We start from the raw sequence: 144,179 nt of genomic DNA, 5'->3' as shown, positions 1-144,179 counted from the left end.
AATTACTCCTCCATGAGGATGGGTCTCACAGTTACAAAATGAAAGTAAAGAGAAATCAATAACATCAAGATGAAAATCAAAGAAAAGTGAAGAAGAAATGGAATTCAAACCCTAGGTTGAACCCTTGGCTGTCACCCAAGGCCACCCTAGGCTCTCCCAAAATGGAAAAAAATCTAAAAGTGTAAAAAGCTACGTAACCTAATTCCCAAAATCTATATATACTAAGTCTGACGCACTTCATAGTGATCACTCTTGTAAATAAGAGTGATCACACGCAACATTCCTCAGGTTTTTCCCTTGCTGGACTAATCATTCTCACTCTTGAGAGTGATTACGCGCAAGCACTGTGATTCTGGAGCTTTCTGGAGTGATTACGCGCAAGGGTTTGTGATTCTAGAGCTTTCTGGAGTGATCACTCTCACTTCTGAGAGTGTTTATGCGCAGACACTGTGATTCTGGAGCTTTCTGGAGTGATCACTCTCACTTCTAAGAGTGTTTACGCGTAGGCCTGGGTGCTTCCTTTGGCTCTAGAGTGATCACTGCTACTTCTGAAAGTGGTTACTACGGCCTATCCTTTGGAATTAGCTCCCTAGAGTGATCACTATGGTACCTAAGAGTGATTACTCTCAGTTTATATTTTCTCCAAGGGCCAAAAATTCATGAAATTTGTCTAGAATTTCTTGCACAATTATTCAAATAATCGAAATTGTAAAATATATTCACAAAAATTAATGTAAATAAGGTAAAAATTAAGAAAGCTATAATATTTGACCAAAATAATGTTTTTATATTATTTACACTTCCTAAGTCTACTTTTTCTATTAAGGAACACTAAAATGACAAGTAAAAACCTAATAAAATGTGGATTCATCACAAATCACAAATGTCTTTTAGGCGGATGCAAAGATGGTAATTGATTATGGATTTTTTGGTGAAGTTGTATCACTAGACACTACATATTGCACAAATAAAGTTAATAGACCTCTAGCATTGTTTTTCGGTTTAAACCATTATAGAGGCGTTGTTATCTTTGGGGCAGCCTTGTTGTATGATGAAACAGCTGAATCATTTCAATGGTTGTTCGAGACTTTCTTGAAAGCACACAACAACAAAAAACCTCAAACTCTTTTTACAGACCAAGATCAAGCAATGACAAAGGCACTTATCCAAGTAATGCTTGAGACACGTCATGCATTATGCACGTGGCACTTAATGCAAAATGGCATAAAGTATTTGGGGAATTTGATGAAAGGAGGGAGTCATTTCTTAAGAGATTTGAAAAAATGCATATGTGACTTTGATACTTCAATTGACTTTGAGGAGGCTTGGATAAGGTTGATTACAAAATATAATGTTGAAGAACATACTTGGATTACTTCACTGTATGCTATAAAGGAGAAATGGGCATCATGTTATCTCAAATATTGTTTAACCGTTGGAATGCGTAACACTCGATTAAGTGAAAGTTTAAATTCTGAATTCAAGGCATGTATGCGACTTGGTATTGACATCAACAAATTCTTTGGACACTTTGAACGGATGATTGAAGACAAACGTTACAACAAGCTTAAGTGTGAGTATGACTCTCGTCACAAACTAGCTATGTTGCAATATGAGGTATCACCAATACTAATACAAATGGCCAAGGTTTACACACATATAGTATATAATTTATTTCAACAAGAGTTTGCTCAATTCTTAGCTTGTTGCATATCGCAAAGGATTGAAAGTCCCCCTTTGATTGAATATGTAATTACTAAAATCAATCAACAAAGATCATGGACAATTACATTTGATTGTTCCTCAACTACTATCAATTGTTCTTGTAAAAAGTTTGAAACATTTGGTATACTTTGTTGTCATGCTTTGAAAGTGTTTAAAGCCAATGATGTAAAAATTGTTCCTGACAAATACATACTAAAGAGATGGACAACTCAAGGACGCTGTGGTATTATTCACAATGTAAAAGGAATACCAGTGGAAGGAGATCCTAAACTAAGTACTACACACAGATACTGACACCTAGTATGTAAAATGATTAGGTTGGCCTCTGAGGTTTCTAGTTCACAAGAATATTGTCAATTAGTGGATGATAATATTAATACTTTAATTAGTCAAATCACAAAGCTTCGCTTACAACCACAAGATAATGACAACAATAACAATGATGGTGTTGATAAGATCAATATTCATGGTATACAACCTAAGGGATTCAAGCATAGACCTACTACCAAGAGGAAAGGGTGTAAAAGATTCAAAAGTTGGGTTGAGCTACAAGCAAAAAAGAAAAAAAACAAAAGTCCAACTTTAGGTCAATCAGCATCTCAGGTACTTTGTTATAATAACTTTTATTGTCGATTAATGCATTTATTTTAACTTCTTTGTTGTAATCATATCATAAATTTCATTGTCCTTAAATGTTTAAGGAATATCAACCAATGCTCTGTGATTCATTTCAAGTACATTGTTCAGCACCTCCATATTATGATCCCCTTCAAACATTAGTCAATCAATTAAGTTTCACAGATTTGTTGAAGGTAAGACTATTCAACTTCCATCTATTCTTGTTTTCTTTCATCCATTCTTGTTCATTATGTGTCTTCTTATATCTCTTTTAATTTTGTAGGAACAACTTGATGATACCAATACTTCAATCCTTGATCAAATTTGATGATGCAATTGGCAAAAGTTCTTTTGTTTCTAAGCTAAATTTGTATTTATAAATTGTTTTTAGTGGAAGATGTAAATTCAAGAATTGATGTAATCCAATGTATTTGGCCCCCTTTTCATGCTGTCTGTTTCTGCAAAATGTTTGCATTTTCTTATTTATTCGCTTAAGTCCATGCAATCGCTTAAGCTAATCTTGATATGCTGGGGAATTAAATTTTGGGCTCAAGCCTTGCTACCATTCGCTTAAGCCACTTAATCTTTGCTTAAGTCATTTTGTTGCATGTTGTCTGTGTCTGCATAATTTTTTCAAATTCTGATATATTCGCTTAAGCGCACATATTTCCTTAAGCGGATCTGTATTCGCTGAGAAATTCAAATCTGGGCTCAAGTCCTACAACTATTCGCTTAAGCCAATTCAAATTCGCTTAAGTCATTTTCTATGCCTGAAACCATTGCTCTCTACCTGAAATTCGCTTAATATTAATTAAAATCACTTGTCAAGGCTTAAGCGAATTTATAATAGTTTAAACGATTTAGGTTCCGCTTAAGCGAAAAGACTGCTTGAAATACATGCCTCTCTGGTCCATTTTTGCTTAGGTTTAATTGTTTTCACTTGGAAGGGCTTAAGCTAAATTAAAATCGCTTAAGCAAAATTAGGAGCTTAAGCTAAATTAAAATCGCTTAAGCAAAATTAGGGGCTTAAGCGAGACATGATTCTGCTTTCTTGTGACTCGCTTGGGTGCGCTATCTCTATTGGCTTAAGCCTTTTTCCACGCTCAAGCGAATTTGCTACCAAATTTGCTTAAGCGAAAACGCATTGCGCCCCTGCAGTTCCCGCCAACACTGCAGAGGATCCAGATCCGTCTCAAGTGAGGTGTAATCTGTTAAGTGATTTGGCTATTTGATTCTATGGTTTATTTACTTTTTACCAACTCAGTCCTTTTCTTTTGATAAATAACACTGAACACATTCAAGTGTCTCACTTTTTGGCTATCTTTATCTCATCTAAAAGTTAGTAATCTGTTTCTAATGTTATCACATCGACCATTTTGAAGAGTTGCATGGGATAGCTTGAAATTATCTTAATGTTCTTGTTTGAAATGGAATCACATCCTTTATTTAAAATTGCTTGTGCTTTGCAGTCAAGTTTCATGGCCTGTCACTTTATGCCTTAAAGGGCTTCTAATAAGTTTGTATTTTTCATTACTAATATCAATATGTCCATTGGGACTAGAAGAAATCTAGCAGATTGTGCATTTGTTTGTGAGGAACTATGGTTGGTTCAATAAATATTTAAGTTTTTATTTATATTTTTTTATGGCTAAGGAATTCTATGTTTTATTTGGAGGAAGTGATTAGGGCTCAATATATTTTCCCTATGATTGTTTTAATTAATTTTTTTCTATGAAATCTTGTATGTGGAAGGCTTTAGACTTTGAGATGTTCTATATCACATTTTGACTCTGTTAAATCAGAAATAGCTATTTCAAAATGGGTAAGGGCTAGAATTATGGCTACTAAGGTAACTTTTTCGTGTCTAAGGCTCTAATCTTTGAAAATATTGTGAAGACAGTAATATCATTTTCTTTATGTTACTTTTGTTTCAATATTTGAGTCTTTAGTTTCTAAAAACACGTATTATTTGCTTGAAATATAATTGACTTGACATAATTTTGCTTTTCCAATTATATATTTGACTGGAACCATAGAGAAGAAGAATTCCAAGTTTATTTTACTAGAATTTAGAAACGTTGTTAAGTGCCTTGGTGGCTATGGATTTCAGTACTTTAAACTCCATCTGTGGTTCCTCGAGCACACCGTCCAAGATACCAGATACTCCAGCCACGACTTTGGGAACTATTCATGGTATTGATTTGAATTCTTTAGACTTGCAAACACTGAACTGTCAAAACTGGAGAAAATAAGCATCAGAATGCAATGTTGCATGTACACAGATAGGGTGAATACGGGTACATCAATTAAAAAATAATAATAAATATATATAGAGAGAGGTGTAATTCGTGAGAGGTAAGATACATTAATAATAACTGTTGGTTAAAAAAAAAAAAGAAAGTGAACAATTAAATAACAACAAACTCTTTATTTAATCTAATGAGTATTATTAATGTATTTCAACTCTTATAATAACAACTCTTCTCACATGAAATATATATATATATATATATATATATATATATAAATCATATATATACTAAAAGTACAAAAATTTTAATATATTTGTTACTTGCTGTCACCGGAGATAGTTGCCAAACTTGTCATAACTGTCACTGTTGTTGCTGCTCATCGTTCACTAGTGATGGCTAATTGTTGAGGTTTGAGATAGGAGGAAAAAAGCAGTAGCCTATGGGTACGTGGGTATGTGGGTATGTGGGTATGTGGAAGCTGAAGGAAGTACAGGTACACTGAAAGCTGGAGGAGATAAAGCGACAACCAGATCAAATTTTTAGAGAAAAAAAAAAAAAAAAACTAAACTAAAATTTTGGCAAAAAAATCTCATTTCTCGTAATCAAGCCGTGCCCACATACTCATTTCTGGTACCTTTTTCTTTGCAAATTATTTTAGATACGTATCCAAGCGTGCGTACTCGGTACTGGTACTCAATTAAAATTGTCGTACTCGTCCTTCAGAGTCAAAATGTGACATTAAGTAGTGGATTTGAATGTTAACTACTGAGTTGAAAATTTTTCTTTCCTTAAACGCATTAGAGTTTATTAATCTCACCTAAGCTACTAAACTGGAAAAATATTATGTTCTTTCTATGGATCGTATAAGGTTCTGAACCAATATAAATTTGACTTTTGAAGTGAACTGAATTTCAACAAATTGCTTGTAAAGCAAAATCGAACTGCCAAACTGGTTTTGAATTGTCGAACCGATTCTGAACCTGTTCTCAACTATCAAACCGGTTCCAAACCGATACTAAACCAGTTCTTAAAAAATTGAACCGGTTCATAAACCTTTCAAATAGTTCGGTTCAAAAAACTAAATTACATTTCTGGTTAATTATGGTTCTAGTTGAGGTTCGGTTATTAATGTGAACTTAATTATGACCACTCTTGCTAAGTATCTCTTGAAGTTGTAGTTATATTGCCAATCACTACTCAATACTCATCATTTTCCTTACCCCTTTGAATAAAATATATTTGATCACTTTGCAAGGGCAGAGCTAGGAAAATATTAAAATAAAAATATATCCTCTAAGAAATTCATCTTTGAATGTAAACAATTAAACCATCTGGAAGAAATTCATCTTCTGTTACACGTCTACAAATTTTGAAAGGATTGATGTCCTTTGTTGGTATGCATGACAGCTCCCATGAATCCTTATTTGAATGAATTTAATCCCAGTTCAGCCCCTGAAATCGCTGAAAGTGGTGGTAATGTGCTTGTATATGTGACTTAACTAAAGAATGTTGGCTTGTATTTGAATGGGTGCTTATGACTGAGTTGAGGATGTTGAAGTTCTTGGAATCACGTTGTGCACTGTTGTTTTGGAGTAAAAGTGGTGTACAGTGAGTTGAGTGATTGTTTAGAATTATCAAGTCAATTCTCCTTAAGTGAGTGTGGACAATCGAGAGGCTGCAGATCTACCATGTGTGACGTAATTAACTCAATAGTCTAGTTATAAGTAGGCATCTGATAATAAGGAAACAGTATGATAATCCGAATATATAAAACCAAGAGTATAGGAGGATAAGTGAACTAAGTCAAAAACCTATATAACATTAAAATGAATGACATTGCACTACCATTGTGCAAGGAGGACTGAGAGAGGAAATGGGAGTTATGAATGGAAAGAGTGAATATTGCCTTAAGTTAATTGGACTTATCCTAGGAAATTAAAGAGTTTGATCCAGAGCCACAAAATTAGGGAGTGACACTAAGAGTAAAATGAAGTAATGAAGTTTAAAGAAAGACCAAATGAAACTAAACTAAGTCATGTAAGCCTAAATTAGTCAACCTAGTAATGAATGAAATACAAGAGAGATCAAAATGAAGATAATAAAATATGTAAGCTAGTAACCGTAAATCTCTAAATAAGGTGAGATTAATAATGTACTAACTAGGTGCAACATAGGAAGACCCAACAAATTCAATTAAAATAAGAATGTATCTAAATAGGGAAAGATTAGACACCATGATGAGCCTGTGAGAGAGAGAATTGTCATAGCTATGGGATGCTGTGTTCAGATTCCTAGAGAACCTTGAAAGTCACTTAGGAGATGATTCAATGACGTAAAGTAGCTCACCACTAGTAAGATGCATGGGAGTATCTACAATTTAATCCAAGATTGCTAAGGTTTCCCATATGGCTGGACAACAAGGATTAAGAGTCATTCCAGTCTAATGATATGTCGATTAGGGAAATAATGTTAAGAAAATAGGCATTAATTCTGCATGGTTGGGCTGTAAGAGTTTAAAGATCATCCAGAGAAAAATATAGTCCACCTAGTCAGCAAAACAGTTTGGGCTTGGGTCCTTGATTTCCAATTTGTTTAAAAAAAAAATAAGGTGCAAAATTTTAGTTTAAAGATACCCTTATTTGTCATCAAAATATAGTGTCTCATTCATGATTCATTAATTATGCTAATAAGTAAAGCAAAATAACTTACTGTATTAATAATAAGTGGCAACAAAAGAGAAAAGGAAAAGAAGAAAATAAATTATGTACAAAACATGTCTCCAATCATTATTTTTTAACTATGACAAGAATTTGAGTTAGAAGAATTTTGGGCTTACATTTTAAGTATATAAGTATTTATTTATAATATTTTTTGTTGATTTACTAATTACTATCAAAATAAAGGTTTTTCTTAGGAAATGAAGTGTTTAAAATTTTAGACATATACATATATATATATATATATATATATATATATATTTCAAAGAAATTTATTATTTTATTAGTGAAAAATATAAAATTAAAATTAAATTTTTTTTATTAAGAATGATAAGACTAAATTTATATCAAAGTAAAAAAAAATATTAAATAAGTTTTTGAATACATGTTTAAGAATAAATTTATAACATTCTTCTTGACTTAAGTATTTAAGAAATATAATAATTTTTTATTATATAATTTAAAATAATATAAAAATATTGAAATATTAAGATACATTTAAGATTAATTTTGATGTACACTCGTTATAATATAAATACTCTAAGTTGATAAATCATTTTTTATGTTCAAATAAAAAAAATATATCAATTCTAATAATTATTTGAATTTAATTTTCACACATAGTTAATGTAAAAATTTTACATGATCAATTGATTGAACTAAATTGTGAATATAAATTGAATAATAATTGTTATAGAAATTAATGATTATTGTTGATATGCAAATTTTTAAATTGTAAATGTATTTAAGTTAAATTTTAATTATTTTATAATTTTAATCTTATAAAAAAATTTAAAGTATTTGATGTTCAAAGTAATTACTAGTTATTAAATATTTCTTTTAAGATTTTCAAACTTATAATTATATCAGCCTAAAAATAATTAAATCGGTTTAAAAATTCATGAAAACTGCTCAAAAATTGATAATGAAAGCTGGTTTAAACTAGTCAATTTTAATTTTTTAAAAAGATTAATTTATTTTTTTAAACTAAATAAAAATCTTATGACAAGTTATAAATCATATAATCATGAACGTTTATCATTTATGTTAAGATAATAAAGTTTCAAGTTAGTAAGTTAACAACAAAAAAAAAAATGTATACGAAAGTTTGAGTCTAAATTGTTTAAGCCATTTTAGATAACCAAATTATTCAATCTTAAAGTTCATTTTCCACTAAGCTTAGATTAGGCTTACATTTAAATTTAAATATTGATGAGGTTTCTTAAACCCCTTAGAGAAAGGACCTAGCTAGGACTAGGAACGCTCAAATTAAAAGAGGAAATTAGAATTTCTAATGTGTAGCTTGAATCCTAGAAATTAGAAGGACAAAATTAACTTAAGTAAAGAAAACAAACAAGAACAAGAAAAGAATTATGCAACTGCAATCAAAATAACAATGGTTGTATCTCACGCTACAAATTTTGGATTACAACATTTCCAAAACGACATGAAAGATCACATTTTAAAATCCAATTTTGGCTCAAGAATCACTGAAAATAGCGTTGTATAATAGGAGATATGATCTAGGCTAAGTTAGAATAAAAATTGAGGATTAAGATGAAAATTGGCATATATTTAAACCCTAGGTCAAATTTAGATTTCTCATTGTTATTGCATATAAAATAGAGAATTAGAAAAAAAAAAAAAGAACAAGAGATAGACGCCATAAACTTATTTGATTGATAAGCGTAAGATGATTGTCACAAGAATGTGAATTCTTGATAAGACCTTAGAAGTAAGGAAGAACTCTAGCCTTGAGAGAAAATTTCACAATTCTGAATTTGTTTAATCTGAATTTTATCTTTTCCATTCAGTTCAAGTGATTTTAGTACAATGAAAATTAATAATTTACCTAATTTAAAATCAAACAAGAGAGAAAGAAAAGAACCTTTAATATAAGTAAACTAAGATGTCCTAGTGATTAGTAGGATTACACTTAGCCTTAAGTACCTAGGTTCAAGTCTTGTGACAAACACTTTATATATATATTTTTAATCATGAACAGAAAAGAAAGAAAAATAAGTAAAATCTTCAATTTGAGTCATTGGGCTTATTTATTCAAAGTCAGCAAATACAAGACAAGTACTGGGCTTCAACTCCATAGATGGATCTTCCTTAATGTCATGGGCCTCAAATTGATGTTGGGCTTCCAATACAAAATGTATTTCATGTGCTAATGTTTCTGAGCTTTTTTAGCTCTGCACCTTGTTATTGGCCCGCTTAAGTCTTTGAGTGGATCTTGGACCTTCCTTGGTACATGAGTTCCTCCACGGACTCGGGCTCGGGCTTGGGCTTGAACTCAGATGTCCTCATAAAATATGGTATTAGAACTCAAGTCCCAAAAAAAAATTAAAGACTTAAAACTAATATTAAGAAAAGGAAAAAGAAGGCCAAGGCAAAAAATAATTAGGCCTGTGAAATTAAAATTAAAAAAAAAAAACACAAACATACAATAAAGATCCAATGTTATGGTATAAGTCTAAACTAAAAAAACAAAATACAAGTCACAAGAAGGCTAAAAACTAGTTGAAATTGAAAAGGAGCTTTAAAATAATAAAGTTCTACACTACTAAATTAACAACAAATTAAAGACACATAAGTAAGAGAGACATAAGTATAAATTACTTAAGGTGTTTTAAATAAACAAAGTACTTAATCTTAAAGCATAGTTTTCTTCAATTTTAGATTGTGTCCACGTTCAAAACCCTAAAATCATATTTTAACACCCTCAATTTTGGTGCTCTTGTATTAGAAAAATAGGAATTTTGGTGTAGGATTTCTCGCTCAAGCGAGATATGTTTTGCTCAGGTAAGACAGAGTTTTATGGACCAATTATTCTGGAGCACTTTCGCTCAATCAAAATGAATCTTGCTCAGGAAAAATAGAATAAAGTTGCCCTAACTATTCTCTCGCCCAAGCGAGATGAAACTCGCTCAAGCGAGGAATCGTACAAAAATAGGAAATTTTTTGGACTCATTCTTGCTCAGGCGAGGATGTCTCATTCTCAGGCAAGAATGTCTCTTGCTCAGGTGAGAATATCAAAAAATTGCTAAAACCATTCTCTGGTTTTCTCGTTCAAGCGAGGAGGGTCTCACCAAGGCAAGAGTCAATCTCGATTAAGCGAGAATCTGCTTGCTCAAGTAAGAATTCGCAAGTTTTGAGGGTTTAAAATCAAACAGTCTTCCCTCTCATTTCTTTCTATTCTCTCACCTTCCCTTCTCTGAGAAAACCCTCCTCAGCCCTGAAACTCTTCTAGATCTGAGCCTGAATGCTTGTTCCAAGTGATTTCAAATAAGTTTCTTGGAGCTCAGTTCTCCAACTTCTCTCCTATTTCTTTGTTTCTCTTTCTCTCAAGTTTTCTACTTTGCAATACTAGGAAGATTTTGTATTTCTCTTTTGGACCTCACGAGGAATGCAATCTTATGACCTATTTTCAGGTAAGGAGAGTTTATCCCAAATTCTAACTTCTACTTATGTGTTTTGGTCTACAAACCCCAAATTTTTCTACTTTTATTTGTAGAACTCTATTATTTCCTGAGCTTTTAATACTAAGAATGAAATTTTTGGACATGAAAGATCAATAACTTATTTCAAAAATTATTTAGACAAAATTTTACAGTAAAAGTTATGAATAAACCAAGTTTCTGAGGAGTTTTTATGATTTTACTATGATTATGTGTGTAAAATTAATATTAAACTATTATTCTGCATGATATGCTTTAGAAGATACTAACCTTTAGATTAGATGATTTTATTAAGACTAAGAAAGTGTGTATGTTAAATTGTATGCTTACATTGAGTGCGAAGGTGTCTGATCTTCAGCATATTATATTAATTTGTATGATGTAGAATTGATTGATGATTATTTGTATTAGAATGACATGTTGTGGTGACCTTGGATTTTTGTTTGAAAGTTGTTTGTTTTACAAGGCTGAATTGAAGTAAATGAATAACGAGGAAATGTATTTTATTACCTGTATGTGAATTAAACTAAGTCTAAATGTGTGAAATCTTAAACATGTTTATTTAATCGAATGATAGGAAAGAAAAGTATAATATTAATGAATATTATGAGAAATGCTCAGAAAAAAATGTTATAAGAAATGCTAAGAAAAGAATGCTATGAGAAATATTGAAAAAGAATATTATGAGAAATGCTAAGAATATATATAGATAGTCACAGAGATATATGCTAGGAATGTGGAAGACAGAGACAATTTTGAAAATCTAGAGAAATGAGGGTGGTGGATGCTTTCTTTGATTATGCATAATTAATGAGATTGAAATCATCACATGTCACACACTCATTTCCTGACCTAAACTCTTTATCACACTTTTGCTAAAAGGGTACAGGTTGACACATTATATCTATGTTGCAACAGTTATCCAACAACTATCTATACCTATGAAAGTCTTTAAGGGATCCCAAGAGCAATAATTGTGAAAATGTGATGGATGTGATGTAATATAGTAATTGTGTTATTATAATATATGTGTTGTAACATATCAATTGGTGTTGTTATGATATATGTGTTGTAATACATTGACAAGTGCGATTAGGACACATGTATTGTGACATATTGATTGATGTGATATAATACATGTATTATGACATACAGATCAGTGTATAAATATATGTTACTAATATTACAAATGTGATTTATTTAGTGTGTGTGCTTTACTAAGAAATTCATTAGTTTAATTCATGAACTATTATTAATTAATATATTATATACTGTATTAGATAATAATTTTTGTATCGTTTAATTATTCTATAAAAAAATAAAAAGGATTTAGTGAGGAGGAGAATACTCACCCTTACTAATTATTTTTAAGAGACAAAATCAAAAAAGAATTTAAAAGAAGGTTGGTTCATTTTAGAATCACAATCCAATAATATTGTGAGGTAGGACTGTTCTATAGGATTTTAAAATTATTTCATTTTAAAGGCTTTGAACATCTTTGAATTTTCATGAATCTAATAATAGGAATACAAGTTTTATTTTTTTCAATTCCCTAAGCTATAAATATAAGAAGAAATTCATTAATTATTTCTTATTATAAATTATTATTTATATTGGATAAGAAATAAAGATGTTACACGTATCAAAATCAAGGTTCAAAAATAAAATAAAATAGTTAAGTCCAAAAACACTTAGACTATTGGCATAAAAAATTTCAAGAAAAACAAATGCAAGCTTAAGTAATAAAAAGAAAAAAAAAAGACCTAAGGTAGAAACTCAAAAGTTAAAGTAAATACAAGTTATACTTAGGAAAATATTAATAAAAGTTTCACATTGATTAATTAACAACCAATTAAAGGGTAAGTAAAAAAAAAAGATTAATAGTCCAAATTCCATAAAATATATGAGACAAACAAATAAATACTTTAAGTTAATAAATAATTTTTGATGTTCAAATTAAAAATATATCAATTCTAATAATTATTTGAGTTTAATTTTCACGCATAGTCAATGTAAAAATTTTACATTATCAATCGATTGAATGAAATTGTAAATATAAATTGAATAATAATTATTATAGAAATTAATGATTATTGTTGATATACAAATTTTTAAATTGTAGTGTCTTTAAGTTAAATTTTAACTATTTATAATTTCAATTTTATATAAAAAAATTTAAAAGTATTTGATGTTCAAAGTAATTACTAATTACAAAATATTTCTTTTAACATTTTTTAACTCATAATAATATCAGCCTAAAACTGATTAGATTGGTCTAAAAATTCAAGAAAACTGGTCAAAAATTGATGATGAAAGCTTATTTAAACTAGTCAATTTTAATTTTTTTTAAAAATATTAATTTAATTTTTTTAACTAAATAAAAATCTTGTGACAAGTAATAAACCATATAATCATGAACTTTTATAATTTATGTTAAGATAATATAGTTTCAAGTTAGTAGGTTAACATCAAATAAAAAAATGTACAAGAAAGTTTAAGAGTCTAAATATTGCATAAGCCATTTTACATAAACAAATTATTTAATCTTAAAGTTCATTTTCTCTTAAGCTTAGATTAAGCTTACATTTAAATTTAAATATGGTATTACAACGCAAGTCCAAAAAAAAATTTAAAAGCTTAAAACTAATATAAAAAAAGGAAAAAAAAGGCCAAGCCGAAAAAATATAAATTAATTAGGCCTGTGCAATTAAAAAAAAAACACAAGCAAAGGCAATAAAAAAAAGAAGAAGAAGAGTTGAGCTAAAGATCCAATATTATGGTATAAATCCAAGCTCAAAAAACAAAATACAAGTCACATGAAGGCTAAAAGCTAGTTAAAATTGAAAAGTAGCTTTAAAATAATAAAGTTCTACGTTGCAGAATTAACAACAAAATAAAGACACAAATAAGAGAGACATGAGAATAAATTACTTCGGACGTTTTAAATAAACAAAGTACCTAGTCTCAAAGCACACTCTTTCTCAATTTTGGATTGAGTCTAGGTTCAAAATCTTAAAATTATATCCAAGTCAAGGTTCAAAAAATAAATAAAATAGTCATGCCCAAAAACACTTAGATTTGTGATATTAAAAAATTCAAGAAAAAAAAAAAGCGCAAGCTAAATTAATGAAAAGAAAATAAAAGATCTAAGGTAGAGACTCAAAATTAAAAGTAAATACAAATTACATTTAAGGAAATATTAATAAAAGTTTCATGTTGATAAATTAACAACCAATTCAAGGGTAAGTAAAAAAAAGATTATTAGTCCAAATTTCATAACCATTTAAGCTTAAAAATTTACTTTTCCCTAAATCTAGAAATGAATAAATCTTGAATATATTATTTGATATCCACTTTTTTTTAATTATTTTTATTTATAATCCTTTTTACAAGTTCAAGATATCTACACAACCCACGGTATATATTTTGTTCATATAATTTTGAAATATGTAAAAACTCATTTAGTAAAATACTATTGAAGTATAAAATAATAAATAAATGAAATTGATGTGAACTAGAAAAATCATAATTAATATTATTATAAATTTGTTATTACTACTTTTGCACAAAATAATGGATTCCTATCTAAACTCTAGTTAAGAACTTCATTAATTTCTTACCATAATGTCCATTATTATTTAGAAAAAAATCAAATTTAAAGTACTAAATTTAAAGAAAAAACATAAAGATGTCACAAATAAATATACTAAATTAAATTATTATTAACTTACAATTAAATATACAAAATAACAGAAAATATTTAACACGAATATTGTAAATATGTATAATTCGAATGATTTTTAAACATTTAAAAAGTGATTTAGTAATATTTTCTTGAAGAATAAAATAATATGTAAATTAGATGAAAAAAATTGTAATTGATGTTACCAAAATGTAATTATTATATTTGCACATAATTAATAATACTATACATTTTTAATCAAGAGTTTCATTGATTTTTTACGGTATTTTTTATTATTATATTTAATTATCATATGGTATTATATATAAAAAGGTTATGTTAAAGATATTAGATTTGAAAAAAATACAAAACAAGATGTTACCAATGGTCACATATACTAAATGTTTATAAGCTTATATTGTATCAAATATATTAAAAGTTTAATTTTAATGTACTGTTGTTAGTGTAAAAAAATTTACACTCTTAGCCAATTTAGAATATACTGTAGATGTAATTTTTATATTAATTATTACATAAATAAACTATTATTAATAATAAAATAATTTATAACTAAATAATGATATAAAAAAATTTATACCATTAATGTATTAAGCTAAATTCATATATTAATCTAAGAAAATATTTGATAAAATTTCATATACCTAAATTAAGAAAGCATTGATTGATAATGTTCCCATTATTAGCTTACCATAGATTATTATAGGTTATGTAAATTTAATTTGTAACTTTATTTTTTTAATCAAACCATTCAATTTCCGGGATTTATTGATTTTGAAATCAACTCTTAATGAATTATAAAAATTAAATATTGCACGTATTATAATACTAAATTAGTAATTGATAAAAATAATTGATAAAAAAATATTTGTTAGGTATAAAGATCAATTAAATAGTTTAAAAGATGTTAAATAAAAATACTTTAAATATTAAAATACATTTATGTTTAATTTTGGTGTACACTCGTTATAAAGATTTTTACATTTACATTTATAAACTTTTACCTTGTAATATTAATACTCTAAGTTGATAAAAAAATAAAAAATATATCAACTTGAATAATTATTTAAATTTAATTTTGACACATACTAAATGTAAAAGATTTTACATTATCAATTGATTGAATTAAATTGAATAATAATTATTATAGAAATTTATGATTATTGTTGATATGCAAATTTTTTCATTGCAAATGTATTTAAGTTAAATTTTAATTATTTTAAATTTTAATCTTATATAAAAAATTTAAAAGTATTTGAATGTCAAAGTAATTACGAATTGCTAAATATTTCTTTTAACATTTTTTCAACTCATATGTACATATATTATACAAATAATTTTATTATTTTATTAATAAAAATTTAAAATTAAAATAAATAAGTTTTTATTGATACTTATAAAAATAAATAAATAAAATTATAATTATTTTCTAATAATATAAATATCACATAAAAAATTGTTTTAAAGTGAGAATTTTTAATTTTATTCTATTCTAATAATAGATATTAAAATTTTAATTAAAAATATTTATTCATACTCAATTTTCTTTGATTTACCAATTCTATAATATTAAATATTTTTCTTATAATGTCAAAGTAGTTACTAACTACTAATATATATATAAATATATATATATATATATATTATTAAAATAAAATTTCCATTTTATTAATGAAAATTATAAAATTAAAATAAATAATTTTTAATAAGACTTATAAAAATACTTATATGAATAATTTTTAAAAATATGAAATAAATTTAAAATATTATAAATATATTTTAATTTTACAAAATGCACGAAAGTAAAAATATTTATGTATTTTTATTTTTAAAACATTTTTTGTTGAGGTCTAAAATAATAGAATAAAAAAATAATTAACTCTGATTATTATGAATTGTTATTTAAAATTAACTTAAACTCTTGAGTTTCATAAATTCTAAATCCAGTAACATCATTACACCTGTGTTTCATGATAAATATCCAACAAAAATATATAATGTTGGATATTTTACATGTGAATTAACATAAATAAATTTTTATTATAATTTTAATTTAATTTTAGATTAATTTTTTTTATTGGTAATATTGTGAATATATTGACATAAAAAACGTGTGAAACCGATTAATGTACAAAGAAAATGAGTCCTTTTAATCGTAGAACATTGAATCTATTAAATTGTTCCATGCTATATTTTAGTATTGACAGTGCCTCACTGTTGATAACATGAGTATGAAGTTCTCAGACTTGAATCTTTTGTTGCTATTATAGTAAAAGATGATAAGTGGCTCATTCGAATAAAATATGTTCAGTAACTATGATGTTCACTCTTGACAATGTTTTTAAGATAAGTAATGCTAAAGAGTAAGTTTAGTTACAAAATTTGTCGCAAAATTGTAAAATTTTAATAATGTTTTTCGGCAAGAAATTTAAGAAATTTGATAAGATGAAGAATATTTACTATATTTCATTGTTGACAAAGACAATAATTTCTTTGTATGACAATCCATAGGTTCCAATGGTAGATTTCATTGTTATACTCATACCATCAAAGTTATAATTTTAATCTAATTTCAGATTAATTAGATGTCTAAGTATTGAACCATGTTGTTTAGCCCATATTATAAATAATTATTATGGTTGGGCTTATTTGTAATATCTTTAAGTCGTGTTTTATGGTTATTATAATTGAACTGAGCCATAGTGTGCAGTTTCACCCATCTTGTTAGCCCTTGCTCCTAAATGGTGTGCAGTTTCACCCATCTTGTTAGCCCTTGCTCCTAAGCTTATTTGGAGTAACCGTTATCCACTGAGACTATGTGAAAAACATCTAAAAATATGGTAAGAGAAGTTTTTCTCTTTCTATTTATTGTTTTCTCTTGCCAATCAAGGAAACACTCAATTATTGATTCATCAATCTCAACCATTTTGGATAATTCTAACACTTAATTTTATTATAATCTTTGTTTATCATTTGTCATATTGAATTAGATTCCAATTTTTCTCTTCAATGAAAGCAAGTAGAAATGTAAGTGTGTGAAAAGTATTGAAAGGGTGATAGGAAAAGTTTTTCTCTCTTTAATTATTATTTTCTATCTTCAATCAAGGAAATACTCAATTATTGATTCATCAATCTCAACCATTCTGGGTAATTCTAACACCTAATTTTATTATAATCTTTGTTTATCATTTGTCATATTGAGAATTAGATTCCAATTTTTGTATTCAGATAAAAAGCACATAGAAATGTAAGTTTGTTGCTTACATGGTACTATGCATTCAAAATATAGATGAAGGAAGGTGGTAAAGGTAAGAAGTAGAGGCTACGGAGTTTTTCAGAGAATGACAATGGCAGTTTATGTTATTTGTAAAAAGAAACTAATAAGTTGCATAATCCAATCTGGTACATTCAGTGAAGGCCTCATTTCAAACTGATTCAAAGGAAGTCCAGGAAAGACTCCTACCAAGTATACTAAACATCCTCTTCATAAAAATGGATATTTTGATGTTTGCAATGAATTCCCATGTTTTTGTTTTGTTGTAATGCATTGTACGACATAGTATTGGATTCCCTGTAATATGAAATTCTATAATCTTAACTAACACAAGTTTGCATCAAAACCTAATTAGCATTGTTGAGCACTTTGGTTGATTGAAAAAGACTTATTCATTACTTAATGATTATATTATAAGAAGTTTCAAATCTTTTGACATCAAAATCGTGAATTTACATCAAGTATTGAGGGGAAAATTGTGAAAAACCTCAAACTATCCACTCTTTTTTTTGGAGTTTTCTAAGATGTTAGACACCATGGTTTGAAATAAAATTACATGAATTTTGTAGTGGATTCTGTAAAACATTAAATTTGTTGAATTGTTCCTTGCTATTTTCTAGTACAGCCCAGATCACCAGCTAAGGTCCCCAAATGACCGCTCAATGATAAAGGAGGTAAAGATGCAAAGACAACCAAGAGGTTGCCTAAAAGTAACCACCCTTGAAAGAGTGCGTAATAGCTCACTGATCAAGCCCTCTTGCACTAAAGATGAACGAGACTAAGCGATTTGTCGAAGTTGACCAAATGTTAGGATAGGAAATCTGAAACTCAATTGTGTATTGAGTTGGCTCAGTTGAGCAAACAATCCCCTTATTTAAACTACTCTTTTTCCTAAAATCACTATATCCTTAACTACTCATAACAAAAGATAATTTACTTTCTAATACCTTTTTTAAAATTTTGCCTCTTATAAACTTTCAAACCTTCTAGAAACTTATCTCTAACAACATGCCCTTGAGCAATCACCTTGTTCTCAAGGTGAAATTCTTGAAATTCTAACATAATATCTTCCATCACTTTCCAAATGCTCTCATGATTCAGTAAGCTCTTCCATTTGATCAACAACTCCTTGTCTCCTTGGCTATTAGTCCTCACGACCAGGACCTTTGCAAGTTGAACCATCAACTCCTAGTTCTCATTTAGACCAGTTGGTAAAGGCTGACTTCTTACTCCCATTGCCACACATTTTTTTCAGCAAGGAGACGTGAAAAACAAGATGTATTCTTGCTTCGTCAGGTACTTCCAGCTTGTAGGCAACCTCACGTTTTTCTCCAACACTTTGTAAGGATCATAGTATCTAGGGTTGAGCTTCTTATTAGTTTTTGTGGCTAGAGACGTCATTCTATAAGGCTGGATTTTCAAGTAAGTCATCTTTCCTACTACTAGCTCCATTTCCCTCCTTATCTTGTTAGCTTGTGCCTTACTAAGAATGAGAATTAGTCTTAAGCACATCTGAATCAAAACATGACAAATGGCTCACTCTAATAAAATATGTTAAGTAACTATGACGTTCACTATTGATAATAGACAATGTTCTTAAGATAAGTAGGGGTAAGTAGTTAGTTTAGTCACAAAATTTGTCACACAAATTTTGCACGTCTATAAAAGTAAAGTAATAAAAATCTATAAATATCAATGATGCCTTTGTTTCAACTGAAACAATTATATTGCCCTTATACAGACTTCATTAACAGAGCAAGTTTAGTCACATAATTCATCATAAATAATACAAGTTTTGCAGCTCAAAATTGTCAAAAAAAAAAAATGAAAGAAAATGACCCAAAAAAATCAAAGAGTTTTCCGCAAAGGAAAAGGGTGCTTCCATGAAATGAATATTCGCAGGTAGAATATTTAAACAAGACCCACCAAATCTTTCTCCACATGACGTATCATATTCATCTGCGATAAATAGTGAATATATAGTTTAGTAGGAACATTATAGTTGTGCAGAACTAACTTACAGTTGAAAGGAAGACTTGTTTAATATTTTAAACTAAAATTAAGTTATTAAATATTTTTTTATGAATTTAGTTTTATAATGATAAGTAATAAGGAAAATTAATTTTAAATTTTTTTATAGTATCCAATAAAAATTATCTATTAAAACAAAAACATTGATTGATACAATTTCACTTTAATTTTTTTTATCATAAGCATTTATACCTAATTATTATTTTTTAAAATATAAATTCTTAAAATATGACACATTAATTTTACGATATTATATGAACAAATTTAACTAAACTCACATTTATTGTTGTCTTTTTAAAAGATTTATTTGCATAACTGAAAATTAATATTATATATGATATTATATATCATTATTTATATTTTGATTTACTTTTTATCTTTTATATATATATATATATATATATATTTAAAATATAAAATATAAAAAAAAAATTTAGCTATAATGGCACAATATTTTTTATTTTTAAAATTCTTCTATCGATATTTATACTACTACTTATTTTATAAACATTGTCTATTATTCATAATAAACATCATAGATAATGAACATATTTTATGTGCAAATATAATAATTACATTTTTTAACATCAATTACAATTTGTTCATCTAATTTACATATTATTTTATTCTTCAAGAAAATATTACTAAATCACTTTTTAAATATTTAAAAATTATTTGAATTATACATATTTACAATATTCATGTTAAATATGTTTTATTATTTATATATTTAATTGTAATTTAATAATAACTTAATTTAGTATATTTATTTGTGACATCTTCTTTATGCTTTTTTTTTTAAATTTAGTACCTTTAATTTGATTTTTTCTAAATAATAATGGAAATTATGGTTAGAAATTAATGAAGTTCTTAACTAGGTAGGAATCCATTATTTTGTGCAAAAGTAGTAATTACAAATTTATAATGATATCAATTATGATTTTTTTTTTAGTTCACATCAATCTCATTTGTTTATTATTTTATATTTTAATAGTATTTTACTAAATAAGTTTTTACATGTTTCAAAATTATATGTTTTAGAAATAAATTTAAAATATAAAATATGATAGAAAAAAATACTTTAGCTTTAATGGCACAACATTTTTCTTTTTCAAAATTCATCTAATTAAAACTTCATTACGCGTCATCAAACTTCCTTGAAACTGCCTCATGGATTTGAAAAAAAGGTTCTTCCTCCTTTGTTTTTTCTACACATAGTTTCTTTTGCCTCCTCGTCCCATTTTGGTCTCTCCATCTTCCCATTCTTCCCCCCACCCCCCTTACTTAATGCCAAAAAAAACATGTGCAAAATCCATCTCTTTTTGTCAAACTTTCATGGAATTTCCTCCTAGGTCTTAAAGGAAGACTTGCCCTCTGCTTTCTCTCCACTCGGTGTTTTTAGGCTCAGCTTTTGGTTTTAATTTCTCCATTTTCTTATTCTTTCCTTCTTTTGCTTAGCACTTAAGGAATGTATGTAAAACAAGTTTCCTACTACCGAACCTCCTTGGAATTCCCTCATTGTCTTAAAGAAAAATTTCCTCTGCTTTATCTCTACCCAATGCCTTTTGGATCATCTTGTAATTTTATTTTCTCCATTTTTCAATTTTTTTCCCTTTTACTTACTGCTTAAAGAACGAGTGGAAAACTCATTTGGCTATTATGTCAAACCTCTTAGAAAGTGTTGCATGGGTTTCAAAAAAAGACTTCCCCTATACCAAAAAGCCCAGTCACAGAATCAATGTTCATGATAAGATGGTATATTATTAGCTAAAGTTCATTAGTCACTAAGATTTTGGATACAGACCAACTGTAGGATATTGTGCATGACTACTAAATAATTGTTGGTAAAACTTAATTTTGTTATATCATTTCAATGTCAATGACTTATGAGGCTTTAGTTTTGGTTTAACAATAATTTTCAGCTGCAAATTTGGAGGATGTTCAGCAACATTAGCACAATCCTAGTTTTTTCTATTTTAAAAATTCTACCAAAACAATCAAAACCTTTACTGAGAAAATTATAAATTGAACAATTAAAAAAGAAAATAAAAGTAGTTAGAAACAGAAATTCCTAAAAAGTTAATAAAAATATGACATTAATTGTCAAACAGATTATATTATTGACGATATAAGACTATCAATTGATCAATTAGATAGGTATTAACTTTTGCTCTCCATAATATTAATAGTAAGAAAGAGAGTGAACCTTTTAGTAATAGAGCTCGTAAAATAAGATTACATCATCAAACAACATATGTTGCATTTACAATGAAATCTCATGTTTTCTTTTTTTTCACAAAAGACCAGCTAGTATAAGATTCACAAATTCAAACAAGTGTCACACAAATCATACATTGATAACATCTTATACATAATTTTTTGAATCCAACTTGATTCACTTAAAAAATGAAATGTATAGTAACTTCAAATGAAAAAAAAAAAAACTCAAATCACATGTCTTTCCAGATTTAGTGTTTCATTCTCATCCTTAGTGTATAAAGACAATGATACTATGTTTTCTCTCAATTGCCAAACTCACGTTAAGATCCACTGTGATAAAACTAGTCTAGGTAGAAACAATACAACGTGAATAGCTACTCTAGAGACTTCAAATATTCTCCCAAGACCAATTACAAAACCAATCCCTTCCCTTTTTTACACTCCCCTTCCTTTTATACCCCTTATTCTATTAATGACAAGTCCTAACTACCCTAGTTAGCTACTGATTAGTCCTCACTAATTCTATTAGTTAGGTTCTAGTCTCGTACCTTATTCCTATTTTGCATTGTATACACTTTCTTAATATTGGTCTGCTATCAATATTCCCCCAAAGCTTTCACCTCGTCCTCAAAGAGAAAATGTAAAGTGAAGACCCCCAATAAATCCTCTGGTGGTTACTGCAATTTCCAGTTTTTTGTCAACGCATCTAGTAGTTGCTGTGTAAGAATTGATAATGACTGCAGAAAGCCTCCAAATGATAAGGTCTGAGTTTTGTTACACTGCAAATGTCGCAGGCTGCAATAAATTGTTGAATGTCGCCCTTCATACTCAACCAATAAATCACTCATGCCAATCCTTTAAACGTTCTGAAAAGGCCCAATGTCCCCCTACCGCTGAAGTGGGGAAATCTGCTAATAGCAAGGGAATTCGCGTTGAATTTCTTGCAAGAACAAGCTCATTTTTGTAATATAGCCTCCCTTGCTGTAAAGTATAGTGTGTGTCTGATAATAGATCTGCTATCAAATCCTTCCGTAATTGCTGCAGTTTGAAATCCCTTTCCATTTTTTCCTCCCAACTTGTCCCAGTCATCAAAAGTAATAGTGAAAATAGCTGCATATATCATTTTTTTTGTGACAAAGCAGCAGCTACTCTATTGTCTTGACCTGGTTTGTCTTGAATTTCGAAATCAAATCTAAGTAATTTAGATGTCCAATTATATTGATCTTCCCCCATTAACAGCTGCTTGGTGAGAAATTTAAGCCTTTTCTGATCAGTCCGAATTACAAAGTGCCGTTCCATTAAATAGTGCCGCCATTTTTGCATTGCAAATACAATAGTCATAAGCTCCCTCTCACAGACATGACATAAGAAATAAAACTGAAATTGCATAATTCTTCTATACCGCCACTAAAGAGATAAAGAAAGAAAAGAATATAGAAGATTTATTTTATTTAACCCCTACAAATAACAATTAGGCTTACAAGGATATAATCGACAACTTCTTTTATTGTTATTAACTCTCCTCTAGCTTAGACAATAAGCACAGTACCAAAATTGCTCAGTCACAGTAATTTTTAGGTGACAGGTGTAGATGTCATCATCTGAAGGTACCCAAAATGATATATTATTAAACCATCCAAATTTGCTTTAAACACTACTAGAATTCAGATATTTTTTTTATCGGAGTATACTTAAAACTATATCTTTATATTTTACCTATCTTAAAAGTTTCCATTATAGTTCATGCGCACTCAATCAACTTTATTAGCTATTCTTATTAGTTCATCTATTCATGTTTTGATATATTTATAACAAAAAAATCCAGTTAAAATTGATTTGATTAAACGATCAAATATAAAGATCATGAGAAAAAAAATTTGAATCATATACCCTCCTTTTGATAATAGATTACTTGTGTAAGATCACATCCCTCATGAATAATCTTACGATATAATATGTATATATGTGCAGAGCGACATTGATGTAACAAGTATTAAGTGTGAAAACAATCCTAAACGATTTATTTTGAAATAATTTAAAAATAACTTACATGCGTCCTTTTCACAGATTAGTGGAGCATTGAAGTCAACACTTACTTCAACAGATGTTATTCGAAGAATACTAATCACTTGTAGAGCAACTAATCAATTGTTTGACAAGATAAAAGAAAAGGTAAGAACTTTTAAGATGGAACCTTATTCAATAAAACTTCACCATAACATTTTTAACAAGTGATTTTGTTTTATGTTCCATCAAAACTTTAGCAAAGCTTTTTTTCCTATTTTCTTAACTTCACCAAAAAAAATTCAAAATTTTGCTGAATTTTCTTTTTCCTAACCTAAGACAATGTCAACGAAGGAAGATCTGGAATTTCTCCATTCTGGTGTGAACAGTGCATTCAATTTTATTTATGTTTAAATGAATTTAGATTCACTTTAACGAAAATAGAAAAAACGATAAAAAAAAAATTTATGCAAACCTTCTATCATAATGGGATGGTGACCAAATGTTTTAAGAAAAATATTTTTAGGAATAAAATATTTTTAAAAAAATTAAAGGATTAATCACTGAAGTTTATTAAAAAAAATTAATTTTTTTTAAAAATATTATGATTTTTAAAATAAAAAATGAGTTCATAATATAAAAAATGTATTAGCACTCTATCCGTTTAAATAACGGTTATTTTAAATTAATTGTATAAAATTATTTTAATTTTAAAAATATTTAGTTAACTCTAAACATTAATCCTTACTATTTTACTCCTTTTTATTAAAAATATTAATTGTTATTATAAATAAAAGAGAAAATTATTTATACTTGATAGGTCCACTTTTTACTCTACCTATTTTTAAGGGTAATAAAAAACTCAAAAATTACGTATTTTTATACAAAAGTTGTATGATTAGTTTGTTAATTTAAAATTTATAAAATTTTAAAGAAATCTGTTTTAAAAAATTAATTTTGTTCTTTTAGAAATAAATTTGAAACTTTTAAAATACAAGACAACGCAACTATATATATTATCTTACCATAAATAATATTGAAAATAATAAATTCATAATTTCTGTATTGTAAATCATTGCAAAAAGAGTGTAATAGTATTTAGGACAATGTATTTGAATTTATGAAAAATATTTGAATATCTATTTTAATTTTAAATTTGACATTAAAAAAATTTTAAACAATGTAAGTTATACATAAGTTATATATGAATCTCTTATAACTTGTTTGTCATCTGAAAGCGATATAAATCGCAAATTAGTATCGTAAAATATTATATAATAATATAGAGAAGAAATAAATTTAAGTAATTAAATATTTAGTTATTTAATTTATCAAAATTAGAAGTATGATTATTTTTTAATATAAAATTAATTATATTTAATGAAAGGAAAAATATTTAAAGTAAACAAAATAAAAAATATATATTTAAATTGATTATAAGGATAATTGTTTAATTAAGAGAAATTAAAATATCATTTGATAAATTTATATTACATGAAACCTAAAGAAAGGTTAGTAAATCAAAGTTTTAATGATTTAAAATGCATGAAGGTAGAAATTTTGATTCTTGCAAATCTATTTTTGAAGGTGTGTACAAGGAGATAATTACTTGGTGATGGAAATTATTACTTGCTTGAAGAAAAAAAAAAACAACTAATAAAGAGGATTCTTTAGATATTGGTGAACAAAGAAAAGTCAATGAAATTGTTGAAGTTGAGAATGCAAGACATTTTTACAAGAAATGGGGTATTGGTCCGTAAGACATAATAAATAACATATTCCCAAGAAAGGGTACAAGGGAGGATGCATGGCAAACAATTTCAAGATTTTTCTTATAACCTATATGCTGTGGATAGAGTGTCTATCATGGTGGAGAATAGCATTAATAATATCAAATGATTTGGTAAACTTGTTTGTCAATTCAATATATCTATTCGTTGTAAAATCTGAATTTGGGTTGGTTCACTATATCTTGCACTGTGATATGGACATTATGGAATGAACAAATCTCGCGTCTCTTCAAACAAAAAAGCAAATCAGTGGCTAATTTACTGTTTCGGGTTAAATGATTTTCGTGGGAATGGCTAGTTGCAAAAAACAAGTTAAAATTGGGTAACTTTAATGTTTGGAATGAGGACCCTAATACGTGTTTATTATGATCAAATTTACTGTATGTCTAATGTGCATATATTAGTGGGTGGGGATTTGAACCAATAATGTGGTTAATGCTGCAGGTGCATGTTTCTAGTTTGAAATTGTAAAATTTTAGTTTTGCAGACACTACATTTATATAATGTTGAAAGACTTTGAGAAAAAAAAAATACCTCTTTGTAAGGAAACAATTCTGAATGGTAAAAAATTACAACATATAATTCAATCCAATGACTTCTTTCATTTTATTATTGTCATATTTCTGTTTACAGTGAAAAATCACAATTTGTAAACAAATAATCCAAAGATCGATCTGGAGAATAGATTTAGGTCTTCTTTGGGTTCTTTTAAGTGTGTTGTTAACGTGATGCTCAAATTAACGGCATAAAAGAGTATTAAGCAAGAATAGGGAATAGTAATTGTGCAGAATTTAATCAAACGTAGATGCTTTTACAAAAATGTAGTAAACAGGAAATAAATAACATACAAAGATATAAGCAACAAGAACTGAAATTAAAATGCAGAAAGGTAGATGTGGGAATGTAAAGGTGCATTAATGTAAACGTACGACTCCTAGCAATGAACAACAACGATCGTAATGTCTCCTTGTAGCTGGTGTCTGGCGCGGTGTAGAGTTTCAGCGTCTCAGAGAGTTTAGGTGCGGTGTCTGGGTGCAAAAAGTCGTCCTTTGTAAAATGGCGCTTTGGAGTATTTATAGACATGAAGACCACCACCGTTCTACTCCTTTTGCGGGCACTTCTTAGTAACTTCCTTCAACTGTTGATGTCCATTATCCACGATTACTTGTGATCGTGTTGTTGGTTGGGGCTTCTTTCATAACTGCTATCGCCCACGATCTCCTTTGCGTAGTGGTGAATGTTGATAACTGCTGGTAACCGCTATTGGATTTTGCAATGACTTGACCTATCGAGACTCTTGCTTTTCGAGTATTTCTGGGAGAAACCTAAGAGACTCATTCAGTGTTATGACCTTAGAAAAATTTCTTCTTGACTTCTCTTTTTGAGCAATTCTGGAGTTTTGAGAACTTGTCTTGGTCTTGTGGACTTAGAATATTTTCTTTCCTCATTTCTGTTTTTGGAACAATTCTGAAGGAAATCTGGAGCTCAACTAAGTTTGTGGACTTAGAATATTTTTTGACCACTTCCTGTTTTTCAAGCAATTTTGAGTGTCAGGGACTTGAAAACTCCTCAAAACGCCTCGAAAAGCCATCAGTTTTTGTGGATTTAGAATATTTTCTTGTTAGTCCTGTTTTTTGAGTAATTTTGGGTGTTAGTAACTTGGAAAGTCCTCAAAACTCCTCGAAAAAGCCTTTAGTTTTGTGGACTTAGAATTTTTCTTGTTAGTCCTGCTTTTCGAGCAGTTTTGGGTGTCAGTGACTTGAAAACTCCTCAAACTACTCGAAAAAGCCTTTAGTTTTGTGAACTTTGAATATTTTCTTGTCTTTCAAGTAGTTTAGAGAAAAATCAACAATGTGACAAAAATCTTCTAAAATAGCTCGAAATGTGTCATTTTTAATAAAACTAAAGGTCTTGGATAGTCTTTCAATATTCTCTTATGTTTAGGCTTATTTTTTTGCTCCTTCTTAACCCTCAAAACTTGTTGAAATGTAGTTTCCTTCAAGATGATTTTTAACTTAGAAAATTTTCCTTATCCCAAACAGATGCCCCCCAAAAAATTATATCTCAGGTTTATGAGATTTTAATATTTTTTATTTTGATATTTAATTGGAAAATTTTCATTTTCTAATTTTCCCGCCATTTCTTATGGCGTCTCTGCCACTTACCTGCTTTATGTCAAGCACGTCGTCCAAAGTCGGCGCATTAAATGCAGGTACTGCCTGGCAGTTACCGAAAATGTCCCATTATTGAGACGTGCTCCGTTCTGTTGGGGATTTAAGTCTATTTTTGATCGAAAAGACACCCCAGTATCTCCTCATCTTCCCACTAAGTGCCAAAATACTCTGGACTTGGGCTCTTGTATGGGCCTTGCATGAAGTTGAGAGACTAGTATAAAAGGTGGAGTTACCTTCTCATTTTTTACGCTTTCATTTTTACTCTCCTCTCTAGAGCTCTGTCCTCTCTCTTCCGCCCTTTTTGTGTTGAGATCTCTTCCAGTTCTTTCCCCTCTTCCCTATTTCTCGTCGAAATGGCCTCCAAGTCTAAGGTTCCTTCTGCCTTCTCCAATGCTGAACTCGTGCCTTTGGGTCATCGAACTACCTTCCTGGGCCACCTCTCGAGGAGGAGAAGTTGGCTATTTGGAAATCCCAGGTACTTATTCCCTTTTCATTAGGCTCGAAATCTCATGCATTTTTAGGTCCTTTTTTACCCTAAAAATCTATCGAGTTTCCTTTCTACTGATGGCATCTTGGCATTCTCTTCAAAATACAACTTGGATTCTCTCGAGAATGCCCAAAAAATATTTCGAACAATGCCTCCTGTAACCAAAGACTTGTATTTGCCTTGGTTAGATAGAGTTGAGAGTGAAAAACAAGATAACTGGAGGGCTATAGGAATTTATGATGTCATTCAATTGTCTAGGTATAATCTATCTTACAACTTTCCTATGATCATGAGTTTTCTTTACTTCTGGGATCGAGCAACTAGCTCTTTCCATGTGCCTTGTGGTATGATTTCCCCAACTCTCTTCGATGTTGCAGCCATTCTTGGGCTTAGATCAACTGGTCCTTCATTTCGACCAGATTCTCATCCAAAAAATCCTGATGTGACCCCTAATTTCCAAAAACTTTCTTATCAACTCTTCATAACCTTGAATATGAATCAAGATGGTCCTGTTACTGATGAAGAACATCGAGATCACTTCAAGTGCCAAAGACACTGCTCACTTTGGCCCAATTATTGCACGAAGAGTCTTCGATATGCCTTGGGAAGCTTATCATAGGAAACTTGTATGAGAACTTAAATGAAGCAGTAGCTTCATTTAGATCTAATGATTTTCCATCAGTCATTAGTGGGCCCTTTTAGCTGCTTCAGCTCTGGTTGAATGTTATTTTCGAAGAGAAATTACAAAGCTCTAAACCACCCAATATCTCTCGAGAGATTGAGGGTTTTTGTTTAACTTTTTTGACTATAAATGTAGCTAAAAAATACTATTGTGATGCTTTTAGGCAATATTTCAACTTTTTCTTATCTCTTCAATCTTTCACTCCTCAACTTGCCCTTTTTTCTGCTCGAAAAATAGGGCCAGTTTGGTTTAAACGCCCTTTTCCTTCGAGAACTCCAAGTGCCTAATTTGAGGTTTTAATGACATGGAGACAATTTCTTTCATATCAACTTCTTTTTTGTAGTTTCACCCCGAGGCCTTATCACGTGGTTACTTATCAACCAAACCTTGTAACTCGACAATTTGGCCTCAGCCAATTAGTGCCTGCGTTTATGTTGGATGAGTCCAGCCGTGGAGTCTTAGAAAATGCTCGCAATAGCATTGAAGATCTAAATGAGGCCATAAGCTTTTTTCGCAAGCGTAGGCCTGAGATTTCATCTTTTGAATTCGAGCCATCGCTCTATTGTACCCATGCTTTCCAGAGTTGGTGGTCCAATTACTATAATCATCCCCAAATTTCTGTCGAAGAATGCAACTAGAAGATGACTTCTACTTTTTCTGTGTTTTAGAACGGGGATCCAAAGGCCAAGACGAGAGGTACGCATATTCGAGAAATTCAGTCTTTTGAGCGATTTTTTAAAGTTCTTTACTTACCACAGAGAATATCTCAAACCATTTTTGAAGCTGCCCTTTCTTTAAGACAGAAAACAAAAGAAAGAGTAAATAAATATAAGGCTTTTCATCCTTTTGACCAGTTCATAGAAGATATTCTTTTCAAAAAATTTCAACCAACTTTTTCACCTTTACCAAACTATAATTTTACTCTGGCCTTGCCCATAATTTCACCTAAATGGGTTGATTTACCTTCGACTTTTTTGAACGAATTATCCCCTCCTCAAAGTAAAATAACAGCTTCGAAATTTTCTTTTAAAACTTATCCTTACCCTCTTCACCTTGATATTCGAGATGTGAGAATCCTTACAAAGTTTAAAGATGGTAAGGTTTACCCTGCTTTCTTCTCGAAATACCTTTTGTATTTTCATTTGATTTTTTAACTTTTCGAGCACTTTTTTGCAGCTCTTCCAACGGAACCTTTTGTTGGTCGATATGACCAAAAGAATTGGGAAGAGGATGAGCCTCCTAAGAAAAAATAAAAATCTACTCGAAAAGGTTCTTCTTCAACAACCCTCAAAAAGGGTTCTTCGTCTACACCCCAAGCTACCTCTGGGGTGTCTAAGGTAAACATTTGTTTTGGGCTTAATTTCACTTTGCTTTTGTCGAAATGCTTATCACTTGTGAACTTTTCCCTCTTGTCATAGGCTAAGACTACAAAAACCAAGAATCCTGCCAAATCCAAAATTTTAGTCAAAATGGCTGTTTCAACACCTGCGCAGCCAACTCCTGATCAACCTTCAGCTCCATTAGCGGAGGTAAGTATTTTGTGCTTTCTTTGAGTAAAAATTCTATTTTTCGAGCAATATCTTAACTCTTTATTTTGTAATAGGTTTCAATTGATGACACTCCAAGTGTCAATTCTCCTCCTTGGGTTCAAAAGGAACCAAAAAAGCGCTTGCCCCCATCCCTGAGGAGTCTAAAAAAAGCTCGGAAAAGCATCGTGAAGCTGTTTCCCAAAACTTAGCACAGGGGAATGAAGCAACTTCGTCTTCAAGTTCTGAGACTTTGAGCTCTTCTTCAGATGCTTCTTCGAGCTCATCTAGCTCGAGTTCTGAAGATCAAGCTCAAACAGAGCAAGCTTTTGAGGTAAGGAGTGATTTTACTTGAAATATGTTTTTTGTAATGTGAATTTTCTAACTTCTTTTCTCTAGGTACCCCTCACATCTCGACCAACACCTCCTTTGGGTTCACCCGAGGTTGATGTTGTCACATATCAATCAGAAGAGGAGGGACCCTTACATGAAGAAAATATTACTGAAAAGGGAAATCAAGTCCCTGAAGACCCGCAAATTTCTGTCAAAGGTACTCCTCATCTCGAAGTTGCACCACCAGAATCATCCATCAATGCTGAAATGAACTTGGATGATTTTAATGCCATGGTGGAAGAAGATCCAGAGGGGGCCATTGACAGGATTTTAGCTGGTACCTTTACATTTTCTTCTTCCTCTCGAACTCCCTCCGGGTCACACTCTGAAGTCTCCAAGCCCACTAAATCAACCGAAAAACTGATCGAAGAGCTGAGATCTTTGGTCTTTGATGCACCAATGATGAAGAACCTTCCAATTGCCAAGATCAAAGACTTGCTCTCCTCGTTGAAAGCTCAACTTCCTACATTTCCTGAAGGGCTCCAACGTTTCGAGTCTTTTTTATCGATTCTCTAGCCATTATAGACCAAACTGATGTGGTTGGTTCTAAGCAAGATCAGGCTCGAGTGGTGCAGGACTCTGCTTCTAATAAATTGAAAGAGGCTTGAACTGGATTGGTCAAGCTAAAGGAATCGGCCACCAATGCTGATATAAAGCAGAAAGAGGTTGATGCCAGAATCGCTGATCTAGAAACAACTTGAAAGAGCTCGAAAGGAGTCAGAGATGCTGAAAAAAGCTGGTGTGGCTTGTGAAAAGAAAAGAAAAGAAATTTTTTTATAGAAAATGTAAAGACCCTGACCATCGAGAGAGCTCAAGCTATGGAGGATATTTCGAGCCTGGATGCACAATGCATGGCTCTTGAAACCAGATATCAAAATTTGAGAGTCGTTTACACGGAAATGCGCTCGAAGCCTCCTTTTTGATTTTTTGTGTATTTTTCTTTGAATTCTAGTAGTTAGGACTTTTTGTAAATACTCGAATTTTGAATGAAATTTATTCATTTGACCTTTCATTGCTCGAATTACCTTTGTTTATTTCAATCAAGTTATTTTTACTTTATGCATTTATGGTTTATATGGTTTTAAGTATTTACCGTTAATCGACATGACTCGACTATTAGTTCCAAGTTCTCGAATTGAATACGCCTTATTTGAAAACACATTTTCAATCTCGAAGGGGCTTTCCCAATTGGGCGACCACTTTCCAAGTTTTCTTGATTTTTTGTCGAACGGTAAAATTACTTTCCACACTAATTCACCAGCATTAAAAAACTTGTCTCGTACCTTTTTGTTGTATGACCTCGAAATTCTTTCTGTTTGTCGAATCATTTTTTCTAAGGCACTTAAACGAATTTCATCTAAGACATTTAATTCATCGAACATTAAGGCCCAATATTCTTCACTTGGTAGCTCGAACTGCCGTTGTAATCTAATCGATTATAGATTTACCTCAACAGGTAAGACAACTTTATGGCCATAAACAAGTTGGAATGGAGTTGTCCCTGTAGCTTCTTTTGGGGAATTCCTGTATGCCCATAACACTTGACTTAGAGTTTCATGCCAATTTCTTGACTTTGATCCGATGTGTTTTTTAATCAACTTGATCAAAATTTTATTTACTACCTCCACTTGTTTGTTGGCCTGGGCATAATATGGGGTCGAAGTTATCATTTTTATACTCAAGGACCCTACATATTGAGTTACTTTTTGACCTACAAAAACAGTTCCTTGATCTGTCGTCAATATTTCTGGTATACCGAATCGATGAATTATGTATTCGTCGATAAAATTAACAACATCACTTTGAGTAACTTCTTTCAATGGAACTGCCTCAGCCCACTTTGTAAAATAGTCGACAGCTACAATGATGTATTTATGGCCTTTTGTCGAAGGAGGATGGATTTGACCAATTAAGTCTAAAGCCCATCCTCGAAAAGGCCATGGCTTAATTATTGAATGTAATTTCGAGGCTGGAACGTGTTGGATATTACCATGCTTTTGACATTCTTCACAAGATTTTGCATATTCAAAGTAATCTTTAACCATCGAGGGCCAGTACACTCCTTCTCGAAGCAACATCCATTTCATTCTTTCTCCAGCTTGATGGGCTCCACAGATCCCTTTGTGGATTTCTGCCAAGGCGATATAAGCCTCGTGTTCCCTGAGACATCGAAGTAGAGTTCCATCAACACCCCTTTTATACAATTCATCAACCAGAATTATATAATTAACTGCTCGAAATTTTGTTCTCCGATCAGTTGGAATGTTGGGGTCCTTGAGATAATTGACTAGAGGTTTCCTCCAATCTTGGTCAGTTAAATCATTGATGTTTAAGATCTCAAGGTTTGTTGATCTTAACTTCTCCCTTATCTCTGTTAATTTTGCCAGGTTTTCACTCGAAATTCTATATTTCGAGGCAATTTGGGCTAACTCATTGGCCTCTTGGTTTTTGTTTCGAGGAATATGTTCTAGAATAACTTTGTCAAATTTTTGTAACAACTTGTTCGCTTTTACCCAATATTTGATAAGGTTTCTACTTAAGCATTTATATTCTTTGGTTTGTTGCTTTATTACTAACTCAGAATCTCCTCGAATGATTACATTTCTTGTCCCAAAATTTAATAGTATTTCAAGTCCAGCTACTAAAGCTTCGTATTCAGCTTCATTGTTTGAACAAGCTGACTTTATCTCGAAGAGTAATTTAGTGGGGATTTTGTCGGGAGAGATTATTAGTATTCCGATTCCTATTCCATTTTTGTGGCTTGAACCATCAAAGTATAATTTTCATGGCTTTAAATTTATAAAATCAACTTCTTTAATTGGAATCGAATGATCAACAACGAAATCAGCAACAACTTGGCCTTTTACAAATTTCAATGGTTTATAAATTAGGGAGTACTCTGTTAGAGCTAACGCCCATTTTCCAACTCTACCATGAAGAATAGGTTTCGACAAGAAATATTTTATTATATCATGATGTGAATAAACATGTACATCAAAAGGCCTAATGTAATATTTCAATTTCTCACAAGAAAAATATAGACACAAACATAATTTCTCGATTGGACTATATCGAGATTCTGCTCCTATTAACATTCGACTAAGATAATAAACAGCTCTTTCGACACCATTTTCATCTTCTTGAGCTAGCATGCTCCCGATAGTCTCGTTTGATGCCGAAATGTACAACTTCAAAGGAAATCTCATCGTTGGTGGAACCATTACTGGTGGTTTTGTCAAATACCGCTTAATCTCCTTGAACACGGTTTGATGCTCCGCTTCCCATCGAAACTCTTCTTCTTTCTTTAACTTCAATAGGGGTGAGAAGATTTTAACCTTGCCAGAAAGGTTAGAAATGAATCTTCGTAGAAAATTTATCTTCTCCAACAATGATTGCAGCTGTTTTTTAGTCGAAGGTGCTTGTGTCTCATATATTGCTTTGGCCTTATTCTTGTCAATTTCAATTCCTTTCTGGTGAACAATAAAGCTAAGAAACTGCCCTACAGTAACACCAAAAGCACACTTTAGAAGATTCATCTTCAAGCCATATTTTCACATTCTTTCAAATGCTTGTCGAAGATAACTAACATGGTCATTTTTACACTTAGATTTCACAACAATATCATCAATATAAACTTGCATAAATTTGCCTATTATGTCATGAAAAATAGTGTTCATTGCCCTTTGATATGTGGCTCCAGCAGTTTTTAATCCGAATGGCATTACTACCCATTCATAAGTTCCTAGAGCCCCTGGGCATCGAAAAGCTATTTTCGATATATCCTCTTCGACGATAAAGATTTGATTATACCCCGAATACCCATCTAAAAGACTAAGGATTTCATTTCCTGCTGCCAAATCTACTAACATATCGGCTATTGGCATAGGGTATTCGTCTTTCGGTGTAACAATATTTAGATTTCGAAAATCAATGCAAACTCTAAGAGATCCATTTTTCTTAATCAGAGGGACTATGTTCGAGATCCAGTCAACATACCTGGCTGTTCGAATAAACTTGGCTCTAAGGAGCCTTTCGATCTCTACCTTGATTTTTGGCAAAATCTCTGGCGAAAATCTCCTAGGTGGTTGCTCTACTGGCCTCTTTTCTGGTCGAATTGGGAGTCAATGTTCGACTAATTTCCTCGAAAGGCCTGGCATCTAGTCATAATCTCAGGCAAAGCAATCCTTGAATTCCCTTAGTAGCTTGATTAATTGGTCTTTTACTTCTTTATCGACCAATTTGCTGATAAATGTCAACCTCGGCTCCTTCTCATCCCCAAGGTTTACTTCTTCTAAGGGATCTTGTGCCTCCATTTTTGGACCTTTTCAAGTTGAATCTTTCTCGAAACCAATCGGTGCATCATCATAGATGCAATCAAGTCGAACTTCATTGCCTTCGGTCTCTAGTACCGAATCTTGTTGGACCACGCATGTTTCGAGGACAGTGTGCCTCTGTTCGGCTAGATAAGCCAAACTTGTCTTAATGGTCGAATAAGGTGGATTGGCCTCCCATCCTTCGGCCGCTTTTAGGGCCGCTTCTCTTCTTTCGGCTAGATAAGCCAAACTCTCGACCATGTTGATATCTGCATGGTATTGGATTGGGTTTGCGGCCTTATGAGCCGAGTTTTCTTCAAATTTTTGTGATTTTATGGCCGAACTAGATTGATCGACCTCCAAAGTGTCTATGGCTTCTAGAGCCGTCTTTATTTTATTTTTGGCTACGTAAGCCAAAATTCGAGCCAAAAGGCTCTCTTCAAAGTTCTTCATTTTCATTCTTTTCGGCTTCCACTAGTTCTTGGAAGCCGTAAAAACCTACCGGAGGGTCTAGGCGAATTTGGTGTCGAATTTCGGGAGCGTTTGATAAGTGAGGATTTCGACCAAAATAGGGACCGCCCACATCTTCTATGCGAAGTGGGGCGATGTTAGCAAAAGTTTTGTCGAATGTTTTACTATCGAGGTTGCTTACATGAACTTCAGCCTTGAAGTAACTCTGATCCCCATTGACATATTCTAAGACTCCATCGTTATTCCAAAGACACAACTTTTGGTGTAGCGACGAAGGTACTGCTCCAACTCCATGAATTCATTCTCTCCCGAGCAATAAGTTGTAGCTTGCTTTAAACGTTACTACCACGAAAATTGTTGCTCGAGAAACAGATCCAACCCTTTAAGTTGACAATTAGGGCCCATTTGGAACTCGAAGATTTCCCTTCATAGTCTATGAGTACCAAGTTGTGGGGGAGCAAATCCTCTTTGGATTTCCCAATCTTTTTAAGTAAAAAACTGGGCATAATATTGATAGCTGCCCCAGAATCCACGAGGACTTTGTTCACTCAAAATTTCTCATCAATTCGAGCCGCAATGTATAGCGGCTTCATATGGCTCTTCATTTATCGTGTCGGCTTCTTGAAAGTAGCCGACGATTTGGCAAGTGAACCATCCTCGAAGCCTGATTTGAACACGTCGGTGATCAATTCATCATCCGCATCAAACTCAATCTCTGGGCTCTTCATCTTCGAATCCTTTTGCAGCTGGTGCCCTTTCTTGATTCGTTTTAAATTCCATACTAACTGGAGTACGCCGCGTATTTCTAACGGCATTTTCCTGAGTAGGTTGAACTTGATTTTGAGCTCAAATTTAGGCTTGGATTCGGGCTTGGGTTTGTGCTTGGACTTGAGCTTGAGCTTGAGCCAAGGCTTGTGCTTCATACTCAGCTTTCCTGATTCTTTGATCCCTTCGCCACTGGGTTTTAGTCATAGGGGCCTTATAATAAGGCTTTTTCGACTGAAAATGGATCCCTGATAGACTATGGAACCTAGTTTGAGCGAAAAAATTAGGTTGTGAGAAAACCTGCTGCGGCATGACCGTCGGATGTGACGGTCCTCCCATTTCGACCATTTGCAATTTTGGTCGAGTTAATGATGGGTGCAGTATGTTCCAAACCCATGTGTTGCTCGGAACATTTTGGGCAGGTACAAAGGTCTTGTTTTGTACCATTTGAGAATCCCTTATAGTGATCAAGGCATTCTACATTTAAACACCTTTATTTTTGGTGATCACCTGGTTGGTGGTCACCTGATAGTGTTTCTTCATCTCTGATTGCTCGAAGGCTTTAGCCGCCGCTTTGTCGAATACGGCGCTACACCTTGGGCAAAGCATGACTTCACTGTCAGCTTCCTTCTTTGGAGTTAAGAAGTCCAACAATGAATCTCCTGCTCTTGGGAAGATTTTGGCTTCTTCCTTCTCGAAGGCTTCAAGGGTGTCATTCAAAGAGTCTTTTCCCTCTATTTCTTCCATAGCTCGATCAAATGACCCCTGTTTTTCAGCAACATCGACCATCAGTATGTCGATAGGTTCCACGAAATTAGCTTCTACTTGCATGGGATCAGAATCAATTTTCATCGGCATTTTGGTTTTTTCCTCGAATTTCAATCGTCCTTGCTTAATAGCGTCTTGAAACAGATCCCTGAAACAAACACAGTTATTAGTCCAATAACCATAAACATAATAAAACTTACAATATTTTTTACCCTTTCTTTGTTCTAAAGTAGGGATCTTATGATCATCGGATAATATAATTTGCCCATCTTTTAATAAAATATCAAAAATATGATCAGCTTTAGAGACATCAAAGGCATAACTTTTATTAGGCCGAGTTTTATCTTTAATTTCGAGTGGTTTTAAAGATTGGCAAACATAAGGGGGTCCTGGTTTTAATTCAGCTACATTTACCTCATTTACCCCTAAATCGACATCTTCTTCATCGAGATCATTCTCGCTTCCTATTTGTCCTTCAGCGAGACCTATGTAAGCCACTTTGTCTTTTCGAGGAAATTTCTCTATTTTCCTAGGAACCGATTTTTCAGCCTTAAGTTGCTCGATTTGCCTTACTTTCGTCGCTAATTGCGACATATCTCTTAGCTGCTGATTAATCAATTTCTTTCTAATCGAGTACTCTAATCCACCTACAACCATTTAGACTAGTTCATATTCTGGAATTTGGGTAAAATATCTCGACCTCATTTGTTGAAATCTACTCAGATAATCATCAATGGATTCATTATGCATTCTTTTTATATTGACTAAGTCCATTAAGCTAACTTTCGCTTCATCACGAAAGAACTGTTCATGAAACCTTCTTTCTAATTGATTCCAATTATGAATTGAATTCGGGGGTAAGGTTGTGAACCAAGTAAAGGTCCCCTTAGTCAAAGAACTAAGAAAGTACTTCAACTTTAAATCTTCATTTCGAGCTAAATCTCCACATTCTATGACATATCTACCTATATGTTCTACCATGGATTCACCAGAATCTCCAGCAAATTTAGTGAATTTCGGGACTTTCCAGCCCCAAAGTAGTTCAGCCTGCAAGATTGCCTCAGAAAATGCTGAGACAAAATAGGGTCTATTTGCATACCCTACGTCGAACCCATGTTGATTCAACACTTGCTCGACAACATTAGCGATATTTTGGGGATTCGGGTTGTTTGGATATTGAATTTGATGCCCCCTTCATTATTTGCCTAACTTGCTCGAGTATTTCATCAGCATTTTGATTTCGAGCAATAATAAAGGGTTGATTTACCTTGAAATCACCCTTATTTTGTCTCGAAAGGTTTTGGTCAAAATTTCGACCAATCTGCTCAACTGGAGCATTTTGATTTCGAGCCAAAACTGGGGGTTGGTCCACCTGAAAATTTCCCTTATTTTGTCTCGGAATATTTGGTCCAAAATTTGGACCATTTTGCTCGAAGACTTGACCATTTCGACCAAGATTTGTGGCATTTCGATTAGGCGTTTGAGCAACATTTTGCCCTTGCCTTATAGGGACTTGAGGTTCCCCAAAAACGTCAGCAATTCGACGCATTTGTTCAGCCAAAACTTGATAACTGGTATTGGTCGTTTCTACTATGGGATTTAACACAGTGGTCATCTGATGGGTCAGCATATTGACCATCTCGTGATTGCTTTCATCCATTTGTTGCCTCATGAAATGTAAGGCAACATTCAAAAATGAGCTAGCAGGAAGTGAATCCCCGCTCGAAGCTCTGAACATGAATTGCGTTCCAGGTACTCCACCAATCGTACTTATTCCTAGTGGAATGGTATAAAGTATACCCATTCCCGGTGGAATGGTGTGACTTAGGGGTGACACGGTTGTCACCACAAGGTTGGAGTAGGTTGGTAAGATAGGCGGCATACACACAGGAGGTAAGCCAAATGGATGATCACCCAGCCTTGGCCTTGGGCCAGGATTTATGCTGGGATTGGTTGGCATAGTAGTCATCAATTGGCTAACTACAGGAGATGACGACATAGGTGACGCCGTCGTTGATGTGGGTTGTGTGGTAGTGTTAGCACCGCCACTTACATTATCTGGGTTAGTATCACTACCGTCACTTCTAGAATTGTCATTCCCAGAACTAGAATCACTATTTCTTCCTCTATTAGCCATAATACAACGTCTGTTACATAATATCATGCAACAAAGCAGTCAATATTTCAAAACACACAATATATGTGTCCCACTGGGCGTGCCAATTTGTTTACGGTGAAAAATTATAATTTGTAAACAAATAATCCAAAGATCAATCTGGGGACTGGATTAAGGTCCTCTTTGGGTTCTTTTAAGTGTGTTGTTAACGTGATGCTCAAATTAATGGCGTAAAAGAGTATTAAGAAAGAATAGGGAATAGTAATTGTGCAGAATTGAATCAAACGTAGATGCTTTTACAAAAATGTAGTAAACAGGAAATAAATAGCATACAAAGATATAAGCAACAAGAACTGAAATTAAAATGCAGGAATGTAAAGGTGCGTGAATGTAAACGTACGACTCCTAGCAATGAACAGCAACGACCGTAATGTCTCCTTGTAGCTGGTGTCTGGCGCGGTTCAAGGTTTCAGCGTCTCAGAGAGTTTAGGTGCGGTGCTTGGGTGAAAAAAGTCATCCTTTGTAAAATGGCGCTTTAGAGTATTTATAAACATGAAGATCACCACCGTTCTCCTCCTTTTGCGGGCACTTCTTAGTAACTTTCTTCAACTGTTGATGCCCATTATCCACGATTGCTTGTGATCGTGTTGTTGGTTGGAGCTTTTTTCGTAACTGCTATCGCCCACGATCTCCTTTGCATAGTGGTGAATGTTGATAACTGTTGGTAACCGTTATTTGATTTTGCAATGACTTGACCTATCGAGACTCTTGCTTTTCGAGTATTTTTGGGAGAAACCTAAGAGACTCATTTAGTGTTATGGCCTTAGAAAACTTTCTTCTTAACTTCTCTTTTCGAGCAATTCTGGAGTTTTGAGAACTTGTCTTGGTCTTGTGGACTTAGAATATTTTCTTTGCTCATTTCTGTTTTTCGAGCAATTCTGGAGGAAATCTGGAGCTCAACCAAGTTTGTGAACTTAGAATATTTTCTGACCACTTCCTTTTTTTGAGCAGTTTTAGGTGTCAAGGACTTGGAAACTTTTCAAAACTCCTCGAAAAAACACTTAGTTTTGTGGACTTAAAATTTTTCTTGTTAGTCCTACTTTTCGAGCAGTTTTGGGTGTCAGTGACTTGGAAACTCCTCAAACTACTCAAAAAAGCCTTTAGTTTTGTGGACTTTGAATATTTTCTTGTCTTTCAAGCAGTTTAGAGAAAAATCAACAATGTGACAAAAATCTTCTAAAATAGCTCAAAATGTGTCTTTTTTAATAAAACTAAAGGTCTTGGATGGTCTTTCAATATTCTCTTATGTTTAGGCTTATTTTTTGGTTCTTTTTTGACCCTCAAAACTTGTTGAAATGTAGTTTTCTTCAAGATGATTTTTAACTTAGAAAATTTTTCTTATCCCAAACAATTTCACAAAAGGAAAAAAAATAGTAAGACCAGGTATCACTTGATTTTTAACTTTGGGTGCCTTCATGAAAATAAAGGAGCTTTGTAAAGAAATTTTTCGGGAAACAAATGAAAGTCTAATAAGTTTTATAAGAAAAGATAAGAGAAACTAGTGAAGGAAGTTTTTTTGGACAACTAATTTGGAAGAATGTTTTAATTTGTTTTAAGGGTGCATACCTTTTAATTAAACTCATTCGTTTGTTTTAATTATATGAGAAGCCAATCATGAGCTTTATTTATAAGGCAATGTTAGGATGTGATTCATCGTGAATTGTAGAGACTGATCTTTCTTTTGCCAAGACTATGCGTTCGAGGAGCAAGTCTTCACTTGTGGTTGAAGTCACAGTTTCACGATGAGAGTTGGCATCGAGTGTTTAGAAGGAAGATGTTGCTGAAGCGGACTTTGGTACGTTGCTTAGCATTAATCTCCACCATTAATTAATTCAGTTTATATGTTGGTTTTGAATGTTTTTATCAAGTAAATCAGTTTTGTAAAATTTCATACAGAGAAAATGATTATGTTTAAATGATTAGATTGACTAATATTATATTTTATAAAAGATATTAAAATATATAAGTATTCAAGTCTAAGAGTTATTATAATCTTTATTATGTTTTATTTTTCAAATTCAATCTTTCAATCGGTGTTTATTAAATAAATAAATAATTCTCTTAAAAGCTTACTGGAAGCTAATATTGTAATAATTCAATTAAACATTTTGCTTATTTAGGTTTAACTGTATTAGATGTATTATTGATTATATCCATCGCAAAAAAGAAACGGTGAAAATATAATGCAATATGTTTTATTTATTTATTAGTCCTAAATAAATGAAAAATAAAATTTAAAAATTAGTCTTAAATATATTTTTTAAAATATTCAAAATGATATAGAATATAGTATAAATAGTTTTATAATATAATATTAAGATTATAGTATATTTCAATAAAAATATTAAATATGTCAAATTATTCCAAAAGACTAAAATGACTAGTTATCAGTGGAATTGATGGTCGGCTAGCGATAAAGGTTTATTTGCTAATTGTTGCTGTACACACTACAACTTGTTTAAAAGTGAGCGTTCAAACCATTCAAAGGGTCCTTTAAGCATAATAAATTGGTATAATAAAATAATAACAATTTGGGATTATATATATATTATTTAAAAATTAATTTTTTATTTATATAAAATTAGACACATTAATTTGTTTAGAGATATTTTTTTACGAAAAGGTTTTTACTATTAAATAAACCTGCAGTTGATGCTAAACTTCCGTAAAGCTCAAACTTTATAAAAGAACGCATTTCGAATTTTAAATTTAAGACAAGCTAGATTCAGGCCTTAAAAGGCAATGCTCGATTCGGCCTAATTTTCCCTATTTATCGATGGTATTCTTTGTCGCCTAGCGATTAAGGTTTATTTGCTAATTTTTGCGGTTGTTTGCCACTCGAATCACCTTCAAGAAAATCCTCTCGCTCTGATGTTTCTTTTGCTTCAAGACTTGGACGATCATTTCCTATATAATCTGGGTGAAAGGGGTTTGCAATTTCTCAAAGAAATGAACAGGGAAGAGAAAAGAAGAAAAGAAAGTGGTTGGAGAAGTAGCTGGGCATGCCAAGGGCTAAGGCTATCTTTCGTTCAGCCAAACAGTGACATTTTTGTTTTTTAATTTGATTTGAGAATCTAGTTCTTGAGTATTTTCATTGCCATTATATTGTTGGATTCTCTTTGCCAATGGAAAATCCAATACCATTAAGCCAACCCAAAGTCACAATCCATAAACTTTGCCAATCAGTCACATGGCATAGATTGTGACATCTTTGATAGTAAACCCACTAACCTCCATAAGATTCTTTTTCAACACATTTGTGACAGATTGATGAACATAAACCATCCATTTTAGTGGGTTATCTCAAATTATGGCGCTAAATTTGCATGATGACAGGATGCATACCTGCCTTTTTATTTTATAGGTTTTTGAGTTATTGAATCATTTATACTGTTAATGGTTTCTTCAATACTATATAGAAAGTTATTATTAAATTAAAATATAGGTTTTAGAATTTATTTTCAATATAATAACAGAATAACATGTTCATCTAAATTAACGCTGAGTTATATAATAAATGATATAAAAAAAACATATTCACAATATATTCTAATTAATTAATGATATAAAAAAATTTACATTGAAATTAAACAAAATTTTTAAGACATATTATATTATTATTTTTAAATTTCATATTTATTATTTAAAAATATATTTTTTATTATATTAAATAAGATTAAATAAAAGATATAAAATTTTAAATTAAAAAATATAGAAATTTGAATTAAGATTAAAAAAATTAAATACTAAATGTTGAAGAATTTTTATAACATAATAAGAAAGAAAACTTATTTTTAAAAATATTCCCATATAAAAAGAATAAAGGCTCATGTTTAATAGACAAAGATAGATTATAATTCTTTTTCCTTAAAGCCTTCAAATTGTTTTTAGCTGAACAGCCGGCAAAGATTTAGGACTGTAGTAACCAAATCTCAAAAAGAATATGAGAATATCAAAGACAAACAATAACTAAATGAAGAAAATAAAAAAGACAAAGAAAAAAATATCATAATTCACCATAAAAAGTAAAAGATAAAATATAAAGACGGGATATATACTATCAAGAATAACGATGAGGTCCCCCTAATAAAAAAATCAAAGCAACAGACTTGGAGATTCTGACTTATTGGATTTTAAATATGATTTAATAATATTCTATTTTTGATCCAATGAAATACTTGGTCATGCAATATTACGTATTATATTTTTTAATTGGGTGATGTAATGCACAGAAAATAGTAAATAAAAATATGATTATTTATCTAGCAATAGTCCTAATTTAGAATGAGGAAATGAAACACACCTTTCTCCCATTCTTATATTCTCCAAAATTCAATAAATAATTGAAAAGAACACACAATTAATTGACCCAAAGGAAATTATTTAACATCATTAATGTCATTATTTGTAATTATTTTTTCTCAAGTTCTATACAGTAGTCATATTTTATATATTCTCTGTATTTAACTTTATGATTTTAAGAAAATTAACTTTTTGTATTTTATAGTATTCCTTTCCTATAATTTCAACAGAAGAAAACATCGTATAAGACTTGCTGAGTTGAAAAGGGCAGTGATTTGCCTGAAAGGAAATTAAAAATCTCAAATATTATATGCAAATTGAAGTTTGAATCATAGACTTGGACTTCAGGCCACCCTCATAATTTGGGGTCTCACAAACTTATACATAAAATAACTTTATATATCTTAATTTTTAAGGTTAAATTTAAGTATTTGAGGTAATATTTTTTATTAAAATATATTTATTATATTAAAATTATAAAAGTTTAAATTAACATTTTACGTTTACGAAAAAGTCTGCTACTTCCGCAGTAAGCGCTCAACTACCTTTGAAAGTCAGCTAAAAAGAAAAAGTTGAACGCGCATTACATGAAAACAAAAGCATGTGATGAATACTTTAATGGGGAAGAAATTTATACAAGGTATTTGGTTTATATGGATGCTATCATTTCATGCTATATGAATTCTATGCATGTGGTTATTGGTAGATAGGTATTAAGTGCGAGTTCTGAAATTTGTACCCCAATTACTCATTTGATTCACATTTGGTACATGCAGCCAGGGCTCAATATGTTTCCAATCACATGTAAATACTCTTATATTTATACTGTTAGTTGCAGTCTTTGTTCTCAATTTATTACAGATTTTCACCTCGTTTTTAAATCTTTTAAATAATTTTCAGAAAATGCTCTTATTGTAGTGAATGCTAGCTCTAATAAGTTACACAACTCTCTTATTGTGGTGATAAAATGTTCTAAGCTACTTCTTAGAGTGTGATTTGCGAAGACAAAAGAAAGACTATTATGCGAGGAGATGAATGTGAAATTATCATTGGCACAGTCAAAGAATAATCATTATCCGATTCAACTCGTTTACTTCTATCTATGTGTGTTTAGAAAATATGTTAGAATAATATAAATTCTACACTTAAGTTACATAGCTAGTAGTACTGAAGTAAATGTAAAGGTATACGCATTTGTTGATGCAATTAAATACTCTATTCATCTTTCTTGCCTTTTTTTCAAGTTCTATCTGTGAACCAAAAATGGCACAGTATATTAAACGTAATCACATGACAGTTATTTTTCCAATTTTGGTAGCCGATTAAACATAAATACTTTCAGTTTTTGGTAGAGTATCTTAGAATAATTAAAAAGCCAGAATTCTTAAGTGACTTAAAAAGACTTGATCGAGATCCATGTAGAAAGATTTTTCCTCAAAAAAAGAAAACAACACATTCTTTTTAAATATATTCTATGTGGTTAATTTTAAAAAAAATTAAAACACTCATTTAATGAATTAAATAATTTTAAAATATTTAACATTTTTAAATTTGATCAATTATAAAAAATATAGTAAAAAACATTTGTAGCATTCCTCTCCCTTCCCTTGCTGAGGTGGTAAAACACTTGAATAGAATAAGCACAACCTTCATGAATTTGTTTATGCTTCATGCCAAAACAAGTTCAACTCTTGAAAAAGACGAAAGATGGTAAGCATGAGTCATGATTAAAGTGATTAAGAGAAACATAGATTCAAGCTTATCCCCTGTGAAAACGAGTCTTTCGAATTATAAAAATTAAGAAAGGAATGAAAGAAGAAAATCAAAGCAAAAGAAACCCAGTGGAAAAAGGAAGATCTTTTCCCATTCAAACTCTTGTGATATTGGGTATGAAATTTCAATAGCTAGCTTTGAATGAGGGGCCTCCCTTGTCTGCATGGTGGGAAACACATGTGACCCGCAATGCAATCACCAACACACATATACACTCACCTACCATTATCACCATCACACAAACAGAGGAATTGGTCATCTCTACTTCAAAGAGGACAAAACAAAGCAAATGTTTAAGATAAAGATAAGGAGTGTTTTTTTATTTTTCCTTTTGAAACATTAACAAAAAAAATATAATTAAAAAAAGAAACCCAAAACTGCTTGGTAATCAAGTTCATATAATAATAGCAAGAGGTGTATAAGGTAAGAAAATGGAAATGTATAGAGAACGTTGATTTATATTTTTCCATCACATTGAGTGATCATTTCACAACATTGATTGTTTTCTTCCTCAAGAGTCTCATAATCTTTGAGAGGTTGGAAATTATTGATTTCATCCATCACGGGCATCGTTTAATTTATTTAGACTTGAGTAAATAATTAGTCTTTACAAATATAATATTTTTTAAAATTTTATATTAAAATTGAAAAATAAGTTTCTTAATAAGAGACTAAAATTACATTCTTTTGCAATTTTTATGAATTAAAATCAAATAAAATTTTTAAAATAATTAAGACTAAAAACCTATATTTTTAGACTAAGAACTTATTTAAACCATTTATTTATTTTTAAAAAGAGATTACTTAATCACATCAGCTAGTTTTAACTTTTGAAATTTGATGATTAAAGTAACTTTGGACTAATTATTGGACTAACCAAATGTTGTGAACAAATTATGGTATCTATTTAAGAATCAAAAGTGAATTTCATAGGACATGAGACTTGCACGATAAGATTAGACAAGCATAGTTGTTCAAACAAAAAAGGGGGGGAAAGAATTGCCACTACAATTTGTAAAGATCACCCTGCAATAAGTAATCTACAAAAAAATTTAACAAGAAAAGAGGAATTGATCATTGTCATGATCACAGTTTGATATATTAATATCCAATTTCTCCCTAAATTCTTATGTGCAGTATCTTCATTTGAAAGGGAGATTTAATATACCGTATTAAGTAGAGATAGGACTACTCGTGACATTCATCCATTAGGTTATAGTTTGACTCTTTGGAAGTGGGTTTTGAAGGAGAGTGCACACTTTTTAATTATAAATTAAAAAAATTATATTATTTATTATCATAAATATGTAATTAATATATTAAATTTATATTAATATATTAAAATTCTTCTTCTCAACAACTCTCTAAATTCTAAAATACTAGATGTTAATTTGTTGCATTCAAAGTATAGAGAGAAGATACTCTCCGTCAGATGCTACTGAAATTTTATCCTTCTTCCGATCTCTTTTACAAAAAATAAATGTTTTTATTTAAATTATAAAAAACAAAGAATTATTTTTAAATATATTAATTATTAATATATTTATTTTATAAGTCATCTATTTAACTATTTATTACTACAAATATTTCTAAAATATGTTATAAATTTACAATACATAATTATTTTTATTGATCATGATAAATTTATTTATTTTTCATAAAAAAAAATTGGAAGGAGTACTTTCCAAAAGCATCATGAATTTCTTAACGATTCCATGTATGAATTTTGACCACTAAAATTTAGTTAACTAGTAGCTAATTTTTAAATACGTATAACACAACTTTGGCGTATGGTATAAAACAGACAATTCTAGTTGTTTCATTTTAAGATTTTATTTGGCACAGCATATTATTACATTAAAGAATTCAATTCTAAATATTATATAATATTATATATATATATATATATATATATATATTATTAATACATATTAAATAATAACATTTAAATCAAACCAAGCAATGCCCTAACTTGGTAAGATACTTTCAATGATCATAAATATTTTTTATTTTTTACATTCAACAAAATTAGTTTCTTCTTTTTGTAAATAATTAAGCCCTAAATGTGCTGCAAGGAAAAATAAGGCCCAAACTTAGGGACCAGTAATGTTAATGAATATTCCTTCTAACTTTTTTTATAAGACTTATTTAAAAAAAAATTATTATTCATACTCCATAATTTTTATAAAACATTTATTATATATTTTTTATTTGCTATTAATAATGAAGTTGGTGAAAACTTGTATTAAAATTAAGAAAGATAAATATTAATAATGAAATTAAGTTTAATGTTATTAAATAAAGGTAAAATTGTTGTGTTATGATAATTTTATAAAAAATCTAAACATTCAATTAACTTTAACAATTTTATTGGAGTGCGTAATTTAGTTAGAGAAATTATATTAAAATCAAGAAAAATAATTAACTTTAGCCGTTGGCAAAGATAAATTATTAAGGTAATATGCTTGTAGATAAATGTCAACAATAATTAGGTTAGAACCCATCACTAATACTAACGCAAATATCAATAGCAAAGGGTTAGAAAAAACAAAAATATATACTAGTTATCAAGGGAAAAGTCATCGATTTTGTTAATATTAATTTTCTAAGTTAATTTTAAATGTTTAAAAATAAAAAAAATTATTATTACTTTTAATATAATCTTACAGTTATTAGTTATTTTAACTGAAAATAATATTTTTCATTAATCGTTGATAAATTACCAATAGTTTATCGGTAAATAATTTACCAACTGTTAAAACATGGATAAGAGATAAATTCTACTCTTTTTTAATAAGAATTAAATTTCATGTTCGTACCAAATACGAGATTATAAAGTAAGTAATTTATTTATTTATTTATATATATCATTAATCATTTAAATTTTTTTTTCTGATCCATTTTATAAGAATGTTTTTGAGGTTTTTGTTCGTTCTTAGTATAAAATTATTTATTATTCTTTTTACATATTTATTTTTTATTATTAAATCTTTTTAACATTCTAACAAATAATATAATATAGATTTTGACTTTAATTAAAGTAAATTTAAAATATTATAATTAATTTTAAAAAGTTAATACATCGATTACTTTTAATAATTTTTTAATATATGTAATTTAGTTGAAAATCTCTTATAAAAAAGATTGCAGGGACTAATAATGATATTAAAAGTTTAATTTTGATGAACTTTTAGTATAAAAATTTGTATACTATCAAATAATTAAGATATAATATAATTTTTAAACTAATTAATATAAAAAAATCTTAATAATATGAAAATATTATAATTTTAAATATCTTTTAATTGATGTTAACTTAAAATTTTAAAATAAATTATTATAAATTAATTTAAAATTACAATCTTATTAAATATTTAATGTTGATTTAGGTATTAAAAATTTATGATACCAAATAAGTCCAACGTCATTTTTTAAGTTATAAATAAAGATAAAATATATTTGTGTGTGTGTATAACAATTGACTCATAAATTATATTTACTTACCTTCACCAAGGAATAGACTTGTAATGTGTGCATAAAAATATCAAATCTAATAAAGTTTGTTACAACTTCAAACTCATATAAAGAAATTAAAAGAGTTTGAAGGTAAACAATTTTCTTTTCTTTTATTTTCTTTTATTTATAAATTTTAATTAATAAAGTATCATCAAAATAAATAATTTTCTTACGGTTTTATCATTACATCAATATACGTTTTTATTTTCCCTATTTAACATATCTAATAAAATTTTATAATTTAAAAAAAAAAAAGCTATAGTATTTTAATAGGTTTTTCTAAAAACACAATATAAAATTATAAAAAAAATTTGAAAAGGCTAAAGCACAAAAAATAAATAACACATAAATAAAATAACCATAAATTGAAGAAAATATTAATAAAGTAATATATTTATAAAATAAAAATCTTTAGAGTTGTAATGGATTAGAATACATATTTTATTCTAAATTTATCTTAATAAAATTTGATGTTTAATAAAAAATAATGAATATATTATTTTTTATTATAATGGACAAGCTTTTAATTAAATAAAATAGTTATTTACAATTAAATATCATCAAAATAAATAATTTTATTATTATGTTGAGTATTATGTTACTGTATATTTTATTTTATAACATTAATATTTTATACTTTATCAAAAATTATTGTACTTTTTGTAGTTGAAAATATTAGAATATAAAATAGCAAGTAACATATGAATGAAATAAATGAAAATTAAATAAAATAATGATCAAATAATAAATTTAAAATAATTAAAAAATATAAATATTATGTAACATTATAAGAATAATTTTAGTTGTAATAAGAAAATATGACATGATGATGAAATAAAATAAAATCATGAATAATAAGTATATAGTAGAACCTAGTGTTATTGGTACCTAAAACCAACTTCGGTCACCATCAATAATGGCTAAAATTCATTAGTAATAATAAAAGATCATTGGCAATATCCAATTGACTTAAAGTAATTGATAATGTGCTCTTTGGTAAATTTTACACAGTCAAGTTAGATATATCATTGGTGATGATGACGAAAAATCATTGTTGAATATATGGGTTGAAAACACACACACCCCAATTACCAAGGGATAAACCATTGGTAAATTAGCAGACTATCATATTAACTACTTGGAGGAGCTACCAATCTCTTTTCCCTTCGATAACCTTCGAGTTATTTGTTGACTTTTTGAATTGATTTGAATTTTTTTTAATCTAGTTTCACATTCCAATTCATAATTATGAATTTATTTATAAATATTTATTATAATATCTATAAATTTACAAAGATATTATATATTATTTTTAAATTAACAGTTATAATTTTTTTAATATTTTAATAATTTAAAATTATTTATATCTTTTTTAAATAAATTATTAAGTTTACTATTTGTTACTTCAAAATTAGTGATAATAATAATTTCACATAAAAGAGATAAAATAATTTTTTAATTTATACAAAATAATAAAAATTATTGAATTTTGTTAACCTTAATTTTTAGGATCGAGTTTAAGCTTTCATAAATAAAAAAAATTTATGAAAAGATTACATATTTATTATATTAAAGTTAAAAAAATACAATATATTTTTTAATAAAATTTATTATTATTAATTACTTATCCATGATCTTTAAAGGTTGGGTTTAAGTTTAAAAAAATATAAAATTATTATATAGTTTATATAAATTTTAATTTCATTAGCATAGATTTGGATGTGATAGCACAGTAATAGTAGTGCAAGTAATACATAAGGAAATATGCTTTCCATTTGCACTGGGGACATTAATGCTATGCTCTTACAGAGAGGGAATGCTGGACGTTTAGTTTGCTTTTCTAATACGTAAATTGATTGATTCTATCTATTAACAGTGATTTTGTTTTCATTATTATTTAGGGAGCTTAATTTGACTTCCATGCCATCTACCTAAAGAAAAATTAATAAATTATTCACTTATAGCTTATCATTAGCTGATAATTAACATGTTTTTAGTTTTTTACTTTACATTAAATTTAGCTTCTGAAGGTGAAACTTATGCCATAAAAGATTTTGTGAAACATAATGATTTTAGCCCTTCTCCTTGTTTAGAAAACTAGTTTATTTTATATCATCTGTTTAAGGTTATGAGAATTTCATCAATTTTTATTAATTATAATAGAGTTGATAAGTTTGAGTGTCCATGCAATATTTAACAAAAGAAAAAGTAATTTTAATAAAAATTGTAATATGCATGACTATTTAAACTATATTTATAACCAATTAATTTGTGGAAAAACATCTAATGATTTCAAAATATTTGTAGAATTTATTTAAGAACAATTTTGAGCCTTAAATATAAGGTACCTAGAAATCAAACAAGTAGCGTATTAAAGTAAATTTTAAACTTAAAGATTGGGTTTAAGTTTATAGGAAAAAGAAAAAAAATTAACTTAAAAAAATTTTAAATTACAACTAAGAGGAGAAATAAACATTTTTAATTGATAGAAAGAATCATCAATAATACTTATAAGACAGATTTATTAATGAATACAATAATAAAAAAAAAGTATTAGGTGAATAATTTATCTTTATTTAATGTAAGTTAATGAGTCATTTTAAAGATAAATCTTTTTGAAAAAAAGATAAACGATATAAATCTAACTAAATTCTTTGCATGGAATAGGAAATCCAATAATTAGAATAGGATTAAAGGAACGCATTAAGTTTTGCTTGATCAAATCATTTGAATTTTGAATCTTAAGATAAAAATTATCTTATATTATACTTAGAATAGAAATGTGAAAATTCTATAAATAAAAATTATGTAAATCAAAATATAATTGAATTTTCTTTTACAAGAGTTTTTTCTTAATAATTTTGAAGTTAAAAACAAAATTTTATAGTATTAACGAGAGTCTCAGTTAGATAAAATTTTCTTTTATCTATCCTTTATCCGTTTTTGAGAGGATCCAATTTCTTTTTCATATAAAAAGTGTGACTCAAATCATGGCCTCTCGTTAAACCAAAATTATCAAATAGCATGCAAAGTCATGCATATTTCTTAGCTTATGCAAATTGTAAACTATATAAAAAGATGCAATGAGAAAATTTTACAGACACTTTTTAATTCTTCATTCATCATTATTTTCATTTTTCTCTCTTTTCTAGAGCTGTCACACCCTTCAAGAGCCGTAAGTAAAATTGCAAGCTAGAAGATACGACCTATTTACCCTTAGTATCAGATCTATCTTGCAGAAAAGGAAAAAAAATTCCTCTTTTTTTGAATTTAATTTTTATGATGATTAACTAAATTTATAGTTAGGGTTAAGTAGATTTATTATTATGAATTCTAGTTGTTTTTTTTATGAATTTATATTTATATTTTAATTAGTTTGCTTTATTATTTTATTTGCTGTCGGGATTCAAACAACCTTATTATTATATCTATGTCAGTTGTATAATAATTGACTGAATAATTGCCAATTAATATATTTATAAACAATCTTATTATTATATCAAAAGTATTTAGGGTTTTCTAAGAACAGTTTTAATCCTAAATTCTTAACAAGTTATTAGTTAAATAAATTTATTGATCTTACTGCATTTCTAATCCTATATCCACCATGATCATTGGGGATACAAGTTTAAGCAAAAAGGATTATCAATATTATATGATTCTGTATTAACAGATATAAAATAAGCAACTGGGTAAAAATCTAAGTGAATAATATAGGCAAAGTCAAATGATCTAGATTAGTTCACAATCAAACTTTATTGTAATCACTTAATTGTTCTAATGTTCTCCCTTTTTTCTTTCTTCTCATCTCTCTCTCTGTCTCTCTCTTTTCTGTGTTATTTATTAGCAAAATGTCGCTTTTGTTTACCTTAATAAATGAGATTAATAATCTTAATATTTATCACATAGTCTTTATGGAATTTATACGGAATGATACTTTAAGATTTTAAATATATTTGCCGATTTGCGCAACACCTTGTCTAGTTACCTATGCTTTTTTTGTTGATATTATGCTCCTTATTATGTGTTTTTTTCTTCTTCAAAATTTATTACTGCCAAGATTATTATTTAAGGATAAGTAGTACTATTCAAATATGATGAGGTTGATAAATTATCATTTTATTGTAAAGAAAATTGGTAAAATTCTATTCAATTTGTTTATAATTGATGGTCTTAAATTTTACCCATTTCTCCTTATTTTGTCACAAATTTGATAAGTTGAACATTGTAGCAAGATTTCTATGGAAGAGTCCATTGTTGAAATGAATAATGCAGCAAAACGTCTATTTTTTCTATTCAAGTTGTAAACGGCATAATCCAAAGTTGGAGATCTTTTTTTCTATTCTCCTTCCGTTTTTAAAATGATTTAATATTATTAGAAATAAATTTAGATTGCCCCGCTGCTTGATTGAACCTCAATTTGAGGAAATTTTAGGATTTGTTTGATTTCTATAAATGTTTTTATTTTGAATAACAAAACTGCCACTCTATTTCATTTTGTTTCTTATTTTTCAAGATTTATACAGAAAAAAGGTTATTTTTCCTTGTACAAATATTAGAAAACTAAAACATAAAACATTTTCAAAAACCAAACAGAACCTTAGTTTGCTGAAAAATATTTCTCAGAAAGAAAAACATATTTTAAATAAAAAATAAATTAATAATACAACAGTTGAATGATTGAATTTTTACGGTAAAAGAAGGTTTGAAACTCTTTTTTATTTCTTGTAGAATAAGATTTAAAATATGGACAAAAGGTTTGATTATAATATGAGAAATTGAGAATAGAGACATCGAATATCGTTTTCGCTGAATTGAAAAATAGTTAAACTTCTTCATGGGAGAAATTTGAGGCTCTTGCTGTCCCTATGTTAACGCCATGCGCTCCACTCAAACTTGTGATGTACTTTGGCATCACAATTGACAAATGTGCGTCCCTCGTAGCTTGCTTGCATCGCCTTCTCTATCTCTTTATCCAACATCTCCCTTCTATTATGTTATCATTTTTATGTCCTTTTTTTTTCTCAACTTATCTGGACTAATCCATTTTCAATTCATTCTATTGTTTCTCAAAAGTTTTATTCTAACGCATATTTACAAATGATATATTCTACTTTTATTTTTTATAATATTTTGTGTTAAAAAATAACATATTCAATATAATAAATTTAAATCAAATTCAAATGCATTAAACTCAACAAGAATTTAAAACAAGCTGTATTAATAATCTAGAATCCATTCAATAAATTTAAATAAATAAACATTGACTTTATTAATAACCTAGACTATATTATGAAATTCTTACATGAAATAAATTATTAGTTTCAAACAAGAAAAACAAGTTTTAGTCACTAAAATTATTGATCAACTCCAATTAGTTGTAATTAGAAGTCGGTTTTGTCATCTAAGTATTAGTACAATTGACAATAAAAATATCAAAATTATTCAAATATATTTGTTAGCAACTGAAATGCTTACTAAAAATGTTGGTAACTCAAGCTATAAAAAAAATTGAAAAAGATAGCTAATTCAACTATAACAAAATGCATTACATTGGAGAAATTATTTAAATATTTTAGCAATTGATTTGCTCCGATGGCAAAAAATTTTCTGAAATTTTAAGCTCCCTCTTCTATGCTTATTCTTTTTAGCCCTAATTTTCATTTTCCTCATTCACTCACGCGCTCTTTAACATCCTCTCTTTTTTTCCTTTCGATGTTTACTTATTTGTTAGAATTTTTGAAATATGATTTTATATGCTTTTAAAATATTTCTTTTGATAATAATATTTATATAATATTTTAAAAATTCATGATTTATTTATAAAACATAAAAGTTTAAAAATATTTGTTTTTATTAAATAATTTGTTTTTACATCAAACTTAGTTTCATTTACCAAATAATTTGGGATATGATCTTGTATATATATATATATTTTTTTTAAAATTATTTTAAAAATATTATTCTATATAATATTTTTAATTTTTTTAATAATTTTTATTTATTAAACAAAAAACTTTAAAAAATATCTATTTTTACTAAAAAGTCTGTTTTACCCCAAAATTTGGTTTTAATTATCAAATATTTTCTAAACATTTCAATCCACTAATATTATTAGAATAATAAATAATGATTATTTCATAATTTATTGAACATTTTTTGAATTTATTTTGTAATAGTTTTTTGAACATTTTCATTCTATTTCTAATCCTTTTTTTAAAATTTTAACCTAACCACTATTAAAAATAATTATAACTTAAGTAAGAACTTAATAAAATAAGAATGTTATAGCAATTATATCATTATCAATTAATGAAATTATAAAACAAACCAAAATTAAGATTTTGTAGTTTCAATCTTAATAAAAATTATAAAAACACTTATTAAATTAATAGACTTAATAAATGGTAATGTTTTCAAATTTTATATCTTCAATGATTATTACGCGATAGAATTTTAGGATAAGATTGTGAATAATGCATCACATTAGCTATTCATAGGTTTAGAATAAGACCACTGATATAAATATAAATTACAAGAGAAATTAAATAAAATATTGGTAAACAACGTAGCTGAAGTCAAATTTTTTAGATTTCTTTAAAATCAAACATCATTGTTATTTCTCAGCTATTCTTGAAAAAAAATTTCGTTTTATTCTCTTTTTTTTTTCACGCTTTATTTTATTTACATTCTTTATTTTCTTTGTATTATTTTTCAACAATCCATTAATTTTTATTCACTTAAATAATTAGATGTTAATAATTATAGTAGTTTTTTGCATAGTCTCTATTAAGATGATAATTTGGGACTTTTATTAATAGGTATACTTGTCTATAATTTTTGCACAACCTAATGTGGTTTTACAATAACAATATTAAGGGGGAAAAAAAAACTTCAAAATTTCTTTGAGTTAATTTTTTATCTTCTCGTGACCGAATAAAACAACATACTTCTCATGAAAAATCACAAGTTTCAATCAACTAGTATTGGTACATTTCCTAAAATGATGACAACAACATATAATCATAATAATCATAGTTGAAATCATAGTTATAGTCAAAGACGTGACTATTGTAGATTACTAAAGAACATTTCTCCATTAATAGGCCACAAGTAAGTCATACAAGCATACTTGGACATTGAGTTATTATGTATACTCTTCTTTAGCAATTTTTTTTTCTTAAACCACCTTTATAGTTGAAGCTCTTTTAACCATAAGTATTTATACGATGACACAAGAGCAAAATAGCTACCATCGTCCATGCTTCTTTCAACTAAACCTTTGTTAACTTTCATTAACAGGATATGTCGCTCAACCTCCACATTGTTATTAATAATATTTTCAATATAATAATCTTCTCATATAGATTTATCATTAATTTTTAATACATATCTACGCCGATCACCTAGATGAACCTTCAACTTTGATAACACTTATTGAAAGTATTTGAGGAAGCTAAAACATTGGTGAGATCTTCCTTAACAAGTCATGAGCAAGATATATAATTAGACTTGAACATTATATCCAACCTAAATTATCTTATGACTATTAAGTTGAGTTTTTGTCATTTATGTCACTCAAGTTTTTTATTCCTACTCAATAATGGGCTCCTTCACCCATACTTGATCTCAACAACTTATATACAACATTGAAGTTCATTGATTGAAAGATTTAAGTTAAAATATATTGTATTTTTTTAACCATTATTTTTTTCCCTATTGAATTTTTTCCTAGTAATATTTTTAATGAGACAATATTTAATATATTCAAAAAAGTTGTACTTTTATTTATTTTTTTCACCATGCTTTTGTCTCACAAAATATTTTATAATAAGATTTTAACAAGGAACATTCTTTAGAGATAGTCATCTAAAAGAATTTTATAAATATCATAATTTTATGGATGTCCATTATCACCTATCAAATTTAATTTAATATATTTCACTTATTTTATTCAACAAAATGTATAATCTTAGGAGATACTATAAATATTTATGCAATAGGAAGCTTCTCCATTTATCTTAACAACCTCCATTCACTTACTCATAAATGATGTGAAAAAAAATAAAATACAATTATTTTTTGCCTCTTAATTTTTTTTCTCATTTTTATTAGCATCGTTTAACAGTAAAATCTATCATTTTTTACATTAAAAAGTTATAAATCATACTTCTCATTAATTTCCTAAATATTGATAAAATAAAAAGTTAAAATAATTATTTTTTACCGATAAGTAACTTATAAATTTTAATTTTTTTAATTTAATAATTACTTGAATTGAGTTTCTAAACGTAGAATATAATATGATAAGATATTACACACAACATGTTAATCATGTTAAAAAAATAAACTTAGAATTACTTCAATATTTACTTTCTTGAACAAGTCAGTCAAATTAAATTTGTATTAAATTTGTCACAATCTTTTCAATATAAAATTTTACTTTAATGATAAATAGTGTTAATTAAGAAAATGCTTCGAAATAGAGTAAAAACTAAAAGACTTGTTTTATTTAGCTTTTTAATTTTATAAATAATTAAATATAATTTTTTTATTTTCAAATATTTGTATAAAACAAAAAATAATTATTTATTAAGATATACATAAAATAGAAAATATTTTTATCAAATCAAATATTTTAATTAAGTTTGCTTAGTTAGGCTCATACATGCAATTAATAGAATGGGCCTTGTAGCCAATGTCTTGTTAAGTTAAATATTTCTTTGAAATCCATTAATATATTAACTTAATATTTACGAAATAACATATGACAATTTCAGAAAATCACAATCACCTATTTACACTTTTAATGCCAAAACTTTTGGAACATTCAATGATTATTAAGTCCTTTTTATGTTAAATTTGTCTCATGAGATTTTTTTTTTTATCAACTCACTTTCATTCATTCTTTATATTAAGAACATGCATTACTTCACAAAGTATATTATTATTTTATATATTGTTATTTTGTTGAAATACACAAAGACTTAATCATTAAATTTTCTTTACAAGTACTTCTTTCTTATTCTTGTTCATTATTCTAGATTTCTCCCTCTTAGCATCAAATTATAGACAAAACTAATAGGATAACATGTACCAATATTTATATAGATTACTTATTAACAAAATTAGCCACTTAATTTAACAAGCAAATGAAGATAATTCCATCAATAACCACAGTTAAAAATTAAAATTATAAATTATCTTATAATAAAGAAGAATTTTCAACATAATAACCCTAAATTCTTTATGTAGTTAGGGTGATCATAGATTTAGATAAACTAAATTTAATATATAAGATTAATTTATAAAGTCATATTAATTAGGTTAAGCTTATGCTTTGTATTCACTAAAATTAACTTAACCTAAATATGTAAGCTAGTATTATTTTTTTAATTTTATCTATTATTAGCTTTTAATCTCAAGAAAATAATTCAAAGATAAAGTTTAAAATCAACCTAATAGATATAATAATAATATAATAAACATCTTCATTTTAACTATTTTATGCAATCATCACGTGTTACTATAGATATAAATAAATTAGGTAATTCATTGAGATTTTATGACTTAATATATATTAAGTTTAGTTAGGTTAAACCTATTTATTAAATAAGTTAAATTAAGATTTTTTTTAACATCTTAAGTTAAAAAGGTCATATTTTAGACTTTTTAAAAGCCTTTTTATCCTAACAATTCATAATAATAATAATAATAAATTAAATTTTATTATAATATTTTAAAATTATATACTTAAGTTTAGGATAAATTTATCAATAAATACTTATAATAGTACAAATTAAGTAGTAGAAATAAATTAATTTTTTTTATAAATTAAAATTAACAAATTTCATTATTTGTTTAGTTTTTTTTATTTAATTTCTCTAAAATTTGAAGAGATAAGTTACTTTTAACACAGAATAATTTTATTCATTTTTTATGTTATTTTTTTTTTTATCTTATAAAGAGTTATCTAGAAGTTTATTCAAATTAAATTATAGTCTATTTCAAAGTTTAAACTTATTAGTTTGAATATTAGTTTAAACCTACTAACCTATTTAGAAATGAATTTATAGATTTATTTAAATGGCCTTAATTATTAGAAAGTAAAATTTTAATTAGGATTTTAGATTTGATCATACCTTAAAATAAATCTTATATTTAGTAAATAAAAATGACTTAAGACATATTTAAAAAATCAATAAGGCTTGAGCTTTGTAAAGCTAATCTAGACTTAGTCCATTTTTACTATTGTGATTTTGTTTTCTGTCACAACTATTTACTTCCTATTTTGTGATTCATTGCACACTTAAAAGTTATTTTGTCAATTTACTTGCAACTATTTAGTGATTTTTTTTCTCTATTTTATTAGAAGATAGGTGAAATAGAGTTGAGAACAAATTTTAGGACAAAAAGAAGCTTAAGTTGAAGAAATTAATAAAGAAAGAAACTTATCTTAAGGCAAATGAATAATAACAAAGAAATTAGTGAATAATTGCATAAATAATTCAAAAATTATTTTTGAAAATTTTCAATTGGGCCTAGTTACAAACTTTCTCTATATATAGGCAAAGCTAGTTAGAGAGAAAAAAAATTAGATTTTACTTAACCTTATATCTTCACATCTTCTTTTAATACGAGAGTATTCATTAAGAAAAATTTAAGAAAAGAGTTAGATTCTCTCTCATTAGTACTAGATCTATCGTATAAAAGAGACTTTCCTTCTATTATTTTTTTTTTGTTACGAAAATTTGTTGAATGTATATTAAAATTTTGTTAATAATTATTAGTAATTAAATCGATGATATAAGATTATAATAGACTATCTATTATGAATTATGATTTGATTCTTTTTTCTTTAAATATATATTAAGTTTTTTTCCTATTTTAATTTAAATTAACAAGTTTATTATATCTTAACAATTTTCTAATCTTATATCTTGTATGACTATCAATGATAGAGCTTTTATAAAAAATTATAAATATTGCATAATTATTTAGTATTGATAGAAATAAAAAATTTTAAAAAATTATCAATATTGTATTTTCATTGGATATTAATATATTAATAGATTTAAAATAAGTTATTAACAATTCATAGAAACATAATTTTTTTTTTGTAAAACCTTGATGAACAATTTAGACAAAGTCAAATTCTCTAAGTTAGTTTATAATTGAATATTTTATGATCATTTGATAGCTCTAGAATCTTTAATTTTCTTTTACTTTTTAATGTTGTTCTCTTTAACTTTTTTTTTTTTTTGTTATTGCTTAAATAACTCATCATCTTTGTTTACATAAATAATTGGAAATTAAAAGCCTTGATAATTACTACATAGTTTTTATAAAATTATATCATGAGATTTTAAATACTTCACTATTTTTTTATGTGTACACTTGCTCTTAATTTTACACATGAAAATTGCAATTATAGTCCTGTAAGTGTTGCTTACCATGACCAAACTCTACAATAGCATCATGTAATAATCGGTTGATGATAGTTTCTCCATTACATTTACCATTTTCCATTATACAATTCTTTTTTTTTTTCTATTTTATATTTTAACTTTACCACTACATAACTAATCACTTTATTTGATTTGTTTTTTTATTGGATGGTGTATGTTATGCCCATACAAAAAAAAAAACAAACAAAAAGTCTTATCCAACTCAATTTCACCTAATTTATGCAAATTAGTTTAAGTTAAACTTAATTTCTCTTATAATTCAATTGGTGTTTAATCAACAAACTTAACAATTTTTAGAAAATATTCTTGATTTTCAATTGTGTATGTCTTGAAAATGGTTAATGTTTTACTTATGAAATAGAATTTACTAAGAGTGTAGACTAAAGAAAAAATATATAAATTTTAGGAAATGAAACGTTTGAAAATAAAACAAAAAAAAAAAAATACAAGTAAAAATTTAGGCTTTATTTAGAGTGGATATTAATTTTAAGTTTTGATAATTTTAAAAATTGAATCCAATTTTAGTTTCAAACTTTCATAGTCTTCAATTTTAAAATTTTAATATTAAATCTTAAATTTATACTACACAAATTATTTCTTAAAGTTTGTTTGAATATTTAGCGATGAATAAACAATAAAAGTGAAAAATAAAGAAAAGAGAAATGATAATTATAATATTGATCGATGATAAAAATTTTATAGTGATTATGGTAATAACAAGTATAATAATAATAATAAGTATGTTAATAAATAATTTGACAATAGTAATAATGATAACGACAATAATAGTACTAGTAATATAAATCATAAGTATAATGAAGAATATAAAATTATAGATAATAAATATAATAGTAATATTATATGATAACGATGATGATAGCAATGATAACAGTGAGTATCATAAAAGTAGTAATAGTAGTTATTAACTAATGGTAATAATAATGATAATGAATATTGTGTATATTTTAAAAGAAATAAAAATTAAATAATTTATTTTATAATTAAAATAAAAAATTAAAATAGTTTTTAAAAATAAAATAGATTAAAATTAAGTTAAAAATACATTTTGATTTATTTTAACTAAATAGATTTTATTTTAAAAATTAAAAAAAAAACTAGCAACTGCCCTAAATAAGCATAAATTAAGGAGAAAATAAAGTTTACAGAAAGATAAAGCAGAAAACCATGTTTCGTTGTTTAAAAGTATCATAATTACAGAACATAATTTATAAAGTATGATATAAGCAATGAAAATTTCTAACATAAAATGTCTACAATTTAATAAACCAGATGATTTTGTCATGAAATAATTCGCAACGAAAAAACATTGCTTTGGGGTAAAGGGAAAAATAGCATTAGGAAGGTTAGAAAAGTGATATCACTTGCAGTCAAAATAGTGGCACAATGTGGTTGAATCTAAAACAGTGTTTGGAAAGGGAAACTGATAGCATTAATTTATTTAGAATTAGACTTTTCCCGTTTTGTTGGTCTAAATCTGGGCTCACCAAAACAGAAGTCTTACTAGGTAGTCCAACACAAAATAGAACAAACCATAAGTGTATGGGAAGTGATTCTCATTGTAAATGGGACATGAACTGCCAGCAACTATAGTATTTAAAGAAACAAGGACCCACTATTGGACACTATGTCACTGATCCAACACACCTCTCTTTAATGAGTCCATTACTCTCTGTTTCTCATCCCATTATTTTATCTTGTTCTTAAATTCTCTTTTATAACACCTCTTTCAAGAAGTGGGGCCTATATCGAATCCATGACCTCGTGCCATTGGTTTTCTTTTTCTTTTACCCTTTTATTGTTTTAATTGAATCAAATCACCCACGATACTCAATCTTTTCTCATAAAATTTTAACACAATCATTCCAAATTGAATTACTTATTATCAATTGATGCATGCATTTATGGAAAACAATACTTTTTTGTTTCTAAATTTTTTTTTATTTTTTTCCTTTAATCAATAAAAAAGAATATTGTTAACCACAAAATGTTCTCTCACTCAAACAAACCTTCAGTGACGGATGGAAGGTTGAACTATAATGTTGTAGTTATAAGAAGAATGACAGAAATATTAAAAGGAAAAAGATTGCTCTACACTGTTTGCTGTATATATATTTAGGGAAAATAAAAATAAAAATATAATGGGATGTAATATTAGAAAGAAAAAATAGAAATTTATCCCTCTAATTTTATTTTTTAAAATATATTTTTTTACTTTTTTAATTTAATATGAATTTTTAATTTTGATTTTTGTTTTAAGTTAATTCTGCCATTATAATATTATTAATGGATTTTCTTTAATGTTCAATATTGCAAAAGATAAAAAAATATATAGTAATTTTTATTAATAGAATTTAATATTATTCAATGTATTAATAATATTAATTTGCTATAACTTTTATGAAAATTTATTTTATATAATTTTATTCTGAGTAAATTTTTATTAAATTTTGCTAAAAATATCTCGAATCAGATATTTTAACTCATTTTATTTTAAATAATAAGAGGCATTTAATGTTTTTTAAAATATTGAATGTAATGGAAAGACTAACTTAAGATAAAAATTAAATTAAAAAAGTAAATGAATGAATTTAAGACTAAAAGTAAAATTAAAAGATGGAATCATTATTTATGTTAAAATAAAGTAAAAATTAAATATTATAAAATTGAATTCATTTTTGAGAAAAATAAAAAATGAATGAAACGTAAGATGGGCTTTGTTTGGTGTGTGTAGAGAAACACGGGGTTATAGATTTAGTCGCTACACCGAGGAAGTGAAACTGGCAGTTAAAGTTGCTTTCAAAACTCATATCTGGCTGGTCAAAACCCACTACACCGAGAAAGAGGTAAGAAAGGACAAGAGAGGAAGAAGGCGAGAGAGAGAGAGAGAGAGAGAGAAGGAGTGAAAAATTTGACATGGGCACATTGGGATTTTAATATTTTATGGTTTTGTCCCTCAGTTCTTGCCAGAAACAGTGAAAACTCATGAAAGTTTAGGACTTTTCAGGTCACCTTCTTCAATCAAAGAGGACCCATCATTTCTTTTTCCCCCTTTTTTAATTATTTTTATTTTCCTTTTCTTTTGTGCTCTGTTGATGGATCCCAAGGGCTCAAAGCAGGCACAGGCACAGGGACAGGAGGTAGTACCCAGCTTCCTGAGCCTCCCACAGCAACAAGGGAACAACAGCAACAACAACAATAACATGGGAGAGAACAAGCCTGCAGAGGTTAAGGATTTCCAGATAGTGATCGCTGAGAAGGAAGAGAACAAGAAGCAGCTGGCACCAAAGAGGAGTTCCAACAAGGACAGGCACACAAAGGTTGAAGGGAGGGGGAGGAGGATAAGGATGCCAGCTCTATGTGCAGCTAGAATCTTTCAGTTGACCAGAGAATTGGGTCACAAATCTGATGGGGAAACAATCCAGTGGCTTCTTCAACAGGCTGAGCCATCCATAATAGCAGCCACTGGGACTGGGACAATTCCAGCATCTGCTTTGGCTGCTGCTGGCACCACTGTTTCACAACAAGGAACCTCTCTTTCTGCTGGTTTGCACCAAAAGATTGATGAATTGGGAGGGTCCAATATAGGGTCAGGGAGTAGTAGGACCAGTTGGCAAATGGTTGGAGGGAATTTGGGGAGACCCCATGTGGCCACAGGTCTATGGCCCCCCCATGTCAGTGGATTTGGATTTCAGACATCATCTGGTCCATCTAATGCCAGTTTAGCCACTGATAGTTCAAATTACCTGCAAAAAATTGGCTTCCCTGGCTTTGACTTGCCTTCTGCCACCAACATGGGCCCTATGAGTTTTACCTCTATTTTGGGCGGTGGGGGTAACCAGCAGATGCCTGGCTTGGAACTGGGCTTGTCTCAGGATGGCCATATTGGGGTCTTGAATCCTCAAGCTTTGAGCCAGATTTATCAGCAGATGGGTCAAGCTAGTAGAGTACACCAGCAGCAGCAACAGCACCATCAGCAAACTCCTCCTAAGGATGATTCTCAAGGCTCAGGACAGTAGATTTTTCATGGATTTGGGTGAAAGAAAGTAGCATTGTCCAGAGGCTCAGGTTTCTACAATGGCTTTTGTGTTGTATAATTGGGAGACTGTGAGAAAAAAAAATAGATGTCTCAGAGGATTCAATAGAAACTGGATTTGGTTTATTCCCTCCCTTGTTGTTGCTTCTCGGCAGTACTCGAGTCTCCAGATAAAGGTGGTTCAACCAGTTTTTGTTTTGTTTTCTTGTGTTTTATTTCTTTGATCTGTGTATTTTTTTACAATCTTTCATGGGTTGTAAGTAATTGTTGTGTTGTTGATGATGTTGACTTGCAGGTGGTGAAATTGCAGGGCCAGATAGCGTGGATGCTTTGGTCTGGCCTTAAACTATTGTTTAATTCAGAGGTGTGTTGATTATTTTGTTCTTCTCTAGGTCAGGATGGAGTGCTGATCAGTTTGCTTGTGAAATTGGTGATATAGTTTCATAATCATATTTGTCAAATTTCATATTGGATCTGCTATTATTACTTTATCATCTGGGAAATTTTAACCTTTGTGTGGAACAGCACTTGCAAATTACATCTGTGAATTGGTCAAACTTGCCACTCCCTTTCTGCACATTAGCTCCTTTCTTGTCACAATTGGGATGATTTACTCTCTCTTAACAAACAACTTTGCTTCTTTCCTTCAAAATTTCACTTGGGAGAATCTTTCCGTTTTTAAAATATTGTTTTTCAGCATCTCATAACGGTACCTAGTAATTCTAAAGAAGCTAAAGTTTTTCACAAGATGGATCAGTAACTGGAGCTTTGCTTCATTATAAAGGGCACTGAATTTTCCTTTAAATAACTTAGCTGGAAAAGTCACATGAATAGTTTCTATTATTACTAAATACTAATGTTTTAACATTTAAGTCCTCCTTTCAGCATCATTTAAATTCCTTATCCAGAGTCTTTCAGTAGAGGTTTAGAGTCTTCAATTTTCTTAGATACTTAGAAAGTGCAAGCGATTGGATATAAGGGAGAAAAGTGATTAGTAGAGGATTGAACATCTTACATCAGCATCATCAAACTTCGATTTAAAGAGAGCCGCCGATTAAGCTGCAAGCTAGCTTGTGGCTAAGAGCCTCAGTCTATGATAATTGATCATAGAATGCGCCTTTTCTTCTTTGCCTTGAAGCATGGCGAAAGACCTTATCTTGGTTAGAACTAGAAGTATGGCAAACTGATTGTTGTCTACTTCTGCACTTCTGATTTCCATGAACTTTTGACAATCGGCTATTGTTTTAACTTTTTCTCTCTACTATTTGATTGATAACCAAAATAACATGATGTTCCTGAAGCTATAGTTGTAATAAGAAGGTATATTTATCTATTATGCGTTAAGCCTTTTGCAAGTTGAAACCATGGTTGCATAAATTATAAGTGAACAATTGCTATATAGTTAGATAATATGATGTTGTTGATCTAATTGATATACAAGGGATTATTATCTTAGGGAAGGTCTACACAAGCAATTTTGTTTTTAAGAATATTGCGGCTCCATAAACTACTGGCAAGCTGCCAAAATTTGCATATAGCTTTTATGACCATAGCGTGATAGTTCCTATGAGCTCATCTTTTTGCCTTTGCATTGCAAGTGGATGTTTAGCTCCCAATATTCAAATCACTAAATGACACCAGAAGGTACCCAACTTCTGACAACTAGTGCTTCTATGACCTCATTATGTCTTATAAGCAGCTGTGAGCTCACCTTATTGAATGCAAGTGGGTTTTTGTGTTCCCAGTCTTCAAGCGGTGTTGCCAGTAGATGACACTGGTGTGTGTTTGGTGCAAATAAATTAAGGGTCTTCATCGAGTTGAATAAACATATTCAGTTTGGACTGATTCACTTTCAGTATGCCACCTGTGTGATATAGAAATGGGGAATTTGTATTTAATTGGTCTTCTACATCTCTTTTTCTGCATGGTATGATGGTTAAGTAGTATCAATGTATTAGTTGGTGACAGAACTTGGAAGTATATAAGAGAGGGGATGGCACCTAATTTTCATTATATAGATTACATAGTATTAAAGAAACTACATGTTAGCTTTTTTGCCAATTGTCATAAGGATCGAGTTGTTCCAATCTTATAAACATGGCAGAAAAATATACCTGTAGTTCTCATAAAAAAAGGTTTGGCTGTAATGCTTATCTTCCTTCTAATTATATTATTCCTTGTAATAGGTATTTTGGCTTCTCTTACACATTTTTATTCTTTAGAACAGTTAGTGAGGTATGCAATAGTGGCCTCTCTTCTTTTTTTGACAATGCATCTCTTCTAATTTTGTGAGCACTTTTTTGGGTGCAACCTATAAATTTTCAAATTATTCCCTCTAAGTGGCTAATTAGATATCATTTATTCAACCAACACAATCATTTGTTTGTTGCTATTTAAAATTGGCATGAGGGGCTTTACGTTTTCATTGTTGATTTTGTCAACTTGAACATGGCCACCAGTCACTGCCATGACTTTGCCATCTCAATCCAAATTATGCAATCTTTATTGTGCTTCTATTTTACATTTCATTTATGCATCCACCGACTCTTGCCCCATAATTTTTCTATCGACAGCCTCTTTTGTTGAATAATAACGCATCATGTACATTTTCTTTTTGAAAACAAGAAAAAGGTGTGAATGCTAATCAATCAATTCAATTTAGGCCTCCCTATATTTCTCAATCAAGTGCCTTTATGCCGGATTGACCCAATTCGAAAGTAGCTAATTGACAAAAATATAATGGTATTCAAGACCAAGCTAGAAGCCACTGATTTTTGTACAAGAACTTCACTTACAAATTCTAAATTGTCATTTTTCTTATTGGGATAAGTCCTTCTAAACTACTCCAACTACACTGGTGCTACCCACCAAACGCTTATGAATCATTAAGGCTACTCAGCTTTAACCCGTAATAGGATAATGCTTTTTGAGTTGCATTTTGAGAATGCATGTAACTACTTGAAGTTTATCAATTCAATTGTTTTTAACATTTCCTATTAAATAAATTAAGTTTATAAAATTTTATAAAGTTTAAAAAGTAGTTAGTACTTCATTAGTTAATTATATATATATATATATATATATATATATGTATTAAAACATTATAACCATTTGTCAACTGTAAAATATTAAAATTACGTACTGATGAATATTTCATTTTTCCAAATTATAGTATAAATAACCATTAAGATGGTATCACATTTTGGCATCATGTGACTTCCTTTCCAATTTTTGTTGATAATGTTATCACCAAGTAGTTTACCTTAATTTTTTTAAGGATACACAAACTCAACCTTCATGGATAAGATTCAATATAAGAAAAGGGGGAAAAAATCATCAGACAAGATCATTGCATGCCAGCTTAGAAAGTGTTTGTTGAACTTGATGTTTAAGCTTTGATGGTGTTTCTTTATTTGGGCGTGCCATCGTTTTAAATTGATTAGTCTACCAATAAAATTTGCCGCCCTTATTATATAGACCCCTTTCTGGCCAGAATTAATTATACATAACTTCCTCACTTACTAATATGCATTTATATGTATGCTTTATCTTTAACCATCATAATTTACATATAACACATTGTTGCTAATTCATTTTTATACTAAAAATCGCCATGTTGGAATAAATCTCTCTCCATCTCTCTAATTTTAAGTATGTGTCTGACAGTGACCCAGAATCTTACAAGATATTCAAAATGGAATTTGATTTTATTTTTCTGGTTCACGATCATTTTCATGTTTCAAGTGAAACAAAGTATTCCCTTGCAGAAAAACCTTGCAAGATTCTCTAATCCCATTAATTGGGGTATCCAATGCCCATAACTTTTAACGCTTCGTGCTTGTGCACTTTCATGCATGTAGTGGGTTCAATTGTATCTTGCTGTAGCCGCCTAACACAAGCATATTAATATAATCCTTCATGTCCAACAATTCTCTAATATTTTTTGGTAGAAAAGCATGGAACTGGCAGCTTTAAGGATAAGAAAATCATGCAATTCATTGGATATCAATCACCTTTTTCTGTATTATTTTTTTAATCGTATATAATTAGGTATAATTAAAAATACTTAATTTTTTCTTAATAAAGTGGTAGGTATGTTCAAATTTCCGTGGATAACATTCCTATGTTTATTCTCTAATGATAACAATCCAATTTTCTCTAACAGTTTCCATTAATCTGTCATTGCTAAAATATTATTGGTTTACCAAATTAGTGGGGGAGGAAAAAAGAGAACAAATAACAGAGAAGATCTTGGTGAATTATTAAGTTTGAAAATGATATTAGGACAAAAGAAAAGCAATTGATACATGTAACATCCATCAATCTCTCGCCATAATGAAACACATCTTTAAATTCAGTATAGTACATAGCATCGAGGATATAATTAGAAGGAAACAATGGCAGAGATGAAGCTAGAGTGGAGTTCGACTTTGAGAGCATGTGAAACCCACTGATCTAAAAGGAAACTGCTATATTATTATTATTTATCTTAGGCAAAAGAAATTATAATAAGAAATTAATAAATAATATTTTTATTAAAAATTATAATATTTAATAATATCACTTAAATTATATTAAATTTTATAATTTTGATTAAAATTTATTATATATAAATTCTTGTTATTTACTCTTTTGCATATGTTATAATAATAATAAAGATAATTTCCACACGCTCAAAAAGCGAACAAGAAGTAACAGCATTAAGTGAAAAAGTAGTAGTGCTTGCTACTGTTTTTGCTGCTCATACTGGACTTGGAACACAAGCATGCTGCTTGGAATGAAACCTTTACCCTTTTTTCTTTGTTTCTCATTCTGTGGCAATCAGAAGCACTAATAACAGTCAGCAAAAAATACCTTAACCCCAAGGATTCCCATAGAGGTGATGACTTCAACAATTTTATTTTAAAAAATAAAGAGAATTCAAATTATATTATTGTTTTAGTTTTATGGCTATTTTTGGTTTCTATATTTATGATAGTTTAGTTTTAGCCTCTAAAAAATTTCAGTATTTTTAGCCATTCTACCTAACATGACTTCAAAAATAAAATAAAATTGATGTGTGGCATAAAATTTATGTGACAATTTCTTAATTAATCATGTCATCATTTAATTCTTACTATAGATAAAAGAAAATATGAATTTAAAAAATCACAGCCTAAAATTAAAAAAATGAAAAATTAAAATTAAAATTTCATAAAAATATAAAATTAAAAAATAGAGTAGGATTTTTTTATATCGGTATAAGTTTAAAAACTCTTACATAAATTTTAAACCTTTCATTTAACTTACATATAATGAGTTATAATTTATTACTTTACTGACTGTTAAATATAAATTAAATAAAAGGTTCAGATTAAATATAAGAATTTTTAGACTTATATTAATATAAGAAAATATTTTTCTTTCGAAAATATATAAGCATAGGTTTATTAGTGATCTTGTTGCCCCTGTGATTCACGCCTGCCAAACATCAATTACAGGTAAATTATTAGGAATCAATTGCTGTCAAGCGTTAGTTAAATAACCAATTGATTTTAATTATCATCAATTGGTATACGAAATGTGTAAAATCTCAAGCATGATTTTAAACGGTGTACATTTTGGAACAATTATCGAGAAGAATTGATACCAAAATAAAATTAAAAAACTAGCGAAGAACTGATGATCGTTCACGATTATGTAAACTAAACTGTTTAAAATGGTTAATTGATCCTTTTACGTAAACAAAGTATATATTTTCAACGGACTAATTTTTTTATTAGTGTCCACTATAATTAACCTAATCATCCAAAATTTCAATTTTATAAAAAAAAATCTACTTTAAAATTTTAGTCAGAGAATCAATTATATTAGTTCTTTTAATTGATAATATGAAAATATAATATTTTTATATTACATAATTATTATTAATCCCTTATTTGGTAAATAAAATTGTTTATTTTTAAATATTTTATGATCATGACGCACTGCTTGATAAGCGTGGGAACATAAATCAAGTTAATTGGGAAATTTCTTAAGTATAGTTTTAAAAATTGGAACAAATCGGCCAATTAAATCGAAAATTGATCAAGTCTCTTGTTCTTTATGCAGACGATTTATGAAATTAATGGAGCAAACAATCAGCTAAACAAATCGAGAATCAATTAAAAGTAGATAGAACTAGTGTTGTTGAATCGATTTCAACTGATTTTCTTAAACAAAAACATTGATTTTTTTGCTTATTTAAAAAATAGTTTATTTTAAAATTATTTTTAGAATAAATAAAGGGCAATATATGAGTATATTCATAAATTGATATTATTTAGCTATATATTATAAAATTTTTATCTTACAAACTATGTAACATGCTACTTTAATCTTTTTTAACAGAATTTTTTATATTAATTTTTTATTCAATAAATTATATAATGTTAAAAATATTTATTTATTTATCACTAGTTCAACTCTAAGTAAACCATTAAACTGTGAATCAGTAGCTTTATCAGTTCAATCCCTACTCTAATTTTAAAAACGTTATTCTTAAGCTTAGCAGACTCATAAAGGACAAAATTAGGAGGGAAAACCTCACCAACTGAATAAGGACGTACAAGGATTTTGGCAATAATGAAGATACTTTGACATCATGTAACAATGCAAATGGGGCAATATTTTGTTTCTTGAGCAATGCAAACAATAACCAATATGTTAATGTTGACTTACAATAGGATTGCAAAAAATAAGTTTTCAACACTGCAAAGGTTAATACTCAAACCACAATAATGGTGAAGAATAATGATGCTTCTACTAAGCTCACTTGAACATGGATACCAAAGAAAGAGAACGATACCATGCACAGAAAGGCCATCTCAAACCAAACTAGCTTCTATAGCAGAAGGAACTAACTTTGGATGTTAAGTGACTACTTGTGGTACATGACTAGTGTTGATATCAATGACAATTGAACTTAGAGCAATACAAATCACGAGGACACTATGGGCCATACCATTCATGCTTATGTTAATGGCAGGGATGCATAAATTCCAATTTAGCCAATGGAGAGGCAAATTTTTATATAAGAACAAGTTTATTTGAAGGATGGATCAAATATCATAACTTTGCTTAGTGACACCATTGGGCTTGCAAACTATGATGTAAGGTTAAATAAGATAAAAACTAGTATTGGAGGTGGTCTTGTTTCATTAATTGGAAAGAATATTGTGATTATAGATTTGCCAACCAACCTTTGGTGTATCATGGCACACTAATTCATCTTATTCTATTGGAAAAACCCATGACTTGGTATAAGGCAAACTTCAAAGCTCCTTCTCGAATAAACCTTGTTCACCAAGGTGGTACCATGTGCCAAGGTCTTTTGTTTTTTTTGGTCAGAATGCCAAGGTGATTCTTAAACAAATGACGAGAACAAATTGGTTATGTTTGAAGAAATAGGCCCAAAAATCCTTAAAAAGTTTCTTTCCAAACCATTTGTGCTAATGTCGCTCAAGGTCCACAATTAGAATTATCATGCCAATGTGGGAGAGTAATCTTGCAAGTCCAATTTGCTAGCTTTGAAAACCTAGGAGGTTTGTAGTTCTTCAAAGGGACCTAGGAAGCTACTAATCGTCAATCTATTGTTGAAGCTACATGCATATGAAAAAATAATTGTGAACTTACAGTAACAAAACAGTTTAGTAAGACTAGCAGTGCAATTTATTGAAAATTGTATACATTAATAATTAGAATGAAAGATGATTAAATAAATAGAAAAGTAATAGGAAAATTTTTAAGATAATACGTTTCATTATATATAATAACGTAAAAAAATATGTAAAATTTAGATTTTGATATGACACGTATTGTAATACAAATGAAATCACATGTCTCAAATAAAATTATTGTTTATAAACACAAAAATGTTTTTTTTTTCTTAACCATTGAGGCTTAAAACCCAAATAAAACTAAAATTAGGCTGCAGTAACTAGCATAGAAAAACTCAAAAACAGACACCCTGAAAATCTCTTTTAACCAAAGGAATCAGGGAAGGCGACAAGAGTTAAAACAATCCAACCAAAAGAGACATTATGGCACACAGAAAACTGAGATCAACTTGGATATCTCTATGGATATGATGGATATCAATATTCATCAGTAAACTGAGCTCAACTAGGATATCTCTAAATAAACCAAAATAATGATGATCATCCTCTATTTACGCATTGAATTTTTTAATAAATAAATAAATTTAAAAACAATTTAAGATTAAATTTTAGGTTATCTTAACAAATTCTTTATAGTATGTTTTTAAATGGAATTAATTAACAATATCACAAAAAAGAAGGCAAAATAAAAAAATAAAAAGAAGAAAAAAATTGCAAAAAAATATTAAAGTAAAATGATGAGAGATTGAAGAAGACAACTAAATTAAAAATACATTGCAATTAAAAACAAAACAAGCGTACAACTTTTAATCAACAAAATAGTATTTGTTATCTTTTCTCTATCAGGTCTAACGTGTATACAACATTGGCAATTTCAAAATACTAAGTGCGAATGTCTAAGTAAAAAAATCATAACCCCTCAACTATTTTTAAAAATCCTGTTTATAGACAAATGTAATATAACGGACTTAAAACACGTATTTTACAATAACTACAACGTCTATTTGTAATTACTACTATGTAATACTAATGTTCCTTACCATGTGCTCTCAGGTATAACCGTTATCATTACTACTTTTAATGCATTTGACATTTTGACACCAATTTTCCTTCTTCTTTAAAACTTTTTTATTTGAAATTTTTTGTTTAGAAATAGTTTGATTCAATTTTTTCGACGAAATAGTTTGACCTTAATTTATGAAGGCAATGTTTTCTAAAAGCATTTTGAAATATTTTTTCACTAACTTTAATATCTTTCTATCTTGTAATTTTGTCTGTAAGTCATTCTTAAACATGTTAAACTTGTCAAAATGTCACTTCTTGACTAAAAATCATATTCTTTGATCACAAATTTCTTATAAAAACTAGTCAAAAATATCTCTTTTCAAATCAAACTTCATATCTCTTTACTCCGACTAAAATTTCATGTTTTATTTAATCATTGTCTTTTCATGAAAATTTATAAAAAAATAAAATAAAATCACTTCCTTTTCAACTACAAATAAGTGTTTCTTTTATTATCATAATTTCTCAAAAACTTATAAAAAAACAAAAACATTCATGTTATATAAATTTTAGTTAAAATTAAACCATAGACAAAACAAAAATTATAATCTTCTGTCCTGACATACATATTTATTTATTTATTTGAAAAAAGACAATAAATATTCACCAAACAAAATAACTCAAACAAACTTCACTCAACTTAAGAACTAAGAAACAAAAAAAGCATTATAACTTGAACAAATTTTCATTTCTCCCAAATAAAATTAGCCTGGATCATATTAAAAGCAATATTGACATCCACTTCCACAACGAAGAATCTTTCTTTAATCCTTTTCGAAAGTCGAACACCGTACCAAACTCCCCATAACTTATAGCAAAAATCGATGAACAAATTCTTAAATTAGCTGAAAAAAAGTCATAATGGATCTCCCCTTATTGTCCCAAGCAATTACCTCACAAGCTGTTGGACCAAATGACTACTTCATCGAACCATCCACGTTATTTTTTAATACTTATAACATGAACAGGAAATGACCAACCGATACAAAAATGTGTTTTCTGACGTGCCTAAGAATTCAACTACAAGTTAACTCCATTTAAAAGTATAAAGTATTTTATATTAATATCAAAATCCTAACCTCATTTCATATTAAAAAATAATTAACCATGTATTTTAGTAACTTACGTTCGTCAAGTCAATTGTTTATCATATATAATGGCTTCGACAATTCTCTCATCTTAAGCAAGATTTAATGTTTAAATTGGTTAGTCCATTCTGAATTATAATTTGGTATTATAATATATCTTAATCGTAATATTTGTTCACTAACACATATATAATCATCATATGTAATATCCTCATTTTTTATCCCTCCATATTTGTGTGTAACACATTTTTCCTTTTTTTCAAAGATAATTCAATATATTTTACAAAATTTTATGATCTTAGTTAAAGAAGTTTTGAGATAAAAATTTATTTTATTTCGTTCTAATAATTCGTCGATATGTGTTTGATTTTTTTTTTTTAAAGACAAATCTCAATGCTTTGGATTATTTAAAAATCTCATAATTATATTTGAGTTGCAAATGCTATACGCACTAGTTAAGGTGGTGCAGTAGTAGAAAGATTAATCCTTAGTTTGGAGTTGAAAGTTTCTAAACCTCAGTAAGGTAGATTTTGCTTCAACACGGTTTTTTAGAAATTTAATTCATAGAATGAATCACAAAATGACCTGACTGCCCCAAAATATCATGCATGCATAAGATAGGTGGCAATATGTGGCAAAACCATATGATAGGTGGCGAAAGGTGGCAAGACCTTGCATGCATGACGCCATGTGATAGCCATGTGTTGAAGAAAGAGAAGCCCTTGCATGCGTGACACCATGTTGCAATCACGTGTCGAAGAAGGAAGAAGCCCTTGCATGCGTATTGCCATGTATTGCCACGTGTTGAAAGGTGGCAAAGAAGGAAGAAATGTGGCATGTATGTGTAAAGTCAAGTGTCGAAGAAGGAAGAAAGGTGGCAAAGAAGGGAGAAAGGTGGCATGCACGTGCGAAGCCAAGTGTCAAAGAAGAAAGAAATGTGGCAACTAAGTGTTGAATAAGTAAGAAAGTTGGCAAAACCAAAATTTATTCTTTCTCCCTCCCACAAAACTCTCTCTCACTCTCTTTTCTAATTTTTATCTTTTTTACGGTTTCTCTCTTCTTCCCCACTACTCACCCTTGCTCTTTGAACATCCAAGTAAGGTAAAAACACTCTTTCATCCTTGTTTCTTAGTGTTTTCACCAATCAAAGCAAAGAGATGATGTTCTTGCACCTCCTCCATGAAAAAGCTTGAAACTTCCCTCATTGCATCCACTGTGTGAGACATTTTTGACCCTTTGAACTCATTTTTTTTGCACCTAAAAACTGTATATTTGAATTGTACAGTAGAAAATCTTTCAAACTCAAGTAGTTTCACTCAAAACGGATATCGGATTCACAAGTTGTGGTGAAAACAGTGAAATTTGTTCCTTACTCTATGTTTCTGTGTTTCAGCAGTAAAAGATACCACTTTTCTTGCTTCTCTAGTCTCCAAATTTGACATGCAAACATTCCTCTGCATTTCTTGTAGAAATACCTTTCCAATGGTATATCATAAGTCTTAATCTGATATCGTTTACCCCTTCAATTGCCTATAATACGTGAGTATATTCATTTTTACGTTTTTCTGTAGGAATAGTGTAAAGAATCAATTTTTACTCCCTTTTTACTAATCTCTTTTAATCTAAAATTTTGATTTTCATAAAATAAATGAAGATATCTTTCCAACACATTATCTCAAGCTTGATTCGGAGTCCGTTTCACCACTCAACGACTTAATCTCATAATTATGACCCAATCTAAATTTTGCTGGTCAAACAGCCACGTTCTTAAATTCATGGGAAAATTTCATGTAGACAAACTGACATGTAAACCTTCTATCTTGTTCCTTATTGTCTTAGCTTTCCGACGAACTTTGCGGCTCGTCGATCAAACTCCAATTGATTAAGATATGCACAAAATGGTGAGACACATGCAAAGTTCAAAGCTTCATGGAGAAAATATGCATTTTTCACCTTGCATGCAATCTGTTCTGCATATTTCACTTGCTAAACTTCCTTGTTTTTAACTTGACCTTATTCATTCACATAGTACACTTTATTAGCTTTCCATAGCCACTTTCGGAGTAAGATTTAAAGTAAAGATCAAGGAGAAAAACTAATTTTACCATACTATATCCGATTTTGAAAAAAATTAGGAAAATAGTAAACATAATGCATTTTTAAATCCCTCTTCATACAACTTTATGAATATTCATAAATACTTATGAAATCCTTTTAATTAGAACTTTCCAACAAGCTATCTTAAGCCCATTTTTTATCTCATTTGCTAAGTTGAAATGTCAAGACAAGCAGAGGTCTCATTTTAAAAATCAGCAAACATAGTCTGCATTAATGTGAGTGCTACGACCAATTTGTATTTCCAAAAATTTGAATGAGAATATTTTTATAAGCGTCAATGTCTTAGCTTTAAAAAAAAATTAGTTGGACTTGATTTGGATCACAAATTAATGAGATATGCAATTTTTAATGAAATTGTCTCATAATTGCGTTTTCTCTGCTAACAACAGCAAAAGTCTTCTTTTTGAACCATTTGGATGTGATTTTATTGACATGCATTCACATACTTGTGTTTCTTATGACAACCTTTTCATCAAGCCTTCTTGTGCTCAATTTGAAGTTCATTTTATGTTTCAACGATATACACGAACTAAGTATCTCAAATCTATCAAAACAATCCATGACAACAGAAACATATCTCTGTAAAATAGTTATTTTGTACCACCTGCATGCATGAAAAATTATTTTAAGAATATCTCCATAATCCTTAGGATGTTAGATTTCAAACCCATTTTTGCAGAATTCAATTTAGAGGTTGTTTCCCCTACTTTTGGTCTAAAACTCCAAAGCTACCAAATGTGAAATTCTGCAGAAAATGTTTTTTTGAAATTGCATGAGGCATCAACTTTCTCTCAATTTCTGGAAAGATATGCATATGGAAAATATTATCTAACCATGTTCCTGTATTCTAGGTTATATAAGTTTTCTAACAAATTATCCCAAATTTGAATTGGATTCCATTTGCTTCCCCAAAGAACGAGGATAAGTCAGCAACTTATTCTCTAAATTGTGACAGTTTTACATATCTAAAGACCTATCTTGAGCTCAATTTAGACATCATATCACTTAATTACCCTCCATTTGGTATACCGAAACTTAATATTCTAGTTATTCAAAACTAAGCATATTGTTGTACTGATACTGTTTTTAGCTAACTAAAATTATTTGACTCAATTAAAAACTTCTTCTAATGAGCTTTGCATTTGTATTCTTAAATGAGAAATACATTGGTACTTCACACGCTTCATTCAAATTCTAAATGCCTAAGTTGTGGACTCAATCGCAAGAACAACTCGGAAAGAACGATTATCGATCCCGTTGAGAAAAACGCAAGTACAACCCAAACAAGGCTGAAAGTGAAGTGTCTTTTCTCAACAAACTGAGTTACTCTCTAAAGTGAAGGGGGAAACTTTCATATGACTAGAGTTTGGAGTTGAAGGAATGGATAAGAATACATTTGATGAAATTATGAATGTTGTATGTGGTTGAAAGTTCTTGAGAATTCATCACTCTCTTGAGTTTATAGACATGTATTTGATATTGAGATTGATATGTTTTCTTGTGTTACTATGGTGCACATATATGTGTGAAATTATGTGATTGAATGCTAAATTTAATTATCTTAATCTATAATTTTAGTTAAAACAAGCAATAAGCAAGAAATTGGACAAGTTTAACATATACTCCAATAATGGAATGTGAAGGAAGACCACACAACTATATTGCAAATTGTTAAAAGTATTTTATTCATAAACAAAATATTTGAATTTTAATTTTAATTATGATTAATGTTGAAAGAAAATTTAAGATAGCATAAGCTTTACGTAAATCTCTTATAATTTATTGAACAATCGAAGATAATATAAATTACACATCGATATTATAGAAATTTGTATAAATAAGTAAGGAAATGTTTAGTTATTTAATTTATCAAAATTAGAAATATGACTTGAGAAATTTTAAAATATGAAATTAATTTTATTTTAATAAAATAAATAAATAAATAAATCTTTGAATTGATTAAAAAAAGATACTTATTTAATAAAAAAAATTAAAACTTCATTTAATAAATTTATATTATATAAAACCTAAGATAACGTTGGTACACATAGATTTTTGTCAATTTATAATGCATAAAGGTAGAGTCGCTACACATTAGCATTATATATTGTTTTGTTAATAAAATAATTTAGATTGTAATTAGTTGATTGATTCATATGTTAGTAATTAGAATGAGAATGTATTTTGATTAATTGTTAATATGGTTAACTAATTAATTAAATACATGATAAATTAATATTGTATAAAGTCTTAGTAATGTAAGTACATATAGACTTTATCAATTTATAATATGTGACGATAAAGAAGCTATACATTAATATTATAAATTGATATAATTATATTATTATTTAATCATTGAAGAAATAATTTACTAATTCATAAAATAAGAGGAGATAATCACAACTATAAAATTAAATCACATAAATGTTCCACAAACATAATAAATAACATAAAGCGATCCTAAAGAGTAAGCATAAACAGTGAAATAATATAAAAAGAAGAATTTATTGTCAATATTAAAATGAGATAAACTTTACAAATAAAACACAACTTGCATATAATGTAATAAAAAAATCATGTTACACTTATAAATTTTAATGCTTTTTTATTATAATTATTGTAACTATTATTGCTTAAAGAAGAAAATCAATAAGTAGAATTAAGAGAACTAATTTTAAAATAAATAAAAAATAAACTAAAATATATTACAAATTATATAAATAAAATGAAAATAAAAATAACAGAAATAATAATAATAATAATAATAATAATAAAAGATAATAATTTCTATTTTTTTAAAAGAAAGAATAAGAAAGAAAGTAAAAGGGAAAATTTAAAAGTAAAAATGAGGGAAAAAAAAAGAGAATGGAGTTTCCAATGACTTAATGTCGCTGGATAAAATCAAAAACCCACAATCTGCAACATTGAGATTCACGTTGCCTTTGGAAATGTAGCAAAAGGTGTGATTGAAAAAAAAGAAAGATGCAGAGCAATGTCAATCAGTTATTCAACTCAACAATAAAAAAACTACTTATTTTTTATACATTCAATCATGTGCAGGAGAAGAAATGAAAAGCTTAGTGGAGGAGAATGCCAAAATAAAAGTTCAACACCGGTATAAAAAAAAAAAACTAAAGAAAAGAATGAAAGTTCATGTACCGGGAAAATGAGGTAAGAACAAGATTCATTTTTTAGCTCTCTTTTTTTTCTATATTATTTCAGCTTCCTCCTCCCTGCTTTTTTTAACACTCCTTCTTCCCTTTCCTAAAACCAATCCTTTTACTCTTCGTCCTCCCCCGATCTTAGATTTTCTTCTTTAAAAAATTTGTTCTCCTCTTTTCTCTTTTCAGATCCCTTAGAGAAACTTATTGCCTTTCTTCTAAAATTTTTAAAAACTAGGTGTCTCCTCTCCCAAACTTTTTTGCTTTCCTTCTCTGAAAAAGAAAAACCCCCTTCTTTCAAATTTTTTTACTTCCGATTTTATATTGGTTACATTTAGGGTTTTTGTAAAATACCAAAGGTCCAAAATTTTCCCTTTTTCATGCCTAGAACTGGTTTTTTCATGCCTAGAGCTTGTGTAGTGCATGCTTCTGTTTCCAGGAAGCAAAATTGTTTGTTTCAAAAAAAATTATTTTTTTATAAAACAAATTTATTATTTTATTTTTTATATTTTTTTAAAAAACAAATTCGAAGGCAAGAAAATTAGTTTTCATAGTATGTGATTTTTAAAAAAAATTATTCAATCTATAATTTGATATTTGATATGGTGATTTAATTGGAATTGTAAGAGAAGTCATTGAAGAGGCCACCTACGTATGGAGAGCTATTTAAAGAGCCACATACTCACAAAGGAGACAAAAATCTGTGGGTTGATACACAATCTCAGGCCACATATGTAAATCATCCTTATTCATACAGTAATGGTATTATTAGTGATTTATTAAATAGTTTTCCATATTAATATTTAATTATCTGAACTGAACTGTAGGATGACTATATTCAAAAGCTTGAGGAGGTGTCTTCTTAGGATTCAGAGTCAGTTAATGAGGATACTATGTGGTCACAGACAGTGGGTGACCTTTTTATAAATGTTGCATTTATGGCATGGGGGTCACTTTGTAGACTCAATGTTCCCTACATTTGTCACTGGAGATGCCCCTTCTCTTGCACCTGAGAAAGTGGAGGACATAGTCCACACTATGAAGAACTCTAGAAGCAGAATGAGGAGATGTAGAAGAACAAGGAAAGTACATAGAAGAAGAAGTGAGAAATGGAGAAGAAGATAAAGACGAAGGTGGCATCAAGGATGCAAAAGCAGGTATAGCAACAAATGCAGAAACAACATATGCAGATGCATGCATATTTTGAGCTTATGAGAGCAAACAGCTCCACACCTCTTCCTCCTCCTCCACCACCACCAATTTTCACCTCAATGCGTCATTCCTTTTCTGACTCCTCGTCTAAGATGGTGATGCTCCTTCAGATGATGATCATACTGATTATTCGTTATAAACACTTGTATTTTATTTTTAACTTTATTTATTTGAATGTTTATGTCTTCATTTGTAATTATATTTTTATTTTACATTTTATAAATAATTTCTGAATTTTTAGATTTAATTTTGTAATTTTTATTATGTTTATAAATTGTGATAATCAGGAATAGTCAGGAATACCTATGTCTATAAACAAAAAGTAACAAAAATAATAAAATATATCATAGACGAATTACAGATAGATTTTGCCGTCTGTATTTTACAGATAAATTTTTTCGTTTGTAACTTATAGATGAATTTTTTCTGTTTGTAATATACAAATAAATTTTTTTGTCTGTAACTTATAAACGGATAGTGCTTTTTAGGTGATCTCAAACCTTGCAATTCTTACTCCCCCCTCAAAAAAATCTTGGAACTTTTGGATCGTACATGGACAGTAGTTGGAGTCAGTGGCTCTCCTAGGGTTTCCTCATTTGGGATCCTGGGGAAGAGGATCAAGCTGGCCCTTGCGAACAGCTTGATGTACTATCTCCCTTCAACCCTTTGAGCAAAATGCGAGGATTCGATGAAAGGACATCAATTCAAATCCTGGATTTTCAAATTGAGAGCCCCTCCAATACCAAAAAGATTATGCATCATTCTCCGTTTGTAATTATTTACCGACGAAAATATAATAGATGATTTCGTTCTGTCTATAAATTTGTCTGTAATTTCAAAAATCGTCTGTAATAATATAAAAATCCGTCTATATATGCAGATTTTTTAGTAATGAGTGATAGTTCTTATATTCTGAAGTGGTAATGGACAGAGAAAGACTTGTGATGAAAATATGTTTTTGGTATATTGTGTGTTGGTGTGGTGAATTCAGAGAATTCACTATATATAGCTGAGAAAGGTTGGTAAAATTTCAACAGGTGTTACACATGCAGCTATAAAATATTTTTCACTAACTTGTTACTCTACATGTGTTAAGTGAGTGTTAGAGTAATTTTTAATATGGTGCAACATGTTTTCTAGTTCATTTGTATCCTGCCACTTAATGATAATAATGACTTAGACATACTAATTAAAAAATTATAGACTCAATTTAATTATTTTAGACAACTATTATCATAATTTTCTTATTCATACATTTTCTTGTCCTCTTTAACTTTTTTATTTTTAATTACTATCTTAATTATGATTATTTAAATATATTAATTAGATTATTCCATCATCCAAATTTCACGTTGAATAATATAGTATTCATTTTCTTCTGCTAAGAGATGATATACACCTATATTAAACTTTTAGAGTATACAAAATATATATTGATTATATAGCTATTTATTATTATTATTTTGGAATACCTTACATTCATTTTTTTTTATAAAATAATTCCACCTCAATTAATTATTTTAAAATTTGTAAAAATACGATTGAAGATAATAAAATTTTTAAATATTGTATTGTGATATAAAGAATTATATCAATTACACACAAAAATGTTATGAAAAGTTTTAATATATTTTATAAATGCATATACTTTTATTATTTTATTTAATATTTTAAAAAATATTGTTACAAATATTAGAAAAAGATAATACATATATATTATATTTTAATAAAATTATAAAATAAATAATAGTACTTTTATGTGTATAATATTTATTATAGTCTAAGATAAATATATTATTGAAATTTTAAAGTATTTTTTAATTATTTAAATATAATTTTATACCATTATGCAAATAAATATGTAATTATCAATCACATAATTTTTAAACAAAATATAATTCTATTTTTTTTTTCATTTTTTTGAAGTATTTATATTTTGAGAGAGAAGAAAATGATAGAAAACTAAAAGCTATATTTAAAAAATTTAATGAATAATGTGATAAAAATAAAAAAGAAATAAATTTTAATAAATATTTTAAAACGATAAAAATAGTAAATGTGATAGATTTTATCTTTTGAAACTAAAATATATTAATATTAATTATGTCAGTTATTACCAAATGATAAAGTCAGAATGCAAAGTGGTAAAAAAGTAAAATTCACATGACCGAATCGGTTGAACAACTCTTTCAATATACCATATAATTTGTTTAATTTTAATTTGAAACTTGATATATGTTAAATTAAAGATATTGTGTAATCTTTTTTTTATGAATATAGTTGTATTAAATAATTGAAAGAAAAATTTTATCATTTACAATAGTTTTACCCATCAACTAAAATTGTTTCTAATAATCTTGATCAATAAAAATTTGAATTTTTTTAAAAATTTAATATATTATATCAATAAAAATAATGTAACATAATTTTAATAATTTATTTCAATTTTTTCTCATTTTGAAGAATTATTAATAATAAATATTTATTATTATCTTTAATTTTTATTTATATATTTTTTATTCTAGTATTTTTTTTTTTCAGATATTTTAGTTTTGAAATAACGATACAACTCACCAGCAACTTACTAGTTTTTTTGTTTTGTTTTGACATCTAGTCACTAGTTATTATTGTTAATGGGATCAAACAATCAAACATGAGCCTGTGGTTTCACGAGGTCCCGATTCGAGTAATTCGGAAAAACCCACGTCCGTTACAATAAAAAACTAATAGCCCTCCTTTGTTGAATGCTGAAAATCAGAGAGACTGGAAATCTTATTTTTGTCAAAACCTAAAAAGTATAATGTGTTTTTATTTTATTATACCAACAGCCTAGCCCATTTTGGTTTTTTGGGTCAAGACTCTCAGCTCAGTGACCCAATACTCTGCCAAAAACTCTAAGCAGCTTGTTTTCAAAGTTTACCCTCAATTTTTTACTTTTTTTCTTTGTTTTTAATTTAATGATTTATTTTAAAATGTGTTTTTAACGACCCAATTCTATGATAAATACTTGTTAAAGTATTGCAATATTCCTTTTTTAGATATGATTCTTTTATTATTATTTTTTGTGTGTAAGTATTGTTAAACTTTCTCTTTAAGACTTTAATCTAATTATCTTTAACTGATAAAAGAAAAAATAACATTCAACTAACTGATGACATCCTACAGTGATACTCAACACTATTTGAAATAGACAAATGTTAATCAGTAGTGAAAAGTTTTTGTTAAAAAATATTGTTAATATTCCTTTTTTAATAACTTTTAAACTTATTAACATTTTTTAATAAAAATTATTTTTACTTTTTAAATTAGTGTCTTAACAGTAAACCAATATTATTAAGTAATCATATTTATTGGATTTTGTATCTGAATTGATGTTAAATCTACTCAAACATAAATTTATTTTAATATTATTAACTATTATTTTAACTTAAACACATCTTTGATTACAAAAGTCAGGACAAACACCTACTTTGTCAATCACTAACGTTCAAACTCACCTTTGGACTGTATATGCCTATAACTACCATATATTTAACTGATAGCACTAAAAATATCAATACTATCTTCTTTTTTTTAAGTTTTTGTTTGTTATTCAATTATTACACAGCTTAAACAAACACCTATTTTTTATTTTTTTTACTTAAACAGAGCATGATTTACAATATTGATATATGGGTAAAGAATAATTGTGATCACAGGCATATATATAGAGGTAGCAAAAGTCCGATTGTAGGTACCCGAAAGTTTAAGTGAGATGTACACAAAATGTAACTATCTAAGATTACAGTTGCAAATTGAGTAAGTTGCAGATATTCTAATTAAATGAAGAACCATTAATGATAATATAATTATACAATTTGATAGTTGGGTTTTCAACTATGTGGTCCTAGTTTGTTGAGCATGCCCAAGTGTAGATTCTGTCGGGTCTCAACATTTCATTATAAACTATAATAAATAAGCAACTAGTGGACATGGCAAGTTGATAGATATAATTCGATATACATATTCTTTATCCTAACCTGAACCTAATCTCCACATGACAATTACTATTCACTAACTCATCATCCCAAAGATTGCGGTGCCAAGTGAGTTAGTGGCAAGCCTAGTATGCTAGGCCAGGTTTAAGTCACAGACCCACGATTTTTTTAATTAGTTTTAGTCATGAAAAGCCACTTACTTGGCTAAAATTTTATTTTCTTTTTCCTTTTTTGCTAAACTCGTGAATTATTTCAGATGATCCTTAAATTTAATTTCGTAAAGAGGAAATTAGTTACAAACATTACATCAAAATAATGTTTGTAAGCGAAGCGTGAATTGAAATAGCGTTTAAGGATTGAAAACCTTGTTAATACATGAAATATTAGAAGACAGAACCAACATGAAGCCAAGTTGCAAGCGACAAAGATAAGCAGATAGATTCGAGCCTCCTTAAGCAATACAAAAACCTACGGTCCGTACAGCGGATGCTCCAAAATTTGGTATATAGACGTAGATAATGGTTTTCTTTTCCTATAAGTTTGATAGAATAAAGGAATTTAAGAGAAAAGAAATGTGCGAATGGAATCCCCAAAAAGTTGCATAGTTTTTATCTTGTACAGCTAAGCCAAGCTGCAAGCACGCATGGTTCTTTAGATTAGATTATTTCTGACTTTGGCACTTTGCTTTGGAATATAAAACCCAGATTCAGTTATGGCCTAGATGATAAAAGAATGAAATTCTAAATTCTGAATTCTAAATTATAAATTATAAATTCTAAAATTCTAAAATTCTAATTCCATTCTACCATTTTACAGCTCAAACATGGGTATGCTTGATGTTTTTTCTCAACGCTTTTTGAGGGGCAAATTGCCAATAACAAAGACACGTGTATGCCATTTGATGAAGATACTAACTTGTAAGTTATTAAATTTTAGAGTGACACCGACGCCTAAAAAAATCCAACCGGGAAAAGGAAAAGTGCACCGTCTTCAATTCCTCAAATATATTCTATCCTCGTCGATTTAAAATATCATTGACAACAAAATCAAGCTACAATAATATCATAAATATTCGTATATAAAAATTTTTAGATAAAATGATGATTTAAACAAATATGAGTAGAAAAGTTGGTAGGGGCGTGGTGGCATTATTTTGGTATGATAAGAGGGAACTCTCTTTTATTTGTTGGGACCCACAGCATCATGAAACGAATCAGTGGTAAATGGGCCATGGGCGGCTCTTAGGTCATCTTCACTCTCTCCCTTTATTCTGGGCCACTCCCAGACCCACTTTCTCTCTCTTCCTTCTTCTTTGTTTTCTTCAGACCCAATTTTTCTTTATTAGATAACAGATATCACAGTGCTTGTGCCTCCACGTATGGAATATCATGTGAGATGGCATCCTTCGTGGCAAACACATTGAATGGAATACATAGATATTTTTGTCACACCCTTCATTCATGTTACCATCCCATTATCATCATCATTCGTGAATGTTTGATTAGCATTAGTGTGTGTTTAGTAAAGTTGGTACTAAATTAACAAAATATTGAAATTCTAATTAAAAGTTAAAAATATTAAAATTCTAAAATTGAAAGCTAATAAGTTAGTTTATTGGATAAAATTAATTTATTAATATTTGATGACATAGAACGTATTTTATTATTTAACCTTACCCGAAATTATTTAACTTATATTTATTTTAAAAATAAATGTTACCTTTTTATTTTTAATGATTTCTTTTATAAATTGCTGGTATTTGATAATTTTATTGAATCCTGCTCATGAACATAAAAATATGTTGCTTTTAAAAGCAATGGAAGTTATAACAATTTTTTCTTACTTTTTTTGTGTTTTGTTTGTCATGTGTTTTTCTTACCATATCAATAACAAAAAAAAAATCAAATTTAATTAAGTAAACTTATATTTTATGCCAATTTAACATATTTATTTCTCAATTTTGAATTAAATTTTAAATATAATGACAATAATTACATTTTTATAATTTTATTTTTTATTAATTAATAAAGACAAATTATGTTATTAAAAAATTTAAATAAACTGTGATATAATTAAAATAATTAGTTCAATATTAAAACAATTATCGAAAAAAAATTATTTTACAATAATAAATAATGTATCAAGGGTTTGTGAAAACAAAAATGGGATAAAAAAGGAAAAAAATAGCAAGACTAAAATTGTAGAGAAAAAAGTCATGAGTTTATGAGCTCATACAATACTTCAGGTAGCATTCCAAAAAAATAAGAATAAAATAATAAAACAACAAGAATATTTACTAGTTTAAAAAAGATAATCGTTTGCATTACTGAACTAACGAGTTAGAACATATCAATGCAGATAACTAAAAGCAACTTCTCTAATAACACAGATGTAAGTGTTAACTAATGTCCTAAAAATATTAATTAAAAATTATATTAATTAATACTTTATCCGTTTATTAAATTTTAATATATAATATATTATTTAACAAATTAAAAAATAAAATTTATTAAATTATATGTCTATAAATATTTAAATTGTATAACATTTTACTCATATGATATAATAATATTATAAGAACTAATAATTTAATTAATAATTTTTTAAATTTTTTTATTTTATTAAATTTGACATTTAGTATTTTATATATATATATATATACCATTTTAAATTTTATATTAATAATATATAAAAATTAAATTCTTATAAAAGGTATTTAAATTTAATTGACTAATAATTTTTAATCTCTTCTAAAAATAAATCTTAATAAATTTACTTTATTTAATAACTTATTATAGACATTAAATTTTGTTAATTTAACTAAAAATTGAATGTTATCACTAAATACATTAAAATTATAAAATTTATACAATCTAAATAATAATTAATAATTTATTAGTTAATTTTATTTCAATAAACATTATATTCTTTAAAATATAAATAAATATTAATTATACAATAATATATTTGTTAATATTGAAATTATCTAAATTTTATATGTATAATTATTAAGATAATACGACGTAACTGAATGATTGTATGGCAAGACTGCTAATTTCTAGCTAATAAAACAGAAAGAGTATTAGACTCACGAGAGTGGAAAAATTATTGTAATAATTTTTTTCAACATTTTTAATTTACGATACTTCATTTTATAATAGAATAACCCAAGTTATAAGTTATAGATATAATACTCACCTAAAATCCAATTCTATTGATATTTAATCCAACATATTATTTATCTAAGTATGCCTAAAAATTAAGATTAAGTCCCCGAAAATTTTAAATAGTAATAATTAAATAACTTATTTGGTAGTAGAATTCCCAAATAGTTAGCTTAATGTGATGGGAAAACAAAATCATGTACTTTTTCCTTTATCTTCATTTACTTGTTCTTCTTTAAATAGATAGTCTTTTATGTTTCTTAGTCAAATTTGGAATAATTTTTGTTTGAGATGAACTAGTTTTTTCGATAAAAGAATTTGTACTAGATAAAACACATCAACTTTTTAATTAACTTTAGTGATGTTTGTCTGGTTTCAAAACCGTGCACTTCTCTAATGACAAGAACAAATAAAATAAAGGCTTCAACATGTTTGCACATTATTAGTATTTTAAGTTGGTCGTCTAGAAACGAAACAGCATAATTCCCATGTTGTATATATGATGGTGAATTTTATTTTTTTTTCGTTTACTTAATTTTCTAATCTTTTTAGTTCTTAATTTTTTGGTTTATTAGTTCATTTTAAACTTTCTACTGTTTTTCATCTATAAATTAAATATTCTATTAATAATTAAATTAAATAGTATAAGTAATATACTAATTAAAAAGTATATGATATTAAAAAACAATCCAGTAATTGTAAAACTAGTATAATAATAAGGATAAAAGCAAAAAAATAAAATAAAAAATCATTCAATTCAGTAAAGTGTAAGTTTATTAAATTAGCAAAAGATCCTTTCTATTGTTAAACACGTGTCTTTCTTTGAGGAGTTGAGATATAATCCGTACGTGAAATTGTTCCTTTGAAAAATTTTGAAAACCGTGACACCAAATAATGATTTATGTGGAGATATGGAATGAGGTATAAACTGAGCAAGATCTGGGGTAAGATTGTTGGCTTCTGAACATCACTCAAGGGTGGATATCCTAAATAAGTTGTGTGGGAAACACCACGTTTATAGTTTTTCTATCACTCTTTATCCATAAGTTTCCTTGGTCGACGTATTTATTGATAACGCAATCCGTGGTACTAGTAAATGCCAATGTAGTGTTGCTGTTGCTAACACTTGCACTGAACCTTTACTACAATGAAAGCTCTCTCGGCACCTCCAACTAGGCCTATATATGATTTGGACCCTACACAAGATCCATATCCAACTGTGCCCCCTCTCTACGGCATAATACTATTCAATCGTCGTTCCTCATTTATTGCGCCTAACAAATAACAGTGAATCTTTCAAAATTTAGTAACCCAAGCACGCACTGAGATTACTTTAAATATTTGAATGTTTATGCATTTTAATCACGTTTTTAGTTTTGCTATTTAGAAAAGAAAACGCAATAGGGACTGGTGGGATTGGAGAAAACGGAGGGGTAAAAATAGAAAAGGCAAAACAGCGGACCAAGTTGAACGGGTGACGTGGCATAGGTGACGTCATCTATCGGAATCGTGAGAAAACCCAACCCTCCCTTGGTACGGAGAATATAACCACGTAGCCCCACTTTGGCGAATCATGAATGGACACGTCACATGGGAATCAAAACGAGCCGTTTCATTCACGGTGTTCACACTCCACAGCAGTAGTAGCAGCCTTGTTAAAAGTTGAAAACCCAAAATGGATTCAAAGTGCCCCTGTCCTACCTCCCTTTTCTCTCTCTCTCTCTCTCTCTCTCCCTGGTTGTTGGAGTTCCTGTCCTGTTGTTGTGTTGTGCTTTGTTGTGTGTCCTTAATTTCTTCAACCTTCTCCACATTTAATATTACACAAGTACTAATCACTCGGTCTTGTGCATTTCTATTTCTCACTCTCTTCATATGGATGATGAATATGCTAAGCTTATTAGGAGGATGAACCCACCCAGGTCAGTTTCCTTCTTTGCCTTCCCTCTAATTTCTCACTTATTCTTCTTCTTTCATCCAACTTCCCATGCTTTAAATCACATGGGGTTTATTGCCACCAATTGTTCCAAATTTTTGCATCACAAAGTTTTTTGTTTTTTGGTATTTTGATTTTTGGAGGTTGTAATCAAGTGGGGCGTCAAATTGAACCTCTTTTTTGCAGTTCGGAGTTTTCAATTTTCCCACTGATAGGGCAGTTCCTTGCTTGATTCTTCTTTTCTTTAGTTAAGTAAGCCATATACATACATACATATATACAAACACACATGTACACTTACATAAAGATATAGATATGTCCCAAAAGTTTTTTTTTTGTCTAAGAAAAAAATATACGTTTTGGTAAATTTGTTTTTCGGGGACGTTCGAATTTCCTCTGTCATGTTTGTCTTACGTTTTTGGCTTATAAGATGTGTTTTGGTGGGATATTTACCTGCAATTGGATCTGATAATCATTATTTCTATGTACGAATTCTTGTGTCTATAAGCTTGCGAGCATAAGAGTGGTGTTGTTTTGTCTAATTAACTAGCTTCTTGCCACGCAGGGTTGTGATAGACAACAATGCCTGTGAACACGCCACGGTTATTCAGGTAAAGCCGGTGTTTTCTTCTGTTTAGGTTTCACAAAATTTGAGTTGACAACAAGAAAGATTCTTTTTTTTTTCCTTCAATTTTCTAATGATGGGATGTTATAGAATCTTTGTGTGCATTTTTCCTTTTCTATTGATGTAAAAGACAAACTTGTTTCCAAGTTAATTTCCTTTTTTTTTTCTTAAGAAAAAAAATTCAACCATCTACCTTTTTTCTCTTTTGCAGGTTGACAGTGTCAACAAACATGGGATTCTCCTGGATGTTGTACAAGTTATTTCAGATATGAACCTTGTAATAACAAAGGCCTACATCTCCTCCGATGGAGTGTGGTTCATGGATGGTAACTTCTCTTCTTCACTAGTGGCAGGCTATTGTGGGGGAAAGGACTATAAGCATTTTTATCATAGTTATTTTCATAATAATCTTTGCTTCTGATCCTGGTATTAATTTGATTTTTTTTCAGTATTTAATGTGATTGATCATAATGGAAACAAAATCAGAGACAAGGAAGTCATTGATTATATTCAAAGGGTAAGAGTTTGTTTGCTTGCATTTCCTAAACTTCTTTAATTGAAGCTTACTTTTATTTCTCTGTGTCTGTAGAATAGAAGGGTCCCCCCCCTCCTCTTTTTTTTTTTTTTTCTTTTTTTCTCGCTGGAAATCCTCAGGTTAAGTAAGCAGGACACGTTTGTTAGAATACACTGATTTTAATTTGGTTCTTTTAACAACACGATGATGATACAGAATTCAAAATCATTTTACCCTCATCTTCTGCTTGCTGATTGCACTAGCTAGATATGAGCTGGTTTGCCAAGGCTAAATGGAGGAAGAATAGCTCATTCATAATTGATGTTGAATTATTTCACTAACTACTTATTTTAGTTATCAAAATTCTGCTGGTTCCTGTGTGCTTCCAGCAAAGGTTGTATGAATCTGCTGGGTCAGTCTGGTGGATAAACATAAACTGTTTCAGGTGTCTGTGCTGAAAGATGTTAGACTTGTTTTATCACCGTCATGCTGTTTTATTTAGTAGTATAGTGAACATAGGATGATGTAAAGCAACACAAAATCCTTTCAGAAATTTTAAGTTCTGGAAAATTGTGAAGACTTGATCTTAGTAAATACCTTAGTGCACATATAAGTTATTCATTCTGGTGCGATTAATCCTGATGGTTTGTCTTCCAAAACTGTCATACTCCTGAAGTTTTGTTCATTTTCATACTGCATCATGATGCCTAAGCTACATCCATTAAGATATGAATGTCATCTTTGTTTGAGTGATCTGTGAATCTTATTATGCTAAACTTGTGAGAATAATTTGTAGTCCCTGTATGATAGACTGTCGAAAAAGCTTGTGGTATCTGATTCTTCTATCATTCAAATGTTGTAGAGACTTGAAAACAATCCCAGCTTTGTGCCATCATTGAGAGAGTCTGTTGGGGTTGTACCTACTGAAGAGCACACTGTTATTGAACTTACGGGCACTGACAGGCCTGGGTTACTATCTGAAATCTGTGCAGTTCTCGCAGACCTTCACTGTAATGTGGTGACTGCTGAGATATGGACACATAATACTAGGGCTGCGGCTGTAGTCCATGTGACAGATGATTCCAGTGGGTGTGCCATCAAGGATCCATCGCGCCTTTCTTCAATAAGGGATTTGCTTTGTAATGTCCTTAGGGGCAGTGATGATCCAAAGACAGCAAGAACAACACTTTCACCCCCTGGAGTAACAAATAGGGACAGAAGATTACATCAGATTATGTTTGCTGACAGGGACTATGAAAGGGTTGAAAAAGCAGGAAAAGGGGGACTCAGAGATAGCGATGAACGCCCATTTCCTCATGTAACCGTCTTAGATTGTGTTGAGAAAGATTACACTGTGGTTACCATGAGAGCAAAAGATCGATCAAAATTGTTGTTCGATATTGTCTGCACTTTAACTGACATGCAGTATGTAGTTTTTCATGGGGTTGTCCAGACAATAAGGACAGAAGCTTATCAGGTTAGCCAACCTTTTGCTTTTTGATGAAACTCTAAGAAATGATAGTTCACCTTTATTAGTGCTGGGTATGTTGTACTTGTAATTGCAGCTACACTCAAATATAAATATTTTTGACTAGTAAATACTTTTCCAGTTGAATTATATGGATCGTATATGATTACAAAAGCTGATTGATACATCAAATCTATACTTTGAGTTTCATTTGGTCAGCATGGATTTGTCTTACCATGTGTTGACAATTTCCTGCATAGATTTTTCTCATTAAGAATTTCTTTATCTAGGAGTTTTATATTCGACATGTCGATGGCTTTCCCATAAGTTCAGAGGCTGAGCGAGAACGACTTGTGCAGTGTCTTGAAGCAGCAATTGAAAGGCGGGCATCTGAGGTATAATAACAACCCACAGATGGAAGCTCCACTCGTTAACTACTTTTCTTCAATGGTGTGCTAAGATGTGTTTGCATGCAGGGAATGGAGCTGGAGTTGCGCACAGATGATCGTGTAGGACTCCTCTCAGATATCACAAGAATATTTCGAGAGAACAGTTTATGCATCAAAAGAGCAGAAATATCAACAGAAGATGGAAAGGCTAAAGATACTTTTTATGTCACAGATGTGACTGGTAACCCAGTTGACCCTAAGATTATAGATTCAATTCGCAGACAGATTGGTGACAAGGTACTGCAAGTAAAACATAACTCTAATCTGTCACCAAAGGCCCCTCAATCAACAACAATTGGATTTCTCTTAGGAAATTTTTTCAAAGCTCGATCTTTTCAGAATTTTAAGTTGATCAGATCTTATTCTTAAGGCCTCTTTTGTATATTCTCAGCATTTTCATCTTGTTTCAAGGCAAACAGCAATGTATGTGAAAGAAATTGTATATATCATCTTCCCCTCTCAGCACAGGGGCTTGGAATTCACAGTGTAAGTAGAAAGCTTAAACACCTATGTATATAGTTTAGTGTAAATAGTTGTGCTCAGTAGCATGCTCCCTAGGTTGTACATGGAGTACGAAGTCTTTTTAGATGATGAAGTCCAAAAACGTAGTAAGTAGTACTTTTAGGTTTGGGTATGTATATGAAATTGAATGCAAAAGATGTAATTGTATGTATAATTGTCCATCACCGTTCCTTTTTCTCTCTTTTCAGACTTACCCTGTCCCTGCACTAAGCAATGGTGTAAATTTGCTGCATTCATATCGAAAGCAAGGTTAATGAAATAAAGAAATAATCTTTCTGTTAACATCATGCAATTGAAGGAAATAATTTCCCTGAAAATCATAGAATGTGTATTTGAAGATGAAATTGGTGATGTGTTGAAACCAATTGTTTCCCATAGCCTCTCTTCTCTAACTCCTGTTGGTACGCATGTTTCTTTTTGGACGAGTATGACAATTATTACCACCATCTCTGCATATACTACATTAATTTGTATTTTGTTCTCTTTCAAATGCTAAAAGATCATGCTTAGTAGAAGTTATGGTTCCTTTTCCTTCCTTGAGCCTAATGAGAAACCTTTGTGTGATTGAACATGAAGCTCAAGAATCAAAGGATTTGGAGCAAATACTAGTTGAGTAAGCTACTTTTGCACATTTTCTTTTTGGCTATGAAGCAATCTTTTATACTTGGGCTCCAATTTGCCAATGAGTTTGTCCCATTACTCTTCTTGATCAGCCAGTCAATCTTAGGAAATGATCTATTATCAAGACGTATATCACCAAGTTCCAATGATTTTTGTCTCATCTTGTGTGCACATGGAAGACCTATTGTATGAACTTTACATATTATTGAAAGACTCCGAAAATGCTAATTCATATTGTTTGAAGGCTCCTCCTTCGCAATTAATCAAAGCTCTGAACTTTTCAAGCGAAGTTAATATTTGTCGTGGAGATCAGGTACACCGAACATGGTCATTTCTTTTATCTATCCAATTTCTTCTAGTGAAAAGCGATGTGCATAAGGATGTTTTGAAATGTCACTTGATATTTCATGATTGTGATACTTTTTTTTATCTCGACTCTCCAAGTACTTTCTTTTTTCCTCATCCCACAAATCTTAAATGGACGATTTGTGAGACAATACAATATTTTTCTCTTCCTTTGTGCTAAGGGAACATTAAACCTATCCCTCGAAGTGACCCCCTACTACATCCAATAGGGACATACCTATCTTTCTTAGATTTCTTCATTGTTGTTATGCATCCTATTGAAAAAGCAACGCCATGAACAGTCTCAAGTTCTTCTCGGTTATGATCAGCTTTATTTACAAGTTGGTCACAAGACTTTCTGAATAATCGATAACTATATGGAATATATTAAGATTGTTAAATTAATAAAATTAGCATGCCAAGTAAAAAAAAATGCACAGAAGCATAACAATAAAAACTCCTTAGATTTTTAGTTTCAAAGGAAAAAGGGCAAAAACTTTGTTTGATTATATAACTCCTGTTTGAAAGTTTTTATTCATAGTTAGAGTTTTTATAGACCTTTCAAAAATCTATAAATTCATGAATTTAAGTTAATCCAAATTGGAATATATATATTTTTTAATCCTCCTTTCTTTTCTTTTTTTTATCTTTTCTTCTCTTTTATCCCTCAAATCCTTAATGTATAAATGAGTTCATCTCAACTTTAAAATAATCTTTAATGTGATGTTGCTCACTCTAATTTTTCATTCTTCTTAAACAATACAATAATTTTGATTTTAAAGTTTAATAAAAAGTAATTTAAAGAGTCGTAACTAAAACAATTTTTAATTAAGATATTTTAAACAATAAATATAAAAACAGTTTACAGGAAAAACTGATAATAGATAAAAAGACGCGTAACTACACAATGTTAGTTGAATTAGTTTTTGAGATTTTCAAATGAATTTATTAATTCTTAATTTTATCAAACATAGATTGTCCAACTAACATTTTAATATTTGTTGTTAAGTAGCAACTAAGATCACAAAAAACTTATTTCACACAATTTCAAGACTAATTTGACTGATTTTCATCAATACTGTTATGCTATTTTTGATATTTTATTCCTCTTTTTTTTCACCCACAATGTTTCTATCACTTGACCTTTCTCACCCTTCCCTCTACTATTTCACCCTTCTCAAAAAACCCTTTTATCCTTCCTCTCCTGATTATTTCTCCTATCTTGAAATACACTAAATGCAAGTTGTAGGAGAGTAATGGTAACGAAAAGTTATAGATAAGGAACGTGCAGATTTAGAAAAGGAGAGAAAGAAAAATAGTGTATGGTTGGTGATATCTTATATTTACTTAGCTTCACCTATAGGACGCAACAACTGTATAAACATGGATCATCATTAAAATTTAGTGGGACAGAGGGAGTTCTTCTTTAGGGACAAAAATAATGGTCGTTTTAGTAACAATAGAAGTAGTAGATTCAATAAATGGTCTATTATAACGACAATAATGGAAATTGGTCAGATTCATTTATAAAATTATATAACATATTTTGGTATTGTATCATTTGATGACAAAAGTTAACATTATTATGAAAAGGTTAATTAAACTAAAATGTATGAATTGGACAAAGTAAAAAATTAACAAGCTTATTTAAAAATTTCTCGGATTAGATTACACAATCGGAAGGGCATCTTTTTTATGTTAAACAATAAAAAGACGTGGTTTTATTCTTTTAAAAAAAATGGAAACTCGTGAAAATCCTTAACTTTTGTTCCTAATTCATGTCCCAAGCTCCCATAGAGCGAGTTCCCTGTGTGCACCCATTCTTTCGTTTGCGCCTGCGTTTGGACGTCTGCATCCCTTCCGGGTTGCTGCATTCGCGTTTGCGTTGCTGTAATCGGTTGTGTTGTTGTTACTGCTCATTAGACTGAGTTCGTCTCCATTTTCGCTTGTAATAATATTGTTGTATTCTATTATGTTGTTGCTGCACCTTCTGTTGTCACTGTTCCAATTCCATGTTTACTATGCTGCTTACTGATTTTTAAGGTTAATTTCATGGCATTAAAATCAGTTTTTTTGACTTGTTACCAGTCTTTTATCAATTGCTAAATACATGCCTTTGATTTATGTATTTACTAACTTAGAGAAGCATTGAAATTGGTAGGTTTAGTATACACCGGTTCAACTAGTAACTCCCTGGTTCCTCCTCCGCTTTGTGTCTTGCTACTTGTATATTCTGAATCACCAATTTAGAACTTATATTATCGTTTGCCATGCCATGCCTTTACACGTATGAATTAAATTGGGAAAATCATGTGGGTGATATATTGATGATGATAGTTATGTAGTTTGAAGCAAAAAGCCAATCTTTAAGTATGAATTGGGGACAATGACACAATAGTGTTGTCAGTTATTATATATTATTCATAGAATAGAATAAGCTACTTGTAGTAATGAGTAGGGAATTTTTAGTCGTACAATTAAATATTGAGGACAATGTGTTGCTCTTGGTAGGTATAATGAGCTTGTACTCTGAGTTGAAGCTTGTGCATGTAGGAGTAACGGGGAATGAGAGATTATACAAGGAAACAGAAGAAGGGGAAACAAAGTGTGATTGTGATGAAAGGTGCAGCAATTGATTTGGCTATAGGACTAAGCAGGGCAGTGATCTCGGCCTCAAAGAAGAACGGAAGGCGTTGTTCATGGGGTCCTCATGTGGAGGAGACGCTCCACAGGTTGGGTTGGCGTCAACACTTGACCCCATCATTGGTGGCCAATGTCATAGACCCTTTCCTCCTCACACAGCACTCCCTTGCTTTGGGCTTCTTCAATTGGGCCTCTCAGCAACCTGGTTTCACACACTCCCCTTTCACCTTCCACTCCATCCTAAAATCTCTATCTCGCACCCACCACTTCACTGTCATTCATTCCCTCCTCAAACAGGCCAAAGCTCTCAACTTTTCCATTCACCATTCCCTTTTAAGCTCCATTATAGCATCCCACATTGCTTGTAACCATGCTTGTGAAGCCTTTTCCCTCTTCAACAGTGTTGGTCCTCATTGCGCTCAAATTGGGGGGCCCACGTGTAACTCGCTCTTGGCTGCCCTTGCTTCTGATGGGTACTTGGATAGTGCTGGCAAGGTGTTTGATGAAATGAATGAGAGGGGTGTTCCTTTCAGTACGCTGGGTTTTGGGGTGTTTGTTTGGAGGGTTTGTAGAGAGGGTGATTTGGAGAAAGTGTTGAGTTTGTTAGGTGAGGTTAGGGAATGTGGTTCTGGGATTAATGGTTCTGTTGTGGCAGTTTTGGTTGTCCATGGGTTGTGTCATGCATCTAAGGTATCAGAGGCTTTGTTGATGTTGGATGAATTAAGGAGTAGGGGCTGGAAACCTGATTTCATGGCTTACTGGGTTGTTGCAGCAGCATTCCGGTCAATGGGAAATGTGGCTGATGAGGTCAAGGTTTTGAAGAAGAAGAGGAAGTTAGGGGTGGCTCCCAGAAGCAGTGATTACAGGGATTTGATACTTGGCTTGGTCTCAGAGAGACGGATTTCTGAGGCAAAAGAACTTGGGGAGGTAATAGTTGGTGGTAAGTTTCCTGTTGAAGATGATGTTCTTAATGCGTTGATAGGATCGGTGTCAAGTGTTGATCCTGGTGCAGCAATTGTGTTTTTCAATTTCTTGGTTGAGAAAGAGAGGTACCCAACTATTTTGACTCTGAGCAATTTGAGTAGGAACCTGTGTAGGTATGGCAAGACTGATGAATTATGGGAGGTGTTTCAATTTTTGAATTCTCAAAACTACTTCAAGGATGTGGAGGGTTACAATGTGATGGTGTCGTACTTGTGCAAAGCTGGGAGAGTGAAAGAAGGCTATGCTGTTCTCCAGGAGATGAAGAAGAAAGGGTTCAGCCCTAATGTCTCATCATATAATTATGTAATGGAAGCGTGTTGTAAGGAAGATCTATTGCGTCCTGCAAGGAAGCTTTGGGATGAAATGTTTTCAAGTGGCTGTTGTGGGAACTTGAAAACATACAACATTCTCATACAAAAATTTTCTGAAGTGGGACAAGCTGACGAGGCTCAAATGCTCTTTTACCGCATGCTAGACAAGGGGGTGATACCTGATGTTACAAGTTACACTTTTCTCCTTGAAGGGCTCTGCCAAGAAGACAGGCTTGAAGTAGCTTTTGAGCTCTTTAACAAGTCTGTCAAACAGGACATTGTCCTTGCAAGAGACATATTGAGCTCGTTCATATCATCACTCTGTAGGAAAGGTACTATTCACTTAATCAAATATTAACTAGTTGCAAATGCCTGTTGCTGTCTCGTGTAATTTTTTAACATGATTGTGTTGTATGTTTCCCATGCAGGTCACTTTACGGCTGCATCCAAATTACTTTGCAATCTCAATCATATAGCACATGCAGAATCCCATGTAATTTTGTTGAAATGTTTGGCAGATGCGCAAGAGCTTCCAATTGCCATTGAACACTTGAAGTGGGTTCAGGAAAAGTCACCTTCTATACTACAAGATACATGTACTGGACTTTTGGCTTCACTTTCTTCTGCTAAATGCCCAGAGCCAATATTACAGTTTCTTCAAAGAATACAATGTGTTTGATTTCCCATACTTCGAAGGATATGTGCCACCAATTATTACAATCTGAGAAAGCTATTGGATTTGGCTGCCATTGGATCAGTTTACGTGCAACTTAGTTGACTAAACCTGTAGTGTAAGTGCATTTTAAAAAGATTGTTTTAAGAGAATGTCAACTTAATAAATTTAAATATTACTAGAGATTACAACTGCTACAACCAGTCAAATATGACACCTAACATATCAGCAGTATTAGGAATATAAAGAAAAGCAGGAACATATTGAAAAATCTCCAATCACTCAGCAATGGCTATGGAGCATGATCCAGGGGAACATCGTCAGTGCTCCTAATGAGTTAGGCTCCATCCATGGACCACCAACTTATACCAGCAGTTTATTTTTTTATCCAATGGAGCAGTCGAAATTTATGATGGATGTGCGGGGAAACCAAGTGACTTTCATAGGCAAACAAATATCCCATGCCTCTAGAGCACTCAAACTCGTGTCATCTTCACCACAGCGATCCACCTGGAAACTTGGTGAATCAACTCACTGCCTTTCGCCCATTGACCCTGGAAACAAGGTATTTCTATTTAACGGATTTCATCTCCATCCTCAAAAAGTTTCTTTCATCTTTTTTTAGTGACTGTTGCTTTTAATTTTTGTGGGTGTTCCTTTGTCTTCATTGATCTGTTTCTATTTTTAGAATTTGATATCTGTTGAGAATTGGTTCTATGTTCACATGATTATTTTCTCTTGGGATTCTAAAATCCCTTGTTCATTCAACTTTTTAGAGTTTTCCACACATCAGAAAGAAGGTGGTAGGGGCTGAATCTGATCATTAGAGAGATATCCTGATAGAATATCTGTAAGATTGTACTCAGTATAGATACACTGTATCCATGTTTTTTCTTTCTTAAAGCACTCATATACTATGCATAAAATGCTGGTGCTAGTGGTGATTAAGATTAGCTCTTCTTTGTTTTGGCGTAGGAAAATAAATTTTTGCACTTTCTAATGTAAAACACATTCCAATGTAAATCTATGTCTGAGATTAATTTAGACACATTTCAATCGGGGTCAATGGTTTCAAATTAATTCTATCACTGACAATTTTACCAACTTTAAAATAAACAAACCCTTAATTTGTGCTATTATTGAATCTATGAAGCATGGTTGTAAACTTTTTGTAGCCACATCATAACTTCATTTGTTCAAGTGTGGAAACAGAATATCAAGCCATAACCTTAACTATATGTGAACTTATCTAATTGAAACAATTGCTCAAAGTATTGAGATTTAACAAGATTATAAAAATGATACTCATATGTGATAATCAGACAACCTTTCATATTGTCTCAAATTCAGTGGTCTATTAAAAAACAAAGTATATTGAGATAGATTGTCATAAGAGAAAATCTATCTGGAGATATCACTACTAGCTTTGTCAATTCAAATGATTAGTTGATAGATATTTTTACCAAATCATTGAAAGGTCCTTGTATTAGTTATATGTATGATAAGCTTGGTGCATATAACCTCAATGCTTCAGCCGAGGGAGACAGGAAAGTATATATAATTATAGTAATGGAAAAGTATATCTTCCTAATTATGTTAATTAGGTAATTTAATATTCTATAAATGTTCTAGAATTATTACTGTTATCAATATAAATATAAATATATATTTTGTTGTATAGTTATAAAGTAAACACACGGATTCATCTACATGTTCTCTCACTTTTTTCTCTTTCAACAAATCCAAACATACTCAATGTTCTATTCTTTTTATCAGTCCATGCACCGAACATACAGTCAAAGTTCACCCGTTCTTCCTCCCAAGACTTCCATCATTTCTTTTGTTAACTCAACTTTCTTTTAAGTAATGGAATTCTTATCTCAAATAGTTTTTTGGTGTCTTTAGGTGTGGACCATAGTTTCCAATTGCCTCAATCATCAACTTGAAGCTTTAGACCGCATAACATTGGAAGAGATTGAATTTCCATAAAAACACATAACAATGTATTGAATTGTTGTAGTTCTTGCTTCATCACAAGCATTATTAATGCTTGTTTTCCTTTTAGCCCTTCCCAATTTAATCGATGACTCTGGATTCTTAAGGATAAACAAATCCAAAAGACCTTTGATATTTTTTCCCTTTATGGCAGCAGAAGGAAAAGCAGCAGCTACAGCACCATCACTATCTTGAACTGTAGGTCGTTTTGTAGCTCTAATGAGCTGTTTTTCTTCAATCTCTTCTTCATCTTTCTTCAACTCAGCATCAATTTTGGCCTTTTTTTTGCTGGAATGCTTCAATGAGTTGCTTCTTAATTTCCAATGAATTTTCTTACAAGGACCTACATCTCGCCTTATTCCCATTTGGTGCTTTTTGCTCTAGTAACACCTCTAGTAGTTGTTTTTTTCACAAAAATCACAAGTTACCCTCTTTTTTACATTAATATCTTTCAAACTATTCCATTGCCTTTCAATATCAAGATTTTCGCCAACGAGCTTTACCAAGGCACAAGTGGAGGTAGACGAACCATCACCTTTTGAGGTTGCTAGGATAATACCATGGCTGGAGAATGATGGAAAAGAGAAGATGACAAAGGTAAGAAGATGTAGAGAGAGTAAGAAACAGAGCACTGTTGAAGAAGAAAAATTGGAAATAGACACCCCCAGAGTGGGAAACAAAGCACTGCTGAAGAAGAAAAACAGAAAATAGACGCCGGAAAAGAGTCTCCTCCACTCATAGTTGCTGGAAAATGGCCAGAAAGAATGTCGTCTTCAACAAAAATGGTGAAGAAGAAGAAGCAGTCTTCGGAGAAGAAAAAACAGAGCAGGAGAAACTTGCTCGAGAAGGGGTAGGTAGGTACCGTGTAGAAGCTTGCGCAAGAATGGAAAAATTCAAAGTTGAAGTGTGATTCAAAAGTCTATTTTGCCCTTAAAAAAGGCCCAAGACGACACTGTAGTAGGGACAGAATCGGACTTTCATTCCCTTCTCCATCACACTGTGATATCCCGCAGCAAAACGGCAATTTCGTCTGCGATTCCAAAAATGCTCTGCTACGACCACTCTATCATGTTTGACTGCCACCCCACGGCAGCATGATAGTGCCTCTATCGCATGCGATTGACAACAACGTTATGTAGATACTGCCCAAGAAGCTATAAGAAACATAAACGAGTTTTTGATACATTATTTCTCACTTAACCTTACTATAAACAAATTATATTCTTTTATACGTTATTTCTCACTTAAGCTTAGTAGAGACTAATTTTGTTTCCATGAATTATGAGAAATTTGGACACTATCCAACTTTCAAAAGAAATGTCACACACAAAATAGAAAAAAAAATAAAAAAATACACATTTGAGATAATTAACTGCCAAGTGTCATTCCATTCATGACAAAGAGCAGAAGAACGAGCAGAATGAAGCATATTCACAAAACATCCTCATTATTTTATTTTATATTGCAAATTGTGACATAAATTATATAAAAAAAAGTAATTAAAGTAAATATTTTTATTTTTATGGTTGAAAGAGTTGGAGAAAGGTCGAACTTTGATTTTCTATTATTAATTTTTATGAAAACTTGAAAGTATTTAAAATTTTTAAAGAAAATATTTTATAAAATTTAAATTTATAAAAAGAATAAAAACTAAAACTTTTTTTTCTTTTTTCTTTTAAGAATTTACTCAGTCTATAATACATATATGTAAACTTGAAACATAAACAATACTATCTGACAGAGTAAATTTCTATTTAAAATATTATAAACTACAGCTAAAATAACTAACTATCAACATTAAAAATATATTTTGAATTACCTTTTATAATAAAATACCAAAGTATTATAATCATTCAAAATTGATATAAAAATTACATAACTCTGTCAATTTAAACTAGAAGTTTATTAAAATATTATAATTTTAAATAATTTAAATTCTACACAGTAGTCTTTTCTTCCAATGTAACAAGGCTATGATCTTAGAATGAATCAATCTTCCTTTTATTCTCTTCAATTTTGTCTCTTGAAAATAATTAGTAAGGGTGAGTATTTTTTGTCTCACTAAATTTCTTATTTGATAGAATAATTTAAATGAAATTAAAAATATTATCTAACACACACACATATAATAATAATAATAATACATAGATCATACCAATGATTATTGTAGCAAAGCACATATACGAAGTAAATCACATTTCTAAAATTTATAACATACATTTTTACACTAATCTGTATGTCATAATACATGTATTATATCACATCAATCAATATGTCACAATACATGTGTCTTAATCACAATTGTCGATGTATTACAACACATATATCATAATAACATCAATTGATATGTTACAATGCATATATTATAATCACAATTTCTATACTACTTCACATTTGTCACACTTTCATAATTATTGCCCCTGGAATCCCTTAAAGTCTTCATAGTATAGATAGTTATTGGTTAGTCGCTGCACACGGATACATTGTGTGTCAACGCAACCACTTTTAGCAAAAGTGTGGTTAGGGGTTTAGGTTAGAAAATGAGTGAAGCTTATGGTGTTTTTTCCCTCTAGTTTCATTAATTATGCGCATTCAAAGAAAAGCATCCACCACCCACATTTTTTCCAGATTTTCAAAATCGTCCCGTCTTTCACGTCCCTAGTGTATCTTTGTAACTATCTATACTTATTTTCAACATTTCTCATTTCATTTTTACATACTATTCATAGATCAGCGTGTCATAATATGTGAGTTATGATTATATAAATCAATGTACTATAATACATATATTATAAGTACTCATTTAGATGTATTACAATACATGTATCATAATCACACCTATCAATTGGTTATGACTCACATATTATAATTATGCATTTGAAAATTCTATGGTGATGTTATATTATTCACTTTTGTACATAATACTTTTTCTCCATCCAAGGACATTCAAACATTTTTCATCAATAATATGAATCTACGAATTACAACATACCTTAGCTATCATACAACATTCATATTTATTATATCATCTAATACAGAAAGATCATCAATCAATTTCACACCATTTAGATCAATACAATGTGTCGAAAGTCAGCCTTTGGACTCAGACCAATTATATAATTCAATACACACACTTTCTCAATATTAATAAACTCACCTATCCTAAAGTTCAGTATCTTCTAATACATATATCATGTAAAATAATAATTCAATACCCAAATAATAGTAAAATCTTAAAAATTTCTTAGAAACTTAGTTACTTATACTTTTTACTATTAAATTTTATCGAGATAATCTTTGAAATAATATCGGTTTCTCATACTCAAAATTTCATTTTTAACACTAAAATCTTAAGAATTATTAGGGTTCTATTACACAAAATAAAAATAAAAGAGTTAGGGTTTAAAATAGGGTTTTCTCACCCAAAAATTTGTTTTCTACACCATGATTTTAAGGAAAAATCTTGTAGTTTTGTTATTTAGAATCAAGTAGTTGATTTTTCTAAGTTAAATTAGATAAACAAGATTTAGGGTTCGAGATCAACTCCCCTTCCTTGAAAATTGGTTTCTTAGACGGATTTTTTTAGAGATTCAAGAGAGAGGTACAATGTTCCTGATGGAGGATATCGTCTTACAGATCAAGATTTTCTTGAGTATTACAAAGCGTAACACTTTAAATTAAGGAAAAACTGAGAAATAAGAATGAATTTAAAGATCTGGGCTCCAAGAAACTTACTTGGATCAAAATAGAATTGATGTTCGAGTTCGGATCTAGAAGAGATTCGAGGTTTAGGAGAATTTTCTCTAAGAGGGGAAGGTGAGAGAATAGAGAAAAACTGAGAGGGAAGGCTATTTGGTGAGAAATGAATATTTTTAGGATTGAGGTTTCTTAAATACCCCTCCAAACTCTTGCATTCTCGCTTGAGTGAAAATAGGTAGAGAACTCCCTATTTTCTTGCGACTCCTCGCCTGAGTGAGTTCTATCTCGTTTGGGCGAGTTGTTCCTTGTTTGAGTGAGATCTCTTCTCGCCTGGACGAGAGGATGGTTGAGACAACTTTATCCTTTCTTACTTGAACGAGATTCATCTCGCCTGGGCAAGAATACTCCAAAACACCTTCTTTTAGAAAACTTTGTCTCGCTTGAGCGAGAAACCCAATACCAAAATTATTATTTTTTCATATAAAAGTAATAAAATTGAGGGTGTTACAGTATTAAATTGACTTGCATAAACCATTATCATGGTCAAGTATTTTAGATGTTTGTTGATTATGTACATATGTTGATACATATGGTAAACCATGATATTAACTTAGGTATTTTGTTGCCACTAAAACATGTCTTTTGGTTACTCTTTCAATTATTTTGTAACTCATTAATATGAGTTTTGAAACTAGTCTCTTATAAATAAATTGCATTTATGTATTTTTTTTTTTTTTACTAATTATTCTACTTACTATCATTAGAAATTATTATTTATAAATTCTTGTATATTAAATATTTTATTTGTCATGCATCATTTTAGTTAAACCTAATTGTCACACTTATTTCTTTTAAACATGGATTAAAAATTCATTTTCTATTTATTTGTTTTACAAAGTAGATGAACTCATAGACCACTTATTTTTATACTTTAAAACATGATTTTTAGGATATGTTTAGGAGAGAGATTTTAAAAGGGAATAGAGAAGAGGACATATTTTTTAATTTTAAATTAAGAGAATTATATATCATTGATAAATGCATGATTAATATATTTATTTTATGTTAATATATTAATTTATATCTTTTCATTTTGAAACATATTAATTTTAAAAATATTTATTTAAAACAAAAATTTTGTCCTTCCCTTCTATTCAAAATCCTCTTCTCAAATAATATTTTTGCAAATTTTTAACTCTTTAAAAAGTTTTCAATTAATATGAAAATATACTCTTTAATTATAATAAAAGAGAGCATTTTAGACCCTCCCATTATCGTTACTTATAATCACAAACACTTATTATTAATGTTTCTTAAATGTTAAAAAATGCGATTGATGAGGATATTTGAATTGAAAAATAATTAAGAAAAGTTAAAAAGAAAACAAAAAGTAGAGAAATCACAAATTTAATTTAAATGGATGAAAGTTTGATGCTTTGGTTTTCTTTTTTACTACCTATATGTTTTTCAATTCAATTTTATTCAATTTTGTTAAAACAATTACCAATAATCTAATCAATTGTCACCACTATCCAATGATTATGTAATAATGACTATCTTCTTCTTGATATGTTACTCTAATAATTATAGAAAGTAAAAGATAAATAAGAGCATTAATAAATATCATATTTGTTAAGCTCGGTTGTTTGATTGGAAGTTCAGATAAATTATTAGTTGACTTAACTCTTAAACTCAAGCTACCTTTTAGTTTTGTTAACCTATTAATAGTATTATCATTTATTAATTGATTAATTATAATTTACTCTTTAGTGGTCAATTTAAGAATAATAATAACATAAAAAATAATTATAATTAACAAATAACATCAACATCATAAAATCAAATTGAGATTTATAAAGAGTTACATAACAATAATCCACCTTAGTCCCATGGCAAAAGGTATTTAGTTACACAGTGTAATAAAAATGAAAATGAAGGTTAACTAAACACAAAACATCTATATTAAAAATAATAAGAAAAAAAAGCTCTCTTAACTAATATGCTAAAAAAAGAAGATAGAGAAAGGGATTGGTCCAGTGTAAGGCTCTCTATCTATAGTAATTCAAAAAGATAATGATTTGATTTCTAAAATGATATAACTTATCTATAGAAAAAGATACAATATTTTATTGTTAAATTTAAATTTTAGATTCAAATTTATATTTTAAATTTAAAATTCATATTAAGAATCTACTGTTTTTTCTCATTCAACAACTTTTCTTCATGATCTCATCATTTTTAACGAAGTTATATTGCTACCACTTCTTACAATAAAATTAAAAAAATTAATTAATTTAAAAGGTAAAATTACAATTCTAATAAAAAAATAAACTAAAATATGGTAGATAAAGTAAAAGAATGAAAGTTTATCAAACCTCTTAGTATATAGTCTAACATGGTTATTTTGCTTATGAAAACTTTTCTTATAAACATATTCTAGAAGAAAATAAGATTATTATAAATACACTTTATTTATTCCAAATTATACTCTAATAGGTCAATTTCTTGAATTTATAATCAGGTACTATCAACCTAAGTTCTTTAATTAGGGTGATTTTGTATAGTATTTGTATTTTTACGTTGAATAGTAATTAATAAATTTATAATGTATTTGAGAATTTTGGATAGTATTTTTACCTTATAGATTGTATTTACAAATAAATGGAGTAGATCTTTTGTGTACATATATTTAGTTGTCTTTTATACACTTTTGATTTTGGATAATAGATGTAAGATCACACTTTAGATTAATATATGTATTAAGAGATTTTATGTTTTGAACATATATTTTGTATTTTGATTATTTATTCAAAATAAATACATACATTTTATACATTTTTTTAAAGAGACAATATTATTCTTAAAATAGTGAATATAAATATATGATATCAAGCGGATGAATTAATCTTGAGATCTTACTTAGTACTATTTTTAAAATATCTCTAATTAATTATTAATTTCAAGATAATATAATAAGTTAAGACTAGTGTAGGAGTGAACTAATGATTGAATCTCATAAAACACAAATATGAAATATCAAATTTCTACAAAATTACAAATTAAGAATAAATATGTATTAGATTGAGTCACTATTGAAACATTACATGAATCATTGCACAAATGACATATGGTTCTCAATGTGATAACAATATATATTGTCCTTTAACTTAAAGTTAATATGATTTTTACATAAAAATTTTATGTTTTAATCCTATCAAATGTCACATGTAATAAAGTGATTACAAGTTAAATGTTAAATATAAAATAAATCATACAGAGAAATGTCACTTATATAAATAAAAGATTTCTTTTATATAACAAGAGTATTTATCTATAAGTTTTTTGACAAATTCAAACTTTAAATTCTATAGTCATATTCATATTTAGTAAGATAAATATGCTATATTTATTTTGCAAAAGTATGTTTAGGTATTAAAGAAATATATTTAAACCATGCACAATATCACTTCATATCTAATGTTCAATTAAATATCTGGATAAAGAAACCAATCATATAGTAAATAAATTATCACACAAACAAGTGATAATATTTTTTATGTTTAAATAATAGATATTCCTAGATGTCACTTACTATTTATGGTATTAACTATAATTGATTTATATTTAATATCATAACAAAATATTAGAATCTATAAGATTGCACACAAAACAAATCTATAAGAAAAATTAAATTTTTGTTAAACTGGAATTATTACTTGATTGAACAATACTAATAAGGAATAAGTTCATCCATTTATTCACATTTATTATGTTTTTTTTAATTATAATCAAGGCATCATATACAAAATCCTACTTAGTAGCGTAGTGACAATACTATCTTTTTTCACCTACTAACATAGTGTCAATGAAAGTGTTCTAGAGAGAGTGATTGTATGAATAGTTGTAGAAATATGATTATCATTGCCTTGTATGTCTTAACAAGGTAATTTTAAAATCCTTTTGATATTATTGAATGCTTTATTGAATAAGCATTTTGAAAATCCTTAAAGTTTTGTTATCATATTCATGTAGATGATTTCTAATACTTTATTGGTATCTAAGAAGGTTAAGTCTTAGTTAAGCAGAATATGAAATCAATACTTTATTGCATAAGCATTTTGAAAATCCTTAAAGTTTTGTTATCATATTCATGTAGATGATTTCTAATACTTTATTAGTATTTAAGAAGGTTAAGTCTTAGTTAAGCAGAATATGAAATCAATATATTTTTCATTGTATTTACTTTGTTAGTTAGTGTAGATATATAATTGATTGATTAAGATAATATTTTAGGTAGTTAGAATTACAAGACGCATGATTATTAATTAACATGTTAATGATATTTTGTTTCCTTTAGTTATTGTTTGACATTTTTGACATTGTTCATGCTTGTTTCTCTTGCTTCTATGTTGTCACATAGCTCATGCAACTTCATTTGCCCTTTCTGAGCTTATGGCTCTAGTTATGTCCTCAACTTCTACTCTTTCTCTCACCTACAATGGTACAAGGAGCATCAGGCCTTTAGTTTCACTACCTTTTATTGCACACACTGATAATTCTTTCATCAATATCTCTCATTCTCCTTCTCCTGCCTTATGAATTCTGATTTTGGGGCAACTAATGACATCATTGGTAACAAGTTTATTTTCTCTTTTCTTTCTACTTTTGGTTATTTACCATTAGTCACTATGATTAATAAGTCTCAAATACAATCTCAAGGTCCTGTTATTATTCATTTTATTACATCACATTTCATTAATAATGTTCTTTATGTTCCTCAGTCTCCCTTTAATTTGTTATCTAACTGGTTCTCTTAATTGTATTATATCTTTTACTAAAGGCTTTATTTTTCTAAATGTTAAGGACAGATGATTGATGCTGGATTAAAGTTACAATGAATTTATCATCTATATCCCTTTGCTTATATGAGTTTGGTGATGGACTTTCCTCTTCTGGTTTGTGCTTAGTTAAGTTATCCTAGTCTTCAAAAATTATAGCAAATGATATTAGATGTCTCTAAACTATCCATTTTATCTAATGAGTCATGTTAATTAGACAAACATATTTGTAATTTCTTTTCATGTTGTATTAATTGTTGAGCTTTATCTCTCTTTAGTTTGGTTCAATCTGATGTTTGGAGTCCAAGTTATACTATGTCTACCTTAGGATTGAATATTTTGTTACCTTTATTGATAACTATTCTTATTATACTTGGTTATATTTATTGAAAAATCAATTAGAATCATTTTATATATTTCAATCTTTTTATCATAAAATTAAAAATTAATTTGATGTTCTTATTCACACTTTCCATAGTGATAATACTTGTGTATTTGTCCATACTTTCAAAATTGTATGTCATCTAATGCTATTTTTCATAAGATTCTTGTATTAGATACCTCTCAACAAAATAAAATTGCTATAAGAAAAAATAGACACCTTATTGGTACTAATTATACTCTTCTTTTTCATGGCAATATTCCTTATCATTTTTTGGATGATGTTGTCCTTACAACTTACTACCTTATTAATTGAATGTCTTCTTTTGTCCTTAACAATCAAGTACCACACACTGTCATGTTTACTCATCAATCTTTACATCCTCTTCCTCTTTGTGTCTTTGGATCCATTTGTTTTATTCATAAAATTAGTCGAAGAATTGACAAGCTCTTTACTCGTACTTACAAATTAGTCTTTCTTAGTTACACTCGATCTCAAAAAGGTTACAAATATTATTCTCTGACTCTTAATCATTATCTCATCTTGGCTGATGTTACCTTTTTTGAGTCGATTTCATTTTTTAGGTCTTCTACTTCTTCTTCACCTTTTGAATCTGAGTATGTCACACTTCAATCATTTCTACCTCACGTTCTTGTTATTTTTCAACCACCAGAAACATCATCTCTTCTAGATAGTCCTCTTTAGTGTCATTTGCAAGTTTATCACAGACAAAAGCATTACTCTTTGCCACCATTTGCCAATGATGCTCCCCTTACTAATTTACCTACAACGCCAACTTCTCCACCTCCTCTAACCTTGCTCTCAAGTATGATCTTATTATTGCTCTTCGAAAAGGTATACACTTCACTTGCAATTTCTCTCTTCATTATGTTGCTTTAACATATCATTATTTTTCCTTTTCCTATTATACTTGTCTTAACTCGTTGTCTTCTATTTCTATTCCTAAAAATACAAGTGATGCTCTCTTTTATCTTGGTTGGCAACAAGCTATGATCAATGAATGTATGTACTTAAGACCAGTGATACTGAGAACTTTGTCCTTTTTCCTTCGAAAAAGTCTAAGGTCAGATGTAGATGAATTTACACCATCAAGGTTGGCCCTGATAGCCGTATTGATTATCTTAAGGCTTGTCTAGTAATTAAAGGTTATACCAAAGTCTGTCTTAAATTATGGTGATACATTTTTTCCAGTAGCTAAAATTACCTTTGTCACCTATTCTTGTCCATTCTGCAATCTGTCATTAGCCCCTTTACCAGGTTGATATCAAGAATACCTTTCTCCATGGTGATCTCTTAGAAGAAGTATATATGGAGCAATCTCTTGGATTTGTTACTCAAGAGGAGTCTTCTAAATTAGTCTATGATCAATAAAAATCTTTAAACGTAAACAATCTCCTAGGGTATGATTTTGTTACTTCAATATTGTAATACAAGAATTTAGAATGACTTGAAGTGAAGTTAATCATTCAATTTTCTTTTGTCATTTAGCCTCATGATGCATTTATTTAGTTATTTATGTCGACAACATTATTATTACTGGTAACTATCACTATGATATTACAAAAATGAAGTATTATTTATGTCCACATTTCCAAACAAAAAATTTTGGCAACTTCAATATTTCTTAGGAATAAAAGTGACAATCTAAGAATGACATTGTGATTTCTTAGAGGAAGTACACGTTGGATATTTTAAAGGAAGTTGAATTGATGGGTGTCAAGCCTGTAGACACTCCTATGGATCCTATTCAAAACTTTTACCAAGTAAGAGAGAGTCTCCTTCTAATCTAGAGAAATGTTGTAGGTTTTTTAAAAAACTAAATTATCTCACTATCATTTGTATAATTATCACTTTTGCAGTTAGTATGGTAAGACAATTTCTTAACTCTTCTTATAAAGGAAATTGGGATGCGATAATTCACATTTTTAAAATACATCAAAGGGACTCCAGGAAAAGGACTCTTGTATAAAAGGTAAGAGTCACACTTGACTAGTTATATGTGTTCTTATTGGCAGTAGTTTGATCTCATGAAAGAATAAAAAATAAAGTGTAAATGCTCATTCAAGTGCAAAAACAAAATATTGAGTCATATAGCCTTAGCTACATACACTTATCTGGTTGAAAAAATTGCTCAAAGAACTAAGATTATAAAAAATAACACTTGTTTGTGATAATCGGATATCCTTGCACATTGCTTCAAATACATTGTTCTATAAAAGAACAAAGCATATTGAGATAGATTGTCACTTCATTGGAGAAAAAAAAAAACTATGCAAAGACATCACTACTAGTTTTGCAATGCGAATGATCAATTGGCAAATGTCTTTACTAAATCATTGAGAGGTTCTCATATTAGTTATATTTGTGAAAAGATTAATGCATACGATTGATATAACATATTTTATGTTGACATTTATAGTTTTATTTTGATTTATAAACACTTTTTATATGTTTTATTTTTAGAGTTTTTACCATTTTCTAATTATTTGAATAAATTAGACTTGTTACAAATAAATGTTTTAATTTCGTACTTTTGTTTATTTTGACCTCTTGACTACTCTTTTGTCTATAACTTTTTCTACAGAGATCTTTTACTTATTCTAGTTGCATTGGATTCTACACTTCCAGGGCTTCAAAATGCATATATAGATCACTAGATTTGGAGTTGTTTTTGATTTTTTATGATTTTTTGAAGTTAAGACAAATTTCCTTAATCTTGTATGCAGGATTACATTTGAACCATTATTATTTAATAATTGTATTTGTGCTTTTAGATATAATTGAGACCCTAATTTTGACTATTTAGTTTATTCTAATCAGAACTTATAAATAAATTAATAAGGCTATGAATTATGGCACAATTAGACACTTTGAATTTTTTATATTTGATCTTTAATAAGAATTTTTGTTTTTAATTCTCTCATCTTCCTTTCATTCTTGCTTGGATTAAGTGCTTTGATGGAAGATTAAATCTCTCGTTTAATCTGTAGAATCTAGATGATGTAAATCTGATTTAAGTTTTTGACAAATTACTCTAAATTTGTTATCTTTTTCTCTAATCTCATATTTGTGTGTTGCAATTGTAATTAACTTTTCTTTGATTAGAATTCAATTGATATTCTGATTTGATAATTAATTCGGATTAGGTTAAATGATATTTTAATTTAATTTATAATCTGATTTAATTAGGTTATTCGATTGAATTAATAACTGGATTGGGTAATTGCTCAAACGCAGATTAAAATCTTTAAATATTATGATAATAAGAATTACACGCATTTGGGATTTGATAATTCTTAATCTGTCTTTTTCTTCATGTTAATTGCGCTCATAATTTTAATTTAATTAATTGATTACCTCCTCTCATTTTAAATTTTGCTCTATTGATTTTATTAAATTTTTTCGTTTAAATTTTTATTTGATAAACTACTTTGATACTTTGATGATTTTTAAGAGACGATTATGGTTGTTTGCCTCATGTTATAATAATTAGGTTTTTATTATTTTGACTCACAGGGATCAATGATCTAAATGCTCCAACATGAGGGGGTGTTAAATATATGTATTTATTGTAATAAAGTAAATTTATCTTTATAATTATATTAATTAGATAATTGAGTATCCTATAATTATTGTTATCATTAATATAAACATATGATTTGTTGTGTAGTTGAAATATAGATTCAATCAATACTTTTTCTTTTTTCCTTCTTTCTTAACAGACTCAAATATTGTCACAAGTTGAGAGTGTAAAAATAACCTAAATATGTTCAACAAATAATTTTTAGAAAACGTCTACAAAACGAAGTTTATGCAACTAAAATAAAATGTGGGAGAATATGCAATCTGCTTTGAGGCTTTTCTTAAATATTCTAGATATATAACTACACCCAATGAAAAATGAAAATATATAAATTTGTAGATAAGTTAAGACAAAGAATTAAGGAGAAGATAGTACCTATAGAGATTAGATATTTTCTGTAAATTTTCAATTTGAAAGACTTAATGATAAATATGACTAAAACCTATAGACATCATAGTTCTAGTAGTAGTATGCCACTAACTAAGAAGAGATATCTTATTTTTAGAGAAACAAAAGACAAAGATCTCAAGAACAATAGAAGGGGTACAAATAAGCATCAACTCCCAAATGATACACTAAATGTTGTAGAGCTCATAAAACTGAAATATGTATAGAGAAAGTGCTTGTGTATTGTATTTGTAAGAAATTGGAGTATTTTACTTGGTATTTCACTTACTTTAAGAATGTTCCATTGTGTGATTCAAATAGTGGAGACATCAAACAAGTAGCTAATAAGCTCAAGATAAGAGATAGAGTAAATATCTAAGTAAAAAATATACTTCTATATGTCTTATATGTGATAGGATTTTTCTTTTTAAAATTATATTATTTGATTTAAGTGTATACATTCATTTATATTTATGAAATTCACCGAATCACTAATATTACCTATGGCTATTTATCATATGACTTAATTGATTATACCCTTGTTGAATATTTTGTTACTTCTAAAGTTTGTTTGAATTGACTTTTTATTGAAAAAAATAAATCATTATATTTAGTTTTGTATTTATTCCTATTATTGATCTGTGATGAACTTTGGCACGATTAATTATATGTTAAATAACTTTGATAAAATTTTATTTTTTCAATTACACTGGAATGCTAAACTAGTCGATAAGTTTATTAATTTTTTATTGATAATTATACGAAGCCTACAAATACAAGCAACTCTTGCCTATAAATGTAATTTTTTTTTAATATAGTCATAAACTTGTTTGACAAAAATGATTTTTGGAAAAAGTTTCAAAAATCATCGAGTCATGCACGTGCACAAATGTATGAATATGGATATACAAGAAAAATTAAGACTCGAGTGTCAAGCTTAATAAATTAACAGTTTCACTATAGACATTAAATTTAGAGTTCAGGAAAAAATATTATATATATATATATATATATAACCCAAAACCTTGATAGAACATTTTACTTGAACCAATATTCAATCAAAACTTCATAATGTTAAAAGAGTTAACCTAATTTATTGAACCTAAATCGTAGAATTAAAAAAAAAAAAAAAACATTTCTTATAAATATTTTTAAAAACCACATCAAGTCTAATTCTTAAAACCAAAATTCATCAAAATTAATTTCGGATCAGGCCCAAAATAGTGAGATAGGGCATGTCTTGAATACACCTAATTTCCTAATATATGGGTACACATGGCCATCATCATTCATTACTACTCTTACATTTCTACTCCACCTGAACATCATAGCTACCCACTACCCTATAGAATCCACAGTAACCAAAACCATGATAATATTAATTCTCTTTGCTTCTATTCTGTCCCATAAAAATCGTTGAACCATCCATATGATAATACGCATAGCTTCCTCGTATATACACTCATCAGTGAGACTGTACACACTCGTCAACGCCAAAAGGGCTTTCAAAAAGTAAATCTATTACACCTATCGCAAAAAACAGATGTATTGATGGATCATAGCTATGCTCTAGTGGACTGTACACAATATCCCTTCCCCCCAAAAAAGATATTAAAAAAAAAATAGATTTGCAAAAAATTTTACAGCTAATCTACAAGTATCTATCAATCTTCAGGGCGTTGAATCTCACCCATCATGATCCGGTTGCTGGAGACCTTGAAACCAAGAAGAGAAGGATCTATCTGTTTCCCTTTCTTCCCTTTCTTTTTCCCACTTCGCCCTGCTTGCGTGGCATCAGATGTCTCATTACCGGCTCCACTAGTTGCATGTGAGTCCACCTCAGGAAGAACGGGCTTTTTTAGCATGTCCATAAATGACGTCTCTGACACAGCACCTTCACTGAATGAAGACGACCTAAATCGAACCTCCTTTTTCCCAGAAGCCTGAGCATCGGTCATGCTGCTAATTGACAAATTTCCAGCTGATTCTCGTCTCCCTGCCAGATCTTATATTTCACTCACTGCAGAGATGTGAAAGAAAAGCTAAATTAAAAGATCACATACCTTCACTGGATGTGAGATTTATTAAATTATTTTGATTGACATGAGGTACAGATGGTTGGTCTGACTGAACATCTGGGGAAGATAAAACCCGAGATACATGGGGGCGCTTATGGAATGCATTATCAAACCCTTTTGTTGAAGGAGGTATCCTGTCAACAAAAGACAATCAAACCTCAAGTTTAATAATCAGTCAATATACATCAACTCAACCATTTATGCATACACAGTATATAGACCGATATATGAACAGTGGATACATCAACACATTTTTTTTTACGATAATTACTCATTATGTAGGCAATAATTCGATCAAATGTGTCAACTTTAAATGGCTATCTTTTTTTTAAGTGATTCTTCTGCTACTACTACCTGTACAAATGTAGTCCCAACCCATTTCCATCCCTTTGGAAGAGTAGTTAGTTAATTGCATCAGTTTTAAGATAAATTTAATCAGTGAAATTCTTCACAGGTGCATTCAGAAAGTCTACAACGACTATCTGCAAACTTCAACTATGGAAAATTTGTGTTCACAACATAGAAAGATCGTAGGCTATCCAAACTACAATCTTATGCAAAACCTATCACTAAATGAGAAACAAGAATATATTAAAAAAATTAATGCAGCATATAGAAATTTGAGCTCAACAGATGTGTAATGCAATTCTTAACAAACCCAGCAGTCCGATCAAAAAATTCAAGGAAAATTCTAAAACCCAAATAACCAAATTAATTTTAGTCCAAAAAGCAAAGTGTGAAAAAAAATTACCTGTCACCAGAAACCTCATCTCCACGTGAATTATTCAAACCCATGTCACGACCAAATGAGCCACCATCACCACCTGCAGCATCTTATTCATTATATCAACCATATACAAGCACATCAATGAAATATAGTAGTCAGGTAGTATCTTACCAGCACTGCTTAGTGAGCTATGTCTACTGTGGGTAATAGCGGGCAGTTCCATGGGATTCATGATGCTTTCCACTTGCTCTGAAATGTCTGACATCCCAGGAACTAAATTGTTCATTGTGCCCATAAATTCATGCCTCTGTCCCTTATTTGTCTCCAACTCAAGTACGTCTTTCTCCATAGATGATTTACCAATCTGAAAAGGAATTCTGTAATTGGGATGTAAAGTGTCCTTATTAGCAGATAACAGTGATTGCTCTTCAAGTAATGCACCAGATCTAGACCGAAGAGGCATTCTTTCACTATTCCCTAGATTGTTGTATTGATCAGTAATATGCATGCTGGTTAAATGATCGTGCATTAGGGCATTGGAATTAGCACTTTGAGCCCTTTCTAAAAATGGGTCACTCAGATGGACTTGCTGATCTGGTGTAAGTTCAAAAGGATGCATTATTGAACTAGCCTCCGGACCATGCCAAGATTTGTCAAGATTTCTTGATGAAAGAGAATGCCATTTATCAACAGTTGATGGTTGTGTGGATTGAACACCCAGTTTTTGATGAAGTAGGTCCATAAAACCTCGCGCTGAACTCTCTTCATGAGCTCCAGCAGATGCAGATAAGTTTAAATCTGCAGATGTAACAGTATCCCCTAACTCTCTTCTCTGCCTTGCAGCTTCAAGATGTTGTAGCTGCACCCGAGGATCAATCCAGCTATTTTCCACATGCCCATTGTTGCCAGAGAGTGAGTTTTTGAATGCATCAGGGTGGTGACCAAAAAGATCATCAGATGATTGCAGGTGATGAGAGGATAAAGAACCCAGTTGATCAGTTGGAAGTAAATAGCGACGACGGTCATGCAATTCCCTTCCTTGGACAGAAATAGGTGCAGACCTCTCAAACATCATAGAATTAGGCTCATAGAACCCTCTCTGGTTTTGCTCAGGAAGATTTCTTCCCAAATAATTTAATTGCTCCTCATGCGCCACAAGCCTCTGCTGCTGTTTGTGGATATCTGACACATTAAATCCTGTTGAATGACCCAGTTGATGGGTAGTTTGATTTCTTACCAACTGCCCAGTTTCATTAATTGGCCATGACCTACCAAAATGCCTTTCTCCATCCAACCCTAACTTCTGTCTAAGAGCCAAAGATATCTGCTGTGCCTGTAGTTGATCTTGCTGAAAATGAAGTTGTTGTTCAGAAGACAATATATTTCCATGCCTTGCTTGCAACAAGAGGTCTGACAAATCAGCCTGCCTTCCTTGGACAGCATTGAGGCCCATATTTGCTTGAATAATCTGTTCCATTGATGGATCAAGATGCCTTAAAGAATGTGAATTCTGCTGCAAATCATGCAGATATCTCCTCAATTGTACCTGATCTAACAGGTTATCCCTAGAAATATCATGTTTTGTCTGTCCAAAATTAGGATCAGGGATTTGCTGATGCATAAGCTGTTCAAGAAGTAACTGCTGAACTTGAGACTGTTGCTGGGGCTGAAGTTTCATTTGTTGTTGAAGTAAGTGTTGATGGTGCATTTCTTGCTGTTGTTGAAGCTCAAGCTGGCGTTGTTGAATCTGAAGTTCCAGAATTCGTTCAAAGTCTGGTCCTGAATTCTGCATCATCTGTTGGATGTTGGACTTCATGTTTTGAGAATGGGCAAAACCTGGAAATCTCTCTAAATCTGATCCATTAATATGAGCAGGGAAATGGTTAGAAATATTACTCTGCTGCTGAAGCCTTTCCTTCTGAAGCTTCTGCAACATAAGATGCTCTGCCACATCAAAATTATTAAATTTTGGTCCCATATGGGACAAGAACTGATCTTCTAACGAACCTACATGTGGATTTGGATTAAAATGCCTATTTATTCCATATTCATCAGTCCATGTCTCCCTGAAAGAAGGCTGATTAACAATGCCACCAACAGTGCTTTGATCAGCAAAAGGAGCATCTCTATCAATTAATGGATCTAGAAAATGACCCTGGTCACCCAATCTCAAAGAACTATTGGAAGATTGTGCACGCCTTAAATGAGAACCATCTCTGAGTTCAGACATCAATAACCCAAAGGGGTGCAACTTATCAGCCTCACTATTGTGAACATCACTCACTGCAATTTCATTCGCAACAGGTTTTCCAGTAGGATGGGAATATGAAGCATTAACATCCCCAGGCCTCATCAAAGGTTTTTCATTGATGCTTCCAGCCAATTTTGATAAAGTGACATCTACATAAACAAATATATATAAATAAAAAGTAGAAGCAAATGCATACATAAACATGATCAAACAAATTGTTAAGCAATATAATAGTAGAAAGACATGACAATGGCAGAACATGAAAGCAAGTAACTTACCCTCATCATGTGCAACAATATTATTGAAGCACTGGTCATCAGAGTACTTGATTTCAGAGTGATAACTTTGATTAGGTATTTGAGAAGGAATCCCAACACTTGTGGTAGTATCAGGTCGAGATGAAGACCAAGGTTGATCATCACTAACAGAAGACCCGTCATAGTCAAAAGTATGTACATCTACTTTCAGATTCCTTCCAATGGCATCAGATGGTTCTGATTGAATAACCTGGTTACTTCCTGCACCTAATCCCGATTTGACTTTCAAATGAGGCATAATGTCACCAAGTTCTTGAAATGGGGATCCTTCAGGAGCATCTGATAAACGAACAGGTAAGTCCATCCCAAAAAATCCTTGTTCAAACCACAAAATTATGTCAATTCCAAGAAAGGGTCCTTGAACTACCCCTTGAGGGTCAAGATAGCACAAACTCAACTCCTCAAGTGCAATAACACTTTCAGGCAAATATGTCTTCTCATTAATTTTTAAGTCTTGTTGATCAATACTTGGAGGTTGCTGCAGAGATGAAAAATCAAAAAGAGAGCGAGAATTATCAGGCAGATTACTACTAATTTCAGAAGCAGCAATTGAGACGACACCATCCCGATTAGCATGTTCCTGAAAAGTAGAAGTGTGTCCCTGATGATAATCAAAAGATTCTGATTCAGCAACTTTATTTCCAGGAATGCTTCCATCCCCAATGTTGCCACCAGAACTCTCATTTCTCCCATGCACACCAAATGCTGGCATATGTTTCTGCTTGCCTTCTTGAAAAGATGCAACTTCTGAAGGATATGATAATTTGGATACAATCATTAAAGTAAAAGAAAATGAAAAATCTTTAGACAGATTTACAGTTAGAATTAAAAATAGTAATTTCTCACCCTCAACAATATTTCTCAATAAACCACCAGCAGTTGATGCTGAACCAATTAAAATTTGATCAGAATCATTTGAGACATCAATTCCTGATATAACCTTTGCACCACTTCCAATGTAAGGTTGTTTTCCTTCACTAGTAACATCAGGACCTGAAATAAGCCAAGGAAGAAAACAATAAGAGGTGAAGAAAAAGTCTGACTGTTTTACATGAATTAAAAAATCCATCCAAAATATGCACCTGAAATATCATCATTTGACCCTCCATCCTTTCCTCTAAAAGAGTAGCTTGAGACTTCACTATTAGTAACCTTTCCCTTCCATATTTCTTTAAGGACAGCCTGAAAGAATGATGAAAAACAGAATAAATATCAATATTGAAGAGCAAGTTACCCTTCACGAATACATGAGATCAAAACATCACATCAATCAATATGGCAAAATACGGGTGTTTTTTCATCTTTTATGCTGCATACCTCTTCCTCAGCAGCAGGAGCAACAAATGCCAATGGTTCAACAGAACCAAGTTGAGTTATCGGTGATGCATGCTCCATCTCAGAAGGCATGCCATCAAAATTTGGATCAACCTTTTGCTTGCGATATATGTCAAGAATCTTGCCCCTAGGGTAGTAATATGAATCAACACCCAGGCTAGACTTCCCCAACATGGTTTTATTCCTATCCATTAGTGCAGATCCAACACTAGAACCTATTGGAGGCCTTCCAATCTGCAAGTTTCCATTGATATTTGCCCTTCCTCTTCCAGGTGAAAATCGTACATTGCAGCCTTCTATACGTCCTTTCTCCAGACCAAATCCAGGTGCAGCACGGTATGTGGCCACACCAGCAGCTTGAGCTTCCAATCTGTGTCGTGGCCTCCATTTATCACGAGAATCAGTGTCACGATCAGAACCCATGCGATTGCTAACACCAGAAGATTGTTTTTCAGTGTGACTATCTTCCTTCTCAACATCATTTCTTTTCTCACTTCGAGAATCCTTCTCTTTATCTTCAGGACCCCATCTTGATGACCACTTATTCTCTCTTCGAGAGTCATGGCCAGAACCACGGCTCTCATGCCAGCGATCAGAGGGTAAGGATCTATTCTCCGAGGTTGAAGTAATCTCCAAACGACGATCTTCTTTTCGGCGATCCCTTCTCCCAAGCAAGCTTGTTTCTCTCTCCTCTTCACGCCAGCGGCGACTTATGTCAACATCAGGAGCAGTCCTCCTCCAGTCTTTTTTGTCCTGAGACCCCTCCAAACGCCAACTGTCTTTCAGTATGGGATCAGTAGAGTTCACCTGAGGAAAAAAAAAACCCAAGTAGATGGATATCACCCTATCATTTTCCAAAGACCAGGCAAAAGCTGCAGATGTTAAAGAGAAAATATTAAATATTATTTAACTTTACAGTTAAAGAACCACTCCAATTCAACCTTGAAAGAAAAAAAAAATATACCTGCATGATTATTCAACTTTTAGAAAGCAAATGCGAGATAAATCAACAAAATAGAAATGAATAGGCAAAAGAAACTACTACTAAACTCCCAAGGATATATATCTTCTTGTTTTGTAGCTACTAGCTACACTATTGTATTAGGAACTCTTCACTCTTTAAGAATAAAAATGCATAATAACTCTTACCATACTAATTGGGCACCTAATTCATCATTAATAGTTTAAACTACAACCCCTTGCTTTTAAGAGACAGCTTTGTCAAGAAAAACATTTTACAATTTTGGAAGAATACTCAAAATTGAAGGAGTCAACTAAAACTCAGAGAGGGTAACAAGAAAATGTATTGTCACTGCTTTAAGCTTAAAAACAGTAGTACTGGGTGCAAATAATTTTTAGGAAGGGGTCAGTGATCCAAAGACCTCCCTCTCACTGTTTCCAACATCATCACTGCCAGCATGTAAAATCAAAAGCATCAAACAAGATTGCATGGACAATAATGCCACATTAAACTCTCCAGCTCCTCAAATGAAAAAATCTCCAGTTTCCAAAATAATAAATAGTAACAAAGCCCTAACATATGCAAAGAGGGGGGGGGGGGGGGGAGGAATCTGATAATGCAAGCACAATCAAAACATCAAACGTTACATACCCCCACCAGGTTAGCAGTTGGCCTCGCATCAACAGGTTTGGAATAAAGCCACTGTGGGGATAAGGGTATGCTGCTGTCAGATGACACTTGATCTGAAAGTAAAACAAGTTTTATCAATCAACAGTCACCATTTATGCAGAAAAGGCCACTAAATTTTAACTTACAAAGATAAACAGGATACCTTTTGAATCATCAAGTAGTGCCGCAATCCCTTTCTCCCCGCCATGTCCTCCAGATGCTTCATCTATCACAACCAAAATGCAAATATTAGCAGGCGTGATTCAAATTGGTGTATGTTTAAAAAGTTGTCAGAAATATTTATATGAAAAAGGCAGTTTTAGTGCTTTCTCATAAGCTACAAAGTGTAGTATCTGAAAAACATATAAAATCCATACAACAAAAGTGCTTAATGACGAGATCTACAGTATCCACCACCACGTGCAATTACATATCACGAGAGACTTTTGAAAAACATAATAATCAACAGGTAAATCAAATCACCCAGCCAAACACGCTGAAGAAAACAACAGCACCAGCAACACAATCAAATCAGCATACTTTAAGTCTTAGAAAAACGAAATTCCCAGATTCAGATTAACAAGAACAGCAAACTGAACTCCAGTCCATCTATCCATCCAAACAAAGCCATAGAAAAACCCCACTCTTCAGCAAATAACAGTTTATAAATCATAAATCAAACTCACTAAAGCATTGTTAGAAAACTGAGAACAATAAAAAAGGTGCAAACATAGATCAACCTTCAATCTAAAGCAAAGTCAACCCAATATTAAAAAAGAAAACGAATAAAAACACACACACAAAAAGCAAAAAAAAAAAAAAAAAAACAAAATCCAGAGCCACACAAGCGTGAACAGGCATGTCTGTCGGACACGCAATTGACACGAAGAACGAATCACGGATTGAGATTCAACGGATCCAGACAAGGAGATCAAGCAATGATTGCGAAACAATGAAGACGCGAACAAACATGGCTTTCAAGGAACCCCAAAAATAAGCCCTAGAATAATTTTAGCTATGGAAAGTGGAATGAATAAATGAATCGAATCACCTTTGAGAGATGAGTGAGAATCAGAGGGCTTGGAAGAGAAGAGATCGTCGGGGAGATTGACCTTGCCGTCGCCCATCGCTGTCGAGTTCGAGATTGTGGGAATTCGAAACGGGCAGATCCGAAAATGGAACGGAAGAAGAAGATTAGGGTGGAAAATGCGAAAAGAAGGATGGAATGCGAAAGAGGGAGAGATAGAGAGAGAGAGAGGGTAGGGTTTGCGAATTGCAGGGTATAAGATGGATAGAAAGAAGGAGAGAAGACTAGAAGGAGAGAGAGAGAGAGAAAGAGAGAGAGAATGAGGTAAGGGTTTGAGGGCTCAGGGTAGGGTGTGGTGTAGTATGGTGTGTTAACATCAGGAGCTACCACGAGACAGTCATATATTATTGTATTTTTTATTTTATTTTTTCCTTTCGTTTTTATCACAAATGCACAGCAAATTGAAAATAAAATTCATTAATTAATTAAGGATGTAATGAGATGAGTTTAAAACATAATTTAATTCAGTTTATCTAAATAATTTATCATTTTTGTAAAATTTATTTATAATTTTTATAAATTAATAAGTTATTTATACACCTTACGAGGATTATTAAATTAAAATTTTTAAATAAAACAAAAATATAATTAATCATTATAAATTTTTTAAAATAAAAAGTAATTAACTTATTTCATCAAACTGCCTTAAGTAAAATTTTATTCTCAATTTTCACTTGTTTAGATTTTATTTTTATGGTTTGTTTTTTAAGATACAAGTGATTTATTATGGTTTCCTATATTTTTATTTATTTGAATTTAATTTTTATTTATTAAGATATTAATTAATTTTTATAAAAAATATTATTGATGATTTTTATGTGGTCAAAATATTAATTCTTAAAAAATAAAAATTCAATAAAAGTAAAAGGTATATGAAATTATTTTTTTATTTTTCTAAAGAAATATTTTTCTAAAAAAAATTAAAGATATCTTTATTTTTAAAACTTAAGTGATGAATAAGAGATGGAGATACAAGATGGAGGTGATCTCTCCTAAGGCTTCTAAACAACTACAAAAGAAATCATTTGGTACGAAGGATTATTGACAATTAATCATAACACGACGTTCTTTCATCTTTTAAATCACTAATTTATGAAGGTTAATGGAGACTAGATCTCTAAAACTTACTTGGAGACGATTAATAGATAAATAATCTTTAAAATATACTTAGAGAGTGGTTTATATATAACTAATATTTAAACATTACTTAAAGAATAGTTAATATATAACTAATCTCTAAAGTCTTTTTTAAATATGTTAGTTTAAGCATAAAACTACTATATGAAGTGGACAACATCTTTAAAGAGTGATTTCATGTGTACTTCTCTTCATATTAATCTCTACATATTGATTCTTGACTCACCAATCTCTAAAATAAAACGCTAACTATACATTTTCTTCATTGTCTCCATGTAATATTTGAAGATGTTAATTCTCACTTTTTATTTTGTACCATCGTTGTCACTAGGCTTGCCACCATATTGTCAATATTTTTTATCATTCTCTATGTAAATATATTATACTTTTATTTTTTATCGTTTATATTACTCATTCTTACATACACATACATACATACACACATAAATATAAATAAATATATACATATATATATATATATATATATATATATATATAACATTACATTACATTCCCTTCATGTGTCATGAGCAATAAAATCATCTTCTTTTGTAAGGTGAATAGGGGAGGAGTCATCTTGCATTTGAAGTGATCTCGAAAGTAAATAGTGCATAGTGCCAATTTAAGTACATATTGATTTACATTTTGCTTTAGATATAATTCAGAGGATTATGTTTTTCAAGTTATGGTTTATGCTTTATGTGCTACTTTAGCTTGAATTTGTTACTATGAATTCATTTGTTTCCATATTTGTCATAAAACTGCTCATTGTAACAGTTATAATTGTTTGGTCTCATAGATCATTTTATTTATCATTGATACTTAATGTTTAGTTATTGAGAATTTTGGCTTTGAATAATAAGCAATGTTCATTATTTGCTTTTTTAAAGAATGAAGTGTTTTCTTAAACTAATCTTAGCACCTTCCTAGCAAGTTGGGATATGATTATGTTTATGGGGGGATAAATTGATGAATGCAATAAAATAAATTCACAAATTCAAAATAAGGATTAAGAATGGTTGTTGATGTAGAGAACTTTAAGCTTCAAATAATTTTTTATGTCACAGAGTGGTTGGTATATGTTTGCTTTTGAAACAACAAGGTGACTTAGTTATTCATATCTTGTACTCTACTCCTCCAAAAGTAAAGTAAATGTTATAAGATGCTTGATAACTAAAATAAAATCAATTTAAGTAAATAATAATAATAATATCAAACTAAGTTCTCACTCTTTTGTAACAATTGTACCAAATAATCAAAAGTTAGTACCTAAATAATTATATATAAATAATAATAATTAATAAGTAATATTTATTAAGAAATAAAACATGGAGAGCACGAGGGAAGGAATAAAGATGAAGAGTTTAGACAACAATAGGCTAAGAGGTGGTAATCATTGAGTTAGGATTTACATCCAAAAACAAAGCAAGTTTCTTCAAATCTTTTGTTACATCTAAGACAATAAATTATCCAACCCCCATATATTGAACAATAATGCTTATGTGGATTAGGAATAATAGTTGTAAACAAAACAATTTATTGTGATGGGCATAACAACTAATTATTTCATGTGAAATACTAGTAGCATGTAGACTCTTATTTGATTTTCTATAAAGTCATGTTTTAGTATATCTACCATTTCTTTCCAAATCAGCCACTAAGTACATAACAAGTACCTAACATAAGACAAAATCATTTATTACATATGGTTTTATAAAGTTCAAGTACCTTATTAGCTCTTTAAATGGAGAAATAAACACTAATTAAAGCAGTATAAGTGGTAGTGTATTTAAGGTTATCAAGTAATAAACTGAAAATATTTGAGATAAAAGTTTCTTGCCTAACATAACCAAGTCTATAGATCAAAAGTGAAGCCAAATAGATTACAAGAGAATGCTCAAGTCTAGTTATTTCCTCGACAATTTCCACTAGTTTCAAAAATATTTTTGATCTAATTAACAAGCTTACTAAGCAAAGATATTTTGATCTCTTAATGCTTATTCTCATCATCATGCTATACTTGAAAGTCATAAGCACCTTTGAGTTGGCAATTACTATAATTTACCTCAACAATGGTTAAGACATTCTTACAATCTAAATCTATTTTCTTATCCCATCATGCAAACAATCAATAACAATAATATTTTTTATTTTTTAAGAGAACAAATAGAAACTTATATCTATATTAGGAGGAGAATCTATAGCAATTATGACACTATCATTTAGCTCCTTCCATATGCTACAATCCATATAAAATTGAGAATTGACTTACCTTAGAAGGATTCTCTTCACCAATTTTTAGAGCTTCTAATGCTTTCACAAAAATAGGGTAACAAAGAACATGATTATTTTCTTTCATATATTGAAGGGTTGTCATGAACACAGTCCCACTAACTTTAGAACACCTCTTAATAAAAATATTGCTCGTAATCTTACCATGACCTAACTAGGAATTACAATTTTATAATTGTTCCAACATCCATCATGACTAGTACAATACTATCCGTAAGTTTCAAAATAACTTCAAGTGCAACGAACAAGAAGTATAGACTATGAAGAAAGTATTAACATAGTTTATACCTTTATGTTTTTGTTAGTTACTCTATGGTCCAAGTTTGAAACATACAACTTTGTAAAAGATCTAGATAAACAATAATGTAGTAACTCACTTATCCAAAATAACCATCACAAAAAACAAATGGATATCCCTTTTCATGCACTTTTTTTCTCCATTTGTTGTATTTAACAAAATTCTTTAGTGATCATATAAGGCACATCAAACGGGAGTAAAATAATAAAACTTTATGATGTTACTTGACATACAAATTTTGAGCACAATTATAGAACATTGCATATTACTCTACTTCATGATTCTTAACCTAATCAAGCACACAACCTTGAAAATTGAGGAATGAAGCCTAAATTTGTTTGTTTATAATCTATATACACCATTGAGATTGGCACCAATGAAATGATTAAGGCAAAGCGCAAGTCATGCATGTGTGTCATTGACATAAGTGACCAAGGTGGAACATAACCATCTCTCTAGGCCTAACCTCTTAGTCTCTAGGTTCAACATGCATTCCCCAAATCTTAAAACACTAGTGCTTTCAATTACTTACTATTATGTCTTGTTTTTGTCTAACATTATTTAAGTTTTGTGGTTTGTTATAAATTGTGACTTTAAAAACATATGCTTGATGGATTGTTATGCAGTGTAAATTATTCTCTAGTTTAAGTTTTAATTTATTAATTTAATTCAAAATTTGAATAAAATCTTAGTTTTTTGTTTGAGATTCAAGACAATGGTTAAACTAGTTACTGTGTTAGTCATATATTCTCTAAGTTACACAATTTGGGAACAAAGTTTTTCATTGATTAGTGAGCAAACACTTTTTAAAATTTTGTTTATTTGTACTTGATAAAATTTTGGTTTGATATATTTTTCATTGTCTTTGAGTGTATACTTAATTGTGGTAAATGATACCATATTCAAGTTATGTATATAGAAACTAATGTGAAATACTGCTAAAATTTCACTAAGTATAAAAATAAAGGTTAAGTAGTAAATGTTAATTAATGCATAAAAAAATTTCTTCTTAAATGGAATAAAGTCTTACCATGTGAGACAAAAGGAGACATTGATTTAATTTCATAATATGATTGTTCTTTTAGCAGTTTGAGCAAATATGGATTAAAGTTGCACGTTTGCTAATAATTTTACCTAATAATATGAAGATATACTAAAGGAGTTTATTAAATTTGCAATTAAACATGCAAGTGATACTAATCTCTCTCCTTGTCTTTATTAGTGTTGTCTAAATATGATGACAAGTAATTATAGAGGAATTGAAAATTATTTAATGTGTAACAAAATTGATAAAAAAATGTACTTGTTGAAAAAAAAAAACCATTTGTGAGATAGAAGGTGAGAACATATTTAATCCTTTGGAGTCTAGTGTAAGATACACAAATACATTGACTAAAGATAAGACTGATCATGTTGTGATAGAAAATTTTAGAGATTGTTCAAAGATATTTGAAAAGTTGAAAAATAATGCAAAAAAACTATTGTACATCAAATACACTAATTTATATGATTGAGAGCAATGTTAAAGCTTTATAACTTAAAAACATTCAATAAATTAAGTGATAAGAGTTTCATTGACTTACTCAATTTATTAAATAGTATGCCACTAGAGGATAACAAATGATGTTAAATAAATATTTTATTCCATTGAATTGACTTATGAGAAGATAAATATTTGTCCTAACAATTGTATTTTATTTTGAAATGGGTATACATCACTAAGGTAGGGCTTAAAATGTAATGTCTCACACTAAAAGAAATAATATACAACATTCAAAGTAATATGATATTTTCTAGTAATATCGAGCTTTAAGCAGATGTTTCACAGTGTAAAAAATGAAAAGCATTGGACATGACATGTCAAAGGAATGATTAGTGATTGAAGGCTTAGACACTCAACAAATTCTCCTAGTGAATTTAATGATGAATATAAATAGTTTGTAATCAAAACAAGAAGCTACGCTCGACAAAAAAACCAATTGAATGAATCCCCGTAAGACTTAATAACACCTATAGTACATAGCTTATGAATTTTATGATTTACAACTTGCCCCATGACTTTGCATGAAGTGAAAATATACTTTTTATGTTGATTTTTTACCTTAAACAACCTAAAAATGACATTAATGTGTACTTGACTCATTTAATTAATAATTTGAAGTTTTGTTGAAAATAAGTGTAGAAGTATATGATCAGTTCAAAAAAGAAAGTTTAACATTAAATGTTATGTTATATGGTATAATTAATGATTTTCCAACAAACGATAAATTTATTTGGACATAACACAAAAGCACAATGTGTATGTCCAATATGATGTAAAATAATATATTACATAATTCTCAAACATTGTAAAGATTTATTTATGAGGCATCATAAATGATTGTTGCAACAACCTTTTTCTAGTAATGAAAATACCCAAATTTTTCTTTAAACCCAACTAGATTGATTCTTATTCTTAGTGAATCATTCTCACATAGTATGTCACATGTATATTCTAATCAAGCAAACACACCTTCAATTACAAGCAACTTGTTAGACTTTCCTTCTTGAGAGTCCTTGAGACTGAATTAACATTTGGACAAGGCATAAGGCGTCTCATACCACTTTACACCTTGTATTCCAAGGATCTAATGCGTCCCATACCACATTAGTTCACGAGGTAAATGTTAAATCCTTTCTTCGGAGGGCAAGTGTACCCATCGAGAAGTAATAAAGGGTTCTTAAATTAAGTTCCCGAAATATCGTCCCACAAGGATTGATTTTTAATTACTAAGAATTTCCTAATTCAATTGTTTAAGCTTCAAAGATACGAGATTGATTAAAAATAAGAATTTATAAAATCAATTATAAAACTAAGAGCAAGGAATACAATGCACGTCTTGGTTAAACTTATCAGAGAGGAACCTAGGGCGTATGAGTTTTCTCATTCAATCTTTTATGTTATTTTTTCTATTTAACTCTAAATCCGATTTCCTTGTGATTACCAATCATTCATACGAATACTATTAATACCCAATGGTCATGCAATATTAATATTTTTTTCTCTAAATTAATATCTCCAATGGTCATGCAAGATATTAATTTAAGAAAGCTTAAGGAACCTATAAACTTGTTAATTTAATAACGATTAGAAGAGAAAGATTGGTTTGGTCCACCTAATCCTTTGTCTCGTTTTACCCTATAGATCTATTAATTAACCGAGGTACGATCACCTGATGATATAATTAATTAGGATTAAGAAAGAATCGCAATAGGATACAATCTAATCACATAACGGAAATCAAATTAAGATTCAAACATCAAAATCTCATAAATTCATAAACAATAGTTCCCATAGCCCTAGCTATGGACTTAGTTACTCATGTAGAAAGAAAGGAACTAAAACATTCATGAATAAAGCCATAAAGAAAAGAAATAGAAAAACTAGAGTGTGATGAGTTCTCAGTCTTCAAGTACGGTCGCTTGAAGCTCCAAGTCTCGCCAAGATTATGCCAAAGATCCCGTGGAAGAGAAACGAGATGAGAGATGTATCCTAGAGCAAAAGCCAAGATGTCAAAAACAGTTTGTAAAAGATGTCTTCAATGATGCATCAGGTCTTCCTTTAATAGGGTTTGAAAACCCTAAAAACTCTTCATTATTGGGCTTTCCGCAGATAAGCACGGCCGTGCAAGGCCTTAAGCACGACCGTGCATGGACTTGAAGTACCCCTGTGCTTATTTAAAGGGGTTGGGCATGCTGACTGCTGTAAAGCTCTAATCTTCTATCAATTTGGGCCTAAAATACACCCAACATATACTTGCGGCCTCTTTATACAAAACTGCATAATTAATAAATAAATTAGTGTAAAACTCAAATAAAATAAAGATTGAATATGAATATATGGGCTATAAAACTGCACAATTAATAAATAAATTAGTGTAAAATTTAAATAAAATAAAAATCGAATATGAATATATGGGCTATAAAAGAGGGCCTAATTACAGGATTAACATTCCATGTTCAACTATTCAGACAATTTTCACAAGAGATTGACATATACTTATAGCAATGCTTTCAAGCACATTCACTAAGGGTCTCTAGCTCACTAAGCTACTACAGGCTGTGATTATCTATCCTATTTCAGACAGCACTTGGGTCAGCCCGATCCAAGTGGTTCCCAAGAAATCTGGACTCACTATGATGAGGAATGAGAAAGATGAGTTAACACCTACTAGAGTTCAGAATAGTTGAAAAGTCTGTATAGACTATGAGAGACTAAACCAAGCAACTCGGAATGATCATTTTTCATTACCCTTTATTGACTAGATGCTTGAGAGGTTGGCTGGTAAGTCTCATTACTATTTTCTTGATGGTTTTTTTGATTATTTTTAAATTTGCATAGCACCTAAAGACCAGAAAAAATCACTTTTACATGTCCTTTTGGCACTTTTGCCTATAGGAGAATGCCTTTTGGCCTGTGCAATGCGCCTAGCACATTTCAAAGATATATGTTAAGCATTTTTTCTGACTTAGTGAGCAGTGTATAGAAGCTAAATTTTGAGAAATGTCATTTCATGGTAGAGTAAGGTGTAGTGTTAGGTCATATAATATCTGAAAAATGAATTGAGGTAGATCCTACAAAATTAGATGTTATTGCATAATTGCCTTACCCCTCTTATGTCCGAAAGGTTCATGCTTTCCTTGGCCATGCAGGGTTCTATAAGAGATTTATAAAAACTTCTCCAAAATTGTCATTCCCCTTTCAAAGCTTTGCAAAAGGAGGCTGAGTTTAATTTTGATGAAAAGTACAAAGAAGCATTTAATATACTTAAGGAAGCCCTAACCACCACACCCATCATCCAACCTCTAAATTAGACCAAGCCATTTGAATTGATGTGTGATGCATCCAATTTTGTGATAGGAGTTGCTTTGGCACAGCGGGTTGGCAAGCTTTCCCACATTATTTACTATGCTTCTAGAATCTTGGATCCAGCACAGTGTAATTACACCACAATTGAAAAAGAATTGTTGGTCATAGTCTTTGTATTGGACAAGTTTAAGTAATATCTTTTAGGGTCAAAAGTTGTGGTTTTTACTAATCATTCTACCTTGAAGTATTTGTTGAAAAAGATATATTCTAAGCCTAGGCTGATAAGATGGATGTTCTTACTTCAAGAGTTTGATTTGAAGATCAAGGATAGAAGTGAAACTCAGAATTTAGTAGCTGACCACCGGAGCAGAATAGAGGGAATTCCTGACCCTATTCCACTTTTAGATGACTTTTCTGATGAGTAACTCCTAGAGTTGTATGCTTCACAGGCACCTTAGTATATTGACATTGTTAACTTTCTTGTTATAGGGGCCTTTCGAGTAGATGCACCAAGAGCTAAAAAGGAAAAGATAAGGAGTGATGTCAAACATTACGTTTAGGATGACCCTTATTTATGGAAATTTTGTGGTGACCAAGTCATTAAAAGGTGCATACCTGATGAAAAGATTCCATCCATACTACAATTCTGTTATACCTCAGCTGTAGGAGGTCATCAAAGACCCCAAAGGATAGCAAGAAAAGTGTTAGATGCAGGACTGTATTAGCCCTCAATTTTTAAAGACTCGTGGCAAACATATTTCACCTGTGAAAGATGCCAAAGAGCGGGAGGAGTAATCACTTGGAGACAAGAGATGCCCAAACAAAACATCCTATATTGTGACATATTTAATGTCTGGGGTATTGACTTTATGGAACCCTTCACTTCATCTTTTGGTTTTCTTTATATACTTCTTGTTGTTGATTATGTCTCAAAATGGGTGGAAGCTAAGGCCACTAGAACTAATGATGCTAGAGTTGTTGCAGATTTTGTCCGTAGCAACTTGTTTTGCAGGTTTGGAATCCCCATAGCAATCATTAGTGATCAAGGAAGTCACTTCTGTAATAGGACAATGGAAGTCTTGTTGAAGAAATATGGAGTTGTACACAAAGTTTCCACTGCCTATTACCCACAGACAAATAGACAAGCTAAGCTCACTAACAGAGAAATCAAGAAAATACTTGAGAGAGTAGTGCAACTCCTCAAAAAAAACTAGAGTCACAGGCTTGATGACGCCTTATGGGCACACGGAACTACATTTAAAACACCCTTGGGAATATCACCATATAGGGTGGTCTATGGAAAAGCTTGCCATTTGCCAGTTAAGGTGAAACACAAAGCATATTGGGCAGTGAAAACTTGTAATATCCATTATGACTCAGCTAGAGAGCAGAGGAAGTTGCAATTGCAAGAGTTAGAGGAGTTGCGTCTTGAGGCCTATGAAAACTCAAGAATTTACAAAGAAAAGACCAAGAGGTACTATGACAAGATGATCTCAAGAAAAGAATTTTATGTTGGTCAAAAAGTCCTTGTTCAATCTCGCCTCAAACTCATGCCCGAGAAGCTCAAATCAAGGTGGATTAGACCTTTCATAGTTGTAGAGGTATTCTTTCATGGTGCAATGAAAATCCAAAATGACTCCACTAGTAAAAGCTTTATGGTGAATGGGCACCGTTTGAAGCCATTCTTGCAAAATTCAGCAACTTTAGAACATGTTGAGGCAATTGACCTGCACTCGCTATGCACAAATCTCAACCACAGCCCTTGGCCTGAGTAATTCACTTCATACATCAAGCTAGTGACGTTAAAGAAGCGCTGTGTAAGAGGCAACTCACAAGTTCATAGGAATTTCTAGTTTCTTTTGCATTCAATAAAAGCCTTATGTTTGAGCTGTAATAATTGATGAATTCCTGCATAGTTTTGCTACTAAAGCTTTTCATTCTGCACTATGCTTGTTAATTGACATGATTTTTTGCATATTCTCAAATTTTTACAGTGAGAAATTGTAAATCTTGGACTAGACTCATGCATAAATCTAAGGAAATTCAAGTGCACAGAGAAATGATCATTTCCACCTCACAACACAATCACTTTGGGGAAGAAGTTTCAATTTGATCATGAGAGGTAACCACTTTCATTTCCATAGTAGTCATTTTCAGCTGAGGTACGTAGTCTTACTCTTTATAGTTATCACTTTCAATTTCATTGTAACCACTTTTAAAGGTTTTTGGGCTAACAAGAATGCGCGTATCCACTTTCAATCTCATAGTGACCATGCGCAGATACATTGAAAATTAGGCGCTCTCTGTAATTTTCACTTCCAATCCCATAGTGGCTACGTAGAGACCCTTCTTGAGCAAACATGTTGCGCATAGCCACTTCCATTTTCATAGTAGCTACGTGCAACCCCACCTTGCACTTTTGAAAAAAATGGCGTTCTTTATAGTTGTCACTCTCATTCTCATAGTGGCTACGCGCAGCATTATATGGTAAGACCCCAGTATGCGTGTCCACTATGGATTTGAAAGTGACCACGCCCACTGCCTATATATATTGAAAGCCCCCACTTTCACTCTCACTTTCTGCGAAACTTCAAACTCCATTCCTCTAATTTCTCTATAATCGCCCCTCCTCGTCTTCACTATTAGCTGCTTAAGTTCATTCGCTTTTGTATTTCTGCACTAATCCAATCCAGGTAATATTTCAATTCCCCTCTTTCTCCATTAAGGTTCTTCGTTTAATAAAATGGGGTCTTTAATTCTGGATTTCTGTGTTAAAATTGCTTGAGGAAAAATGAGATTTTGGGCATGATAGCATATGATTAAAAGGGGCTGAGAATGTTAATTTGATTCAATTCACTGCGTTTTGGTTGATCAAACCCTAGAGTGATCACTGTCATTTGGGGATTTAGATTTGGGGTTTCATGCATTGAAATTGTTGGATAAATTCTGTCATTTGGAGTATGATTGTATAATTGAAAGGAATTGGAGGTGTTTAATTGGGATAATTTGTTGTATTTTGCCATTGTCGAACCCTAGGTTAGCCACCCCCATTTGGATGGTGCTTGTTTTGTGCGTTCTAATGCTATAGCGACTGTCTTAGGTTCGATTTTGATGCTAAGTGATTCCTCTCTACTATGATTTCATTTTCCTAATTAATCTGTATTGATTTTTAACTTTGCTACATTTGATATAAATTTCCATCCTCTGAAGTTGCCATTGTCAACTGCGACAATACTTATTTTATGTGAACTATTGGCACCATGATCATTCTTTTGAAATTTATTCGTGTTGTGGACTGTTTGAATTACTGTGCTATTATACTTCCACCCTTGCCATTGCCAAACCATAAAATCTGCATTGGAAGTTGCTAAAAAAAATTGATATGAACAATTGCTGCACACACACACCTCTTGGTTGTAATTCTGTAGATTAGAAGTAATCACTCTTATTGCCAACAATGGTCATTTTGCATATGTGTGAGTTGCTTCAGTCAATTGCCTTGGACTGCATCACATATAGTTACCATGACCTTTCTGAAATCTATTGTGCATATACGGTCTGTGACATGCATTTCTCATATATTTTTTATGCTAAATTGGCATTGATTTGCACTTTCAAAGTTACCATGTTCACTTGCAGTAGCATCCATTCTATGTATAGGGGTTGCTTCACTCTTCCCCTAAATGAATTTTTATATAATATGTTGCATAAAATTGAACTGTGTCTGCATTTCTATTGCCAGTTGCATTTCTCTACATTACTTGCACCTGCGCTTGACTTGTTGCTGCATAACTACCATAACAGGTTTAGAATCCACAGTAGTTACTGCCTTCTGCAATAGCATTCACTCTGGTAGCAGAGTCAGCATGTTGCATGGCATTTTCATTATGTAAACTCTGCATAATTGCTGTCACATATGCCTGAATTCATCTGCACATAGTCAAACATATCATTTGAATTTTTGCAGTTGTTTTATGCCTATTTTCACTGCATGAATAATCTGTCATATTGCATCCTAAGCCTGTTACCATCACTAAGCACAATACCCACTTTGGCATTGCATTCTCTCATAGTAACTACTCTGATTTGCCATTTCACTATTCTGTAATTGTATACTTGCTACTACATATAACTCTCCTTGTAGTTCTATACTTTGTAGCAACAATTTTCTCTACGAATTCCCTGCCATGTGCACTGTACACCCTTGCTACATAACTCACTGCATAATTCTCTCATTTTTCCTTTTTTTTTTTTTTTCTCTTTGCAGCAACCATGGTCAACACACCCAAGAAAACTACTTCAAGGCCAACATCCTGAGAAGGCAATTGGTGTAGGATAGGAATTTCAAAATACAATAAGTCACCTACCCTCAATTCCAGGAGGAAATTCAGAAAAGAGGTTGGGACTTCATCACTACTTATGTTGGTAATGGGTGGAAGGAAATCACCCAAGAATTTTATGCGAATACTATGACGGTTAAGGACGATATTCTTCCCCCTAGACACAGCATGGTGAGGGGCAAAGAGATAAATTTCACTTCCTCCAACATCCAAAGAATCCTGAACATCCCAACTGTGCAAAAACTAGCTGGACAACTGGACTTCACTACATTTAGCATCCTGGAGGACATGGACTACAAGCCTATCCTTCAAGCCATCTGCAAGGAGGGTAAAAACTGGGAGTTTGACACAAAAATGTAACCCAAAAACCTGACAACAAGACAATTGATCCCTGCAGCAAAAGTTTGGAGTGCTTTATCCTTAGCTCCTTTATGTCAGCCATCCACTCCTCTACACTGGCAGTGAAGCAGGCAGAGCTGATATATGTCATCCTCATAGGCATGCTTATCCACGTTGGTGGGGTGATCAACAGTACTATCATGGAGATTCTGAGCAAGAGTAGGGACTCTCTTGATTTTTCATCTATTATTACCATATTGTGTCAGGATACTGGGGTTGACTTTGGCGAGTACCAGTAGAGGGTCAGAGCAGCTCCTCTAATATCCACAGCTATGGTGAAAGAGCTGTTTAAGCCCAAGAAGACCGCTGACCCAAAATTGTCACTACCAGTTAAGTACAAGAATGACACACCACTGAAGATGAGAGAACAGAAGAGACAGATCACCTTGAGGCAAGATGCCATACATGCTGGCCAGAAGGCATTGATGACTCAGATGGATACTATGCTGTTGAACATAGGGAAGAAATTGGGGATGACTTTTGCACAGATTTATGATGCCTCCACCTTCAGTGCTCTCTACCTTTGAGCAGCGGTCCAGAGTGATCTTCCACCTTTCACCACCACTGCCCCAAGGAGAGCTCATGCAGAGACTGACAACTCTAGCTCTTCAGAGGAATAAAAGGAAGCAGCAGCAGAGGAGGGTGATGACAATGATGAAGACACTTTATCCTCCACTTCAAATGAAGATGCCATTTAGTTTTAGTTTCTTTTCATGACATCTACCTTTCACTTACTTTCTTCTATTTCCCTGTGCATATTATTAGCTACCATTTTCATGTAATTATCGTACATTCTTGCTTTTATCTTCACTGCTTTACTTCCATATTTCTGCTTTTATCTTGAACAATTTAGGACATCTCCACTATCATATATATCATTCGTATTCCGCTTTATTATTTGCTCTATATACTGAATTCTGTGTATATTTGTGCAAAAAATGCCCTCAATCCCATCAAGAGGAGCATAAATTTGACCCCGCCGAGTTGTGCATCTACTTTCTATGAAAGTGGGTGATCTCTTTGCCTCTATTTCACAAGTGTTTAGTCTGATTTCCTTGCACAGTTAATATATATATATATATATATATATATATATATATATACACACACACACACACACACACAAAAATACTTTTCATCTTCTTTTCTTTTTAATTAAATCTAAATTTGTAATTCCAATTTCATATTACAATTGCACCCCCATTCAACTAATAATCATCCTCTGTTTTGTAGATATTTACCATTCCTACCATATTGAACATATTTTCTTGTAAGATGAATTGTACCCACATGTTGCTAAGTAATTATCACGTTTTACCATGGTAGAGAATTGGCCTTCAAATTCTTATTTGTGTGCACTTTACATGTATTTTTGCATATATCCTCTAGAACTTGTCCTGTTTCTTACTTGAATATGCATTATGTAATTTTTCATCTAGATGATTGAGGCCTTCTTTGCACGCACACTCACCCACCCTAGAACACCCTTGTTCCACATTCCTCCTTTTGACAACTTAGTCTGCAAAAATAATTTTCTTACCTTAAAAGAGATATTTCGTTTGAGTTGCATTAAGAGTGAATGCAAGAAACTAAGTTTAGGGTGTTGTTCATAATTGTAATTGCTTGAGAACAAGCAAACTCTTAAGTTTAGGGTGGTGAGCATCATACATGTCAATATTATATGTAAAAAAAATGCTTGAATTTGAAGAAAAGAATGATTGTCAAGTCCAACAAATCATAAAAAATGAATGAATGGAAGTGAAAGAAAAAGAAAAAGAAAAATACAGCTAGTTATTTTTTATAGAAAAAGAATTTTCACATAAAGCAAAATAATGAAAAATATAGTGAAAGAGTGCTTGAATCTCATTTTCTGCATCATTTAATGCATTCCACTCTAAGTTGTTGTATTCACTTACTCAAACGAATTCCCTTCTCGTGAAATACCGACCTGAGCTTTTGTCCATCCGTGATCAAAATTGAACCTAACTCCAATTGTAGCCAACAAAGTCCTCTTGATAGGTGAGCCATTGTATCTAGGCAAAATAGATTGAGAATATGGGCAAACATATGGTAAGATGAGGCAAAATGCATGAATTAAGAGAAACACTTAACCTAAAACATTGATGAATGAAGAGTAAAATACCATCTTGTGAGCTAGATAATTTCTTTGTATTATGTGCATTGCATGAAACTTTGCTGGATTTTCATTTCGGTTTAGTGGAACTTTGCATGAAAATATTTGATAAGAGTGTGATTTCTTTGTTGAATGAATCCATGATTTTGGAAATGTTGGGAGTGCCAATTAGAGTCAAATATTGGAATGAAATTTTTGAGAAACTTTTTTGGATAAATCCAACCCTTTCACATGCAGCTTTCTTAAGTTTTGATTTGCTTGAGGACAAGCAAAAATTTAATTTTAGAGTTGTGATGAATCCATATTTTATTAGATTTTTACTTGTCTTTTTAGTGTTCCTTAATAACATAGAAACATTATTTTGGTCAAATATACACCCAGATCTACTAGAATACAACCAGATTCTACCACAAGACAAGTAGTTCACATAGAAAAATGATAAAGTAGAGCTCCCTTACCTCAAAATAGAGCTTTTACAAAGATTTAACTCTAAAACGGAGTTTTTCCTAAGAACACCATGAACATCTATAAGAAAGAGAAGAAGAGGAGAAACAAACAGTAAATCTAACTTCAAACTTAGAGAAACTTACTTGAAATCCTTTAGAACAGACGTAAAATCACAGATCTAAAGGGAAATCTAAGTTTATGAGGGTTTAGTATGAGAAAAAATGGTGAGATATTATAGCCTTAGAACCTTTGAAAACCTTGAATAGAAATGAAGAAATGAAAATTTCATGTGAAGTCCCTTTTTAAAGAAATTTTTTAAAATTTACTATTCACTGCTAGAAACAAAGTTCATCGTCTTACTGTTCATGCCAAAAATACTATTCGTAGTCACTATTCACGTCATAAACATTGTGCACGAATACTGTACACGTACTATACGTGTATGTGACGTCAACATAACGTCAGGGTAACATTACTGATGACATCATCATTTTTTTAAATGTAAATTTCATCCAAATCTATTCCAATTATACTTTAATAAATCTCATTTTATTTAAATCAAAGTGCAGGATGTTACAATGCATGCCGCACATAGCCACTTTAAATTCCATAGTGACCACTCTATAGAAGGATTAGAGTTAGGGAGCTTTTTACACTTTTAGATTTTTTCCATTTTGGGAATACTTGCAGAGCTTAGGTCAGCCTTAGGTGACAACCAAGGACCCAACCTAGGATTTAATTTTCATCTTTTTCCTACTTTTCTTTGATTTTTGCATTAATTTTGCTGCAGAGCTTAGGTCATCCTTGGGTGACAACCAAGGACCCAACCTAGGATTTGATTTTCATCTTCTTCCTACTTTTCTTTGATTTTTGCATTAATGTTGCTGATTTCTCTTTATTTTCATTTGATAATTGTAAGACCCATCCTCATGGAAGGCTAAACCTTTTGTAATCCCTAGTGAGTTCATTTAGACTATTGAATTCCTGGGTTTTGAATGTTGATATAATTCTTTTTCTCCCATGAAGTTCTTCGTAAACTCTTGAATCAAATTAATGGTTAAATAAGCAGGCTTTGTGTAATGAACCCTAATTCATTTTAATGAAATTTTAAATTTGAATTGCTCAATTTTGGGTTTATTTCTAAGATTGCTTAATCTTAGAATGAGAGATTGGAGTTCATTGAATTGCTTAATTCATATGGAAATATAAAGTTGATTTTTTCTTGTTAAATTAACCTAATTCTGGGAGAAGAGGAAGAGTATTAAATCTTGAGAAGAATAAGAATAGAGTCTACTTGAATGAACTAGGGCCTACCACTTTTTTTTTATTGAACTTTATAATTCTGTTTCTTGTTCTTTATACTAACTTTGGAATTACACAAACCCCCTAATTAATTGCTTTTGTAGTTAATGTTTATAACATGTTCGATGCATATTCTCAACCATTGTCATCAGAGACGACCTAGGTTAGCACCCTAGTATTACATTAATTTTTGTTTATATTTTGATGAGGATTCGTGATAAATTTCTTTCCATCACACTTTCAAGCATGCGTTATAACTTCATTTGTTTGATGCAAGCACTTTCTCAATTTTTCCAATAGTGAGGAAAATACAATCCTTAAAAAAAAATCACCCATGTCATTTATATGTATGATTCAAATTTTATACAAAAATCAATGTATTTCTCAACAGTGTTAATGAATACCTTTTCAATTTCAAATAAATTTATTTTCTTTAAACACTTGACTTCATCATTATGAAGAAACTTCTCCTTATGACTCACTTAAGAAAAAGAAGATATTTGAATCATCATCTGAGTATAAAAATCATCATTGTCCAACTCTTCTAGCCTATCAAATTTATAGTTACAATTATTAAAACCATTAAACTTGCTATATTTATCATATATTAAGTAAAATAAACTATATCTTGACTTATATTCTTTAATCTTCTTAATTTTATTGTTGATATAAAGTCTCGAATAAAACATAGAGTTTTGAATACTTATCATGTATTTACCTAAACATAAACCATAAAGTCATAAATGTTAATTATTAAATCATTGACATGTAACTTTTACACACACACACACACATAAAGTCATAAATGTTAATTATTAAGATGTTTGGGTTAGATACTTCAAAAATTATGTCTTCAATCTTAGTGAAATGATAAACATCAAGAGGTATCTCAAGATCATGTTGTACCCTGACAAATACACTCATAAACACCAACTTATACTTATGATTAAAGATTTTAAATTGTCTACTACTTATTTCAGGATAAAATTTTTGCATAATATAAGTTTTTCCCTTTTCAAATCTTGAGTTCCATTTAATCATATCACTTCCTTTTGACTTCAACCATAATTTATCTTTCTTTCTCCAAGTTAAAAATTAATTTACATGAGTACTGAAAAATTGATTTCATGGCTAAGTATGCATATATTTAGAAATTAACTAATTTTTTAGCATGTGAGTATTAGTAGTATGTAAGTGTGCCATGAGATTAAAACTTGTAATACCTTTTGTCCTTTGAGATTATCTAAATGCAACTTACTTTAATATATCTTTGAATCATCCTAATATTAGTGATTGTAACAATAATCTTGATACTCTCCCTTGTTGATGTGATCTCTAAAATTGGTATTACCATATATGTCATCTCTTATAAAACAACAGTACATGGTATATGAGTAGAAAGAAATAACAGAGCAAAATATATATACTAGTTTCTATCATATAAGTAGGGTTCAGGAAAAAAAAAAAACACATTATAAAGACTTTTTTATTGCTTTATCAAAACATTAATGAACAATTATTCATGTAAGAAAAGTTACGAATAAAGAAGAGATGATTAGCTAGACAATGGACACACGCAACTATGTTATTTCCTTATAAAAAAATCCTAGTTTTTCAAGCATGTTTAAACCATATCTTCAAGAAATCTTATTTCTAAGCCCAAGTAGAACCAAAGATAGGTGTCCATTCAGCATAACCATTTCCTTTTACTAAGATATTAAGGATGAAACGCTTACAACACACTAGAAGGTAAAATATGAAAAATGGTTCCTTTTCTAAAAGTGTATGCAATTTAACGAGGATGAACCACAGGAAAAAAGTGAGTGTGGGTTGAATATAAGAGAAGAAAAAGATATCATAGAAACATAAAACAAAAATATAGAAAAAAAATCATAAAAACATTATATCTAAAATGTAAAAGAAGTCAACAAACCTTGTCATAAGTTTTATCAATATAGAGAACAAATCATCTTCACTGAGTTCTTTTTCTAAAACTTGTATGTTCTGTATGATTGAAAAAGTTAGTCCAAGAAAATTTCATGTTTAGCTCCCTTTTGAAGTTGGTTTATTGAAAATATAACTTTTCCATTTGAATAATGAAAACTTGTATACTCTTTACTTACATTGCTCTATATGGTTGGAAAAGTTGGTTTTACACATGTTAAGGTTGCAACAAGATTGTTTTGTTTTGACTGGAAAAAAGGGCATAACTTTTTCATTTTGATAATGAAAATTTTATTTTTGGGAACAAATCAACTACAACAACTCTTTTTTTCTAAGAACATAAAATGAGTTTTTTCTTCTCTACCTACTTTGCTTTATATGGTTATAAAAGTCGTTTCTACACATGCCAATGTTACAACAATATTGTTTTGTTTTAAGCGAGAAGAGTTGGGCAGGAATTTAAGTAAATGAGATTGACATATGTAATAGAGAACACATGTTTTTCCTAGTACTTCTTTAACTTACAAAATTGTTATTTTCTCAAGCTACCCCAAATGACAATATCAAATTTTAAATAATATAAATTTATACAATATAGTGGTCAAAATAGACTTAAAATATATTACTAAAATCAAAATCCATTCCATTATATATGCACTCTTTCATAATTTGTCCAAAATATATTATGCATGAAATTAACCAAATTATTCTTGAATTGCACACTTCTCTTAATAATTGAGTTAATACCTTTAAGCAGTGATAATATAATAAGCATGATAAACTTCTCACGCATGTAAACACTTAACTGCAAATTCTTCACTTGATATACCTATGTTTCCCATTTATCATTATCAATCTTAGATTTATTAGTGACCTTTTCCTATATTTTAAGAAAAATGACATTTACAAAATGTTGTGAGACATTACAAATAATCATTAACAACTTCTATTATAACCTTGCAACCATTGGTAACTAAAGGATTATGATGTTTGTGAAACATGGCTTCAAAAGAATGTTAGTAAAACTTACTTTTAAGTTTTTGTTTTCTCTCGTCTACAACTAAAATGGTGTTACATTGCTAATGACCTATTGTACTTAATTTTTAAAAAGTAGTGTTAAATTCACCAAAATTATCAAAGTATTCAAAATTAACTCTATTAACTCCATTAAGCTAAAGTAAATGGTGGATTTTATGTATTATTTGTGGGAATTAAACTTTGCAAATAGCATGTGACTATTATTTTGATTTTACTTGTAAATAATATAGTGCAACAAATGCATCATCATTTTCTATTTTTGCACATTGTTCTTATTTAAATGACTATATTCTTCTTGTTTTCAAAATCCTAAACCAATAAGCTCACATTTTCACCTAATCATGATTCTCTAATATCACATGTCTTGACACCATATAAATGTAAGTTGCTAATTTGAGTTTTATCTTCATCATTAGTTGAATGATATGTAAAAAGAAATAACTATACTAGCACTACAAAAAAAATCACTAATTTGTGACAATTTTATTTATCAATT

The 144,179-nt window shown here is 30.1% G+C and overlaps 4 protein-coding genes and 1 pseudogene across 8 annotated transcripts; 4 read left to right on the top strand and 1 right to left on the bottom strand.

Moving 5' to 3' along the window:
* Nucleotides 1-4,292, top strand: part of LOC113863923 — an 8,793-nt pseudogene extending 4,501 nt beyond the window's left edge.
* Nucleotides 4,293-63,404: 59,112 nt separating this feature from the next.
* On the top strand, nt 63,405-67,030 carry LOC113861908 (transcription factor TCP20). Of its 3 annotated transcripts, none has more exons than XM_027495012.1 (3): nt 63,421-64,839; nt 64,959-65,027; nt 65,619-66,869. In XM_027495012.1, the coding sequence occupies exon 1, from the start codon at nt 63,723-63,725 to the stop codon at nt 64,644-64,646; it is 924 nt and encodes a 307-aa protein (XP_027350813.1). In that variant the 5' UTR covers nt 63,421-63,722; the 3' UTR covers nt 64,647-64,839; nt 64,959-65,027; nt 65,619-66,869. The 3 variants fall into 3 exon arrangements, with proteins under 3 accessions (XP_027350812.1, XP_027350813.1, XP_027350814.1); XM_027495013.1 differs by having other exon boundaries at nt 66,120-66,864; XM_027495011.1 differs by having other exon boundaries at nt 63,405-64,839; nt 64,959-67,030.
* A 22,738-nt stretch (nt 67,031-89,768) lies between these two features.
* On the top strand, nt 89,769-93,874 carry LOC113861322 (ACT domain-containing protein ACR6-like). The gene is made up of 7 exons (XM_027494069.1): nt 89,769-90,004; nt 90,584-90,629; nt 90,855-90,969; nt 91,093-91,160; nt 92,020-92,634; nt 92,916-93,020; nt 93,102-93,874. The coding sequence occupies exons 1-7, from the start codon at nt 89,958-89,960 to the stop codon at nt 93,441-93,443; spliced, it is 1,338 nt and encodes a 445-aa protein (XP_027349870.1). The 5' UTR covers nt 89,769-89,957; the 3' UTR covers nt 93,444-93,874.
* Nucleotides 93,875-96,296: 2,422 nt separating this feature from the next.
* Nucleotides 96,297-102,490, top strand: LOC113862875 (pentatricopeptide repeat-containing protein At5g14080). 3 transcript variants are annotated; one of them, XR_003504497.1, is made up of 4 exons: nt 96,301-96,490; nt 97,074-98,832; nt 98,929-99,738; nt 99,950-100,260. XR_003504497.1 is itself a non-coding variant. In XM_027496146.1 (3 exons), exons 2-3 carry the CDS (start codon nt 97,128-97,130, stop codon nt 99,177-99,179), a joined length of 1,956 nt encoding a protein of 651 aa, XP_027351947.1. In that variant the 5' UTR covers nt 96,297-96,490; nt 97,074-97,127; the 3' UTR covers nt 99,180-102,490. The 3 variants fall into 3 exon arrangements, 2 of the variants coding, with proteins under 2 accessions (XP_027351947.1, XP_027351948.1); XM_027496146.1 differs by having other exon boundaries at nt 96,297-96,490; nt 98,929-102,490; XM_027496147.1 differs by having other exon boundaries at nt 96,358-98,832; nt 98,929-102,490.
* A 12,760-nt stretch (nt 102,491-115,250) lies between these two features.
* LOC113861005 lies at nt 115,251-123,795 on the bottom strand. The gene is made up of 11 exons (XM_027493600.1): nt 123,468-123,795; nt 122,580-122,642; nt 122,399-122,490; nt 120,769-121,593; nt 120,534-120,633; nt 120,298-120,444; nt 119,413-120,198; nt 117,055-119,283; nt 116,908-116,980; nt 116,142-116,290; nt 115,251-116,074 (listed from the first exon to the last, which is right to left on the bottom strand). The coding sequence occupies exons 1-11, from the start codon at nt 123,541-123,543 to the stop codon at nt 115,743-115,745; spliced, it is 4,872 nt and encodes a 1,623-aa protein (XP_027349401.1). The 5' UTR covers nt 123,544-123,795; the 3' UTR covers nt 115,251-115,742.
* Nucleotides 123,796-144,179: the final 20,384 nt, after the last annotated feature.

This window comes from Abrus precatorius, unplaced genomic scaffold (assembly GCF_003935025.1).
Source record: "Abrus precatorius isolate BTA unplaced genomic scaffold, Abrus_2018 Scaffold3, whole genome shotgun sequence".
In the NCBI taxonomy this organism is placed as follows: Eukaryota; Viridiplantae; Streptophyta; class Magnoliopsida; order Fabales; family Fabaceae; genus Abrus; species Abrus precatorius.
This window is presented reverse-complemented; position numbering and strand designations above follow the sequence as displayed.

What these genes read in the sequence shown, in the direction of transcription:
- LOC113861908 (XM_027495011.1), top strand. Translation starts at nt 63,723, where the DNA reads ATGGATCCCAAGGGCTCAAAGCAGGCACAGGCACAGGGACAGGAGGTA.
- LOC113861322 (XM_027494069.1), top strand. Translation starts at nt 89,958, where the DNA reads ATGGATGATGAATATGCTAAGCTTATTAGGAGGATGAACCCACCCAG. An exon ending in TGGAGTGTGGTTCATGGATG is followed by an intron (nt 90,970 to 91,092) that starts GTAACTTCTCTT and finishes ATTTTTTTTCAG; the next exon opens with TATTTAATGTGATTGATCAT. An exon ending in TAAGGACAGAAGCTTATCAG is followed by an intron (nt 92,635 to 92,915) that starts GTTAGCCAACCT and finishes TTCTTTATCTAG; the next exon opens with GAGTTTTATATTCGACATGT.
- LOC113862875 (XM_027496146.1), top strand. Translation starts at nt 97,128, where the DNA reads ATGAGAGATTATACAAGGAAACAGAAGAAGGGGAAACAAAGTGTGATT. An exon ending in ATCATCACTCTGTAGGAAAG is followed by an intron (nt 98,833 to 98,928) that starts GTACTATTCACT and finishes TTTCCCATGCAG; the next exon opens with GTCACTTTACGGCTGCATCC.
- LOC113861005 (XM_027493600.1), bottom strand. Translation starts at nt 123,543, where the DNA reads ATGGGCGACGGCAAGGTCAATCTCCCCGACGATCTCTTCTCTTCCAAG. An exon ending in CAACTGCTAACCTGGTGGGG is followed by an intron (nt 121,594 to 122,398) that starts GTATGTAACGTT and finishes TTTTTTCCTCAG; the next exon opens with GTGAACTCTACTGATCCCAT. An exon ending in GTCAAATGATGATATTTCAG is followed by an intron (nt 120,445 to 120,533) that starts GTGCATATTTTG and finishes GGCTTATTTCAG; the next exon opens with GTCCTGATGTTACTAGTGAA.